The sequence below is a fragment of the Nilaparvata lugens genome, chromosome 3 (genome assembly GCF_014356525.2).
Source record: "Nilaparvata lugens isolate BPH chromosome 3, ASM1435652v1, whole genome shotgun sequence".
NCBI lineage: Eukaryota > Metazoa > Arthropoda > Insecta > Hemiptera > Delphacidae > Nilaparvata > Nilaparvata lugens.
The window spans coordinates 30329327-30435594 of record NC_052506.1 but is presented as its reverse complement, the minus strand read 5'-3'; the positions used below and the strand labels follow the sequence as shown (position 1 = coordinate 30435594).

Below are 106268 nucleotides of genomic sequence, written 5' to 3'. Positions count from 1 at the left end.
GTGCCAGGTACAGTTTTTTGTGATTTCCCAGCAAAATACTTTAGTGGAGATTGCTGACTTTGCCGAGACACCCCTCAATTATGAATTTAGATGGACTAGTCCAAATAATTTAGGTATTCCATGACATCTATTTGGCTTTTTATCTACTCCAAAACAATAACTGAATTGTGTTTGCTAAAGTTAAGTCTATAGTGAGGTCCACGTTATAATGACAGTGAAGAAAGAGGAGAAAAACGTTGCCAAGTCTCTCCATTTTGCCACTGAGTGTACACAGCTGTTACTCAATTCATCCTATTAAATTTTATAATAATTATCATTTCCTCAATTAAAAAATTAATTTAATGTCAAATTAATCAAGAACAATTTTTTCCATAATTTGATTCAAAAATTTGCTTTCACAACAACTGTGATTAAATTTTTATTTTTATCAGTGGCGTAACATTTCCAAACCGGCCCCCCCCCACAAAAAAATTCCGGTATTAAACTCTAATGTGAATGTACATCTTTCATAGCTTACATAGCTTCGTTGAAAAAAAAACTTGTTCTCGATTGAATTCTACAATTCAAGTCAAGAATTATGTTTCAAGCTACAAATATAGAATCCAACCTTTAGAGCTAGAAATAGAGTTAGTAAGTAGTATCTAGTCTTAAAACTCATGAATTATCAAATAATAAAGTTAATAATTTATAAAAACATTGGATTTGATGTCTCCTACATGCCTCCAACTTCATAATTAAATTCAAATTCAAAATAATTTGTGTCCTCCAATGCTGACTTAAAGATAGTAAATAAATATAAAGATCTACTTTAGAACCATTCTGACAATCTTTGTTTGAATCAGAGAGAAAAGAAGTAAATCTTATTTATAAGTAAGTGGTTTGAATAGTCTCAGTCTGGTCTGGATTGTCTCACAGGATGTATAAATTTTAATGATTTGTAAACAAACAACATTCATAATTTTTCAATAAGCTCGATCACTACCAGCACACAATCATTGAAGCTCTGTCAATAAAACTATGATTATTATTACGAGTAGATTTGAACAATGATTGTTTTTCTTTCTTGCCTTATTCATTATTTTCTACTTGTATTCTCTTGATATTAATTATAACCAGACTGATAACATTGTTCTATTGCATATTTCTTCTTACACAATGAATGAAACCTGTCATTTTGCACAATAAAACTTCTGCTTTTTTAACAAAAGTTACTTCCATGATTATTTAATTTTCCTTTTTAAAGTATGCAATATATAATTATCATTTCGGGCCCTTACCCGGGCCCCCTAGACTGGGTAATTTTATTTTTTCAGAAAACCTTTATTAGCCTACATATTATCCGGGCCCTAGCCCGGGCCCCCTAGGGACCCGGGCCCCCCCGCGCCGCGGGGGCAGCGGGGGTGTATGTTACACCACTGATTTTTATACAAACCTGAAATGGCGGCTAATTTGAAAAGCTGTGATACAACAATCTGAATTTCAAAACAACAGAAATTGAGTTATTTGGTAGGTATTCTTTTCCAATTTCTTTTAAAAATAATAGAAAAATAGAAATCCTATTTAAAATGAGTAATTCCAATGGAAATAGTTCTGAAATAACTTCTCAATATTATTTATACCGGTACGAGTCGGTCTACACATTGTAAGGTTTTTTTTATCTACCATCCCTTTTCGGGAATGCTAGGTGTAATGGTTTTGATTAAAAATCAAAAACAATAATTTGCAAACTTTTTAAAAGGAGGTTATGATGATCGGAGTTAAATCTATTCTAAAAATACAAGAAAATTTAATTAGGAAATTTTATATTATTTGGGATGATTATGGATGGAAAATAATATACTAAGATATGGGTAAATATGATTAGAACTCGCAGATAATGACAATGATAGAATGTGATTGTTTTACTCACCACTGTTAATAATCATTTGCTTATGCACATGCATCTCTCTCAGCCCAACTTCACATATTTCGACAAACGTGGTCCTTTTTGGTATGACACACAGCACAAGACACAACACGGGATGCTAGACATGATACGGCAACTTCCGGGACTGCATTGTACACGGCAACTTTCGGGTCTGCACTGTTACTTTTTCCTCACTGCCCGTTCATCACTTGCACTGTCCGTTATCATTTTTCACTATGCCAGTATAGGAATGTAAGGAAGGATAGAGGAGTTGTTTTCAACTATTATCTGTTGGAGCTCGACTAGAGCTGCCTTATTTTCTATGATAGTTGGCAGATAGCAGGGTTGAAACTTTGGTTTATTTTAAAACTGGACAATATTTTTATATTTATAAAAATTGATCGTTACAAAAAGCCCCCAAAATTTGAAAGTTGCATTTGCAGATTTTTTTTAATTTTCCCTGAGAGATACATTTTCTTTATTCCACATTAATGATAATTTCCAAAAAATATTATTACATTGAATTCACAATTAACAATAAAACATTATTTTACCATTCAACATTTATTACAGATAAACCTTAAAGCCTTATCTATAGTTTACAATCACTTTCTTATAACTTTGAATTATTACATTTCAATAAATCATAGATATTATTGTGTGAGCCTTTGTATTTCTTCATTGTTTTTTTTTCTTTTTTTCAATTTCTTTTTTTTTGTTCTCAGTATTTTTTCAGTTTTTTTCTTTCTTTTTTTGGGTTTTTTTGCTCAATCTCATCTTGACAATATAATTTTCATAATACATTTGCTTGAGTACAAAATATAAATTACAATTTATTTCAATCACATCATAACAATATTCCTTTTTCAATATAATCTAATATAATTTCATTATACAATTCATAACACATTTCAATGATATCACATATTCATATTTGTTGAATGGTATTACAAAAATTTCTTCATAACCTCACATTCATCTATTTGTTTCATAATTATATTATTCAATAAGACATTCAATCAATAATATACCAGGCCTTTACAAATTCTATGATAAATCACATTCATTCAATAATATATAAATCTTATTCAATTTCAACATAAACTTCAACATAATAATAATAATAACAATTTTCATAGAATATTCTCTCAATATTTCATAACATGATAATATATAACAAAAAATTCTCTTAAATATTAATTTCTTTCAATCTGACTCTCAGCATAATATTTCAATATTTCTTCATAATATTATAACATTTGGCTTATTTGGATTTCAAGATTTTTAATAATCACAAATGACATTGAACCTAAAACATATAATTGGGATTTTGGCTGTTTTCTATCAATGGCCCTACTGCGTCACAGATTGCATGGTTCACGTTTTCCATGGCAGACATGAGAGTCTGATCTGACATAATTCAATTATTCAATGAAAATAATGGCAACACTCTCTCTTTCAAAACCATACTTATTTCTGATATAATCTGATTCAATATCCTGGGAACAAGATCCAATTTACAACTGGGATAGTGAATAAGACATTTGTTTCTGTTAGGCCAAGCAGAGTGGAATTTTCTCTGCCTTGTGAGCCTCTCTGGCTTGATCACGTAGAATTTCTTCACACTCATCGTAGTTGGTCGGAGTGGGTAGGTCCATTGAGAATTCTTGGGCAAGCTGGATTTCACATGTTGAAATCTTGTTGACACAGGTGGTGACAGCCCCCATCCAAGCCTGACTCCGGGTTGAGCTTCCTTCTTTGCCACCTTGAAATTATGAACAGGTGTTGGATGATCATTATCAAAACTGTGGTGATTATCCTCTGCCAAGGTGGGTCAACTTGTCGCTGGTCCACTCTGGTTTGGTCCCAATTTGGTGGTGGCTTTCTGACATCCGGTTTCGACGTTGTCCTGGGATTGATATCACTGCCAGAATCTTTCTGATTTTTGCCTGTGCTGCAATGGTGAATTTCAATTCATTCGTTTTGTTCCTGCAGTGAGATGAATCTTTTCTCTGAAGTCGATGGTGATGATGAAGAAGATGGAGTTGTGAAGATTTCTTCTGCTGGTGTTGTGGTCGTGATGGTGGAAGTTTGCTGCTTGAAGAATCTCCATTTGATGATTGGATGGATTGTTCAGATACTGATGAGGAAGGTGGGTGGAAGTCAATGTTGGTGGGATACAGCTCTTCCATTTCACCTACTTCTGGTACAGGTAATCATCCTGAATAATATCAAATTTCCTCTCAAACCCTCTTTTTAAAAGGTTGGCAAATCATTATTTATGATAAAAAACCGTTAACTTATGGCTATCCGGAGCATAAAGTTTCAGTAAAATCCATTGCACATGTTCCCTAAAACAAGGACATAGGCCTAATATATAAAACCATTACACCTAGCATTCCCAAAACAGGGATGGTAAAAAAACCCATTACACTATATGTGTAGGCTAACTGAAGCATGGGTGAAGTCTAGGATGGTTAGTTATCAACTTTTAAAATGTCATTTCAGATATTTTGATTTGTGTTTCTCATACGGTAATATCTAAAAATTATTTCATTGTTTCAAAAATACATTTTGAATCAATTATACGACCCAAGTATTTTGATAGAATGAAGAAAAAATGGCGACTGATGATGAATTTTGTTTACTTTTGTACAGTCACTGTCAAAAGTAAAAAAAAAATATTCTGGCAAAATGACAACATTGCAAAGCTAGAGAGAGATAGCGCTATCTGTTTGATGTATGATAGAAAAGGACAGCAACATTATTATCAATCGTACACTGCCATTATAACATGAACCTCACTATAGAACTTGAATATTTAAACCCTACCCCAGTCCAGGATTTAAAATCACGCTGTTTTTAGTCCTGGACTTAACGATTTTTGATAAATCCTTGACTCGGAAAGAGGCGAGAATCAAATTCAAGTCCTGGACTTATAAGCCCTTCACTCAGAAAGCGAAATTATGAACTCCAGGGTCTAACGTGATCTCTAAACTCCAGAGTCTTTTCAAGTCCTCGACTAAGTTAACGCTCTGACTCGGAAAGCCAATTTTCTGACACCAGAGTTTGAAGCCAGTTAAAGTCTAGAACTTAGCTGAATCCCGAGCTCGGAAACCGGCCATTAATATATTAGAATAGCAGGCTAGTTGTTACAAAGTCACAGTCCCAGTCCAAAAATGAAGATAGATTTAAGAGTATTTTTATTCAGAAATTAGAATTAAGATAGAGTTGAAATGTGATTGACGGTGAAGTAGTTAGCATTTCTGGTTAAAATTGTAATAAACCAATCAATGATAATATACTAGTGTTTATTGACCGAGCGAAGTGAGGTCTAAGATTCAAGTCGACGGTTTGCCATTTCTCTTAATGTTTAATTATGTTTTAATGTTTATATGTTGCGCATTTACTGCGAAACGCGGTAATAGATTTTCATGAAATTTGACAGGTATGTTCCTTTTCAAATTGCGCGTCGACTTATATACAAGGTTTTTTGGAAATTTTGCATTTCAAGGATAATCTAAAAGGAAAAAGGAACCTCCTTCATATGCCAATATTGGAGTAAAAATCAGACTATAGAATTATTCATCATAAATCAGCTGTCTAGTGGACTACCCGTTCAAAAACATCGAACATCTTGAAAATGTATCTATCCATCAACGTTAGTAGACAGTTGACTATAATACTACCCGTTCAAAAACATCGAACATCTTGAATCTTTCCATCAACTTTGTACACAGTTGCAGCCAGACCTGATAACAGCGCTCACACTCACATTCCGGGACGACACGTCACGGTACGATAGAACAAAAAGCTCTTTTTATTTAGGATTTTTTCTAGACATTTCAAATTGATAAATTATTTAATAATTTTTGAGAAAACATAACAACAGGTCAATGTAACTTACTGAGCGCGAGGTCTACTGTTCACAGAACCACTAGTCATTATATTATGTCCTAAACTCTCTTTATCTACCGTAGCTTCTCTTCTGCATTCTACTATCCTACACAGGGGCTTATATAAGGAGGGGCCCAGGGGGACCGACCCCTCCCGAAATAATGAATATAAAGAATAATAAGTGGGCCTACGGTAATCTGAATAACGGTAAAGGTATTTTTGACGGCCTGACGGTAAAGTAAAAAGGGCGTTCAGCGCAAATTACCCTCTGAATACGAGCAGCTGATATAAAGTATAAAGCAAACTGTTATAAATATGAGGATGGGGTGTTTACTCAAAATCACTTAATACCTTTCAGTAACCTTGTCCCCCTCAAAAAAATATCTTTATTCGCCACTGATTCTACTAGGAACTTATTCAATGTTGACGGGGTTATAAAAATATCCCGATATTCAAATTTAACCATGTTGTCGAAACTAGGACGGTTAGTTTCTATGAGCGTATGGACCGTCCTAGACGGGTAGCTTAGGTGCGAGGGCTAACTTGCAAAAGTAAAGTCCTAACTTGCTGTACACCGATTGGCGATTGGTGGAGAGATCGTATGACGTATGAGTGGAATTGGATGTTTGTGTTGTTTCCGGACGCTGCTGCTACCTGACGGATAGTTAGTGTAGCAGTGAATTTACAGTGTCGGCACGGTAGATTGCCGACAGGTAAGAAGAGGGACACGTAGCCACTTCCACTTCCCCCCACCAATACTGTCTGTCGGCTGGTGGGCGTGCGTGCGTGGTCCGTTGACTCCGTGTCCAAGTCGAACTCAACTCAACCAACAGCGATCAGCCAGTTCAAGTTCAGCCTGAACGTCGCGTGCTCTTTTAATCTCTGTGTGTTCTTTTTACAAAATAGTGAATTAATCAAGTGTGTTGTTTGTTGGAGTTCAAGAATCGGCAGTCAATGGATACCTGTCGCTCTTGACGATAGCCATAGGCTTGTCAGAGGTGAGTGCAGTTCATTAATTTATTACAATTTATTGTGTGTGGTTCAGGAATTTTTGTGAGCTGACGAGAGAATGTCCGTCGTCGGTTTAGAACAGGTGAACCGAATCTAGATCTGCCCCACCCGCGTTACACCACTTTTCCTATGGTACTACAACTTTGTAACCGGAACATTATTATCGTGAACAACCGCTACACTTTAATATGTCAGCTTGGGTAGAGCTGCTTTCAACATCAGTGAATGCCTTGAATACGCTATAGGTTATTAGTGGGAAGAATACACTTACCTTCTCGAATACCGGTAGGTTTACCGGATAAAAAACTGTGAACAGTGATGAACCAGCTGAATTTTTTTCATTATTGCTTACAAGTTGAAGAATATTTTTCACGCCTCTAAAACTCTTGCTCATGGCAACTCGCGTTGTAGATTTATAATAATAATACTATTCGTATGGCTTTTATTGGTGGGGAGTTCCACCACCTTTTATTGGTTGTGAGACGGCAGTTCCACCTAAATATAATAATAATAGGTTGTCAATGGGCCTTACGACTGTCATACTTCAGCCGGGACCGACATTTAACGTGCCCATCCGATAACACTGTTAGGCCTAGATTATAATTATTATGCACCTTCATATTTTTATTATATGAAAGTCGATCCACGATTTTCCGGAAAAAATCAGTCGCCAGTAACATTCTAATAAGTCTATTCAAGATTCTTTATTGCCAGAACAACTTTATTTTGTCAAAATAATAACAAAAGAGAAATTATGATATAAAATAAGCATAATAATAATAGAAATCATAAAGTATATGAAAATATTCAATCCATGTAAAACATACTAGGTAACTTACTTCAATAACATTTTGTCTTAGTCTTAGTTAGAAACAAACTAGGTACAATTCATACAGTATTAGGCTAATAATTAATAAGTTAGTTATTTAGTGTTAACTATTTCAATTGAAATGATAAGAAACCCATCACTCATGTCATGATTTAATCATTGATGTATTCAAGTAATTGAAGGGTCAATGACCAAAATTTGAAATTTGTTTTGAATTTATTTGTTCTAAAGAGCCTACTTAACACAGTAGGTAATTTCCCGATTAATGACTTATTTTATTAACAGAGACTCTATTTCCACAAATACGGTACTAATAATAGTATCTTCTCCATACTTGTGTATCCCATTTCGCAAAATCATATCTCCTCTAGAAAAATAATTGATTTACAGAATTACTCTGCTATTTTATAAATGAAATTCCCATGGAAAACACCAGTAAAAGAATATACTTATTTGAATATAGGATTGAATTGAATTTGTGAGGGTTGAGAAGAAATGTTTATGAATCAGGGGACTATAAATTCCATCTTTTTACTTCCTTCTCTTAACCCAACTCCCTCGTCAACAGAAACTGATGGAGTTTATAAGAAGAGTAGACTACCAACTTCCTAAGACCCCAACTATGGGTGACTGACGCGCTGAATTTATTTCGCTCGCGTCTTCAGAATGCTTGGCTTGATGGGGATTCGTTCACCGCATAAGAGAAAATTCATCCAGTTAAGGAAAAAAAATTGTGCGCGTCTGAGACTCCCTGGGGCTCCTTGAGACTCCCTTTTGATAGTGATGAACTCCCTCTCCCTCCTGGTATTACAAAGTAATCTGAAATTGTCAGTACATGTTTTCAATATAAAAGGGAGGAGGGTGATACATTCTTGAGGGTGGGGGTCAAAAAAAGTGCGGAAGTGTTTGGCATGACGACTGAAGACCTGTTAGTGGTGGGTGGTGATTTGGGAAACCTCTGTAATCGCTACTGTAGCGGGTACAGTGAAGTGTACACCGGTAGCTCGAATACCATGGTTTAGCCGCACTGAAGTACTCAGATGGAGAGTATATTTGCAACTATTCAATTAATCAACATCCGCAGTAGCGGAAGTCTTCAGAGTAATTATTGGAATTTCGTACAATAAATTATTATGATACAAGTTAATTAGTTCTATACTAGCACAAAGGAGAGTGTAGGAACTCCTCCTACACCGCCTCCTCCTCCTCCTCTTCCTCCTCCTTCACCACCTCTTCTTCCTTGATCAAGAATACTGCTTACTTCACTGCAAGTGAAGAGTGGATAACTATATCTGTATCATTACTATAGAGTAAATAACATAATTATTATTCATTAAAAAATCTTCCTCGTTTTTGAGTGTTTTTGAGAATTGACCTCGCACTCGCACATCTTTAATTCGAGTTTGCTGAATAGGAATTTGGAATCGCGTATTCTCTATCTTCATTTTGAAGCGATTTGGATTTTAATGGATAGGATGAATCATACCGGTAATCGTTTCCTAGAAAAATCGCTGCAAACTGGCAGAGATTGATCAAAAAAGAACACAAACCTTATAAATTTGGACCGATCTCCCTACTACACGACCTAAACCTGGTTCCAACCAGGTTTGCGCAAGATGAAGATAAATAATTCGCGATCTCAGATTCGGATTCAGCATCCCCAAATTAACCATGTGCGAGGTCAATTCTCAAAAATTCTCATAAACATGGAAGATTTTTTAATGAATAATAATTTTGTTATTTACTCTAGGATACTATAGAGTCTATCGTAATGTTATAGATATAGTTATTCACTCTTCACTTGATAAGCAGTATTATTGATTATTATTAAGGAGGAGAAGTAGTAGGAGGAGGAAGTTACTCTCTCCTCTGTGCTTCAAGTATAAAATTAATCAACTTGTAACATAATAATAATTTATTGTACGGATTTCCAATAATGCTATAAATTACTGTGAAGACTTCCGCTATTGCGGATGTTGACAACAGATTAATTGAATTGTAGCAATATCCTACTGTATCTCCTTTCCAGTAAATTTAAATAGTGTCTACTCTTGAGTGTGAGTTTATATTTCCAGGTACAAAAAATTGAAGTCAGAGCAGGGCTCGATTTACATTATTATGGGCTGAATGGGCTATAGCCCAGGGTGGTTGAATTCAGGGGGCTGCAAATTTTGATAAAATGTAAAAAAAAATAATTATTACAAATACTAATTATTCCAAATAAATATTATTCCAAATCTTACTTCTTCTGTGGTGTGAATCTATTGAGATTTGTGTTAAAGTTGGTGTCGTGTGAACAGAGGCTTGCACAAACCTGTAGATTTGTGCAAACCCAGGTTTGCGTAAACTTTTGAGAAAATATCGTTGTCTTGTAGACCCGGCATTAGTCACACTTCAACTAAAAGTCGCACTATAAAGTTAATATAGTGAGTCACTGTCTTACATAGATAAAGAAGAACTTATATATTCATAATATCAAGATGATTCTTCTTCTGACTTTACAGCTCAATGTGAGCTTTAGCCTCTCGCACAAGAGCCCTCCACACATCACGGTCACATGTCTTTCGTTTCCATGCTATTATCCCCATCTTCCGGAGATCATCCTCTACTTCATCACTCCCTCGTTTGCGTGGTCTCCACTGTTGTCTTCTGCTCTCCATCCTGGCCTTATAAATTGCTTTTGGAATTCGATGTTCTGCCATTCTCTCAACATGACCATCCCAGCGCAATCTTTGTGATTTAATAAAACGGACCACATCCCCACCTCCAAGAATTTTATTCATTTCATTGTTCGATCTTCTTCTCCACACCCCATTGTCGTTGACGCCCCCATATATTCGCCTGATAATAAATTTATTTTTCTTTCAAAAATTCTTATAAACTGTGTAAAACAAGTTGAGACATGATTATAAATTACAGGGTTGCCAAATCGTGTAAAATTGCAACCTTCTCAGATTTCCAATTCAATGTCAGAATTGGACGTAGGATATCATCCCCGATACCCAAGTAGTGCTAAAAAAGTTTCAGGGTTGAAGGATTAAAAGGAAATTCAACTTTTATGATAAAATTGGAAACATCACGAAGATTTGTTTTTCTTTTGAATATCACTTCCCTCAGAAACATGGGGCGTCGTAATGCGTAATAATTTTATATAAAATTAACGGGGAGAATGTCTCCTTTCTATTGGTGTCTCGATAATTTTTATTCGACCTATAGTTATTTTTTAATTAATGATTATGTTCGTCAATGTCGAGACATTTTGAGCAGAAAACATAAAATTTTCGACATGCTAGAAACTTTTTTGTTTCAAAAGATAAGTAGGTGGTAAAAGCGAGAAAGTTTTTCAGAAATAATTGAAATTATTTTTCCTATATTGTCAAACGTACTAGGAGGTACGTATTTTGGCCTCTTAGGAGTTTCAGAGTCAAGGATAGCGGCTGATTGGTGTGCATATGCTATCAATAGCTGGGATCAACAAATTCAAAATACAGAACGATTGAAAAATTCGGCAACTGCAAGCCACATGATTATAAAAAAGTAAAAATGACAACCTCGTCTGGAATAATCCAAGCTGTGTTTCATTACAGTCTTTCTAAAGGCAATCAGCTGCTTGCTTTTGAAATAATTCAGTCAAATAATCTTGTAAATTGCCAGCCTTTAGCATACAATTTGGTTCACAATGCATACCATGCAGCCGCTCTTCTAACTTTAAGGGCCGGTTTCCGAGCTCGGGATTTTTAAGTTCTAGACTTTAACTGGCTTTAAACTCTGGAGTCAGAAAATTGGCTTTCCGAGTCAGAGCGTTAACGTAGTTGAGGACTTAAATAGACTCTGGAGTTTAGAGATCATGTTAGACCCTGGAGTTTATAATTTCGCTTTCTGAGTGAAGGGCTTATAAGTCCAGGACTTGAATTAGATTCTCGCCTCTTTCCGAGTCAAGGATTTATCAAAAATCGTTAAGTCCAGGACTTAAAACAGCGTGATTTTAAACCCTCGACTGGTTCTAGACTTAACTAAGCAAACACAATTCAGTTATTGTTTTGGAGTAGATAAAAAGCCAAGTAGATGTCATGAAATACCTAAATTATTTGGATTAGTCCATCTGAATTCATCATTTATAGTTTGCAAGTTCATTTTGGAATATAATTGTATCAGAATTATGTGTAAAAAACTAACCTCATTTTACGACTAACAACCTAAAAATGTTCAAGCGAAATAATACAAGGATTGCCTTGGAATTTATATTCCAATCTGAATGTTATTAATCAATGTCATATTCAACTTATTAATAATAAATTATTTCTCCAGTTTTTTTCAAAACAAATACGTTTTCAAACTCAATAGCCTAATGAAATTTTTTATTCCAAAATCACTGGTTAGGTTCAATGATCAATAATAACATAACGTGAAATGAAATGTTTATTCATTCACCTTTGCCTACAAAGAAATCGAAATGTATTTTTACAAAATAGTTTGGAGAGCATGCTCATTTGAATTGTCCCGCTGTAATCAGCTGTTTCCGTTTTGCTATATATGCCAATAATACAACAGTAAAATATTGTTAATTTCCCTCATGTTTACTGCGTTAAAGTCCTGGACTCAAATAGTCGAGAACTTGATAGACTCCGGAGTTTAGAAGATAAAATCGTGACTCAGAAAGTCAATTTAGACCCGAGAGCTTATTTCAGTCCTGGACTCTGTAAGTCCAGAACTCATAGATCCCGAGCTCGGAAACCGGCCCTAAAAGTCCTTGGCGACCAAAATACTACCTTCCTACTTTTGACTATTGAGAAAATAATTTCAATTATTTCTGAGAAACTTTTTCTCTTTCACCACCCACTTATCTTTCGAAAAATTTCATGTCGAAAATGTTTGAAAAACATGTCGAAAATTTCATGTTTTCTGCTCGAAATGTCCCGACATTGACGAACATAATCATTAATTAAAAAATAACTATAGATAGGATAAAAATGATCCAGACACCAATAGAAAGGAGACACATTCCCCGTTAATTTGATATAAAATTATTACGCATTAAGACGCCCCATGATTCTGAGAGAAGTGATATTCAAAAGAAAAACAAATCTTCGTGATGTTTCCAATTTTATAATAAAAGTTAAATTTCCTCTTAATCCTTTAACCCTGAAACTTTTTTAGCATTACTAGGATATCGGGGATGATATTCTCCGTCCAATTCTGACGTTGAATTGGAAATTTGAGAAAGTTGCAATTTTACAAGAATTGGCAACCTTGTAATTTTTTTGGATGGAGAGGGCCAAGTCTCAACTTATTTTACACAGACTATAGTATAGAGGCATCAACAGTAGTGACATTCCATGTCTCTGAGCAATAAGTGGTCGGATCAGCGTTTTGTAAATTTTCAGTTGAGTTGCTCTAGATAGAGACCGAGAGATGATCAATTTAATATTGGCATAACAGCCATGATTGCCAGCTATTACCATAGAGAAAGGATAAGCGTAAGGATAGACTATTTGTTTTTCTTTGCTATTACTCTCTGATTTTGTGATTTATTTCATTACTCATCAAGATGATTTAGTGTCACTGAAAAGTCAATTAAAACGCTATTCTGGACCAAATTACTGATTATCGAGCCAGCATGTCTCAAGCCTTTTTATAGAACTGCTTCGACTAATGCGCTAGATGAAGTACTGAGAACTCCATATACGGAGAGGTGGCTAATTATTAATTTTATTAGCTACCTAATAATTGTTATAAAGAACAACGAAACATACCTACTACTGCTAGAAAGATTCAATCAAAAATATTAATATTGAAGTAAACATTTTCCATTCAAAATAAACATGTATGAGGCTAGTCTGTATTCTACTAATCTACACTCCCAAACATTATATTTTTTGATTATTCATTTTTAATTGGCTTCCCCCACATTATCCCATTCTATTGTGGTCCGAGCAGACACTGATTGCAAGCATCATCACCAGTCATCCCCACTGATCATCAATCTGTTAATCATTTCATAACTAGCAAATTGTATATCGTTGCGATTGGAATGCCATTAACTTGCCTGGGGAAGGAAGAATAGTTCTATGGCCTCAGTAACAATCAATAACAAACTCATATTGTACTTCTGCACGAAGAAACCTAGAGAAAGAGTGAGAAAGGAGATAGAGCGAGAGAGAAAGTGAGTGAGTGAGTGTGGGAGAGAGTAATTTGAGAGAGCGTTCTAGAGATTCTTTATATTCTATAAGTTATTTTAAGATATTGATGCAAGTTGAATGATATCAACTTAAACACCTCAACAATTGAAGAAAGACGATGTAAAATAAGTAATTTATCTTTTGTCAAGTTCTCTTCCAAGCATACGTCTTGAAAAAATGTGCGGTTAGTTAAATTTACCTCCAAAATGACTTCAAATGAAATCAATATTGATTGTTATTGATAGTCTAAGGAAATCAAACATCTTGAATAAAAATCTTGTCTTTCCATCTTGAATTATAATTATATTTTTTATTGTTATAATTATTCAAATTCATTATAGGCCAAACGTAATGAATCATGCGTTTTTTTGCTCATTGCTCATGTTTGGTTAGCATTCACAAACCATGACATGGTAGACACTCAAACTAGGTAAGCTACAAGAGATGTCTTTCAGGATTTTTTGTGCTGTCATACGCCGAAAATATTGTTTTATGTAGCAGAACGACAGTTGGGGTGCGAGAAATTTATTTTGTCTAGTCACTCAACTTACTTTACATAGACTTCTCAACGTGCTAATTTGACTTGTACTGAAATTTAAATTAAAAGCATGACTGACGATTTTCAAATTGTCATGACTCATGGTGATTCATGATCTTCAAAACTGAAACAACATAGTTATTTCACTTTGTGCAAATGTATTGGCACTCTAGACAGGAATACCACAGCCACTAGGATGCTGGGAAATAATTTGCAAATATTCAATTTCATACTGAACTGTTAATCATATGATGTTTAATCATAGAAAGTTTGTGGTAGTTGATATCACCAAACCAAATTCATGTAATGGGTGGAGTAGAAGCCGGGTCGAGCAGTGCTGTTTTATCCTTCCATAATCTTATATGTTACAGTGTAACTGGGAAAAGGCTCCCACACACAAGACGTGAATGGAGTGGCCAAATAAAAAATGAAAATGCTTAGCGTGTATTACCACTTTCTTATTCAGTGAAGTAGGTCCTTCTTAAATTCCATAGAATAGATCCCTCAAGCTTTGAATCAGAGGGCCAATCAATTTATTTCTTGCATTATTGTAATATTAATTTATAAAAACTTATATAGGCTATTATATTGTTATATATTATAATATATTTAATCTTGTAATATTATTATTTGGTGAATAATCTCTGAATCTTATTCCAAATTTACGTGTTTTATAAATTTAATAAATTTTTACATTTCTTTTTTTACTTATTACTACAAATTACTTTTTTTAATTTAGGTACTCATTCTTTCCATTAAATTCACTTGATATTATTATTATTATTATTAATCTACAATTTGAGACCATCACTATATACCGAATTGGTCAATCTGTTGGGGCCCATGTCTGTTTCTTGTGGATGAGTCATCGTCATCCAGATAACATGTCTGCGTACCAATACCCTATGACATGTTTAAGATATGATTTAGATATTGCACAATCATCATCTTATTATTGAAACTGTTGCTATTTTTGATATCTAGTATAATATTATCAATACTTAATCAATACCTCACACTTTTACGGTATTATCTATTAAAAAAAGCTAATCCTTACTCACTTAATGTATACCTTACAAATCTGAATCTTTTCTCGGAATCTTCAAAAGGTATCGGCAAGCCGAAGAACTAGTCTTCACACACAGACCTTAGGTCCATGTGAAGATCATTCCTGAATAAAGCCATGTCGGTTCACGACTTTTTCTTGATGAATTCAATCCTGATGAGCTATGAATCCCAATCATGATTAGAACTAGGATTAAGATTTTTTGAGGATAATTTTCTATTTGATTTAATTTCAACTGTTTTTTATTATACAAAAATAACATTCTCTTGTAAGAGTATTTAGAACTGACATTGTAAATCATATTGTTTTGTTTTTTATGAGGAATGAAGAACTTTTTGAATTGAATTGAATACTTAGTGATCATATTTATCCACTGTATGTTATTGACAAATATTTGTTTCCGTTCTCAACATTTTAAATATCAACTCAAGGGCATTTTAATTTTGTATAGCTAGTTGTTCAATTTTCATGCGAGAAACGGTAGTTCTCCTGCAATGTGCACCAAGTCTATATCCTTGAACAGTGGCGTTGAACGCTGCTGTACATGTGCTGCTAACAATACAGTGAAAGTACGCTAGAAGTTGGTGGGGGAGATAGCTCATCCTCTGGCAGCTATAGTAAGAATCAACTCAAATTGTCAGCACCTGTTGAATGGGAGAGATTGGTGTTATCTATGAGGGATGTTTGAGCTTGATGCCGTAGCCGTCGGTCGTTGCGTTGGAAGCTGTGCGCCGTGACGACCTTGCTCGACGCCCGGAACGTGACTGCGCATGCGTCACTACAGCTTAGTGCTTAGTTCAGCCCGTTACTAAAGTACATCGTGCTTCTATATAGAATTGATGCTGTTCAACGCAAGTTATAAATTGAAGGGAAGATTCCCAAGTATCAACTAAACTAATATAAATAATTTTGAATTTTATAAATGGCTTAATACCTTGATCAAATACCTTTATTATTCCGTTAACTAAGAGATACTGATAATCGAGTAATTCAATCAGGTACTTGTTATCAGATATAGCTACTAGAAATTATTACTTATCACTCAAGTAGCCTATTAGGTAGTACAGAGAGATACTAATAATCAAGTATCCTTTATGAGCATTTATTAGCATTTATGAGTATAATATTGAATATCCATACAATACTATGACAACATTCATTAGTGATGTCCAGTAATACTAAAGGAAAACAATAAATGTTGAGATCAAATAATTATAACATTGTAAACTTTTAATGAGTAGTTGCTACAAGTTCATTCTTGAATGAGATCTGAAGCAACATGAAGAGTTTGAAAAGATGTTGAGGTCGGTCAGCATTGCAGATGGCCCATCCGTAACTTCCCAACTGTATGCGACCGGGCGAGCCTACCTCAGTAGTTGTAGGTTCAGTGAGATTTTCCGCCGATGATCAATGAAAATTGAGTCTTTTCAAGGGTGGGTGTGAGAAGTTTTCATGAATATTTCAAGATTCAAGATCCGCATGAAGATTGCTGAGTTCCAAATATGTACAATATCAATCGAAAACCAATTTTTATATAATAATAAATTGTATTATTTTCTGGAATCAAATCTGACCTATCCAAGGTGTTTAAATACTGTTAGAATCAAAGTATAGGATCCAGGGTGGAGGAGCATTGAGTGGAAGACATTTTTTCTATTTGAATGTAAATTTATATGGCCTTTCATTGAGGCCAGACTCTTCTGCCGCCGCCTACTTTCACTGCTGGCTATTCCGGTTTCCGTTCCGGAACAAAATGTTTGTCTTCAGCACTGACCACTCACGAAAAAATGAAATTCATCTTTTTCCAATTCAGCTAGTCATAAAAATAATTCAGTCCAGTCCACATTTATGATTCAAACTAAATGTGGAATTTCTGGTGACAAACAAAAGCTATAACTTTCATGTTACCTGCTCTTTTCGTTTCCTCCAAATTCAAGTTGGATCAACTCAAATGATTGAATAGTCAAGTCAACATAATTATGCTTATAGTTTTTCAAACCCGCTGTCTTTTAGAAAGTGGAGGATAAAACCTAAATTTAATATTATTTATGCTACCCGCATAGTTTTAGACAGAATGAAATGTTGAATCATAATATTATTTTTATTTTGATTTCACATTAGGCCGAGTGCTGAACTAGTACCAACTCCAAAAGATACTAATTGAATCTCCGAGTTCAAAACTATCATAAATTTAATTCATGCTTCATATAAAACTATAAAGCATGATGGTAAGATAATACATATAGCAAGGTAAGTTGATTTGGTATACAAATCAGTAAATCATAATAAATTATAGTCCTTGCCCTCAACTCAAGCTTATTTGCATTTGCCTCTTTAAGATGATTGTTTTTTGACCAAATTCATTTAGCTCATTATTTATTTGTGTACTATATTTGCAATGCAACATTCTTCTCATCTGTTCAATAGTGTTTCATTGTGTGTTAATTCAGAAATTGAAAAAAGTACCATAAGATTAATCAATTATAATTATAACAACAGATTTAATTGTCTACAATCTTGAAAACATCCAAACAAGATACTTGAAAATATCATAACGTTCTTGAAACGAAATGTAACTATGAAGGAAATACAATAATAGTCTAATTATAAGAACATGCTTGGTGCGGTCAATTATAGCTAAATGCATTGTTTTTCTCTAGAGCGAACAATAAATATGGAGATTCTTAACAAAAATATAGTAGTAATAGACAGGGACATTAGAAGTGAGCCAATCATAGGCCCTACCATTTTTATTTTAACAATATCAAACTGCGAATCCATGAATAGAAAAACAATTAACTTCATACACTTTTCTTAATAAATAGGAGCAAATTTCAAGGTTACATCTACAAGCCAACACTTTCACTAGACGGTTGAGACTAGACAGTATAAATCAGTATAATGAACTTAATTCAATTGTGTCATACTGTTTACTGTATAGACAGGTTCATTGGTCTCTAGTGAGAATCTGAGTTTCATGTATCCAAATGAGGTAACTTGAAAATTTCACTGTGTACTGGAATATTACTTCATTCATCTCTGCATTACTGCTTTCAGTTCGAACAACAATAAACTTTTCGTTGCTTCCCGTTCAAATTTCAAGTTTTTCCTTCTAATCAATGCCAGGAAAATAAATAACACATACAATCCCAGAACATTGTTTCAATTGTTGAAAATTGATGAAACGTGAGGTTCATCCATATGATCTCCCATGAACATCATCCTATTCCTCCCATCACTCAATCTTCAGAAAAAACTTGTTTATGGTTTTTGCAGTGAGTATAACATAAGAGTATTTGAATCTTATAATCTTTATTGAAATTCCGACTTTCAACATAATAGTCCATATCTCATACAATCCTTGTGATTGTGAGAAAATGATTCAAATGGCTGCATATGAGTAACACAGGATTGTAACACAGCTCTTAAAAGACTTGATGAATGGCTCAGAGCGAATATGTTGGCCCTGGATTACAGAAAAACGAAGGAGATAAGCTTCAGGTCAGCGGAAAGCGCTTTACTGGAAATACATAGCCACAAAATTGAATGTATTAAAGAAGTTAAAGTTCTTGGAAGTTATAGAATATCTTGGAAGGAAGCTGAATTCATCGATTTTTGTAATAAGAAATTTAAGGTCTCTGTTGAATTTTCATAATTTGAAAAATGTATACTACGCGTTGTTTCATCCTTGATTTCTTACGGAGTAGCATTCTGGGGAAATTCTGTTGAGTCAATCCAGATTTTTAGATTGCAAAAATGGGCTGTAAGGGTGATGATGGGTGAGGTAATGAGGACAAGCTGCCGTCCATATTTCAAAACGCTAGAATACTACCATTTCCAAGCCTTTTCAAGTTAGAATGTATTTGTCTCATTAAAAAGAACGAAAATAATATAATTAGAGGGTCTTTAATACATTCTTATGACACACGGAGACGTCATCATCTCAGAGATGAACAGCATAGAACCACAATGTATGCCTTGGGGTTAGGAGTTTGGGTATTAGTCTTTATAATGCCTTACCGGATAACATGAAGGGGCTGGTGTCGAAGAGATTCGGAATGGAGTTGAAGAGGGAGCAGGTAAAGAATTGCTTCTATTCCATATCTGAGTTCTACGATCACTTTGCCGGCACCAGAGAATCGACTTCAACTCTAACGATTCGTTAATTCGTTAAATTAGGAAACTGAATTTCAGTGAAAAATTGACAAATCCTTATACCCCTTTTACAGGAGGTCACAGGATGAAATAAACTAAACTAAACTATGTGATAAATGAGCATTTTTCGTAATCCATATTCCGATTGAGTTATCCGAAAATCGTTAATTCCACCCTATACAGAAATAATGAATTAGAAACCATGAACCAAAACTTATCTGGATTTTCCATCCATTCTAACTCTGGTCTTCAGGATGAATAAAGTTCATCTCCATGTATCTAGCTTGTAGTGGATTCACTTCACCAGAACTAAATCAGTGACATACCTCAGAATACCGATTATATATTTAGCAGATGACCTTGATGGTCACTAGTGCTCTGCACCTAATCAATGAACTCTGCTAGTACTTCTGCGAGCTGCGAGATGAGGGCTTCTGTTCCACATTCAGTGGCATCATCTTCCACGAGGCTCATTTTCCTCAGACTCACCCATTCGTCTTCGCCCGGTGCGAAAGAGACAGACGATCGGCTGATTCCGGTTTTTCTCGTTTGCAACTTTCTAAGCTTTTTCATCTCACCTCTTTTTGGAATCTTTAGGTCCATTCCTTGCATTGCGAAAGATTCAATCAATGAAGATATTACAGTCAATTCTATTCATTTGGAGTAAATCTGCCATTATTGCTAGAGAACAATTCAGTTCCAACTCATTTCAGAGAGATATTTCAAACTGAATCAGTTTCCAATCTTTCCTCCTTTCTCTTCTTTTCTCATTTTCCTCCTTACACTCAAACGTTCCCTTCATACTTCAATTCAACAAGTGAAAGGAATAATATTCCCTTATCAACCCTGATTGAGCAACGCTTCAACACAACATGATACTATCGTCTTATTTCTTATTAACAAAAAAACAGTTGATACCAATACATTACGAGTTGTGACCAATTCTTGGTTCGATCAACTCCAAACCCTCATCGACTTTTGAAATCAGTAAAATATGAAAGATTAGGCGTTTTCGTGTCAAAAAATGTTGCTCTGCTTGTGTGACTACAAAATGAATACATGGAATCCATAAATTATCTTAAAAGCCTCAAGACTTAGAAATTACACATTCCTACTTACACTACACACATTTAAACTTTGATGATGATATCAATCATTGATATTGATACTTTCAAATAACACTGAATTCAAAGAATTTGTCAGTCTTATCATGTATTCTCCCTAGCAACTCTTCTCATGAGGATGCTTGTTGATTTGACCTACAAACAGTAAAACACAGTAATGAGGTCTCATACAAGTAGGAACTACTGTCAGTTGTGTAACAGGAGCTATGAGAGGAACAATGCTTCTTGTATAATTTCATTTCAGGCTTCCCATTGTTATATTCATGTATGTCCTATTGTTCGACCTACAATATTGTAGCATTCGTGTCCGCATTACTGCTTAAATTCAGTTAGCAATGCTGGAGCTTATGCACGCACAACGCGCATGTGACCAAACTACTGAATTGCACTTTGGGTATTCGGATTTATAAATCACAGTCTCATATTTCAGGAAATATCCCATCCGTTGTCAACGGATGGGATACCGTTGTTATGCAATAAGCGGCTCTTATGAACTTTCATGATTTGTATCCGTGTTAAATGCAATCACAAACATATATTTCACCTACACTATACCCTGTCATTATCACTGATTCTAAGCAAGCTCAACATTATCCTCATTTTTGAGTCTGATAAGAGGTCAATGTAAGGAGTAAAATGTAAGCCTATGATAGAAGTCAATCGTAAACTGTTTCTTCATTTGTAAAAGTCTGCAAGGTACATCCATAGACATTATTCCTTTTCATCTATTTATTAATGCGAGAATTCCATACTGTACATTCATAATAAAGGTTAAACGCAGAGAGTTTGGAATTAAATTACAAAATGCAGTTTTCAATTACAAAGAGCGCAATGTGATTACATGGTATACTCTCTGGTTGTATGCTCATGTTTGAGCTCTTCATTGGTACCGTATTCTATTTCTAATTTATCAAATCAATTATCTTATGTGATCAGTCTGAATTTTCATTCGTTAAAGAATGTTATCTGGAGATACTCTTGTTACCTATGATTTATTGGAGAAATGAAGTAGCATACTGTATCTTATCAAGAAATTTTATTGGTGGTGAAGGAGGTTACTTACTTGACTTGATGTGGCTCTACAGTTCATGATGAACTTTGGCCTCCTCAACATGTCGCCTCCACGTCTCTCTATCTTGTGCTCTCTGCCGCCAGTTTGTCACTCCCAGCACACGTAGATCACCCATCACGTTACTAATTCATCTCCTCCTTGGCCTTCCTCTTCTCCTCGTCCCAATCACTATATCATCCATTATTCTAACCGGTCCTCTTTCTTCAGCCATTCTCACTACATGACCCAGCCATTCGATTCTTCTTGATTTTATGGTGCGTATAATATTTCCTTCCCCGATTTTTTCATCTATCTCACAATTATATCTGCCTCTCCATATACCTTCGTCACATATTGGACCCAAAATTCTTCTGTACAGTGAAGGAGGTTATGCTCTATTAATTATTATTGGTGATAGAGGAAGATAGATCTAAGATCTATCTAAAAATAGTTATTTCTCTTCTTCAATGTATCCGATCATTTTCTATAATAAAACTATTAATTTTCTATGAATTTGTTTGATGAATCACTGTAATTGGGATTATGTTAGCAAGATGCTCCGTATAATCTGAAATCACCTAAAACCGAGGGGACCTATAACTGGAGCAACGCTGAAACCGAGTTCAGCTGGAGGCTCCAGCATTCCAGTGCTGTCCGTCTCCACCCGTTATTTAGTTGCAGGACGACAGAAACGCACCATCGTTTACTTCTGTCTCGTTCTAACAAGAAACGGACATTCCATGACTCTCACGCATTCCCAAGCTGACTGTATATATATATAAATTAAAGGACGCAATTGTGGTGAGTCTGAGGAAAGAATGTTGCTGGAGCTGAGCCAGTGAAGGCAACCTGAGCTTTCCTCCCTTACAGAAATTCGCAGCTGTTTAAAATTGTTCAATGGCGCATATTTGAGACATATCTAATCGGTGATTGATTGATTAACAATCAAACAAGATGTTTTTGTCTAAAAAATGATTTTTCCTAGTGTTAATGTTGATTGTTGATTTCTAACTGGTTGTGTTGAACGAATAGTAGTATAATTATTTTGTAGTCACTCAGTATATCTCAGTATATTTTGTAGTCATATTCAGGATTCAGGATATCTCTAGTTGACTGACTGTGAAACCACAAACAGTACAGCTCTGAATGAATAGTGCATGAAAATTGAGAACACTTCATAAGAAATCCTCTTTCAATAAGAATACAAACTGGTCTGAGAATTTTTTACTGTTAGAAATGTGAGGCATCTCATCTCTCATGTTTAGCTCAATTTTCTATCATGTTTTCTGATCCATTTGTGATTTGTTAAATATTGGAAAAATCCTGTTAGCTAATTTGTGCCGACAGGCACAATATTCTCAATCAAGAATATTATAATTTCTTCTGCATTATTTAGTTCATTTAATAATTTTTTATTTTATTTTCTATCACCTTTTAAATTTGTTTTTAAATGATGGGCACGCATCATAAAAAATATTGAAACCCTACTTTATAGAAATAGACACGGCCAGACATCCATGTAATGCATGCAATGAATAATCCACTTGTCAGCTATTGATTATGAATAATCCTATAGTCTGATTGATCCCATCTTCAAAGTAGATGATATATTTATAGTGATATCAGAGTAAGGAGGAATTCCTTTTCTTTTCATATTATCCTTAACATGCAACTTTTCAAAATACCTTGTGTATACATCGACGCGTAATTGAAAAAGGAATATTCCTGACAAATCTCATCGAATTCTATCAACGCATTTGGCCGTAATCGCTTTACATACAGACAGACAAAAGAAAATCCGAGTTAAAACATAGACCTCACTACGTTCGGTCAATTATGACAATCTGATCACCTTTCCTCAAGTCATAGCCAAACTAGCATTCCAATAACTCTCATTACATTTTATAAATCACGAATGTGCTAACTAATAACTGTCAATTCGTTTTCGCAATCCTTCAAAATTCTTCTTTTAATTTTGAATTAAACATAAAATATTGTTACTGATTGGAACTCAATCGATCACTTCTGAGTGATATTTTGATGTTTACATGAGTAAAGCTGGTTTTACACCAAAGTTATTAAGAAAATGTTAAAAACTTAATCCTTATAGATTCTATTAGATTGAACGGAACTTGACAAACACATATGTTCACCATGTGTATGAGTTATGTTCAATCTATAAGGATTAAGTTGTTAACATTTCGTTAATAACTTTGGTATAAACGCAGCTTAAGTTATAATTGTAGACTTGAGTGAAATTTTTAATATTTCTTGCAATTGTGAAGGAATATCTTTGTTTGTATTTTTATTTCAAAATTAATTAATCTGATAAATTCAAATTGTAGACGATTCATTTTTTGGGCTGAAAATAGTGTGCGAATTAAGTTATCATTTTTACATAACCTCTAGACTGTGTATTCCAAATTGAGGTTTAGAGCAGTTTTGGGCGAAAGCCTGTTGTTTTTACGTGGATTGTATTTGTATAAATGAATAAACTCGCTGGAAGGACTTTGAAAGGAAAACTGATTACATTTTTGTGATCTCATTTCTCTTGTGTGTTAATTGATTTCTTCCCCATAATGATAGAATTGATGTTTCTGCAATCTTGTGAAAATCACTGGAGCATGTAAAAATAAGTAGAGCTTCTTTATAGCTTCTAGTAAAAAATTTTAAGAGTGGAGAGTTGCAAGTCAAACGCATTAAGGTTGTATTGTAACAGTACCTCTTCGACGTTTTTCTACAACGTCGCTCTCTAATGCTAATAGCAGAACAATTATTATCAGTCACTGATGTACCAAGAAATTGTTCCTGCAACTAACAAATAGTCCAGCGGAATTAGATGATTGCCTTCCTGGGAATCCAAGTGAATTCGCACGCTTTTCTACATGACCATTCTTTTTCTGCCTTTCCAAACAGTAGTAGAATGCCTCGGTGATCTGAAAGGAATGAATCCAGGAAATAGTCAACTGACATTTTCAATTCCTCAGGAAGAAAACAGTGAATTCTTTCCACGCTCACGTTCCGTGACGCTCGAATACGAAGAAATGGGTCCAGTATTATGCTGATTACAGTATTATGAAAAGTACATTTCCAAATTTTTATCCAAAACGTGTCATCCAAACGGTCAATATTTTTATTCACGGGTGCTTTTTATATTTTTAATGATCTGTTTAGATTCATAACGTACTTATTGAAGCATAATTCAATCTTGAACACGAATTATATAATGTTTTGTTTGATTTCAACTAGCTTTGAATATAGCTGTGTTTTTGTGATTGAATGAAAACCGTAAAATCTGTGGAAGTCATATTTGAAGAAAATGTGTCTCCTTCTTAACTTCAATGCTGATCCTCATGAGAAATGGACGGGTGTTGTTTATTCAAGTCAAAGATGATACGTATTGTTCGGATTTCCTATGGTGAGTAGAATATTAAACTTTAGAATTTTCAAGACCTTCTGGCCCAGCACTAAGCCTTGAACCTGACTAAATTGATTACGAAGGAATAGGTTCAGTATTATGCTGATTACAGTCTCGAAGTTGAACCCTCAGTCTATGTTTCTATTATTTAAAAATCAACAAAAAAATTATCAAATTCAAGGTAATAAAATTTTTGAACCTACTGGATATTTTCGGAATTTAAACAACTATATAAACATACAAATTTTATTTCCATCATTATAAAACTCAAAATGGTTTGAAATTCGAAAAAAAATATTTTCATGATGCTGCTGTTGGTCCGTACACCTCTCAAGCTATCTGAATTTTTGTACAATTTATCGAAAGCTAAATATTGTAGCCTACCAGTAACTTGATGGGCCGGCCACCTCACTTATGTCATCGATGAAAACCTCAATTGAAAATTTCTAGTATTTTCCTGTTTGTTGGCTGTGATGCTGATTCCGACCAAAATCCTGTTGCTAAGTGTTGGATGTCTTTTATCCAGTTTAACCTGTCGAAGGTGCGTCACAAACAAAGAAGCGTTTCTATAAAAAACGTGAACTGGCTTTGAATGAAGATAATGTGCGGTAATGTGATTTGCAGCGGCCCAACTGTAGAATCACAACTTGGCGATGAAAAGGCGGCCAGGCGGGAGTAATGAGCTGGAAACAACAAGTCTATTTCTTCTTGATCCTAGATAGATGGCCAAGATGCAACCTCTGCCCTGCCCTGCCCTGCATACCGCCCCCTCAACAACAATGAAAAACGTTCACCAATCCTTTTTCCATTTGCCTCTACTATTGTGTCTCCCTCCCACGTTTCTATCTGTGAGATCCATTTACAAGATGTCGGTCGGATGTGTAGATCTAGTGAAAGTTGACAAGCTTTTTTCTGCAAACAACAGGAAAGAATATCGCAGATGTTATCATCTCTCTCTTGTGGAAAGCACGAGTTTACATTGGACAAGTCCTAATGATTCCAATGTGGGTCATATCTATTACGATTCTCATCACCGAAGAGTTCTTCACAGGCCTATAAAATAATTGCTGATTGCTACCAACTGACGCTCAGCAGATCGTTATTATTTCTCAAGTTCCTGAAAATGCATCCTGCTGATAAAATCTTCAGGTCTATTGCAACAGTATCAAGCTAGTTCTTGATCTTTTCAACTGAAAAATGCTAAAATTCCTTAGTGTGGGTGACAGTGACATGAAGATGAAGTAGTGTTGGATTTTCAATGAATTATAGTCTACAAATATTATTCTCGTTTCAAAAATTCTAGTCTCATCAAATGAAATTAACATCTCTAACTCGGAGCCAACTGTATATTTTCTAACTAACCTATTCCTCTTCAAAGAAAATGTACTAGTTTTAGTAACTTTTTATTAAGAAAAATGTGAAAAAAGGAATGCGAATATGAGAACATTGGTGAGACGAATGAGAATATGGTGAACATTGATATTAATTTAATATTGTTAGATCTATAGCTAAACGACCGGACTCCTTACCATTTACCGTTATAGTTCATTCTCAGATAAATTTTATCAGTGGTTTATTCAATGTGTATTAGACTAAAAATATATTCACTTATGTCAAGTATGTTTTTGCTGGCTCCAATCTATTGAGAGTGTAATTAGATTTGTGTTTGTGTTTTTCTAGGTAAGATTGGGTCAAGATTCGATTGCCACAGTATCAGATCAATAAAGAAGATCACCATTATTCTATGATCATTCCTGTAACATGGACTAAGGTGAGTAGTGTTCAATCCCATATTCAATCCTATAGTCTTGAACGAGAACTCATTGCTATATGGTATATCGTTGAAAGAACTTTTTAGAATTAAATTGTGGTTTGCTAGAGTTATTGAGAATCTATCTTGAAATACTAGAAACTTGTTCATTTTTCTGATGATTTTAGCCCCCCCCCTCTCCATTCAAATTGCAAGGACGCAGTCTGCGTTCTCACCTCCCACCCCCCTGTGGATGCTAATTTATCCATAGTAAACATCATTGGCAAAGATAGAGACGAATGAATAGGAGTTTCTGAATGACAAATATAGAGGCCAAAATCATTTATCAATCATCTTCCATATTGATCTCATTTATCCAACGTACCATGAACGCAATGGTTTTTTATGCTGTGAGTGTGACCTTTCTCAATGTGTAAACATTGAAGGGGCCAATGCGAGTGGTGTTGAGAGCCAATGAATAGTGGTAGAGTAGGTACAGTGAGTTCAATGGTGATGGTGATTGCTGCTGGAGTTGTATCCGTTGCTGCTGCTAATTGCTTCTGCTCAGCGAGTACAGACGAAAAAGGTGGTGAAGAAGCAGACGAAGAAGAATGAGAAGAGAAAGAAGAAGAGAATTTAGTTGCCAAGAGCAACAACAGAATGAGGAAGCAGTCAGTGACCCCAGGCCAGGTCTGCGAATGTCCTGCGTCCTCTGCTGCCTCCCAGCCAACAGCCACTCCTGCCATTTACTATGTCAGCTATCGGTACTTAGCACTTTACTCACAATCTTCTATTTTGATATTTTTCGAGTTCTGACCTCTCATTCATTGGAACCAATGATTATCATGTGAAAAAGGAGATGAAAAGATAGATTATTGCATTCAGTTCTATAATTGTTGTCATGATATCAAAATCATTATTGATGTAGGCAGTGCTGTTTTTACATACAACAAAATAGGTTACCGGTATGATTCAAAATGTTCCAGGTGGTCTGAGGGGTATCAGAAGGGGTCTGCCTCCGGGAAAACTTATTAAATTCAGCTTCAAAAAAGGTGTTCCAGAAACTACTTCACATCACTTTAATCACATAATGTCTCACCTGAAGTAACAACTTATTTTTTTCATTTTCTGCACCAGGAGCCGGTAGCACTTGAAGTCCTAGTTATGAGAGCAACTAGACAGACCCATAACATTAGTAGTGCTTCTTTCCTCTGTGCTAGTACTATCTTTCTCCCAAATTTAAATTGCCCAAATTGAAAAAGTCCGAAACAGGTTTATAATTTAACTTTTCTAAAATTTATTCTATTTTACTCAAAACCAACAAATACTGAGAATTTTGAATGTTGATGGCTCATGAACTAAATAAAGAACGAAAAACAAAAATAGAACACTCAAATCACTATAATTTTTAACAATTTCAAGTAATTTTACAAAATTTAGGGCCAGAAAAACACAACTCACTATTCAGATTAGCTGAATAAATTATCACCCAGGAACAAGTGGAATACTGATTAGGGCATCAATAAGAACAATAGCTCTTCAGGTTTAAGCCACCTACCACCACTTTATCATACACAGTCAATATTGTATGATCATTTAGGGGTATAAATTTGTATAAAATGGGAGTAGAAATTGTTCATAATCACGGTTATGTATAGTATGATGTGCGTAACGATCGTAGATTGAGTTTGATAGACTTCTCACCAAGGTGCGACTTTCACACCACACCGTGAGTCCTCTAGAATTTCTTTATGTCTTACATTTTTTCTCCTCTTTCGAGCTTTTATCACATGATTCTTTATTGGCATACTCCCTTCCCATATATAATGATTTTAAATTCCACTTGAAATAAACTTATCAACATTTCATATTCCTACATTCCCTCTTTATTCAATTTTCAATGGATGAAAATTAATAATAAGTCATGTCCAGAAATCCTAGCTCATGAGTCATTCATACAATAAGTACATTATCAAAATTATTATAATAGTGTACTCGGAAAAATTGAGCTATTTTCTCTTAAAAGCAGTTGTAAAATCCCCTATTCTTGCAACAAAAATCTAAATGGAAACAAGATACATGGCTGATACTTGAAACGAGACTTCATTTTCCGATGCTGCAAACGAGACTTTACTTGGCTGATGCTGGACAGTGGACACTGGACCTCAGTGGACTGCGGTGTACAGTTCAGCAGACGCATCTATACAACTACACTATGCACTTGGTTCACTTCCTATAAACAGAAGAAGTTGAAACCGGTTCTTGCTGCTTCTCAAGTCCAAGAGCTATATCAAGTTGAGGAGAGTTGAGAAATTGACGTTTGGCGCAATGGAGAAGGCGATAACTTTTACCAACAAGAAAGTGTTAGTTGAACGTTGACCTCGATGCAAAAAGCTTCACGTTGTCGAGGTTGTGATAAAACATGGATAAATGTTTTATTCACAAACATTGTACATTACTGAAGTCTCATGTTATGAGAATATTGATATTACATAGGCCCACCAATTCTAAAAGATTTATAAATTATCTACAAATTTGAATGAAAACTAGAATAATAAACTTCTTATCTGGAGTAACTTCTTATCTAGAGTCACTTCTTATATGTCTTCTGTCTCTATTATAAGAGCTAGACTTATGCGCCACGAACATGCGTATTTCACTTTTCATCAGCTGATGCAATGCTTATTATATCTGTATCTTACCATTTCTTTACAAATACAGATATCATAAGAATAGCATTAGCTGATATAAAGTGGAATCGCGTGGTCGTGGTGCATATGTCTGTCTGTACGCTCCTCAAGTTACATTATAATAGAAATTATACACATTCATAGAAGAAAACAAGTTTGTACTGAAAAGAATACGGATAATATGCAAAGCTCAAAGTCAGCAAATGGAAAACAACAACAAAAATAGTGTAATTAAAGACTGTTCCTCAACATTCTAAATAGAATAGTATATGTTTATTGTAATGGAACATGATAAAAAACCTTCAGCCTTGTTCTACTCAATATGATTTATGTAAGGATGAGTAAAAATATGACAGATGCATACACTGAAAAGAACTGCTTTAGAGAAAAATAGAGACAGAAAAAAGAGAGAAGTAGAGAAGAGAAGTACTTTGGAAAAAATGTAATTTTCATACCACTTCAATCGCCACACGCCACAAGAATAGAACTATCTAGATAAAATAATCATACTATTACTATGCTCAATATTCTCTCGATATTTTCATCATAAATTGTCAAGAGAAACGCTCCAAAACTCAAATAAAGAGAAAGAATAATAATAATTATTATTATTTTACTCGTATGACTTTTATTGGTGGAGAGTCCCTGACGAAATGTCCACCTTATCTGAGTATAGTATATAAAATACGACGTCAATGAGTCTCATGACTGTTTTATATATCAATTGGGACCGACAGTTTGACGTGATCATCCGGGACGTTACATGACATGCAAGTGATCTCTCTAAGAACTGAAAGAATATTGAAACACTCTGTTCATGGTTATGACATTCACTCTCTAAAAAGGAAAGATTTTTGGAAGAATTTGAATAGGTTTAGGCAACCTTTCTCTTTATATTCCTTATAAACTTTTCTGGGAACCTTATTAAGAGGTAGAGTACCGTCATTCTTCATCCTTTACCAATCATCATTGCCTGGTATTCTAAAAACGGGTATTACGTAGTATATAACCTATGAAATCGAGATGTAGATCAATTTATATTCAACACCAGTAAGTAGAGATGAGAATAAATTGTTTCTCCTTCCAAACTTCATTAATTTTATCCTTACAAACTCTCTCTCCCAATAATTATCGTTATTTGTCCAACAACGAGTAAGCCGACTAAAAAAACTATTCAGCTTAGTATTGCTTAATGGCCAGAAGCAGAAATCGTGTTCGTAAAAAAATCATTCATAGTTCAATTCATGTTTATTTTTCTCAATATTTGAATCAGGAACACGAAATTTAGTTTCACACAGTGCGTAGATATTTTTTATCCGTTTATTCCATGAATAAGAAGTTTTCGTGTTCCCTGTTTTAGCCTAATGTTGGCGGTTGGAATCATTGGAAATGATCCTTTGAGGCATTCATTTTGTTAGCATACTACTACAATTATTGACATTGAACGAATGTGACCAGAATTGTATCATGGAGGATGAAGACATTGAACGAATGTGACCAGAATTGTATCATGGAGGATGAAAATAAAAACGAAAGTTATGTATCCATTGAAAGTAGGACACCCGTTATTTCAACTGCAAAAGTTGTCTTAGTATTAGTTCTTCAGTTATGAAGGGTGGTTGATGATAATGCAGCTCTTCGAGTAGATGTCTGTTCTGGGTAGGTTGCGTTTTAAATCAATTTCTAATATGAACTTGATGAAATGTCCATGTAAGGGTACAATGAAAAGTCAGGTCGATGTTTAGTTTTCAGTTTTGGTCGCACTCGCCATCGACCTCCATGTGACACAAGCACATTGTAAAATTTTACACTTGGGAGTGAACAGAACGGTCAAGTCTCGGTCGATATTCAGAACGATGACTTCCAAAAATGTTTTTACCATAATGGTAAAATAGCAATATATAAATAGCAATAATTGCTTTCTGATTAGTGGCATATCAATCAAAACCTAAAGTTTAACGGGATTTTATGAATGACTGGGTTCCAGTAAATGACTGGCAATCTGATGTAAGTTTATTATTTATATACAAATAAGTTGAAAATAATTTATTTTTCAGGTCTTGGAAGGAATTTTGTAGAATTCTACAATGTTTCCTTTGAAGATGTGTTGTATAAGTTCAGTTGAGCATTGTTGAAGAGCAAGGTGGCAAACTTGGCCCAAACATCTTCCGTGTTGCCTAATTAATAAACCATGATTCACTCAAGTTTATTATTGGCAATAATAAAACATCACTTACAAATACACAATTTTGAGAATAAGCTGTCCATTAGTTTATTCACTGTGTACCTGTGAAGATACCAACCAAAGAGTGACTGATTACATCTCCACATGTAAACAAGTCACTGATTATAATAATCATTCAAATAGACCTTTCGCCAACTTGGAACAACCAAGTTGAGAGGAACCGGTTGTCGGCGATAGCAGACACAACTTTGAGTTGTAAGTCTTTCTCCACGCACCTGTGACCTTAACCCTCATGAAGAAAGCACAAATTTGAGGTGAGCAGGTTTCAAAATGTATCACAGGGAGCGATCGAGGTCAATCAATCTTCGTATTACGTGTTATCCTTAGAGGAGAAAGATGAAGAAGGAGCAGAAAGAAAGTGTTTAACGAGCAGAGACAGTTGCCCAGTTCCAGGGAATCATTTCAAACTTTCTCAGACTGTATAAAAAATCATCAAGTCCATAAAAAATATCAAAATATATGTTGAAAAAAAATTGTTGGGCTGCTAATTTTCGTTCTTGAAGCTTATTTATTGGAATGAGAATCAACATGAAAGAACTACATCCAAGATATCAAATCATATTGGATGAAATAATAGAATTGTTTATATGGATTGAATTGTCATCAATTCGATTGATGAAACAATGTAAAATAAATTCAAATAGACAATAAATTTTATCGAAGTATGTGTAGAATCATATGAATCGAACACATGTGAACAATCAATTACTCTGTTATTTAGAAAAACAGGCTGCATGAATCAAGTACAGTACGGTGAACTAGTTTTTGCACAATATTTCAGCACAACCTAGAAAAAAATTGTGTGTTGTGAAAGTAACAACATCACTAGTTTTGAAATAATTGAAGCATCATGAATTAATCGATAGAATCCTTGCAAGTAGTTAAAATAATTACAATAAATAATATTAACGATAGTAATTTCGATAATGAATCGTCAAGTTAGTTGAATTGAATAGCTTTCCGAGAGATTTTTTTTAAATTATATCATGTTATTTAATAATCATAAATGATTGAGTATCAATAACGATCTATATGAGACTGTTTGGATTGACCACGCCTTGAAAAGCTAGTTTTTCAAATACTGTACTAAACGGCACGTGATCAGAAAGGCATGACCGCTACCGGAATGAAGGGACAATAGCGATAGTGAAGGCCTGGACAGTACAGTGGGCGATTGAACAAAGGATATCCGATCTGATCACATGCCATATATCCTGCAACCTGCAACCATTGGGAGTGTGGGCTTGTCTCTTAGTCAACAGTGGCACTATAGTTCAGTTTAAATGTGTATGAATCACTTATAGTTCAGATAACTTTATTAATGAAGGAGTTCTAAATCCGTAACACCTACTCAGCTACTTCGTGTAGTTTATCAAGACCTTCCGCAATAATTCCTTAATGGAGTTGTTAGTGTTTCTAATAGAATTGCTACTTTAAAAGCCGGTGAACAGTAGGATGCCGTTGAGGGCTGTTGTACTAGTAGTTCTGTGAACAGTAGACCTCACGCAGTGTTCTCATCCACAAGTACCTGATTGAAACTATAGACCTTAGGGAAATACAGCAATAGACTGGCTTCTCCACACATCTGTGTAATCACTTGTCAGCTGATTTATGATGAATAATTCTATAGTCTGATTTTTACTCCAATATTGGCGTATGAAGGAGGCCTTTTATATTATCCTTGAAATGCAACATTTCCAAAAACCTTGTATATACGTCGACGCGCAATTAAAAAAGGAACATACCTGTCAAATTTCATGAAAATCTATTACTGTGTTTCGCCGTAAATGCGCAACATATAAACATTTAAATATTAGGAGAAATGCCAAACCGTCGACTTGAATCTTAGACCTCACTTCGCTCGGTCAATCAAGCGCATGCCTTTGCTCTTATTGGCCGACGACTGTCCGAGTGCCAAATGTCGTTTACCTTTCACTCAAGAACGTTTGACCTTCTTCTTTTCAGATCGGATAGGTACGTTAACTATAAGGTAATGTATTTTTATCAGAATAAATAAAACTATATTTAACGTTCACACGTTCCTTGACTATAATTTATTATAAATTTTCAGATACTGTATATAGATAGGTCATCACCCAATAATCTATCAAACTCTACTCACATATAGTTTATAGTTATACTATTGTAGCTTGGAATAATTATTTTATGAAAATTTCAAACAATCATACATGTAACGGTATCATTATAATCTACTTTATTTCTATTTTGAAACACTTGGTAAGGACTTCTTGGAGAAAAGGGTTTAATTCAAGTGAATTCAATCAATCAATTCACTATTGTGATCAGCATTCATGCTGATATTCATACAAAAAATACTAACAAACAAAAGCTTACAAAAAGGAGGGATAAAAATCACGGAGCCTGCAAACAAGAAGCCAAGGATAATCTTGTACGATGTCCCATCAGATTTAAATAAAGAGGAGCTGTCAGAGATCATCTATGAAAAGAATTTCTATAACTCTGGAATCCAAAAAGAAGATTTTGTCAAAGGCTGCGTCCCATCATTCAAGTTAGGCCCAAGAGATAAAGATACCCTTCATTGGGTGTTTGAATGCGATCCTGAAATAAGGAAGCTGATAATTAACAAGGTAAAGCTGTTTATCGACTTTACATGCTGTAAAGCCAGCGACTATACTGTAGCTCAGAGATGCTTCCGGTGCCATGGGTTTAATCACGTGATGAAGCATTGTAAAAAAGAACAGGATGTCTGCGGGCACTGTTCAGTTATAGGACATAATTCCAAAAACTGCCCTTCCGAAAAGGAAATTCCAACTTGTGTAAATTGTAAAAAGAATAATAAGCCAGCTAATCATAAAGCCAATGACGCAAAATGCCCATGTTATAGAAGAGCACTGCAACAAGTTATTGATAGAACGAACTATGGGATTGCTTAAAAAAATGAAAAATAAGATATTGAAAAAAGAAACTCTAATTAAGCCTAGCATCAATAGAAGAGAGCCGTCGACTATTGAAAAATCTCTAAAAAAGATAAGTAAGTTACATGTAAATAAACAAACGTCAAAAAGTAGAGTATCATTAATTCAGAATTACGGTGAATATTCCGATATTAATTTAGCGTTTGCTTACGTAGGAGAAAATAAGATTCGAGTCTCAGATGGATTCTCGCACGTATCAAAGTCAAAATCGCTGACGCTAGAGGAGTGGTGTAGCCTTGAGCCAATTAGTCTACAAAGCAAATGCTCGGCGATCTTACTGAAAACAATCAACACGCCTGACAGTAAACAATTAATTCGGAATTACTTGTTGCCAGTAAATGATTATAATGCTCTAGAAGAAATTAAAAAAGTGCTATTGGAAATAAATGAATGGGCATCAATGAATTATCCACTTGTCGTAGGCATAGATGAATTCAGCCAGCTAGCAGAATTATCCTCAATTGATTTACTCAGTTTTATCTTATCAACTAATCATTTGAAATATATATTTTATCATAGGGGCTCTAACAGCATGAATTTTCTCAATATTCCAGAACCATATCGGCCAGAAGAAAAAGTATGCCCAAGAGGTTATCTACCAGAAGATAGCAAGCACCATAACTTTCTAAATTGCATGATTGAATTGAAAAATCTTTTACAGCAATATGATAAAATAAACGCAGATATTTTCAAAGAAGCTCTTTTAACACATCGAACCGAAAATCTTCATGCTTCATCGTCGGTCTTCAGAGAAATTGAATTGAGGAGTATGAATGTTTACGATAATGAATTGAAAATGTTCCTTCTACCAACTACTTCAAAATATAGAATGGGATTCAGTATGGAGGGAGGCGGAGCTTACGTATCATTTGACAACAGTTCTCGCAGATTTAGAACCAATGAAAAATATATTATGGTTAGTCGAGACACTCAAGTGATGCTTAATGAGGAACTGTTGGATGCTGTTTCGAAAATTGATATATCTCGATGCAAGATACCAAGAATCAGATGGATTGATGGAGTTCCAGGGAGCGGAAAAACACATCTAATTGTTGATAAACATCGACCAATGGAAGACCTCATACTAACTCAAACAAGAGCCGCAATCAAAGGAATAAGATCAACTATACAGGAGAAACACGGAAATGAATTCAACTCAATCATCAATTCAAATTACAGAACCGTGACGTCGTTTCTAATTAATGGCTGCCACAAAAAATATAAGCGCGTATTCATCGATGAAGCTGTCCTTATGCACGCCGGCTTCTTGGGATTCGTCTCTGAGCTGACAGGCGCAGACGAGATAGTACTGGTTGGAGACTCAAAACAAATATCTTACATCGAGAGAAGTGGTTTACCAGCAGTCTGGAAAAATATTTCTGTTTTCGCGGATCCGGATTCTTACCAATCAGTAACCAACAGGTGTCCAATGGATGTGTGCTGTCTGTTGTCTAACTACTACAATGATATCTGCACTACAATAAAATTATTCGATCAATTAAACCAACAATAACTAACGGAGAACCTCACAACCTACAACCACAAACTTTAATCCTCACATTCACGCAATCAGAAAAACAAATGGTACTGGAAGCTGTTAAAAACAAGGCTCCCGCTGGCTCATTAACAATACTAACTATACATGAAGCTCAGGGTTTAACGTTTAGAGATGTTATCCTAGTGAGGAAAAATACTAAACCACTCAAGATTTACAATAGCATTCAGCACATAATAGTAGCACTTAGTAGGCATACCAACTCATTCAGATATTTAACAGTTGGAGAGCAAGATCTCATGTTGTCATTAACTCAAAAAATACAATCAGTTGAGGACAAGGATATCTACAATTGGCACACAAAGCCGGCCAGCAACACTTGCATAGACCATTTTTTTGTTAAATTGCCACTATCATTTAATGCCTCAGCTGCTATTCTCCAAACTGCTGTGTCCGACCATTATGCCATATGTTTGAGTATTCTATCAAATAAGGATGTAAAAACCACAAATAAAGATCAGTATTTCTCAAAGGTAGATTGGACAGGAATCCAAAATGCTCTCTCATTACAGAATTGGGACTCCATCTGTGATGAATCTGATGTGAGTGTTGCAACACTCCTTTTTATAGAAACTCTTCAGAATACAATAAAATTAAATACTAGAAGAATTCATGTAAATGCAAGAAATAATAAGTTGAAGCCTTGGATTAGCATAGGCTTAATCCAATCAATCAGGCATAGGACAAATTAAAAAAGAGATTGAATAAACACCTTTCAATGCTAACCTGAAAAATGAATTCTTACAATACCGAAATAGATTACACTCCCTGATCAAACAAGCTAAATTCATTTATTATAAAACAAATTAGACGAAGTCTCAACAATCCCAAGAAGTTTTGGTCAACTGTAAATGAAGTTTCTGGTAGACCTAATAAAAAGCTAGCATTTCCGGTCGATGTTTTCGCGCAGGATGGGCGGACTCAACAGAATGCTACCGATGTTAGCATCAATTTCAATAAGTTTTTCGCCTCAGTGGGGAAGAGCTTGGCCGACTTGCTAACTCCTATGGGTGAGCCAGAAATAAATGATTCCGATCATGCTGTCTAGTCCCTATTTGAATTCCAGCCTGTTACACAAGATGAGCTTAAGAACGTAATTGATAGCATGAGAGGTAATAGCGCCCCAGGCCACGATAGTATACCTGCTAGGGTAATCAAAGAAAACGTCCACATCCTCCTACACCCTATTCAACATTTAGTAAACTTGAGTTTCCAGGCAAGTAATTTCCAGACATTCTGAAGATTTCAAAAGTAATTCCAATTTATAAATCAGGCACAAAAAATAATTACACCAATTACCGTCCCATTTCACTATTGTCTATAATTTCAAAAATCCTTGAAAGATGCGTAAAGATACAATTAATGCAGTACTTGAACAGACATAACCTTCTATCCACCTCACAATACGGTTTTCAGAAATCAAAAATTCTTCTGATGCATTATTTGATTTATCTAAATATATTGCAGATAATATAAAAACGAGTAACAAAGTAATTATTACCTATCTTGACCTAGCAAAAGCATTTGATTCAGTCGACAGGGAGAAGCTCTTGACAAAACTGGAGATGATGGGTATCAAACAACCAGCTTTACAGTGGTTCAGGAGCTACCTGAAAGACAGAGTTCAATATGTTCAGATCAATGATAGTTTGAGTGGCCTGGAGCAAGTTGATTACGGGGTTGTGCAGGGGAGTACTCTTGGGCCTATTCTCTTCCTGATATATGTTAATAATCTACCACTGCTGAGCATCAAAAGTAAACTTTTTTTATTTGCTGATGATACGGCTGTGGTCTCAACTGGTAAATTATGGGACGACGCATACAGGAACGCTACAGCTGACTTGTCTAGAATTAAGGCCTGGTTTGACCATAACTCTTTGACTGTCAATATCAGCAAGACCAAGTACATGCCTATAGTAACCCGTAATCAGCAAGATCCAGGACACAAAGACCTGAAACTCCACTCATGTGGGGACTCTACTTCAATTTCCTGCAACTGTGAAAACTTAGAAAGAGTTAATCAATATAAGTACCTTGGGATAACAATTGATAACACCTTAAGTTGGAGTCCGCACATCCAGTTGGTGAAGCAGCGACTTAGAAGGCTACTGTATGCCTTTTCCCAATTGAGTCAAGTTTTGACTAAGAAGCAGTGTAAGACAGTCTATTACGCATACGTCCAGTCTATTATACAGTATGGCATACTGGTTTGGGGAGGCCTTCCTGCTACCCTCCTTGAACCGCTTGCGGTGTCGCAGAGACAAATTATCAAAACTGTTTTAAATAAGGAATGCCGATATCCAACAGCACAACTTTTTACAGAATTTACAGTTTTAAATGTAAGGCAATTGTACATTAAATCTTTATTGATCTACCTAAAAACTAATAAACTTAAAATTTTATCAGATATTTTACATACCTATCCTACACGGTATAGAACTAACTTCGGTTTTGCGACGCCGCAGGTGGTTCATGGAGTGGAGCTGAGGACACCTTTTTATTTGGCTCAAATGGTCTATCGTAATTTGCCCGCTGAGATAAGAACTGATATGGATGAATGCAGTGTGGCTGCATTCAAGCGTAAGGTGGAGGGGTGGCTATACCGCCTGGGCTGGGAGTCGTCAGAAAGCCTGCTTCAGTCTGTTTATTGGCACTAAGATCATCTCTATTAATTTGATGCTTTTGACGCTTTTTTTATACATAAATAGATTTTTTTTCATTTTTGAGATTATAAATTTTCAAACTTACCTTTCTTCTTTTTATATTTACCACACACTTTATTTAATCGTTTATAGATTTACATAACTTCATTACTATATTCTTTTTAATGGTCACTGGGGAATCGGCTGGTTTCTGTTCCTCGGTAATTTTTTTTTTATATATATATGAAAAGCTACCATTATTTTTTACAATAAGTACCTATATACAAAATATATTTCACTTGTGCAATCTCAAGAATTTATTCATATTTCAATTCTCAAATCTGTATAAATGTTACTCTTATCAATCTTTTTCTGTTTATGAAATTTTGTCAATGAACAATGTAATAGATAATATTTAATTTCAAATTATAATACAAACTATCTTATACTCACCTTCTAGTTAACAAAGCCGGACATTCTATTACCTATATAATATTATGAATAGACTATTGGCTACCCACTGTAACAAGAACCAACCCCCTACACTCAGACGAATAGTCTTGTAGGGGTATTCCAGTAAAACATGCTCTGTAATACAATATATCTGTATTTTGTATGGAATAAAGAATATTTGAATTTATTTGAATTTGAAATAATTATAAACACAAAAACAAAAATGGCTGATTTGATGGAGGATTTGGATTTATTAGACATTGAAGACTTTTCGATTCCAAATTCACAAGATGTCAACAATACAATTCAACCTTTCAACTTGAAAATCATCAATTTCAACATCAGAAGCTACAATAAAAATTTTGAAGAATTTCTTATTCAACTGGAAGACCTGAACGTAGATTTCGACGTGATAGTCTTAACGGAATGCTGGATTGCTGGTGGTGTTTCCTTGAAATCAATTAATAATTATACCTGCCACAAAACAGAAAACAATATTCTACAGAATGATGGAGTAATAATCTATGTCAAATCCGACTACTTTGTCGAAATAAAAGAAATTGCAGTTAGGCAAGCCAACTGTTTGAATATGCATTTAAAAATTGGGAAAGATACTTTTGTTATAACAGCGTTATATAGATCTCCATCACACTTGAACTTAACAGAATTTCTCATTGATCTGAGGCAGATTTTGGATGATAATGGAAAGCATTTTCATATCGTTCTAGGAGATTTGAACATCAACACAAAAGAACCAAATCAGCACAGGCAACTGGAAGACTATGATAATCTACTCAGTGAATATGGATTCCTACATTGTATAAAGAAGGCAACTCGTATTGGAAATAATAGCGCTTCATGTATAGATCATATTCTGATAAACTTTAAAAAAGATATAATACCAATAGTTTTCCCAAATTCTATCACAGATCATTTTATAACTATTCTGGGAATTAAATATGATGCAGTGGAACACAATCAAAACAGAAGAAAACACTACTATGAAAGTATTGATTATAATAAACTTTCATTAGCACTAACGAATGAGACCTGGAATTCCGTGTACCTGCAGGAATGCGCTGATAGTGCTTTGAAGGAAATGATAGAAATACTGAAGAAATACACAGAAGAATGTAAAGTTATTAATAGAGTATCGCACACAAAAAGAAAAATTAAGCCTTGGATTACAAATGGATTAATTACATCAATAAGGAAGAGAGATAAATAACACAGGCAAAGCAAGAATAATACAGCGAATCTACAGCTTAGAGAGTATTATAGAAGGTACAGAAATCTACTAACAACTGTAATAGAAAATGCGAAGAAACAATACTTTTCAAGGCGATTTGAAACTTCCAGCAACTCTAAGCAAACATGGGAAGTAATAAGAGAAATAACCGAAGTGCAACGGCCAAGAACACAAATCCACCAAATCAATTTGGGAGGGAGAGAATTGAAATTGGGAGATGATGATAAAGATATGGCAAATTCTTTCAATGAATTTTTTATTAGTATTGGATCAAAACTGGCCCAGGACATTCTAAATAGCGATTGTAATGGCGCAGATGAGCATGCGGCAGCTGATCAGATAGTCTGCCGGTCATTATTCTTTACACCTGTCAGTGAGGACGAAATGATAAAAATCATTAATAGTCTTAAAGCTAATAGTGCACCTGGACTCGATAATTTAAAACCAGATTTTTTCAAACAGAATAATACTATACTTGCCAAGCCTTTAACACATATTGCAAACAGAATTTTTGAGGAAGGTGTTTTTCCACAGTGTCTTAAGGAAGCTGTCATTTGTCCAATCTTCAAAACAGGAGATAAGAAAGATATGAATTGCTACAGACCCATATCATTACTCAGTACATTATCAAAAATTTTTGAAAAGTGTATCAAAACAAGACTGATCAGCTTTCTTGAAAAAAATAATCTTCTATCGCCAAACCAATATGGTTTTAGATCTAATCGCAGTACAAATGATGCTATCCACTATGTGACCACTCAGATTGCCGATAAAATAAACATTGAAGAGAAACCATTAGCAGTATTTTTAGATTTAAAGAAGGCTTTTGATACGGTGTCACATGACATTCTTCTTTCAAGGCTTGATAGCTATGGAATAAGAGGAGTCGCATGGAATCTTTTCAAGAGCTACCTATCAAACCGAACACAATGTGTCAGAGTCAATGGATGTATAAGCAACAAGCTGACTGTAAAGTTTGGAGTGCCACAAGGAACAGTACTAGGACCAATTCTTTTCCTTCTCTACATAAATCCATTATGCAACATGGTAATAAATGGATCAATCACCACCTTTGCAGATGATACTGTTATACTGTTCTCTGAACCGACCTGGGAGATGACCTGGAGAGAAGCCGAGACTGGACTTCAGAGGGTGTCTCGCTGGTTGGCTGAAAATCTGCTAACATTGAACCATGAGAAAACCTTCTTTCTGACCTTTTCGGCGACTCAACATGGACAGCCAACAGGAGATGAGATAGTAATCAAGAATCAATGGAATAACACTTCATACACAGTTCACAGGAAACTGACACAGAAATACCTGGGAGTTACTATGGACTCTTTTCTGCGCTGGGATCATCATCTCAATGAATTATGCGGGAGACTGAGGAAGACCATCTACAGATTCAGGATTCTGAGGACACTGGTCGACAAGGGATGTCTAAGGGTTGTCTACTTCTCTCTAGCGCAGTCCCTCATGCTGTATGGGATTGTGGGATGGGGAGGTGCAAGCTTCTTGCACATTGAACCGCTCCTCAGGGTGCAGAAGCTGATCATGAGGGTCATCAACCAGAAGCCTCCACGCTATTCATCAGACCAGCTATTCAATGAGTTTGACGTGATGGATGCAAGACAGCTTTACTCCAAGGAGATACTATGCAGATTACACAAGAACCCAACAACATTTCAAACTAGAAACCACAACCACAACACCAGATACAGGAATCTTCTCATCACCAGTGTTGCAAGGAAGGCACTATACCAGAGACATTTCAATCATTTAGCACCAAAATTATATAATCTACTTCCTGCAAACTTTAAACAGATTAATCCTCCTAGAAAGTTCAAAGCAATAGTACACAATTGGTTAATGAGCAAAGGAAGACAGAACATAGAAAACATTATTTCAAATAACAACTAACCACCTAATGACTTACTAAACACTAACTAATTGATAATACACACAAAAAACTAACAAAACCTACTCTAGAACATGGTATGCCATAGTGGAGTAGGTCAATTTCCACACAGAAAAACTAAACAAGTAGAGAACACATTATAAGAACCTTTTGTAACTAACTATTGTATGTAATATTGTAATTTATCTAATATTTTTGTAATTGATGTTGTAGTTTTAGTTTTTTTGGGAAATAAACATATTATTTATTATTTATTTTTATTTTATTTATTCACAGCAAATAGGCCTTAATGAACTAAAAAATGCTTCACCACTTATGAAAACATTTCTCTATCAGCCAAAATGTCACTTTTTTCCTCAATTGATTTTAAATTTGAATTTATAATATCATAGAGGAAGATATAGGGGAGAAACAAAATAAAAACCTTTTTACTAATAATATAGTTAGGCGAGGCACACACCGAAGGAACGTATTTACTCCATCATTCGGACGAAGAAGATGTAATTCCGTTGTGGTGGTTGGAAAAAAGAGTGAGCAATTGAAGTACTGGGTTCATTCCTTGATCAGACATCGACAATAAAACTTGCGTAACACCTTAAACCTCATAGTTCCAAATCCTAATGACTCATCCTTTTGACTAAATAGTAGTGAGAAGCAAGTGCCTGGTTCTTATTGTGGATTCAGTTGATTGCTATTGTCAGTTGATTCTGGTTCTACTGTTTCACTCTCATTTTGTATCGGCTGGGTGCTCGTTATCACATTTCATTTCATAATTTTATCATTCCTCATTCATTCATCACGAATCATCACAAATGGAAGCGTTTGTGTGGCATTGTCATTCATCCCCTCATTGTTTTAATGAGGCTTGAAATACTCGTGAAGAATTGCCAGTGAAAATAAATAAATACATGATTTTCTTTTTGGAATCTTTGTCACTTTTCGATTGTCTGTTGGAAAGCACTAGTTGGTCTACTTGAAAAAATAAGAGAACAAAAACGGGCCAGTTTGAGTGTGTTAAACGGAGAATATATGAAAATAGCCAATTACATCAACTAGAACGTTGTCAAATGAATGAGAATGTGTTGTTGTTGAGAATGAGTCTCAACTTTTTCGTTCCAATGAAACTCTGTGTATACGGTACTCGGTGTATGTGTTGATTTATCACATCTATCATTTCCACTGAATGCGAATTTGAGGTTTCATGGAATGCATTTTCTCAGTGTGCATCGCTGTTGCACCTCAGCCATGGAATTGGTGTGAATTCTTGGCATAAAACAGTGCACTCCAGTATTATAGTTGTTCGTTGAAACGAATCCCTAAGAATCAGATCAATGTCCAGTAGAATAAGATCATCATCTAATCGAGATCTTGGCCAGCAGGATTAATAGCAGTGCGTTCCATCTGAATTGAGACGTGGCAGGAGGAGAGAGATCGAATCGATTCGTTGTCGTTGGAAACTGGGACTGCATCTGCTCCCGCTGGCTCCACTCTAACGGTCCTTTCCCCTGTCACGGCCTTTGGGATTTCGCTGACAATTTCACAAGTACCCTGTATTTCACCGTGAAGACGACAATCAGGTGACAGTGGAATCATTCAGCTATAAAAATAGGAGTATCAATTAAGGCTGCAATAAGAAATGTGGAACTTTCACTAAATGCTTCTCAAACAAATAAGAATGGTATTAGCTATCTGGAAGTTTCTTTAAATTTAATACCTTTTAATGTCTCCAGACTGCAATGAAAAACTATTTAATAATCAGGTGCCGTCCCAAACTATTGTTACAATGAATTGACTATTATGCTTTTTTTTGTATTTTTATACCCTGGTAATCATGAAGGAATATGGTGAATATTCTCATAATATAAGTGATTATAATCCGTTACATGAATAAACGCTAACTACATAGATTCATGAGAGCTATGAAAAGTAGCCCCACAGTGTGGAGTGCCGCTTGCTTTATTCAAATTGTACACCTCATTCAATACTCTTCTAGCAATTACATCCAGGCAGAAACCTTGAGCATTGTCAAAGTAGAAGATAGTGACACCATTCATTTTCACATTTACAGTTTTGACACAAAACTTCTTTATCAAAATACCTATGAAATAATTTTCACGTAAAGGCTTATTTGTTTTGGCGCAAACTGTATGTAAATTAACGTAATATTATGGCATCTTTCATGAGTTTTGCAAAAGTATTTGATACAGTACATAATACTATAAGGATACGAAAATTATGTTCATTTTGCATTTCATTGAATGTTATTCCTATTATGAACAATCAATATTTATCATCAATATAAAAATAATCATTATAAACTCTCTAAGTGAGTATCATCCTTAATTTTAGATCATTCAGAACAATGTAATTGACGAAGAAGGCGAACCTCAGTAATCATGTAGATATGTAATTCAATATTTTGGTTTGGGGGAGTTGGAATACGCCCTCACCCTAAGGTGATATTGCAAGAATACATCCATATTTGCAGTAATATTCAATCATTGGAGAAGAAATTACTGATAATTATTACTGATGAGTCTGTAAATGTAATTTCTCCTTTGCCATGTACAGTGGTATAGTATGCTTGAAAATCCTTTCCATGGAAATTAAACTCAATTATTTGAAAATGAAACGTGAGGAGGCGTAAAAGTTTTAATTACTGTTTTACAACAGCAGGAACACGCGATCCCAGCCTTCGAGTATATTGACCTTAAGCTTTTGAATAAGTTATAGTAACATCTTTCCTCATTGGGAGATGAGCCTTAATAATGAAGGAAACACTTGTGTTCGGATAATCAATCAAACGACCAACCAATACCACACATTTTGAACCTTACTTTAATTTTTTGTGAGAACGTTTCTAGGTATTCCTCTTTCATTTCTTGTATTGTGTTGATCATGGAACAAATTATTGAGCACTATTTGCTCATGGTGAATTGAACCTTTCTATCTGCTACCGATGGAAATCATTTGTAACGAATATTGAAAGTACCACAATATGAAACCTACATATTCCTATATTCGTAAAATTGATCACATCTATTATTATTACGGTAATTCTGGACATCTTCAAAAAATAATCATCTATGATAGAATTACTTTCTTCTATGCAAAAAATACAATACCGTAAATGATGGAGGGCGTTGAGAGAATACAAAACTTAAGAATAGAAATTCAATTTCCATATACGTATTAAAAAAAAATAAGATAGATTCAGAAGAGAACAATTATTATGAAATACAGTGAAATAGAAATAGAATAGAAATAACTTATAGAAGTCGGTGATTTATTAGGAATGAATGTCGTTTCATATCTTAAAGAATCTGTTTCCTCAATACAGTAGCATTATCGAATTCCAATTATTCTCCTCAGTTCAAAGTTTTGTGATGTTTGTAATTCGATATCCCATTTTTTTAAGATTGCCCCTTTAATCGAATTCAAATTACCTACAGCCTGCAGCAGTATCCTAAACAGGCATTCATTATCAAAGGCAGCATGATCTCTGTTCAATTTCAGAGCGACTGTTGAATCAGAAGAGAAAGAGAACTCTGCTAAATACGAAAACGATTATTGTATTTGCTAATGAAAACCGAAGAGTGCCTTGTAATGGCAATGACTTTCCATACCTGGCAGCTCTGTAAAAACCAGTCGACTTAACTTGGTGATTGCCTACGGTGATTTCAAACGTTGTCTTCGTCGTCATTGTGGCGTCGGTTTGTCGTTTTATTATCGCAATCAGCATCCGCCATTTCGATACACACACTTAGATATCACTCTGAGGCTGTAGGCCCACTTGTATTCTTTATCATCAATGAACTCATTCTTATAGTCCATATCAAATTAGGGTACTGCATTTCGGCTGCCAGTGATATGACTGTAATCAGTAGGTACTCATTTGGTACCTGGAATGATTTGATTCGTACTTTATATTTACTTATACTTATATATACTCACTTATATTTCGTACCTACTTGGATAGTTCTAAAAGAAGATTCCTGAATCCATTCTACTCGTGGAAATGCGGATGAGTAGTTCAATCACTACCATTTGATTTTCAGTGATTCATTCAATCCTCAATAATTCTGTCTTAGTTCTAAAGTTATTAGTTAAAGCTTGAAGCTGGAGCCACTCCTGGAAGGCTTGCGTATTTTAGAAAAAATATCTCTGCCGTGGAGCATATTAGGTCAACCTAATAATGGACGGTAGTTTAGTTTTTGTGAAAAAATTAAAACTGAAGTTGTGCTTTATTCTGAAATAAGCAATATTTGAACCATTAAAGTAATTTCCAATACATTACACAATCATTACGTACATAGATAGAATCCCATACATGGATATTCCTAACAATATTAACCTCTTCGTATTCATTCAAACAATAAAGCATGATCTTAACTACTTCATAACTATTCTGCATTCTATAATTCTTTGTAGGATATTTTTCAAAGTGAGATTTTTGTGTAGATTGAAGAGTAAAAGCATTAAATTGGAAAATAGAAAATGTAATCGGAATTGGTTATAATTTCATGATTAAATAAAAAAATTCAAATACATGTATAAGAAACTTATTCATATAGGTATGTGATTAAGCCATAGTTTGGTTCAGATGGGGCTTAAAGTACGGGAGACCCGTACGGTTGCTCTCCCCCAAGAAAATGTGAAATCAATACCTGAAAAAAAATCTTTAGTCTGTAGTTTGATTTGGAATCCTTGTTTATTTAATAATGAACAATGTGACTGTGTGTTAATAATAATAAAAATAAATAAAAATTAAACATCTTATCCTAATTTAAGAAACATTGAGAAATCGCAGCTTTAGTATAGTGTTAGTACCTTTTATTATTCACTTTATATTGATCTTTTATATCTAAAGGTATTTCTTTTTCCGCTTCTCAAGTGCTTGCAAAATGAATGATGTACAAAGATGAATAGAAGATAAAACAGCAACCTATTTATAGATGAAATTCTCAGGAGAAATCTGGTAAAATGTTAGTCGATTGTGAGTAGATTATTTATTATATCTTCATGTTGGAATATCACTTGCATCGCCAATGCATAATTGTCAAGTGATAACTATCTCAAGACTTTGGTGTGGTGGTTTTGATATGTTATATCATGTAGGCTATCGTTGGAAAAAATCACGGTCTGAAACATGAGTCGACTGACTAACTTTTTCCAAGAATCCAACATGGATTAAATTAATCAACGTGAATGAAAATATTTTTGCGCGATAATTGGCACTTTTTTATTTCATCATGCATTATACTGGAGTTTGAATAAGAGAGTATAGAATGTTACATTCTATAGTATACTCCCTGGTTTAAAAAAACTTGTAGTTGATAATAATTTCATAATGATAAATGCTATTGCAGAAAATGTGCTGCCGAATAATCAATCCAATGACCTTACTTGTTTTTCACTTAACACACTGATCGCAACTACTTTTCTGATGTGAAATCGATCAATGCAAAGAAGTCAAGTCTTACTTTCGAGGAATATTTCGAGGTACCTAGTAGGGATGAGTATCTTACCTAATGTTTCATTTGACTAAATTCTGTCTATTGCCGGATAGGTCAAATCCTATCTGATTTAATGTACCGGTATAGGATTTTGTCAAATCTTTCTTTAAGTTTAGATAGTTGTGAATCTAATTATAGATTCACAATTATTTTGTGAATCGTAATTTCATGTAAGATCTTAGTCAAAAGAATATTAAAAATTGCAAGATATAACAATAAAAATGATCAATAAAATCTTTTGATTTTGCAGAAAGAGGACGATTGGCTATGAGAGGGCTCGAATCATCAGCTGAGCTATGGTCATCGTTACCAGGGTAAGCTATTGCACATTATAGTATTTCTGAATGCATGCTTCACATTAATAGGTACAAATTGAATACCATTATAATCTGAATGTAACCTACTTAATATGTTATTGAGTATTTCCTTGTTACGTCATTTATGCTTAATGAAGTTTCATAATCCAATGGATAAGATCAAGCATCTTATCCTAATTTAAGAAACATTGAGAATCGCAGCTTTAGTATAGTGTTAGTACCTTTTATTATTCACTTTATATTGATCTTTTATATCTAAAGGTATTTCTTTTTCCGCTTCTCAAGTGCTTGCAAAATGAATGATGTACAAAGATGAATAGAAGATAAAACAGCAACCTATTTATAGATGAAATTCTCAGGAGAAATCTGGTAAAATGTTAGTCGATTGTGAGTAGATTATTTATTATATCTTCATGTTGGAATATCACTTGCATCGCCATGCATAATTGTCAAGTGATAACTATCTCAAGACTTTGGTGTGGTGGTTTTGATATGTTATATCATGTAGGCTATCGTTGGAAAAAATCACGGTCTGAAACATGAGTCGACTGACTAACTTTTTCCAAGAATCCAACATGGATTAAATTAATCAACGTGAATGAAAATATTTTTGCGCGATAATTGGCACTTTTTTATTTCATCATGCATTATACTGGAGTTTGAATAAGAGAGTATAGAATGTTACATTCTATAGTATACTCCCTGGTTTAAAAAAACTTGTAGTTGATAATAATTTCATAATGATAAATGCTATTGCAGAAAATGTGCTGCCGAATAATCAATCCAATGACCTTACTTGTTTTTCACTTAACACACTGATCGCAACTACTTTTCTGATGTGAAATCGATCAATGCAAAGAAGTCAAGTCTTACTTTCGAGGAATATTTCGAGGTACCTAGTAGGGATGAGTATCTTACCTAATGTTTCATTTGACTAAATTCTGTCTATTGCCGGATAGGTCAAATCCTATCTGATTTAATGTACCGGTATAGGATTTTGTCAAATCTTTCTTTAAGTTTAGATAGTTGTGAATCTAATTATAGATTCACAATTATTTTGTGAATCGTAATTTCATGTAAGATCTTAGTCAAAAGAATATTAAAAATTGCAAGATATAACAATAAAAATGATCAATAAAATCTTTTGATTTTGCAGAAAGAGGACGATTGGCTATGAGAGGGCTCGAATCATCAGCTGAGCTATGGTCATCGTTACCAGGGTAAGCTATTGCACATTATAGTATTTCTGAATGCATGCTTCACATTAATAGGTACAAATTGAATACCATTATAATCTGAATGTAACCTACTTAATATGTTATTGAGTATTTCCTTGTTACGTCATTTATGCTTAATGAAGTTTCATAATCCAATGGATAAGATCAAGCATTGTACATGAAAACATGAGGGAGCGGTTTGACTCAGTGGTCGCTTAGATAAGTTGAGAATCAAGCGCCTGCTATTCCCGTTGTAGGGTGGCCGCTTCAGCCAATTCCTCTGAATGATTCATGAGTTGTAAAATCGCTTCCAGGTGGTTCGGAACCCACCTAAAACTGTAGGTCCACTCGCCTCTAATTATCATCCGCCTCATTAACCACGCACAAGCCTAAAGCTCATGTGGTCATCACCTTCAGAAAAAAACTCAATTTATCAATTTGGTGCATTTATTTACTCATGAAAATCGATTTGTTGTCTAGGTTTCCAATTCAAACTGTTCGTCGCGTCTCCCATTGTTTACTGTGTGGGGCCTCGCATTGCTACTGACGAAAAATATGCAAGCTCCTTGATATTCTAAGATAGTAAATTTGTTTTGAATGTGAACGATTGCTTCCATTCATTGCATGCATTTTTGGAAGAAAATGACTTGAAATGGATGAGTGAAGGAGTGACACCGGGTTAATGGGACATTATTTGTCACAGCTCGGAGTTCACTTTGAGAAGTACTTTCCTGAATATGTTGACAAGCTCAACTGGGTTAAAGATTCCCTCATTATACAATTGAATCTCCATCAAACCTCTTCTATACTCGAGACTCTGGAGACTAGGATCATACATTTCACCAAGTCGTCTAATTTTCTTTTTCTCAAGCAATTTTTCCTTTTCAATATTTATTGTCGCGCGTTATCACTCTGTATACTTTTCTCTCATTCCGATCATTTTCTCTCTAACCTATTTATACTACTAATCATTTCCTCAGAAATTATATTACAAAATTTATTTGTTTTTAAATGCAATGCTCTTTTGCTTTCGCCATTACTTTTGAAAAGAATTGCATCTCTCCTTCCTCCATTCTCTTGTCCTTCTATAGTGCAACTTGCAACTTCAGTGCAAACTACCAGTGGCGGATCCAAAGAGGGGTTAGGGGGGGGGGCTATAGCCCCCCTTGGGTATCCAATTTACACTAGATAAAATGGGTAATGAGATTGCTCTGGCTCATATTCACAAGGAAAGGGAAATCGATGTAGATAAAATCTTACATCATTTTAGTCAGTCAAAATCAAGACGACTGTATTTGTCAAATTGGGCCATGGAATAACTTATTCATAGCATTGTACTCTTAAAAAATGTTGTAACATTGAAGTTTCTTTTGAATAAATTTTGTTACATTTTTACTGCCCTTTGAAATATTCAATTTATTTCTTTGTTTTGAACTGTTACCCTTTAAATTCAGGATAACAGTAAACTAGCTAAAATTTAAGCCGTGTCCCCACTGAACAAATGTTCTACAAACATGTTTGTTGAAAAAGTTTGGGCAAATTTTATTATGTTTGACAAACAATGTTTGTCCGTGGCCAGTGTGGACGCGTCACCAAACAAAATATTGGTAAGTGGGAAGAACAGGTTCTATATTTTACAGCTGTCAACACTGAAAATGTTTGGAAAAACAGTATTTTTTGTTTGACAAACAATGATTTTACAAACTTTTTAAAATGTTTGTCCCTGAGCTCCTCAACAAACATGTTTGCTGAACATGTATGTCGAACATTTGTTCAATGTGGACACGGCTTAACACTATACTTCTGCTTTAGACCTTTTACAATAAGGAATAATAAGTAATGCATTATAGAAACTTATTATAAGGTAGAATAACTGAAAATGTACACACAGGTTAATTTTTAAAACTTAATCATTTGCAAAAAAAAAGTAATATCAGTACTAAAAGTATTTCAGTATATGAAATAAAAAGGTAGGCTAATAGCTTTCAACGTTCAAATTATTATGGTCAAAGGGTCAGAATATGATATGTTGATGCAAAAACATTCTAATGGCTTCAAAATTCTTTCATTTTTAGTCAATATTCTTGAGTCAACCCATAGTTTCTTCCCTCTAAACTCTGGTCAATAAAGATTTAAAAACGGCCTAAAAATGTGTCATTTTGCACTTAAATTTTCACAATTTCCCAGACTCCCTACCTTGCTGGGGGGTATTCCATACCCCCCAGTGCTTTCGCACCCCCCCAAACGCCTAGCCCCCCTCCCCTTTGGCATAAAAATCCTGGATCCGCCACTGCAAACTACTGTATAAGATATTCACACTTAAAAGCCCGCTTTTCTTTCTCTCCTCTCCAGTCTCATTTCAGAGCCTTACCTTATTATTCTTGTACAATATGGATATTTTTTAATAATATATATTTGTATACCTCAATAACTCAATACCTTCTTCTTCATCCATTACCCCACTTGTGGGATCGATGGCATCATGAAATTCAATTTCAATACACATAATTAAACAACTATTTAGATGGCAGATAAAACAGTGACCACTTCTAATAAAAATTAAAATCATCACCCATAAGTTCATTCACATTATATCCTGTCACAAAGCAGCTTCTTGACGGCTCTCTTGAAGGCGCCTCATCCAACTGCTTCACACCAGGAGGCAACTTGTTGAATAATTCCAGTGCATAAATTCTTTAACTGGCTTGTGATCGGTGGAGACGTCTCCTGGGGACATGCAGCAGCTCGTGGTGCCTGGTGCTGTGGTAGTGAATGTCACTACGGGCAGCCAAAGTATGCTGTATCCTCATGACATATACCAAGCACAGGATGTAATGGCTGAAGACCGCCAGCACACCAAGGCGAGCAAAGATGTGCCTTTAGTGGGCATGATGGTCGCTAACTGCTGAGATTGTCACAGCCCTCTTTTGCAGCCCCTGCCGAATGACCCCACAGGAGCAATCCATAGGATCAATCCAATATTGAGGAGATTGAGGAGCTTCAACAGAGATCGCGCATTGATAATCTGGAAATTTCCGGTGTTCCAACCACAGCTAATGAAAATGTGTACGAGATTTTGAAGTGTATTGCGACGGTCATCAATGTTCCATTCAGAGACGATGATATATCAATTGCACATCGAGTCCCGACAGCAAAGGGTAAGACTGAACCAATAATCTGTAAATTCACCACTCGTAAATGTAAATTGAACTGGTTACTTGCTGCTAAAAAAACAAGGAATAACCTGGTGACCACGGACTTGAATGCTAGACTGCCTCGTGGTAATTTCTTTATAAATGAACACTTAACAACGGCGAATAAAATGTTGTTAGGGAAAGCGAGATTTCTAAAGAGGGAGGGCAAATTGAAATTCGTGTGGGTGAAGGATGGAAAAATCCTCATACGTCAAACCCAGGACTCACCAGCAAAGAGGGTTGCCAGTGATGAGGACTTAAAAACTTTTGAATAAGGGTAAAAAACCAACAAGCTGAATATGTAACATAAACTGAGCATAGATTTTTTTTTTAATTATTATCCTTTGTAATATTTCATTTTTAGCTAGGTGATTAGTCAGGTTAATTTTGGTTTTGGATTCATTGTATTTTAGTGGAAAAGAAAGATCATCATCATCATCTTTAGTGTGCTTATTGTTGGATATGGATTTATTTCAAAAGAATACTATTATTTTTCAACACTATTATCTATATTTTCTTTACTTATTTTCTTCTTTTAACATTCTGAATTTCTCCATAACGATTATTTTTGAGTCAAAAAATGAAAAAAATGGTTATTTGAGCAGAATAATATTGAGCTAGGAATATTTCTCTTCTCAAGTTTACTTTTGTTCATTTTGATATAATTTAGGAAATTATTTTATTTATTTGGAGTTTGGCTCAACGCTTTTATTAATTTATTTAACTATCACTGAACTAGTAATACTAGCATAATGCTATCATGTTTATTCATCATCGTTATTATATCTATCGTTTTCTTCCTATAAAAATATTAGGAGCTCTTTCAGGATTACTTAAGAGTAATTAAATAAATAACGGAGCTGAACACTTTAGAAGCTCTGTATTTTGCTCTAGTAATTATTTACAATACCATTTGATATTCTTAGATTATCCAGAAAATTTATTTTATTTGATAAAATAAATTTTATTTGATAAAATAAATTTTATTTGATCTGTAGTAAGAGATTATTGTCACATTCAATTGATCAAAGAAAATATACACCTTCTGTGACGATGTTCTGATTATACAATTGAATACCAGTATATAGTATTATTATGTTATCAATAATAACTCATCTCTTTTATTTCAATCTTTTTATTCTCTTATTTGAATTTTCTACAACTATCCTATTGGGATTACGTTTGAGTAAATTAATATCAAATCTTCGGAACTGAACATTTGAACATAGAATATTGTTTTCTTGGAAATATTTTATTTTCTCTAGAAAAGGAATGATATCATTTTTCAATCGCTATTATTATTTTTCTGAGCTGGATTTTGAAGCACTGTATATTATTTAAAAAAAAAAATCATTTTATTTTTACTCTTTGATAATTCAAACAATTATTTTTTCGTAGTTTGGGTTTATTGATTTCACTGAATAACTCTTGGACTGGTAATTATTATCATGTATGCTATTCTCCTATAATTATCACTGCATTTACATTGTGTAGTTTTGTTTACTATTATCATTATTAGTATTGATATAATTATCATACCACTAGCCGGAGTCTACTGGCTCAATCTCGACTTCCATTTGAACAAGGGCAGTAACTGAATGAATGTGTTAGATGAATTGAGTGATTACAGACACGTTGGATGTGAGGAGTTTGATGAATGTGGTGTGTATGCTGACTATTTGAGAGAGAATGGCATGAATGCTTTAAGTATTATACATTTAAATATTAGGAGTTATCGGAAAAATTTTGATGATTTTATCATTCTTTTGGAATGCCTTAAACACAAATTTGATATAGTTATACTGACAGAAACCTGGTTGAGTCTTGATGAGAACATAACACATTTAGAGGAATACTGTAGTTTCCGTACATCAGTTAAATTCAATCAGAATGATGGAGTGTTGATTTATGTAAGATCTGAACTTAATGCGTCCTGTAAAGAGATTAATATTGGAGGAGTAAATTGTTTAGATTTGGAATTCTATAGAGATGGGCAGAAGTTTGGAGTTTTATGTGTCTATCGCTGTCAGGGCCTGGACTTGTCAAATTTTATCGGTGGACTTGAAGATAGGTATGATGATAGGAGAAATAGTTTTAACGACACCATCGAGATTATAGCCGGTGATATCAATTGTAATATTCTCTCAAATCAAATAAACAATATCAGTAACAGATACCTAGATGCGCTTTATGAGGCCGGTTTTGTTTCTTGTGTTAACGTTCCTACAAGGCGGACGGCCTTCGCTTCGACCTGCATTGACCATATTTTTGTCAAGCACGTTGATGCGGAGGCCCTCCGTCCAGCTGTTTTCCGTGCTGACATTACCGACCATTATGCGACATCAATACTAATTAAAAATAAGAACTACTCACCCAACATGAGACCTGCACCTCTCTATGCTTCCATTGACTACTTGAAATTATCAGAGACTGTTTCACGACAAAACTGGGATGATATAACCACAATAGATAGCGTCAATCAATGTACTGAATCCTTTATTAGAAAAATCAAAGAAGTACAAGATAGTTGTACTACTCACAAATCAAAAACCGTTAAATCTAAAAAAATAAAACCCTGGATCACCGATTCGCTTGTTAACTCCATTAAAAAAAGAAATAAATTGAGTAAGCTTGTTATCAGACAACCATTTAATTTGCAATTAAAATTATACTACAATAACTATAGAAAAACCTTGAACAGATCATTAAAAAATACCAAAAATAGCTACTACAGGCAAAAATTACTATCCGCTACTAAACCCATATCATTTTGGAGAACTATTAATGAGATATCGGGTATTAATCCTCAAAATAACTCATTCCCAATTCAAAAATTTCTAAATGGTAATTATGCTAACCGGAACCCCCAGACAGAGAGTTGTTCTACCACCTTTGACATAACTAATAAATTCAATATTTTTTTTTCTAAAGTTGGAGAAGCTCTAGCAAATGTTATAAAAATGAAAACCAAAATAATAACCCACTTCATATGAACTACCCGCCAATCAACTCGGTTTTTGTCTTGCAACAAGTAAGTGAGTTGGATGTGGAAAATTGCATTACAGAGCTGCGTGGTGGTTCTTCACCCGGCTGCGATGGTATACCAGCAAGTCTTTTGAAAAACAATATTAACTCTATTATAGTTCCCCTCCGACACATTATTAATAGAAGCTTCACTACGGGTACTTTTCCAGACGTTCTCAAGCTAGCAAAAGTCATTCCACTCTATAAATCTGGTGCCAAAGACGATTTGAATAATTTCAGACCAATCAGCCTTCTCAGCTTCATTTCTAAGGTTATTGAAAAATGTTTCAAGAAGCAATTCATCAAATATCTGAAGAATAATAACATACTAATAGATAACCAATTTGGGTTTAGGGATGACCGCAACTCTTCCAACTGTTTCTTCCAGCTCAGTGATTATTTGAGACAGGGCATAAATAATAACAAATATATCCTATTACTATTTATTGACCTGGCAAAGGCATTTGACTCTATTGATCATGATTTGCTGATAAATAAACTAACGGCCATAGGAATTACTGGTGTAGCACATGATTGGGTCAAAAGTTTTCTGTCGAACCGCCGCCAATTGGTATCCATTGGAGAAGTAGAAAGCAACGTACAAGACATTAGATATGGTGTGGTCCAAGGTAGCACCCTTGGTCCGATTCTATTCCTGGTTTACATCAATAATATCATTCAGGAAAATATGTCTGGGAAAATGATGCTTTTTGCTGACGACACCGCAATCTATTTTGAGGGGGACAGCTGGGAGCATGTCTACAGAATCGCTTCAAGTGAGCTGAGGCAATTGAAAAGTTGGTTCAATACAAATATACTCAGTATGAACACTAAAAAGACCAAATGTTTGCCTATTTTTCTACGTGACAGCCGTGCTCCTCCTACCAACATTAAACTGAGGGTTCATACATGCGGTGCTGATTGGTGTGACGATTGCAGCTGTGATGTGATAGAAACCGTGTATGATTACAAATACCTAGGTATATGCATAGATAGTCGACTGACATGGAGCACTCATGTTAGATATCTCAATAGTAGGTTGAGGAAGATGATTTATGTGTTCAGCCAGCTGAGGGGAATCTTAAGTATAAATCACCTGAGAACCGTTTATTTTGCATATGTCCAGTCTGTCTTGTCCTATGGTATTGTTTTATGGGGAGGTGCGCCCAAAACCTTACTAGATGAATTATCAGTCACCCAGAAAACAATTATAAAAGCTGGCCTTGGCCTTTGCAGAAGATTTCCATCTGATCAGTTGTTCCTGACTTTTGATGTTTTCAGAATTAGGCAACTCTTCATCAAGGCAGTTCTTTTGTACATGTTTAAGAATAAAATACACTTCAATTCAGAGTCCAATCACCCTCATTTTACTAGGCATGCGCGATTTCATCACTCGGGTCTCCCGCGTAACTTACGCTCAGTTTGCGACAGGAATATATCATTTCTGTGTCACACCATTATGAATAATATTCCTCATGAAATTAGTCAGCCTGGCATATATAAAATATCCAAATACAAAAAAATCGTCTCAAACTGGCTGAAGACTATGGATGTAGATCAATGTGAGCGGCTGCTACAATCTGCCTACCAACACTAAATTGGCCTACCTAATTTCCTCTTTCTTTCCCCTTTTCTCTCTTTGTCAACAGACTGTCAAGTGTAGACCCTTTTCTCATGGATATATCCCATGCCATTGCGATTGCTCCGTATTCAACGTGTCTGGGTGTGTGTGTGTGTGTGTGTGTGTGTGTGTGTGTGTGTGTGTGTGTGTGTGTGTGTGTGTGTGTGTGTGTGTGTGTGTGTGTGTGTCTTTATTATTAAATAACATATAATACTATCAGTAGAATAATAAATAATATACAGTTCTGAACTCATTGACCCACGAACAGGCCCATCAGGCCTATGTGGGCAATTATTATTTCACTATTAGGGTTTAGATTTGCTTTGCAGTGCAATTTTCTCAGATCTTAGGATAAACTATAATAGTCTAAAGCTCTCTATTTATAACACTATTAATAGATATCAACCTTTATTATTTCTTATAAAATGTATCACTATTATAATTTAATATAATTAGCCTATTGTATTACTCCTTAGGTCATGAAGTTTTATTTTACACAATTGTTACGTTGTGCTGCTTGCATTTTGTGCCCTTTTTAAATATTGTAATCATGTATAATCTGGCGAAATAAACTCAATTCAATTCAATTCAATTCAATTCAATACTGATTTATTTCTTATTGTTGTGTTTTGTGACTGCTCATAGTTTGTATTGAAGTTTCAAATTACCAAGAAAATTTCCAATTTAACCTATTTAAATACGGTATCAGAAATAACATGGAATATTAAATTACCTTCAACTTTCGTAACCATACTCAATTTTCACTTTGTGATTGAAAACAATCACATATTTTTTGAAAAAAATATTTATATATTTCGAAAGATGAAAATTTCCCTTATACAATCAAAGTGAACTAGGGTCAATTAATAATCAATGTATCATTCTAATTATCATTTTGTTTTTGGTAATTGTTGTATAAAATCTATCCATTCTTTTTGAAAAAAAATCATGTAAATGACAGTAGATGTCGGCCATTTCCATCAAACTCAACATATAAAACGAAAATAAAACGTATACACCTTTTGCCAATTTTAAACAGTAATTTCTTATTAAAACCAAATAATATATTATGTAGCAGCACAATTTTTTTAATATTTCATTTAAAGTTTTTGATATCCTACCGGTAAATGATAATTTCTCACTGTATTATACGAATACTTTTCATTTGTTGATGAGGAGATTGATATTGATGATTATTAATTTGATGTGATAATTGACGATGGTTAAGCCCATCGCCAATTAGTGCTTTTTGAGCACATATTCAAGATGTTATAGATCCTAAAACACCTTTACTATTCCAAACCCTGTAATCATGTTAAAACCTTTTCATTGTACCGCTTGCTTGAAAACTTCTATAATGAGAGGTCTAATACAGAGTATTGATACAGCATTCTTATGAATTATGCAAATAATATGATGATTATTGTGGTGTTCAGGAAGTGTGGCTCACCCCGGAGCGACGCATCAAGGCGATGCACGCGACGTCGGTTCAAGGAGTGGAAGACATGATATCGCTCGGAGACCTCCATGAGGCCGGAATTCTTAGAAATTTACTCATCCGCTACAATGGAAATCTTATCTATGTGAGTATCATAAATCTTCTTAATGATTCAACCCTCAGTGCGGGTGCAAGTCCTACTTTGGCCATGCAGTGACCAACAGATACTAACATGTAACCCTCTATTTTCCATTATCACTACTATTATCTGATACTTACCAACACTATATTATATCCATCCCATTTATATATTCATTCATTATTCATTACCAACTTATCTATCCATTCATATGAATCTGAGCTTCAACATCATTGAAAGGAATCGAAAAGGGAATTAGTCATTGCAATACATTATATTATCTTGGGCCTACTCAGTCATGACAGAAAATTTATTGAACAATGCTGTTCAATTATTTATAAATCCCTCCTTGATAGAACCGTCCCTCTTCATCCTCGAACACATTGTTTCTTCTAGTTAAATATAGTGAATCTTGTGAAAAAATATGAAATTTTCATCATGAAATTTTTGAACAGTTTAACTTGTTCCAAGTTATGTTTCATTCTTTGGAATTCTCATTGTTCTCCCTGCAAAAGCAAAAAAGGTTGAAAAAATATATTTAAATATGTAATGTCAATTGGACTCCGATTTATACCACAATTTCATATTTCTTCACAAGATTCACTATATTTTTTAACAAGAAGAAACAATGTGTTCGAGGATGAAGAGGGAAGGTTCTATCAAGGAGGGAATCGCATACTAATAGGCATTAATTTGGCCAAAACATTTAAATTAAAATTCAGTATAATTTATTAACTTAATGAGTTATCGTTCAGACTAAGCTTATTGACAGGTTGAATAGCTTTCAACAATATTCTCAATTAAAGTAATTTCTTTGAGATTTTGAAATTATGAGGATCGTTCCAGAATAGTTAGGCTACAATATTTTTTATAACTCTGTAGATGGCAGGAAAAGGCTAAAATTTTCAGTGGCTAGTGGCAATGCTGTAAAGCTTTTATGCGGCTGCTTTCATGCTATTACACACCTTAAGTTGAATTTGAGTCGCTCTCCGTTTAAAAAACGGATGACACTTCGTATTTTTCATTTGGCCGAAGAAGTGAGGGGTAGCTCCATATTGGATTGCTCGTAAGTGACGAATGAATTATGGCAGCCGCTTGAAAACTTTACAGCACTGCCACAGCCTGGAAGAACGTCCCTTGAAAATTTCAGCCTCTTCCTACCATGTACAGGGCTATAAAAAATAGTGTGACTTAATTCTGGAACGTACCTGGTATACTCCATTGAATCATAAGGAAGTTTTAGGATTATCCATTATTTGGCTTCATTATTTGTCAATTTGATTGTATTTTTTCTTTGTTTTAGACCTACACAGGGTCTATTCTAGTCGCCGTCAACCCTTATCAAATTCTACCCATCTACACAGCTGAACAAATCAAATTGTACAAAGACAGAAAAATTGGAGAACTTCCACCACATATATTTGCTATTGGTGATAACAGTTACACTCACATGAAAAGGTTCTCACAGGATCAATGCATTGTCATAAGGTGTGTATCGCTATTTATAATTAATTAGTCTATCACCTCCTATCTACCTATCTACCTGTTATTTCAGAATTCAGGTAAATGTTACCGTTTATTTCTAAAAATGCAGTATAAATTAAGCTTGATGATGAAAATTTATCTGTACTGTACGAGAAATCAACCACTTTCGTTCATTCGATGTTGAAGATGCATGGATTGTCCCAAATTAAGTTAGGTCATAAATTAGAATGCGACACCAGCGATAATATGTTGAATAAGTACTGTCAGCTGATTTGGCATAATTGATTATGTTTATCCGCAACAATATCCAAGAATTATCTTATATGGGAATATTGCCATCTATTTTCCTCAGTTTAAACTCAAGTAGGAAGATTGTTTGGTCTTAGTTTTTGTCGTAATCATAACAATTATCAAATGAGAAAATACTGTATGAGTGAATTGCAATACGGTACTATATTTCCGTGAGTAGATAATTAATAAAATGTAGGTATCTGAATGATGAGAACATGACTTACTAAATGCCTTGAAGCCTACCGCCAATACAAATAAAAAATTGACCTGATCGACTGATTGATTAAAATTAAAAAACTATCTTTTCACCAAGAACAGCCACAATTAGATTTGTCAGTGATGTCATACCTCATAATGTATGCATTCTCCCTCTCAATAATTATTCTTGAAACAAAGGTTCCATTTTTTATTCAAACATTACCCATCTCTTTCATCCTTCAACCAGCGATTCAGAATGTGGCTACAACAATAATAAAATATATTCTGTACTGATAGAGGTACGGTACTCTACTCTGTAGTTTTAAACAATATGTTGAATTTTTTTTGCAGCGGTGAAAGTGGGGCTGGGAAAACAGAAAGTACAAAGCTTATCCTTCAATATCTAGCTGCAATTAGTGGAAAACATTCTTGGATAGAGCAGCAAATCCTAGAAGCCAATCCTATTCTAGAAGGTAAGTTGATAATTCATTTTTTCATTCTACCTTGTTGAAATCAATGTATCAATCGATATTAGTCAATTGCAACATGAGGGCAACGATCTGAGATTCATTCATTTTTTTATACATTCATACTATAAGTACATTATCAAAATGATAGGGAGAAGAAAAATAAGGTAACCTTTTGCAAGATATATTCAAAGTTATTCAGTTTTTTAAGCGATTTAGGAAATCGCTGATGAATTTGTAATAATTTTGAACTGCTTGTTGTAGAGTTCTTTGACAATTCTTCAGCAGTTCTACAACACTATTGTACTTTGAACAATGAATTCTCTGTAAAACTTCAAACATATAAATAATTGAAATTTTTTCTTCCGAAACATAAATTTTGTGGAATGAGTAGGCCTACAGCATTCTTTGATTTTGTGATACTTTTCCTTTTTAAGATGAGGAATTGATAGGTAAGCTTTTCTTTGAATGCTGTTCACCAAATCAGGTTTTTGAACGTTAAAAAGTTTAATTTTGAATGTTTAATAAATACAAGATAAAATACATGTAAATACAATAAATACATGAATGTTTAATAAAAAAAAGTTTAATTTTGAATGTTTAATAAATACCTCTGACATGGGTTACATGACAGAAATATATTTTAATCAATTTCATTACATAACTTCATTGTCTGGGAATATTTGTGTTGATTACTACCTGAATACTAAAACTTGTATGAAAAGTTAATACGGAACTCGACTTTTTCAGCTTTTGGAAACGCCAAAACGATAAGAAATGATAATTCCTCAAGGTTTGGAAAGTACATAGACATCCACTTCAATGCGAATGGAGTTATAGAGGGTGCAAAAATTGAGCAATACCTATTGGAGAAGTCTCGTATAGTATCACAATCGAAAGATGAAAGGAACTATCACATATTCTACTGCATGTTGGCTGGACTGAACAAGGATGAGAAACAGAAGCTTGAACTCAGTGATGCATCGCATTACAAATACCTCACTGGGGTAAGTGAATTAAACTTTATACTCAACTGCTCGTTCTATCTGAATTTAGTCAAGTGTTTATTGTAAAAAAGTTTGGAATTATACATTGATTTTTTCCAATAACTCACTTAAATATGAACTATATTGTTTCCTATATTTACTGTACCTACAATAAATATAAGTGATTAGTGTCTCAATGTTTAACGATAGAAAAATGGACAAACATGTAGTATAAAAATGGAAATATACTGTTGAATATTAAGAGGCATCTCATGAACTTTTGAAAAGAATAATTATAATCTAATATACCATATTTTACAGAACATGGCATGCTACTGTGTTTAATATTGGTGCATCGCACATATTCAGCTTAAAAAATGTACATAAGTTAGCACTTTTCTTCAATCCAACATTCTACTTCGCTATTGACAATATTTTCCATTGTATTGCTCTCGATTCGAAGGCATAGTATTTGTATACTCCACTGTCTAGTTTATGGTGCTGGAGCTATAGATGATCTTACAAACTCACTGTATATCATTATATATATATTTTTTTTATTTCAATTTTAATCAATTTCATTACATATAATTGTCTAGGAATATTCCCATTTGATTGGTGACTATAATAAAGTGAGCGCTATCAAACCCCTCAAAATTTACTTGCACATCTGGCTCATTTTTTAAATAATGAATTCATTTTAATGCTCACTCTCTCTTTGCTATCTTTTTAAACCAAAAAATTGTGATATAACCATAGTAAGATAGACATAACATCCGAGATCGATCGAAATTTACATTTTGCCTCAAGTTAAGGCATTTTGCTCAACACCCGAGCTCTACTCATGAATATCATTTTACAATATATCTATTTTCCCATTTTTTTCCAGGGAGGGAGCATTACGTGCGAAGGCAGAGACGATGCGGCCGAGTTTGCTGACATCAGGTCGGCAATGAAGGTTCTACTTTTCTCAGACGCCGAAATATGGGAAATACTCAAACTTCTAGCAGCCCTCCTACACACCGGCAATATTAAATATAAGGCTGCAATAATAGGTAAGTAGAACTGTCAAGGAAACCCACAAAAATACTTAACAACTGCACCTAATCTTGCTGGAGACAAGTTTTTAATCGAGAAGAGAAGTAGTGTTCACAGTTCATTGATAAGCTACTCTGATTTTGTATTTTATTTTGATATTAAATTTTCAAAACATTATAAAATTATAGAGAATCAACTTCGACAATGTGTTCATAACTCAAAATTTATTTTATGGATAAGAAATGCTGGTAACGACATTGAGTTGTGATGTTTATAAAGGTACCATATAATGTAATGTTTTAATGTACCATATAATGTGATGTTTTTTAAGGTTTTATATCATAAGTTATTATGCTCTCTGAAAATGGCTATTTTGAGAAAGCACCTATTGCTAGCAACGAAATTACATTTCTCATGGCACTGGTAGTATGATGTAGGAATAGAATGTAGGATATATTGGATTATATGATTGAAAGTATATAGATAAAATGACAAATATCAGAATACGGTATAAGGTAATAAATGCTCTTATTCAATAAAGCACTTGATGTAAGTGTTTAAAAACAGAGATCATGTTGAAAAAATAATTTCTCATCAATGATATTAAGTACGAGTACTATATTCTCTTATTTCAGATAATTTAGATGCAACGGAAATTCCAGATCATAGTAATGTTTCTCGTGTGGCCAGTTTATTAGGTGTACCAAAGCAACCCTTGATTGATGCTTTAACGCTCAAAACGTTATTTGCACATGGGGAAACAGTGGTAAGTTTTATTCGAAGCTTCATCCATCACTTATCACCTTATTACCCGTCATTCATATCCTAGTTTTAGTCCCCAAGGTTTTGGGATTTGGTTTTAATGGATTTACAAAATTCACAACATATGAGTTACTTGATCAAGATCAAACATTTTCAACTGGAATTACAGTAGCTCAGAGAGCTTAACTCTTTTTTCGGATTGATGTTTTACAGGCTTACTCTTATTCCACAACTATTTTGAGCTATGCGGTTCTTTTCCTTATAAGGTTTCTCGTTTTTCCTACCTGTTGATTGAATGAGGGGGAAACATGATATTTTTTCTCTTCTAAGCTCTCAAGCTATTTGCAGTTTTTTTACCTCTAAAAAATCGATTATTTCTGTATAAAATCTCGATAAATTCCATTTTAAGTCCATTAATGGAACAAATCCTAATGAATTTTATTTGAAGGCACACTAATGGAGCACTTTCATATTTCCAGGTTTCCACTCTTTCAAGAGAACAGTCTGTAGATGTTAGAGATGCCTTCGTTAAAGGAATCTACGGTAGATTATTCGTACTCATTGTAAGCAAGATAAATAATGCCATCTATAAACCAAAAGCAACTGCTAGAAGTGCCATCGGAGTTCTAGACATTTTCGGATTCGAAAATTTTCACACTAATAGGTGAGTTATTAAAATGGAAAAACGAGATCATATAATATTTAGGAGCTTAATATTTTGAAAAGTCTCCAAGTGATTGAGCCATCAACCTTGAACCAGTAACCAAACTTTTGAACGTAAAATAAATTCCCCCCTGACATTCTCTAATAATATCTCCTCTTGGAGAAAGAATGGTTGATCAATCAATGAGGGAGTTAAATATAAATATTTATTTGTAAATACTCGTATAATTCACATTACAATTCTTTCACTTGACTTATGAACATAAGTTCATCCCCTGCAAGAGACTGTAGTACTTGTTCACTTTTCACCTGAAACACTTTGGCATCAGAAATGTGCCAACCAAATAAAATTCTGTTCAAGTCAATATTTTTTTTCAATTTCTCTTTCCATCACGAACTGCTCATAAACTATAACAACAGTATGACAAACAATTCGAAACAAATCAAGATTCCTATACCGGTTTAAAAGTATTCAAAGCTATCAATAACCAATTAGTGAGTGTTTAAGAAAATAGTTCGATTCGTCAATACTTGTATAATTGGAGAATATCTCGAATTAGCCGTGTGAGCTGACTTACCAGCTCTACTTGATCTACCACACTTATATTTGAAAGTATTTCTTGAAATTGATCGGACTTCTTGTTTGTTTTCAGCTTTGAACAATTTTGTATAAATTTCGCCAATGAGAACCTGCAACAGTTCTTTGTACAGCATATTTTCAAACTAGAACAAGAAGAATACAACGTTGAGGGAATTAACTGGCAACATATCGAATTTGTTGACAATCAAGATGCCCTGGATCTGATAGCTAGCAAACAGCTCAACATTATGGCTTTGATTGATGAGGAATCGAAGTTTCCAAAGGTAAGAAATCAAAATATTCAATCAAATTTCAATGCCAATCTGAAGAGTGGTTTTCAGTGATGCTTCATGTAAAACCGCTCATCATTCTGAACATGCATTCTAAGAATTACATTACGGTAGCTGCTGTAGGCCTACATATACCGTTCGACAGTATTTCTTAAAATTCAGAATATCTGAAGTGGCTTAATATCCACAATTATTATTGAATTTTCATCATTTGTACACGTGAAATTCTAATCTCATCTTGGACTTTGTCACCTATAAATTTGGAAGAAAAATAGCACAAGGACTACCTTATTATTTCATCTACCAATATTACATTACTGTCATTTGTATTGTAAAAAAATGAATGTGTAATTCCACACTTGCTTAAATTACGTAGAATCACCTCCTGTATTTTTGCAAGTTTCTGTTCAATTAAATGAGTTGATTTCAAATTTCTTATTTGACGTAATTTTAAAAATATTTTCAAGTTAAAAGTTTCATAGTTCTTTAAAATGTTATTTTTCACGCTGATCAAATTCTATTAGAACTCGCATTTAATACGAATATTATATTTGGCTGTTTATAAAGTTTTCATGATATACTTATATTTGAGTTGTATTAACTAATTGTTCTTCTACAGGGAACTGACCAGACCATGTTAGCTAAGTTGCACAAGACGCATGGAGGCCATAGAAACTATTTGAAGCCCAAGTCGGACATCAACACCTCATTTGGTCTCAATCATTTTGCTGGAGTTGTGTTCTATGATACCAGGGGTAAGATGGATTATCCTGAATATGCAATTGATCAATTGATTGATTGTTATAGGTTGTATTGTTGAAATCATTCAACAGTTGAATGTCCATTCAAATATATTCCACAACTCAATATAATGATTATTCAGCGAAATTTCTAATCAATAATATTGCTATGAAATCCTTCAACAGCATAAGTAGCCTAATATTGTAGTATTATAGCATTATCAATCAGGAATTTCGATGTAAATGATCATTATGATTTATCAGTAATTGAATAATATTGAAATATTACATTTCCTTGCAAGTAGCACTCAATTTTATTGAAGAGAATACTAATATTGAGTTGACCGGTGAATATCGAGGCAATGGCGCAAAATACAACAGTCTTCTCTTTTTGCAAGCTCTTGACAAGTGTAAATATCCAAGGAACTTTGGAGCTTGTAGATGTTGCTACAACATGAAAGCTTTGATGTCGCTTGAACATAAAAAATTCAAATTCTATTCCAAGGAGGAAATAATAGTGTTATGCAGTATATATGCATGTAAACATCAAACAATTGAAAGGTTGAATTAAATTGCTTGGTTATAAAAATGTAATTAGCCTACATAATTATAAATTCATAAAATATTTTCATAAATGAGTTATTGTAGTTTCCAATATTAATTTAATTAAGAGAATTTTGGACTTATCCTATTCTAAAATTCTTCGTAATCGTTTTGAAGGTGATAAATCATTGTCAATATAGAGTAATTTTAATATGTAGAAAGAAAAGACAACTATGAAGCAGAGGGAATGGATGATGACATAACAGCAATACTATTCATTCACAATAGGAGAAACTCAAATTTCCGAAGTAAAAGATAAAGATAGTTCCGGTGCAAATCCGTAAACGTTAATGAAAGTTATATATCCAGGTCATTTGTATTATTATACACATATATTGATCACAATTAATCATAAATTAATAATCCTATTTGATAAAGCATATATTCTATGTTCATGAAAAGCATAATATTGAATAATGTTTCAGGTTTCCTTGAGAAAAACAGGGACACCTTCAGTGCGGATTTACTGCAACTGATACACATTTCCAGCAATAAATTTCTGAAACTGCTTTTTGCTGAAGATATTGGAATGGGTTCAGAGACGAGGAAAAGAGCTCCAACTTTATCCACGCAGTTCAAGAAATCACTTGACTCGCTCATGAAAACTCTCAGTTCATGTCAGCCATTCTTTATTAGATGCATCAAACCAAATGAATTTAAGAAGCCTATGGTGAGTTTTTTTTCTTACCTTTATGTGTACGTTAATAACATGAATCGATTCATTCAACGCTAAACAATCTTTCATTTTCCTTCACTTTTTGTAATGATTCAACTTTATCAATATTCAATTCATATTCAACATCTATCATTAATCAGTTTCACTTTTTTGAATATAAATAATAGTACTTAAATGTTACATCCTGCGAAATAGTATTTAATTAATTAATAGCCTACGGTACACATTCCGTTTAGCCTTACTTTTCGTATTAGATTACTCTCAATGAAAATACATTGAATAATGTTGTAGCATTAAACTGGATGGAATAATTAATTCTCATTATTGGTATTTTTCACAACAGATGTTCGACCGCGGCTTATGCTGCAGGCAGCTGCGATACTCAGGAATGATGGAGACCATCAGGATAAGACGAGCTGGTTACCCTATAAGACATACATTCAGGGAATTCGTTGAACGCTACAGGTTCCTGATTCCAGGAGTTCCACCTTCTCATAAGGTAATTACTCTTAATCTCTCATTTTATCATCTATTATAACCATGAGTCCCATTCCATAACCACGAGTCTCTTTAACTCTCAAAATTCCATATCATCTTGTGAGGACAGGCTGAATCTCATGTTGATGTTATAGCTTTGAGGTACGTTTAGTATTTGATTCAGAACATTTATCATTCCACAGACTGATTGTAGAGCGGCCACAGCGAAGATTTGTGCTGCTGTACTTGGTAGATCCGACTACCAGTTAGGAAATACAAAGGTTTTCTTGAAAGATGCCCACGATTTGTTCCTAGAGCAGGAAAGAGATAGGGTGCTCACCAGAAAGATTATTATCCTGCAGCGGTCTATAAGGGGCTGGGTTTATAGGCGGAGGTAAGACCGTAGAAAAATTAAATACATTACATTATTTCTTCTCAAAGAAGACTTTAAAAAAATGTTATACACTTTATTTTAATTGGAAAATACTAGTCATTGAACATAAAATTTTATTGTCATGTTTTTTATTGGATTCGTTATCGTTTAGATCCAGAACTGACATCTGAAATAACTGGAGTCACATACTGCAAAACCAGCAAGTGTCATGATATCAATTCCAAAGTTCGAAGACAAATTTATTCATTATTGAAGTAATTTATATATTCAATTTGTATTATATTTAGAATTTTTGTAACTGAGCACCCACGGAAAAACCCACGTGTTTGGCTAGACCCTCTCAATTGTTTTGAATTGTGAAAATCCAATCCAGGCAAAGCCTATCCATCAGGCTTGAACAAACCACTATGCTGCGTAAGGTAACGAGCGTAGTAAAGCTAGTGGAGTAGAAAACATAGAGTGCATTCACCGCTAGATGACTGCTTCTACCAGAACAAAAACCTTATAAAAAACTTGGAACTATAAAAAATGTAGATTAATTTGATTTGACTTCAAAAAACTATCTTGCTAAACTATTCAGAGTCTCGTTTAATTTCATATCCTTACAGCTTTAATAAATTCTTCAACTATTCACTGACTTAATAAATCAAATAAAATGATCAAGATTTGAATCAAATAAAATGAATTGCACAACCATCAAGAATATTGATAACAACACCCTTTCAATGGCGTGAATTGTTATTCCCAGGTATCTTCGCATGAAAGCGGCAGCGATGACCATCCAGAAGTACTGGATGGCGTGGGCGCAACGACGCCGCTACCAGCGCATGCGCGTAGGCTACATGCGACTGCAGGCGCTGATTCGGTCGCGCGTCCTGTCGCACCGCTTTCGTCATCTGCGCGGCCATATTGTCGGCCTGCAGGCGCATGCGCGTGGCAACATGGTGCGGCGCATGTATCGCACCAAGATGTGGGCCATCATCAAGATACAGTCACACGTGCGTCGCATCATCGCCCAACGAAAGTATCTCAAGATCAAGGTATTTATCTATATTATTTTTATTTATTGATGGATTCCAATTGATCAATTTCTATTTATATAACAAAGACATTAATTGGAAATGGATGTATTACTGAGATTAAGCTCCAGTAAGCTGGCACAGCCTGTTAAACCAACCTACCACGTAAATGAAGGCCAGCGCTGGCAAACCATTGGCATTCACACACTGGCGCTGGTCGACATTGGCCTTCATTGGGCCAACATGTGGATGCGGCATTAGAAGTGATTCAAACTCACTGTTTAAAAAAGTATTGTATTAATTAATGCATATTCCTTAAAGTAATTCTTTAACAGAGGAATCTTTAATGAAATTCAATATTTAAGTAAGATGGTCAGTTAAAAAAAAAATTATGTCTATCAAAAATTGATACGGTAAGTAAAGCTTGAGCTCGAAATCAAGTACTGTATATTGGAAAGAAAAAATGTACCTATATTCACAAAAAAATTGAATGAACTGTTCGCGTTGCCGAACTTCGATTTTTAAAACTAATAACTGACAGAAGGAAAATGTATAAGGTATTTATACTATTTAATTGGAATAAAAGGGAACGGGCTTCAGTGAAACCGTATTGTACAAATATTAAGAAACTCATATACCGTATTGTTATAAAAGCTCAACATACTATTGTTATGCTATGTATCTTGGTGACGAATGGTTTATGATGTCGAATCTCGTTTGATACTAACTCATTGTGAAGGGAATTTGCAAAGCTTTCTGAATAATTCAACTTATCCTCCTGTTTAATCTATTTTTCCAGTTTGAATACAGGAGTCAAATAGAAGCCTTGAAGCTGAGAAAGAAAGAGGAGCGTGAACTGAAGGAGCAAGGGAACAAGCGAGCCAAGGAAATAGCCGAACAAAACTACCGGGTGAGAAATTCTCTTCGATCAAACATGTAAATTCAAATTGTTTAATTGAAGAAGTGAATCTTTGTTACTGTAAACAATTATTAACATTGTTTTTTATTGTTTGATATCCTGCCATTTTATTATAACTTAGCCTACATGGAAATGAAATAAATAAATATGAAAACTTGTATGAATTGTAAAAGTAGGCTACGCATCTTTATTGGTTGAGTATCTTTATTGATTCTGGATATCATCGATGATAATTCTGTCTTTGAAAATCTCTCAACTTGATTTGGAAGTACCATTGATTAGAAAAATAGCTCTCAATTTGAAAATAAAATTATTGTTTGTTATTCTTTGATGAACATAAAATTTCTCATTAATTTATTGATTTTTTATGTCAATTACATTGTTGTGAGTCGTTAACAAACAATATGGAATGTTATCTAATTCTCAAACAAACATTTTAGAATGTATTACTGAATAAAAACAATTTCCCATCTCTTAAGTTTTGAAAGGATCTTCACGATATTTACAATACACATTTCATTCTTTTTTTCCTGCAGGAAAGAATGGAGGAGTTGGAGAGGAAAGAAGTTGAACTGGAATTGGAAGAGAGGAGAAGAATGGAAATAAAGAAGAATCTCATAAACGACGCAGCTAAAAAGCAAGATGAACCAGTTGATGACAGTAAGCTAGTTGAAGCCATGTTCGACTTCCTACCAGATTCTAGCAGCGAAGCACCCAACTCAGCCAGAGAAACCTCAGTTTTCATGGTGAGTTCACAATAATATTCACCTTACCGGTACTTGTTCACATACTTATTATTTATAAATTGTTACGAATTACTATTCTCACATGAAGCCCACTTTTCATTAATATTTTTTACTCGATCTGGTACTTAATTCTGGTTTCAATGTAAAGGAACAATTATCAAATAATTTCAGCTTTACTGTGAATTGGAAACTACTTTCTTGATTCATTAAATACTCCACCAAATACTCTTAAATATGAATCCAATGAACAATTTATAATTTATTGAAGCCTAAACTTATAATTATACTGTCTACCTATTCTGTAGGAATTCTTTGAGTTTTTTCATCATTTTTTACAGTTGTGTAGCCTATTCATTTTTCCTTGAGATCATAAATAAATTTAGAATATTTCAACAAATCATATTGGCTTTTGATCAAATTATAGTTAATTAAATAATTATCAAATATAGTTAATAATTATAATTATACTGTCTACCTATTCTGTAGAAATTCTTCGAGTTTTTTCATCATTTTTTACAGTTGTGTAGCCTATTCATTTTTCCTTGAGATCATAAATAAATTTAGAATATTCCAATAAATCATATTGGTTTTTGATCAAATTATAGTTGATTCCGGATGATGAGCAGATATTTTTTATTAATTCCATTGATTCACATGATTGTGAAAAATGTTAACTGATATTTGTTATTTCAAATGCATCTCGTGAATTTTTTAGGATTTGCCGACGGCCAAAGCCGACCAGCAAGAGGTGATCAGCACGATGCAGCTTGGCTCTGAGGATGAAGAAGACTTGTCGGAGTTCAAATTTCAAAAGTTTGCGGCAACGTACTTCCAGGGTAACGTCACCCATATGTACTCCAGAAAACCACTCAAACATCCACTTCTGCCGCTGCATACCCAAGGAGATCAATTGGTAAGTGATCAAAAATACTTCAAACTACAAGTAAACTCCCATGATCTATTCAATCTTCAATTATTAATCAAACTGATGAGGATCGTTTTGAATCCAGATATTTTTTAATGAAAGAATTTGATTGTTTTTATTGCTGCAACTGGGGTTTTAACGTATTAGAAATTATCCAAATTTCCAGAGAATTTTATATTCTATTATTTTTATCACTCAAATTTCTCATAATGTTTAAAAGTGTGAATTATCAAAGATATTCTGCAAGATACTCTCTCATTATACAGTTGTCTGTTATTAGAGAAAAATAACTGCGAAAGCAAAGATTTATTTAAAAAAGTACATTTTCAATTTCGCAGGAATTTTATATTTAAATTTCAATAAGTATTTGTATGAAAGTTGATGTAATTCAACAACAACGGTCAGCATACATAGAATTCCCTTTCTGATAATGAATAAAGCAATAGCAACAGAATATTTCAAAGCTTGTATCTACCTGTATGTCCATAAACAGAATATTATGTTGTTAGGAACTAGAAAGAGATACTGATGTCATCTTGAGACTACTTTTGTTATGATACAGAATCATACAGTATGGTATTTACAGCATGACTGGGAGTATAGTTGTCTTTGACTCTTTGAATATTAGATTATTTTATGTGGTGTTAGTATTTAGTCAAATTACTAATGAATTTTTCTACTCTCTAATTAATTGATAACTTTAAATTTTTATAGAGAATTAACTAACATTAACATGATCACTAACACTGAAAAGTATTAGGAGGCGAATAACAGCGAATATTATAATATGTTGGTTTAATTTATTTGTATGCTTATAATTCATTTGTTTGAGATAACAAAGATGACATCATAACCATTTCTTCAAGCCCATAAAATTATTAATACGATTACGGTAATAACATTTTAAGTAAACTAAATACCGTAGGCTGCCATTAATCGTAACTATTCTAACAACACATTCCTTTCAAACTAACAAGTATTTTCCAAGTGAAATTACTCTTTATTCTAACAAATAACTTATTCCTTCTCAAACTAGTGTATAATCTAGATATATTGTGCTTACTGTTGAACAAATAACAGCATTGGTGTGCTTTGCTGTGCATGTGCTCGTTGGTAATCGAGGTGTTTGTGTGGTGTGTGCACTTTATAGGAGAGTTTTCTGAAGCAGAAGCCGCGTTCGATCAGACACAAACTGGTGTCGCTGACGCTGAAGCGCAAGAACAAGCTTGGTGAGGACGTGAGGCGGCGACTGCAGGACGACGAGTACACCGCCGACAGCTACCAGTCATGGCTCGAGGCACGGCCCACCTCCAACCTCGAGAAGCTGCACTTCATCATTGGACACGGCATCCTAAGAGCCGAACTCAGGTCATTCATCCACTAACAAACGTCTGTCTGTATTGTTTATGTATAAGATAATGTTTCTAAATGAATTACCTTTTTTCAAATAGGATTAAATAGGCCAACTGACATTTTAAGGAGTGGTATTTGCTCAAGAAAGTATTGTCTACAAGCAGGAATAGAGAAAAAATCATTATGAAATTTACCTTAACATAAGCTAACTGTGTCTAACAAGTCTACAACTAATATGGGTTGTACAATTCTGGATGGCTCTACAACATGCTAACTATATTTTCAAGCAGGAATAGGAAATAGTTATTTATATATTAAGAGCGTAAAACGCGACTTTATCGCTCGAGTCAAGACAGTTTAACTGTTAATTTTGACGAGAGCGATAAAGAAGCTTTCCGCTCGAATTACATACAATATTTTTTCTACAACTGCAGTATTGGATTCCAATACAATAAACAGTTTTTTTATAATTTATCCAATTATTTTGATAAATCAATGTAATAATAATAAAATGATAGAATTTGATTATTCTATCCAATCATAATAATTTATTTTATAATGATTTATTATTAGAATATGATAAAACAATTAGTATCATCTGCAAAAAATATTTGGTAGGACCGTGATTTGAACCTGGGACCTTCACCGTGAGAGACAACGCTCTACGAGACTTTGGTACCATGACCGTAGGAAATGGGGCGAAAAAGTAGGGACATGAACTTATTGGAATTGCATTTTTCTAAAATATAGCCTACTGCACATGCGCTGCGGTTAGCGAGCGGTAAAGTAAACAGCTGGCGAGCGTAAAGTAGATTATCGCTCGCTCCTCACAAAGTAACTGTTTTATGATGAGTTTTCAGTTCGTAAAGAAGAACTTTACGAGCGGTTGTAGAAAAAAAATCATTATGAACTTTACCTCAACATGAAAGATAACCCACAAGGGAAATAATTACAGCATCGCAGAGGGGAATCTGAATGAATCGCCCAATTTCAAAAAAAGATTTTTCGTTACAATATGAAAAATGGCTTAACATCAATAAACGAAAGATTAATTTTTTGAAAAACGTTTACATTTTTGGAAATGTACCTATTTAATATTGAATTTGTATTTATATTTCAATTCGTATTGTGATGCATTCTTCTATATTTAATTTGTTGATGTTGAGCCTTCCTTCATACCGTGACGATAAACCTTTTTGAAATTGGGCAATCCATTTAGATTCCATTCTGCAATGCTCTAATTTTCTTTTTTTTGAGGTCAAGTTATTTGATAGTTTTTTTATATTCCTGCTTGCAGACAATATTTCCTTGTGCAAGTAGCACTTCAAAAAATGTACGTTTACTTATATCATACATTTTTTTCAACCTGTCATGCTAATTTTTCAATGAACACATCATATCTTTTGAATGTATCAATATTTACAACCCTAGATCATGTGAAATGAAACTATTATCTTTTTATTTAAGTTTTTCTGAAATTTCTTCAGCTAGACTATAATCATTGATATACGGAATCTATATAATTATTGGGTACAACATACTTAGAACATGGGGTGTATGTACACTTATAACAAGGTTTTGTATGTAAAACCTTCTAAATTAAAAGTTGCAAACTTGATTATTTTTAAAGGATATGTGAATATTTCCAATAATAATATTCAGTATCCTAGATAATTATATCTTTCTAATTCAATGACACAATACGGTACCGAATGCAGTCTCCTCATCAAGCCTCTATGGATCAAACTCTAGCAAAAAGGTTTCAATGTTTTCCGTTTGTGAATTAACAATTGTTGTTCAACATTTTGTTGTTGGATAACATTTGTAGTTTATAAATCAACATTGGAATGTTAAAAGGTCTTCAGCTAATATCTCATAGTTGTGCAGTGATAATAACGAGTTCATTCGCCTTTTTAGGGACGAAATCTACTGTCAAATTTGTAAACAACTGACCAACAACCCATCGAAGTCCTCCCACGCTAGAGGTTGGATTCTACTGTCACTATGCGTTGGCTGCTTTGCTCCTTCCGAGAAGTTTGTCAGCTACTTGCGAGCGTTCATCAGGGAGGGACCACCCGGCTATGCGCCCTACTGTGAGGACAGACTCAAGAGAACATTCAACAATGGAACAAGGAATCAGCCTCCCAGTTGGCTTGAGCTTCAGGTGTGTGTAACTCATTATTAAATACCCAATCATTATATAGAAATTACACTTTCATTATTCCATCCATTTTGTTTATTGCAATCTGTATTCACTCAATTTCAACCCCAATTTATTACACTAGAATATTAGAAGATTATAGTATCATCTTCAGTGATGAAACCAAGCACTTGAATGTTTTATACATAATTATCATTGTATGCATGCATTAGAAGATATCATTTAGCAATGCCTAGAGAAATTCTTAATCACTACAGAATCTAGTGATCATCTAGGAAAATGAAGTGAATTCATATTTTGTTAAATTTGGTGTAATTCAGTTTCCAGTTTTTAAAGCGACAATAACGGTACTTATAATTTATTAATCTCAGCTCTCAGATATGAACTTTGAAAATGTTCCAGTCTCTGTACCAGGGTAACATTCAAACATGGAAACAAAATTCAGCTATGAAAAAGTATGAAGCTGAAAAAATACAGTGAAGTCTTTAAATCTCAGTTGTATGATTGCTCTGTGAGAAATGTCTAATGGTGATATTTCTCCAATTATATCAAACTGTTATATGGATGAAAAGAAGTATAATACAGCATAAATAGTTTGATTTGCCATAATATAACATCGACACAATGTACGATGAAACATGAATTAGATTCATTTGCGAAGTTGTTCTCAAGTATTTAATCAATTTCTAATATTTTCAAGAAACTTTGCCAGCAATCGACTCAAAGATCAGCTTGATACAACATTCGGTGATTCGTCAATGATATTTGTTTGGTACTATGCTATTATATCATAATATGTAGTTAATACATTCTCAATATTATCATTTTGCGATTTTTTCAGGCAACAAAATCAAAGAAACCTATAATGCTGCCTATAACATTCATGGATGGCAACACAAAAACCTTACTCGCTGATTCTGCTACAACTGCAAGAGAGCTCTGCAACCAGCTCTCCGATAAAATTGGACTGAAGGATCAATTTGGATTCTCATTGTACATAGCTCTGTTCGATAAGGTGAGTGCTTATTATAACTTCCAAGCATATCGAAAATCGGGTGAAATAAAATCACATCACGAACCATTCAAAACTTTGCATTGGTGTATAGGCCTACTCACTCATGGTGAGTGAAGCTGTAATAAAATGTGTTTGAGTTATGATGAATTCAAATCCTAAAATCCATTCAACATGTTTCTCACTCTTTTCTGTAATACATTATAATGTGTACTTTGTATGCTTTTGGGCCTGTAGCATTAGAGAAGCCATGTTATGATATAACATTCATATTTTATAGAGATAATGTGCCCCAATACTTCAGAAGTAAAACTGTTGTGAATACATGGTTCATTGTACTATCTAGGTTGAATACAAAAAAGTAATTTACTTCTATAAAAATGTCCATGTTTTCATGGAAGAGGCTTCTAGTCTTATAATATGCGATATGAGAATTCGATTTACCGAACAGGTTGGTCTAGTGGTCTGGGACGTTGCAACCTTCAGTCTGCTTACACCGCCGCCTGCTTCAGTGGTTCGAATCCCGCCGGAAGGCATGGACGATTGATCATCTCATCAATCACTCACGCACTTCCCATTACAACAACTGGGCAACATCTGCAATAAATAATACTAATACTGTTCATTGCAGTCTTGTAATTCTGTAAAGTCCTTAGCCTCAGTTTCTAGGACACTTTTTGAATCTAATGAGCCAATATATTTATTAAATCTATATAGGTTCAATATATTTTATTTTTAAGTTTCCTAGAATTCGGACGGTAATCTCTCTCTTTCGAATAATTCGTTTCACAGACCAATGTAGTCAGTGATGTTGTAAAATATTGTTTCATAATGAAATAAAAACATTACTAGAATTTCAGTAAACAAGAAGAATAGTATTGTGTTTACACAAATATCAGTTGTATAATAAGAAATTTAGTAGAATAAAATTGTGATTTTACTTCATTATGGCACGCAATTTAATCAATTGATAAATTTTAGAAACATCAATATTTATCAAAGTGTTGATTTACCTCTTTTATCTATTTTTCGACAGGTTTCATCTCTGGGCAGTGGCGGTGATCATGTGATGGATGCCATATCCCAGTGCGAACAGTATGCCAAAGAGCAGGGTGCACAAGAGAGAAACGCGCCTTGGAGGTTGTTTTTCAGGAAAGAGATATTCGCACCTTGGCATGAGCCAACCGAGGACCAGGTTGCCACCAATCTCATCTATCAGCAAGTTGTCAGAGGAGTCAAATTTGGAGAATATCGATGTGATAAGGTATGAATCTAGCTGACCAGTATTTTAATGTATGATGTCTGATAAGAAATATTTTTTATAGTGATGACCTACTTCAAATGTGGGTCTATTTGAAGCTTTCTATAATACAATACTGATAATTTTTTGATACATTCTTTTTTACACTTGAGAATGTATTAAAATGTGAAACGAATATAATACTACCTGTTTTTAATTAATATATTGATTATCTTTGAGATATATTTATAGAAACTGATTTCATTATCGATATCAGTTAAAGTCGGCGTACATTACACAATTCTTATAATACAAATATTTTGGCACAGGTTCTGGTTATGATGTTTGGAAATATATAATTAATCAGTCACTCTATAAACTTTATTGTAAACAAACCAAATTCCTCTATAAGAATAACTATTTGGCAATGCAACGATTAAATGTAATTTGATTATGATTTTATTATACTTTGGAGTATCTTTTGAAATTCAAATATTTAGATAATATATTCCACATTTACATCTGCACAATGATAGTAGTGGATATTACTTCTCGAATTATAAAATCGACAGTTGCTCGTAATTACCTATGGTCAAGTGATTGCTTGAAACTCTTTCAATCATCAGAGATATGTGTTTCAGAAATCATTTCCCGGTTATTTTGAACCTTTTGTAGGTTGTTTAACTCATTTACTCTCACATCGAATCAGAATATTTCTCCTTATTCAAGCACATGAGCAACAATTGCTCGGAGGCTTCCAATAATCTTCAGCCAATAACATTAAAAAATACAGGACTTAAACATGTCTATGGTGGATTAAGTTGAATCATTCTTTGATTTAGGAAGAGGATCTGGCAATGATAGCAGCACAACAGTATTACATTGAGTACAATACAGAGCTGAACATGGAACGATTATTAAATCTGCTTCCCAACTACATACCCGACTATTGTCTCACAAACGCTGAAAAGTCCATTGATAGATGGGCAACTCTAATAGTGCAAGCATATAAAAAGGTCAGTGCCTAAATCTTTCTTTAAAGAATATTTTTCATTGGATCGATAAACTGTTTCATTACTCCGTTCAATTTCACCTACATAGTTGGAATTTTTCAAAGAAAAAACTTGAAAAATCTGAGAACAACACATCTCAATTGCTTAGTCTCGTTCACCGAATATTCCAATTTATTATTTCATTTCTTTGAGATTTGACTATTAATTACTTTGAATAATGTTTCATATTGGTGAAATATCAACATTACTCTGAATAATTCAATATCGCAGTTGAGAATCAATAGCTACCGTACCTGGGCTGAGCTGAAAGCTATTTGGGCTAAGTTGAAAGCAACTTGACTTCATGATTTGCTTTGCGTAAACTACGTTCTAGTTAAAGATTAATTTTACTATTTGACTGAAAAAAATTGATTATTTGTTTCATATATAAAAAAAACATTGACCACTTGAAGCGTCATTTCCACCGTGCAGTCAGTCTTCCAACGTTGCCAAGTAGTTAGTTTTAACTGAAATTCTGCTTGTTGGAGCCAGCTCTAGTTTTCATTTTTCGTTTTTGAATTGGACACGCGCTCCTCGTTCAGTTCGTATTTCTTTCACTTGAGTGTGTCGCGCTCACTAGCCGGTTGGCTGTCTTTTTCAGTTCAGTCTCGCTTTGAAATAGCTTGCCTCGAGTCGGGAATTGGTAATTTTCGTCGATCATTCCCAGAAGAAAATCGTTCTTCAAATTATTATTTTTTCGTTAGTGTTAAATCGTACACCATAAACCTACGTTTGGAAGAGTGTTTGCCAAACTCCCTTTAGTTGAAAGTTTTAAACTATTATTTTTCGATTGGAAAGTTCACCGATCTATCTCCTACCTCGGGGACACCTGAATACCTTACCTGGGAGTTGTAAGCTCAATAATATAAATATTACATTAGGTACTCTGCAGATTTTCGGTGAGTTGTTCTTTTATATATTCATTGCATGTACTTGTTTCTGTAGAGATATCACTTGTTTCTTTTCTATTCAATACAGTCCACTTTACATCAAAATTATTGATTACAAATTTAAAATCAATATAAATTTCTTAAAGTTGAACCTTAGAGTTTACACTGGTCCTCCGGGCCGGATTTTATTGGCTATTTTTTATTCAAATATTTGGCAAGCATTTATCCAATTTTATTGTAAATCGTTTGTGCATGCTAGGGTTCAAACCTGTTTGTACATTATGAATTGAGCCGATCAAGTTGGTTCACTCTTATCTCTATTGTCCGATCGGAACCGTTACTTTGCAATGCTGATAACGTTATCGCTTAGCTTGCTTCGTCTATTGAGCTTTATCTGTTCAATTTGTACTAGCATTATCATTTTGCTTGCTTGAATCATCAATGAAAATCGTTCATTGTTGCATTCGTAATTTTATTCGAAAATCAGTAAATGAAAATCATTAAGACCTTTCCAATATCCAATCATGAGTGAAAAGAAGTTAAAGCTCAAACGAGCTAAACTTGAGCAATATTTCTATCGTATTCAACGTACTTTCGAATTGTCGAAAAAGGCTTTAAAAGAAGAAGCTAGTGCTAAACAATTTCTAATTCTCTATAGTTCCACTCTTAAAACTGTTCAGGATTATGAAGCTGTTGAAATGGAAATACAGGAGCTTGAAATGGAAAAAGACCCGGAATTTGTACCCAAATTTAGTAGTTCACATATGGAAATGTTCGAACATATGGAAGCAATTGCTAGTGAATTGAAAAAACGCAGTCAGGTTGTACCTAGTGTTTCTACCCCGGCTCAACCTGTATCTTCCAATAAGGATTCGTCTAATATTTTACCGAAAATTGAAATTCCTGTGTTCGACGGAGATCAATCAAAATGGGCGGTATTCTACGAAATGTTTAAATGCATGATTCATGACAACAAATCGATTCCAAATCAACAAAAGGTCCAATATCTGGTGTCCAAACTATCTGGAGAAGCGGCTAATATTTCACGTCATCTACCACCTATTGCTAATAATTATGAAATTATTTGGGATGCATTAATTAAGCGGTTCAATGACCCCCGCTCACTCTCAAATGTGTACTTGAAACAAATTTTCGAATTCAATTGTCTAAAATCTGAGTCTCGTGCAGGTTTAGTTTCTATAGTCGATCAGTTCTGTGGTTCAATTACTGCTTTAAAACGCCTACGAGGTGAAGATGTATCTGATGCAATATTTCTGTTCCAAGCGTTGAAAATTTTAGATCCTGTTTCTCGAAAGGCATTTGAAGCTTCAGTTCATACTAAGGATGATCCCACATATACTGATTTTGTTTCATTCATCGAAAGGCAGATTAAATCGTTACCGCATGACGAATCGTCTAAACAATGCAAGCCAGTAGTGAAACCAATACCAAAATCCAAAGTGTTGGTTGTTCAATCGAATTCGCAAGTGACCAAATCACCGGTAAAAATATCAGAATGTCTGAAATGTTCGATGACAAATCATAAATTGATCAATTGTCGTCTTTTTCGTCAGTTATCACCTTGGGACCGTTTTCGTTTTGTTAAGGAGAAGGGTTGCTGTTTGAAATGTTTCTCGCCAGCCCATCGTAGTAAAGATTGTACTTCTTCCAACTGCGAGGAATGTAGTCAGAAGCATAATTCGCTTTTACATTTCGGAAATGCTTCAAATTCGTCATCAAATTCGGATGCGAAAAAGGTAGAAAATAATACTATTACCTGTTGTTCTATCGATTCGAAGTCGGCACCGTATAGTGTTCTACTATCAACTGCTCAAGTCGAGGTACCTGATAAGAGAGGTAGATTGCACAAAATAAGAGTTTTAGTTGATTCAGCTAGTCAAAGTCATTTCATTACTCGTAAACTTTGTCGTAAATTGCAACTATCGATTTCTCCTTTCCAATTAATTGTGAATGGTTTTGGCGGAAATTCGCAATCAGTTTTTGGTCGTACTTTTGTCACGCTTCAATCTCGACTCGATTCTAGTGTTAAATTTTCCATTGAACCATTAGTTGTCGAAAAAATCATGGAACAGCTTCCCACTAGTAAAATTGATAATTCTAAATTATCAAATTTGTTTGGTCTTCGACTTGCTGATGAAAGTTATCACATTCCCAGCGAAATTGACGCTATTATAGGAGCTGAATTAGTGCCCCATATTTTCCGAAATGGTCGTGTGGAAATTGATTCGAATTATTTGATGGCCTTGGAAAGTGTTTTCGGTTATATTTTGATGGGTAGAGCCCCTATTTTAACTCAATCTTCAGAAAATTCAACGTGTTTGATGACTTGTCTAACATCACCGTTGGATAAGTTAGTTCGAAAATTTTGGAAGTGGAAAGCGTTCCAGATGTAGGAAAACAACTCACTGCTGATGAGTTGGAATGCGAGAAGGATTTTGCATCGTCCGTTCGTCGTGAAAATTCGGGTAGATTCGTTGTCTCATTATCGTTTTCAAAATCCCCTGATTGTCTTGGTGATTCTTATGCTATGTCAGAACGTCGACTCATCAGTTTGGAGAAACGACTGGCACGTGATCCAAACATGCGTTTAGTGTATCACGATGTCCTCTTGGATTATCTCAAACAAGGACACATGGAATTGATAAAAAATCAGAGTGATAAAAGTGGTTATTTTATACCTCATCATGCTGTAATCAAAACTCAGAGTCAATCAACGCCTTTGCGTATTGTCTTTGACGCAGGCGCGAAAACTACTACTGGAGTATCATTGAATGATATACTTCATATCGGCCCCAAGTTGCAAACGGATATTTTCGTTCTGTTAGTCAATTTTCGGTTATTTTCTATCGCTGTAACTGCTGATATAAAGCAGATGTATAGACAGATTCTTGTCGATGAATCGTGTCGCAAATTTCAGCGTTTGTTATGGAGATTTTCGTCCAATGATCCCATACAAATTTTTGAATTAAAAACTGTCGTATTTGGTCTGAGTGAGTCACCGTTTCTAGCTCTCAGAACTGTCCATCAACTTGTTCAAGAAGAAGGTGAAAATTTCCCTGATGCTAAAGCTCGTATTCCGAGTGACATGTTTATGGATGATTTGGTGACAAGTGTGTCTTCTTTAGGTGAAGCAAATCGTCTTTGTAGTCAGGCTAAAGAATTGTTCGAGAGAGGCGGATTCGAACTTACTAAATGGAGTTCCAATTCACCTGAATTGATGAATGATTTCTCGGAAGATGAAAAATCGGCCTTGTCTAAAGATTTCGAGATGGGAAATTTGTTGGCTGTCCTAGGTTTGAAATGGCAACCTGGTAGTGATTCGTTTTGTTTTTCAGTGAATCCTAATCAGTCTGTTCCTACCAAACGTCACATTTTATCGGTAGTAGCACGCATTTTCGATCCTTTGGGACTCTTGTCACCCCTAACTTTGTTTCTTAAATGTTTAATTAAACAATTATGGAATGCTGGTCTTGATTGGGACGATTCAGTACCTCCCTCTATTGCGCTTCAATGGGAGACATGTCAGAAGGAGTTCCCTTTATTGTCCAATCTCTTCATACCACGTCATTTAGGAGTGATGAATGATTCGAAAATTACTGTCATTGGTTTCTGTGATGCATCGACTTTAGGTTATGGTGGTGTGATCTACATAAAATCTCAAATGGATATGCAACCTGCAACTATCACATTGTTGTGCGCTAAATCAAAAGTCGCGCCATCTAAGACTTTATCCATACCTAGGCTTGAATTATGCGCGGCGCTCTTGCTCGCTGAATTAATACAGGTTGTTGTCTCTGTTTTGAGCCTTCGTTGTCACGTGACTCGCGTTGTTGCATTATCGGATTCAACTGTTGTCTTACATTGGATCAGGGGCTGTCCATCTAGATGGCAATCTTTCGTCGCTAATCGAGTTACGAAAATTCAAGACTGTCCTATCAACGACTGGTTACACGTGGCAGGAAATTCAAACCCAGCTGATCCCATTTCGAGAGGTTTATCCCCTTCTGAAATAATTAATCATGATTTGTGGTGGTCTGGCCCCTCTTGGCTAATGTTAGAAGAGAGTGATTGGCCCGTCAAGGTCGATCTGGAACCTATAGAGTGTCTACCTGAGGTCAAGGTTCACTCAATTGTCACTGTAGTACAGTCGGAAAATTCATCTATTAATTCGATTCATCTTTTAATTGCTCGTTGTTCCAACTACCAACGTCTATTGCGTATCATGGTGTTAATATTGAAAGTACTTCGTCTATTGCCTAAACCTCATGAATTAGATTTCGATTTGGCAGAAAAACATTTGTGTAAAGTCGTACAAAAAATTCATTTTTCGAAAGAATTACTGGAATTGAAAGCTGGGAAAGAATGTACTTCTCATCTTCAACAACTGTCACCCTTTCTTGATCATGATATTATTCGTGTGGGTGGACGTTTACAAAATTCTGAGTTGAATTATGACAGCTGTCATCCGATTATATTACCGAAAAATGATCCATTGGTCACGCTTTTGATTGATTATTTTCATGAAAAGCACTGTCACGCTGGACCTCATTTATTGGCGTCTATTTTGAGACAAAAATATTGGATTTTATCAGCCCGTGTCCTTATAAGGAGTCATGTACGAAAATGTAACAAGTGTTTTCACTATCGTCCCACTCTTACACCGCCGAAAATGGGCAATCTGCCAGCCTGTAGAACTCTGTCGTCTAAACCATTCGTCCAATGTGGAGTTGATTATGGTGGACCCATTCGAATCACCATGGCCAGGCGTCGGAATCCTTTCATATTTAAATCGTACATTTGTCTTTTTGTCTGTATGGCAACTAAAGCCGTTCACATTGAATTAGTTTCGGACTTATCGACCCAAATGTTCTTATCAGCTTTTCGCCGTTTCCTTGCTCGACGAGGTCCTTGTAAGGTCATGTATTCCGATAATGGTACCAACTTCGTCGGCGCCTATGATGAGCTAATAAAATTGTCACGGATGCTGAACTCCAAGGAATATCAAAACCTGCTCCAGAATGAACTTGCTGATCATAGCATTGAGTGGAATTTCATCCCGCCAGGTTCACCTCACTTCGGCGGTCTTTGGGAGGCGAATATAAAATCAGTAAAGTCACACCTGTTTCGAGTTATTGGTAACCAGTTGTTGACTTACGAAGAATTGAACACTGTCTTAGTTCAAATTGAGGCTGTACTTAACTCACGCCCGTTATGTCAAATGAGCGCGGATCCGAGTGAACCCCTCGCCCTCACACCGGCTCATTTTCTCACTTTGACACCTCTTAAGTACCTTCCTATGTTAAATGTGGAAGATCGTCCAATGAATCGATTGGATCGGTTTGAATTAGTCAATCAAATGGTTCAGTCTTTCTGGAGTCGTTGGCGCAAAGAATACTTACATGAATTACAAACCCGTGTGAAATGGTGTAAGGATTCCACCCCTCTCACGGTTGGTACAATCGTCCTAGTGGATCAACCAAATGTCGCACCGTTGAAATGGCCTCTGGGGTGATTGAGGAAGTATTTCCCGGTGCTGACGGTGTCGTTCGAGTGGCTATGGTGCGGTGCGCCAATGGTCGCTTCAAAAGGCCGGCTACAAAGTTGTATCCGTTGCCTACTCAATAATTTTCCTTTTGCATTTTTTGTTTTATTCTCGTTTTGTTTTATTTTTATTTCTTTCGTCGTTTATTCATTGTTTTTTCGTTTCTTTGTTCTCTAGCCTTGTCTGAAAATAGCTTTTCAGCCGGGGGGGATGTTGGAGCCAGCTCTAGTTTTCATTTTTCGTTTTTGAATTGGACGCGCGCTCCTCGTTCAGTTCGTATTTCTTTCACTTGAGTGCGTCGCGCTCACTAGCCGGTAGGCTGTTTTTTTCAGTTCAGTCTCGCTTTGAAATAGCTTGCCTCGAGTCGGGAATTGGTAATTTTCGTCGATCATTCCCAGAAGAAAATCGTTCTTCAAATTATTATTTTTTCGTTAGTGTTAAATCGTACACCATAAACCTACGTTTGGAAGAGTGTTTGCCAAACTCCCTTTAGTTGAAAGTTTTAAACTATTATTTTTCGATTGGAAAGTTCACCGATCTATAGTCTTTAAAGACATTGTAAATATCTCGTCAGAAATATATGTGCAACGTTATATGATGGAAGCCGAATTTACCAACAGTAGATGACAATTAATTACTTTGAATAATGTTTCATATTGGTGAAATAACAACATTACTCTGAATAATTCAATATCGCAGTTGAGAATCAATAGCTACCGTACCTGGGCTGAGCTGAAAGCTATTTGGGCTAAGTTGAAAGCAACTTGACTTCATGATTTGCTTTGCGTAAACTACGTTCTAGTTAAAGATTAATTTTACTATTTGACTGAAAAAATTTGATTATTTGTTTCATCTATAAAAAAAATCATTGACCACTTGAAGCGTCATTTCCACCGTGCAGTCAGTCTTCCAACGTTGCCAAGTAGTTAGTTTTAACTGAAATTCTGCTCTTTGGAGTGATTTCTATAAAATAAACCAGGCAGCAATAATACTTATAGAATGATATTTGGAATTTTGGAGATGACGCTTGGAATAGGCTTTGAAACATTTGTGTATGAACATGATTCCATTATAATATTATTTATTTAGTTTGATATTTTATTTATGTACTGTTGTTTTACTGTTATTTTGTTTCATTATTATTTCCACTTCATTTAATTTTCTTTCCTTTTGAAATTTATTTTCTCAGAGTTATTATTTAAAAGAGAAGGTTGGCGTGTTGAGAGTGAAGGAGGACGTTGTTAGCTATGCTAAATTCAAGTGGCCTCTATTATTTTCTCGCTTCTATGAAGCTTATCGGAACTCAGGTAAATAAACATATCCTTCAATTCTAATTTCATTTTTATAATGACACGTGAATAATAATAATCATTAAATGACTCATTTATGAGCTGTCTTCCAGCCTCTAAATGCGGTACAATAGATTTCTTCAAGAGTTTGATGGACAATTATATTTCAACGGTGTATTAAACGCTAAGAAGATTGTCGTTAATGCATTTGAGTTGAGTATTTGCGTAAAAAAAATATTAAAGGGACTAGTTAAGCTATTTAATTTACTGTTATTTGAATTTTACTGTTAACAGTGATACATTCATTCAATGTTCTGAATTGAAAAAGTTGGGAAGTGAGCTAGTGCTCTTGTACTGTCTTGCAAGAGCTCAATCAAATTCCTGACCAGCAAGTAACCCGTGCTCCGCAAGGGTCTTTTTGGAACTTGACTTAATGAAATCTTGAAGAATTGACGATAGGGCTATAACCATCCTCGGTTAATTAAGAATCCATATGCAAAATTTCAAGTTAATCAGTCCAGTAGTTCAGACGTGATGATGCGCCAAACATAATTTTCCTATCCCGTACCTGTATAAGCCAGTTCTTTACTTTATTAGTATGGAATTTCATAATGATTGTGGATCTATTATTATTTATCGAGTTCTTAGAAATTGCTAGCCACCATCTGCATTGCTAGCCACCAAAAAGACCCTTGCGGAGCACGGGTTACTTGCTAGTCAGGAATTTGATTGAGCTCTTGCAATTCTCTTATTTATTTTAATTATTTATATTCTGCTTTTATATTGTACTTTCTATTTAAGGTTGTTAAATCGTCAGTTCAGATAGCTCACAGGAAGATGAAGTATTCTGAGTCGGGTACTTGTGCTGTGTGAATCATCATTCATACAGTTTGTATCTTATACATTACAGGATTTAACATATTTTTTTTTATTTATAGGTTAAGCTTGAATCAATATAAATTATTGACTGTTTTTTTGCACTTGTATTACCTGTATAGATTGTGTACTCTTTCCCCGCGCACGGATCAACAGTCCATGCGGGGAAATAATTATTCCATAATTATTATTCTGTTCTATATTGTACATTGTTTTTGTAATGGAATAAAGAAATTGAATTGAATCTCTCCATGCAAACACTGTTATAGTAGTTTGAATTATAATTTTACTATCAATCAATTCTACATTTACAGAAATTCAGAATTAAACGTATTTATAGTGCTTTCAATTTATCAAAAAGTTGATATCGATTTAGCCATTCAGAAAATTGAATTATAAAAGTGTTTGGAAATCATAACTACATTTCCTCAAAACGCAAGCGTTCGAATGAGCGTGAGAATCATAACTACCTATTCTCAAAACGCAAGCGTTAGAATGCGCGTTAATTCATGAGTAAGATTCAATTTTTTGTATGAAGTATTCCATTGAAAACTATTATTTTTCATATATTGCAGGGCCGAACCTGCCAAAGAATGATGTAATAATCGCAGTGAACTGGACTGGAGTGTATGTTGTTGATGATCAGGAGCAAGTTCTTCTGGAGCTTTCTTTCCCAGAGATCACAACCGTAGCCAGTCAAAAGTAAGGATACTTTTAGTTGGTTATTTCATAACAAATGCTCTCATTCAGTAGAATTTTAATTCAATATTTTTTTTTCTATTCTTCTATCTCATTCTATTTCGGTTCAAGTTATTCCAGTTTTATTTCACGTCGAAAGAAGAAAAATATTCCAATATAGAACTAGGTTTATCAATAGAGAAACTTTGAACTACAATTTATAGTAGTTGAAGATCATTCTTGGCCAGAATCGTTGTACTAATTTTGGAGACTAAATAATCATACTCCTTCATTAATCAACATAACATAGGTACCATTAGAATGATACTAAGTTGGTACTTTATTCCTTAGATATGGTATTGATTATAATTATTATGGTTTAAAAATAATACATCTCTTTTTCTTTTGCAGAACAAACAAAGTTTTCACACAAACTTTTACACTTTCAACAGTGAGAGGAGAAGAATTCACATTCCAAAGCCCAAATGCTGAGGACATTCGCGATCTTGTCGTCTACTTTTTGGAGGGGTTGAAGAAGAGATCTAGTTTTGTTATATCACTCCAAGATTACAAAGCTCCAGGTATTTTATATATAATGATTGAAACTGATATACTCACCGAAATTGTATTCAAGTTTACTATTAATTTATATCATATTCACTCAAATTATCAACATTATCGTCTTTTATTTCTATTTCTTATGGCTTAATAATTCTTTTTAATCTGCATCAGTTCCAAATATCCTGCTGATAAATTTTTCAGTGAGTTTTGTGAAATAATTGTTCACTTTCTTGATGAAAATTACATTGTTGAGTCTTATAAGTAGAAATGCAGTCGAAATAAAACTCGAATTGATTAACTGGATGAATTGAATGATAATTGATCAACGACTTCTGTTTTAGGTGAGGGCTCTTCGTTCCTCACATTCCAAAGAGGAGACCTGATCATCTTGGAGGATGAGAGTACGGGTGAAACAGTGATGAACTCGGGTTGGTGCGTGGGGCGCTGTGAACGAACTGGCGAGAAGGGAGACTTCCCTGCTGAAACCGTTTACGTTCTTCCAGCTCTTAGTAAACCTCCTTTGGATATTCTAGTGAGTATTTCATCGTTCTAGAGTTTCTAGTGAGTAAAGAAACTCTTCTTCGGTCGATTCTCAATATTATTCATCTATTAAAACAAATAATCAAATAACATTAATTTGGATCATCAAGGAAAAGTTTGCTATCAAAGAAAATGATGACTACATGCTACCATAGAGAAACAATAGCATAAGTAGATATCCCATGGTATAGGGCGTTTATGTCGCAACTTTTACTGTTATCTCAAGCTGATAGTCCACGTAGTTCTTTCCTGTGAAGCTTTATGACGCTGGTAGTCTCTCATATTGTGCCGTTCATACACTCTTACCCGGTCAAAACAGTGAAAATAGACAATAATCGACAGTAATTGGCTTGAGATAACAGTAAAAGTTGCGACATAAACGCCCTATACCATGGGATATCTACTTACGCTATTGTTTCTCTATGATGCTACTTATTAGATTTCATCTACCATTAAAAAAAGCCAGTGGATAGTTCGTCATACTTTATGCTATACATGTAGATTTAAATTGATTTGATACATCAGAAAATCTTTCAATTTTTATCTGTCCATTCATCAAATGCATATTATCAAACTCAGCAATAGCTCTCGTACTAGTAAAACTGAATTTTTATAAAAAATATGTTTCTAGTTTAATGAAGTCATCTAGAATTTCCAAGTTTAGTTTTCATATACTTTCATGCACTTTTTCAATTTTCAGGCATTGTTCAGCCTTGAAGGAGCTGAACATGGTCGAAAACTTCACACAGGTCAACATGTCAATGGAACAGACAATCGGGAAAAACCGCACACTCTAGCTGAATATTCTATTGACCATTTCAGGTATGTATATTATTCCACATGGACGTAGAAAGTTATAAAGCAATAAGAAGTATGATATTAATAAAGCGAGGAGTTAGCTCTTTCAAGTAGCAGTTCCCAATCTTATCTAATTTCTCTACTATTCAACTTCCAAGAAATACAACGATCGAAACTTGGTTTTTGTAGAGGAATTCATTGCTCTCAGATAAGCTTAGATTAGTATTGATATCAACAACTATTTTTCGAGCAGATCTTGATTGAATGAGAAAAATTTGAAACTGTCGCAGCTGCTGCTCATTTTATTGTAATGTTTTTGAACTTTTAGCTGATACTTACTATTATCTATTTATTATTTCAGTAGCTAACATTAAATTGATTATAATAACTATTAGAGCCCCTACTAGTATCTATAGTTCATTTGAGATTTCATACGATACGGATATGAGTAATAAATTTGATGATACCTATCAGGAAAACAACTCCTACTCTACTGAAGTCCTAATTTATCACGTAGTTTGAACTTCCGATCGATTCTATGTCTTGACGTTTATGCCTGTAAACTTCTCAATAAACTGTAATTTTCATCAACAAGATTTCAATCTAATCTCTAAATTGTAATATGACTATTATTTCATTTCTCATTTTTCGTGAACTGACAATTCTTACGAAGGACAGAAATGAAAATCATTAAGACAAATTAGCTTATAAAACCATAGAGAAAAAATAGCATAAGTCGATATATCATGGTATATTTCGTTCAAGTTCCAAATTTAAAGCCGATTTTTTTGTTAATTCAAGCCTATTACTGTCGACTTTTGCCTATTATTCATGTTTTGTTGGGATGAGAGTGTAAGAACGGCACAGTATGAGAGACTACCAGCGTCACATAGCTTCCCCAAAAAGAACTTTGTGGACTATTGGCTTGAGTTAACAGTGAAGAATTGAAAATAAACGTTCTATTCCATGGAATATCTTCTTATGCTATCTTTTACATATGATAAAACATATCTTTACCTTATCCTCATGACAATTACAACTATCCCTTATGAATTGGGATATATAAGAATTTCTAATCAATACCAATACTGGGATGATAATTTTCTACCACTGAGGTTTTTTGTTTAGACCGCCGCCGAAGCGGACCATGTCGAAGGCGATGTCGACGCTGACGTCAGCAAGACGGGGCGGTGGCGGGGGGGACGAGGTGTGGCGGCACACGCGCGAGCCCATGAAGGCGCCACTTCTGCGCAAACTCGCCGGCAAGGAGGAGCTGGCAGAGGAGGCCTGTTTCGCCTTCACCGCCATACTCAAGTACTGCGGCGATCTGCCTGCCAAGAGACGCCAGGGCAACGAGTACACCGACCAAATATTCGACGGACCTCTGAAGCATGTAAGACGATAATCAAAATTCACTATAGTGTCGATGTCCACGTTATAATGGCAGTCGAAAAAGATAGGAGAACAACAATGGACCTCACTATAGCCTCAATCCTAGTATTCATCTAATTTATCAACGCACTAGTCATTTGCTAAAACTGCATTTGAGATTCTTCAAATCTACAATAAAATAAATTTATTGAGCACATTGTATATAATGTGATTTGCTAAGAAGAACTCTAGAGAATTGACAACAGCGTTGCCGATTTTTGGCCTTGCCACTGCCTTCTATAGAGGATAGCTGATACCGGTATATCTGATGTGATATCAACTGTTCATTCTTCTTTAAAATAATCTGTCATATTTTATTCACCAAGGTGATATTTTTCCAATAATCTTATGATAAATGTTCATTATTGAGATTAAATATTTTGTTAATCATATTTATACATTGTTGAAAAACGCGACCTGGCAGCGTTGCGGAGCTAGAAAACGATAGCGCTATCTGCTCTGTTGAATAATAGACAAGGATAGCAACACCAATGTAAATAAAATACTGCTATTATAACGTGGACCTCACTAAAGCCACACTCCTAATTTTAGTTGAAATAATTCATCAACGCACTAGTCATTTGCAAACACTGCGTTCAAGATTATTCAAAGCCACAACAAAATAAAATGTAATATATATATTGTCAGGATACAAAGCCTATGCCAGCATATTTTCTAAAATTAATGTATAATTGAGGCATAAATCAAATGTACTCACGTCAAATTATGTAAAACTCATTTAATTATAGTTTTATTAAATTCTTACAGTATTATTTCGTATAATTTACCAATTTATTGTCAGAGTCATTCGTCAACTGCCTACCAATGTTTACTACCTTATTTTCAATAATTAGGTTAGAGTGAATTGCGCCAAAATTGATGACAAGCCTTATCTGTCAGCTGTTGATACTGCCGGCTACTGTGCTACTGTGATATCTCTATATTGTCTGTTTTCATTTTAAAACTAACTCAAGCTTGTTCATTTCTGCAACCCCTGTTTATTTTCTGTTCATCTGCTTTAATTTTATAGTCTTCCCGTTTAACGTAATTTTTTGTCATTTTCTGTGTTTTTCGAACCTCTGTGTCTAATTTAAATATTAAAACCGCGTGGAAAAATTCCCATTGGTGGACTTTTCCTTATTAGGCACAGGATTGGTTCTTGCCCAAATCACGTGGTTCTTCTTCTCAGAAGAAGACCAGGTGATTTCCGCTTTTTGGGAAGAAGAGACACTTGCCTTCTGAGAATCGAATTATCAGGACCCGTTTAATTTGTCCTATTAAAATTAATGTTTAAATGGTTTCTCTTCTTGTTAAATGTAATAATCCAGTGTGTTAAATGTGTAGCTCCTCTGTAGTCTTGTGCTCTTAAATTAAATTGGAAGGCAAGTTCAATTTGTATAAGCTTATTCCTGAGGAAGAATTGTGAAACTAAATCCTGGGTGACGCCATTCCACGCCAGATCTTCAAGTGAAATAAAATTATTAAGTGAATTGGGGCCCCACGATCGAGTTGGTGAGCGAAAAATACTTATTCTATCCAATCAGTGAATTGAGAAAGCTACAATTTTCTATCAATTAATTATTGTGAAAGAGTGCAGGACTATATCCTCCTATAATACCGTGTAACCCCTATTAAAATCCTAATTGCACTATATTACCAAGAACATTCATATTATTATCTCATAAGAGGATCCCTAGTTTTTCTGTGCAGGGATGGACGGAAGTTGAAATAAGCACATGCCTGACTGCTATAACTACCATTCATAAAATTAAGTTGGATGACGGAAGGTTTAATACGTTCAATTAGAAAACGGGACAATATAAGTAAACAGCTTAGGAACCAGCCCTTCAATCAACAACTTAAAAACTATTATATAAATTACAGAAATAAACTGAATTCATTGATACGGAGAACCAAGACCCACTACTACAAAACAAAAATTTTCAATTCTAAAAATAATCCAAAACTATTCTGGCAGACTGTGAATGAATTGTCTGGTAAAATAAAAAACAAAGACCCCTTTCCACTGGACCAGTACGCGGCAGGAAAGACATATCCGGGGGATAAAAGAATGCATGTAGCTGAAGAATTCAATGAATATTTTTCCCTTGTGGGAAGTAACTTAGCTGATAAAATAAACACTATAGGCCCACCGGTAGTAAATGACTCAGATTACGCAGTAGACTCTAGATTGATCCTACACACTATCGACAAGGCTGAGTTGCTTAGTTATGTGAATTCCCTGCGCGGCGGTTCGGCTCCTGGGTATGATTGTATTTCTGCTGATATCCTGAAATCCCACTTTCAAAGCCTATCTGATCCACTTCTGCATATCATCAACTTGAGCATCGCTTCGGGCGAGTTTCCTGACGCCCTCAAAATTGCAAAGGTGATTCCATTGTTCAAATCAGGAGACATAACTGAGAGTTCAAACTTTCGTCCAATCAGCCTACTTAGCGTATTTTCCAAAATTCTTGAAAAAGTAATAAAAGACCAATTAACAACTTACCTTGAAAGTAATAGATTACTAACTAATTCTCAATATGGTTTTAGAAAATCAAAAAATATTTCAGATGCCCTCTTCGCTATAACCAGAGATGTGAATTTTGCCTTGGGAAGTAATGAAAAATGTGCATTGATATTCTTGGATCTGGCCAAGGCATTCGATTCTGTGGATAGGGAAAAGTTGCTCAAGAAAATGGAACTGATTGGGATAGAGGGAGACTCATTTAATTGGTTTAAATCATATTTCAGTAACCGTAAACAGTTTACTGTTATAAATGGAGGAAATAGCCAGCTGAAACAAGTAGAATATGGGGTAATTCAAGGAAGCACCCTAGGTCCATTATTATTCTTGATTTACGTAAATAACCTTGCAAGATTGAACTTAAATAGCAGGATCTATCTCTTTGCAGATGACGCTGCTGTTCTGGTTAGGGGGCCTGACTGGGAATCCGTACTGAATAGGGCAAAGAGAGACTTGGCGTCATTAAAAACTTGGTTTGACCATAATTTATTGACACTCAATGTCAGTAAGACAAAGTTCATGCCGGTCTCCCTGAGAGATGCTAGCGACACCTCAGTTGAAGGGGTCAAACTGCATACATGTGGTAACATTAACAATACCTCTTGTAACTGTGAGTCAATTGCAAGGGTAGACTCTTATAAATATCTAGGTGTGATTATTGATAATAGATTCAACTGGTCTGCACATGTTGCTTATCAGAACAGCAGACTAAGAAAAATGATTTATGTTTTTAGGAAACTTAGAGAATATTTGAACAAGAACGAAATCCTAACAATTTATTACGCATTTGTTCAATCAATTATTGAAGGAGGGATCCTAGCTTATGGAGGAGGATTCAGATCTATTTTGAATCCTCTATTCATTACACAAAAACTGATTCTAAAGGCTGCACTTGGGAGGCGTTGGGACTACTCGACTGAGGCGGTTTTCGCGGAGATGGAGGTGCTTGATGTCAGGCAATTATACATTAGAACTTTGGCAACATACATATTCAAAAACTATGCTGACATATTTGATACCATCACTCATAATTATACAACAAGGAGAGTAATTCATAACATTATCCAAATGCCAAGGGTTAATAAAACCATCTTCACTACTAATTCATACTACATAGCCCATGTTCTGTTAAAAAAAACTTGCCTATAGCTGTAACAGACTTCATTAACTATAAAATATCTGCATTCAAAATAGCAATTAAAAGGTGGATTCGGGGTATCGGTAGAGGCGAGAGTTGTGAAAGATTAATTACTTCAGAGTTTAGATTCTAGGACTGGATTCAAATGAGCTAAAAAACTAATAAAATCATAAGTCTTTACACATTCTATCACCGGTCATTATTACAAATTTTAATCATTATTAATTACTGATTCTCTCTTTTTGAGGTGTGTGTGTGTGTGTGTGTGTGTGTGTGTTGGCGTTTTCACGCCTTTGTGGGTGATCTGTTTCTTCGTCTGTTTGTTGGGTTTGGTGGGGGGGGGGAAACGTCACTTATGGGGGAGTGGGAAGGGGTTTCCTGGGTTTCTAGGGGGTGGCATAGGGATAGGGGGGAGAAATTTAGTTTCATTCTCAAGGGGGGGGGGGTTTAGTGTCACTATTATTGAAATGTCAACAAGCATAGCCGATCTGTGCAAGTACTGCGAAATATTTATATATGCCTATTCCTACCTTAGACTCATTCTCGCACACAGGCAGTAATGCCTCTGCGAGAGTAAATATTTCTTAATATATATTTGTATATCGCTGTCATTTCTGTGGTGCTAACATTGTCTTATTTTTATTGTAAAGTGTATTATTATTTTATGATGTAGGCTACCACTGTGATTGCTTGTAAGACTTGTGAAATAAATAACTTTTTGAATTGAATACAAATCAAAAACTTTGAAAAAAAAATATAGTGTGCTAGTTGACTCCAAAGATCTTAAATATATCTCTTTAAGGTCTTTGGTTGACTCAGAACTCAGATAGTTGGATACAACTCAGCTGATTGATCACTTTTTTATATGCTTAGTAGCGTATTGATGCTTGTAGATGAGAACAAGAGTAAAAATCTGTGTGTGTGTGTGTGTGTGTGTGTGTCAGCAGTCAAGTCCAGAGTACCAAGAAATATCTACGTGAATAACAAAAAGTTTGCAGGTGTAGAGAACTTCAAGTATCTAGGATGCCCAATAAATGCCACAGGTAATAATGTTTATATATAAAAGAAAGGATTCAAGCAGCTAATAGGGCCGATGTTAGATTATTAAGTTGGTAGCGGCAGGAGCACCAAGATAACAATATATAAAACATTGGTGCGTCCAGTGGCAACATATGCGGCAGAAACTTGGGTGATGAATATGGCTGACGAAAATGCGTTAAAAATCTTTGAAAGATCCATACTAAGAAGAATTTACGGTCCCGTTCAGGTTAATGAGCAGCAATGGCGAATAAGAAAAAATGAGGAAATAGAAGCATTAATAAAAGGAGAAAATATAGTACGCTTCATTAAAGCCCAAAGAATAAGGTGGTTGGGGCATGTGATGAGGATGAGTGAGGCTAGAATGCCGAAAATAGTTTTTAATAGCAAGTTGCACAGCAGAAGAAAGAAAGGTAGGCCAAGGAAGAGGTGGGTGGACCAAGTGATGGATGACCTGAGAAAGATGGGGGTAAGAGGATGGAAGGAAAGAGCCATGAACAGGGAAGAATGGAGGTGTGTTGTGAAGGAGGCCAGAGCTCACCTAGGGCTGTAGCGCCGGATAAAGAAAGAAAGAAAGAAAGCGTATTGATGCTGGGGAAGGGGTAAAGCTGGGTTTCCGTTGGATAAATTTCGTGCGTAAATGCCGTCGTCGACCACGACAGGGAGAGGATCTCAGATTAGGTCGATTTCAATTTGTCTTAATAACCTAAAAGATTATGTTCAATTATGTTTTACTGGGGGCGGTTGAGTTTATACTTTTTTATACTTAAATGGCAATATGTTGATATTATTAAAAATGTTTTGATTCTTGAATAATACACACAAATAATGAAAAGTTATTTGATCAGCTGTTTTAGCACACTTGAAATTTGGACAATATGAATGTCAACAATGCTTGTCGTCGTCGACTGCGGAAGTTTACGCACAAACGAAAATGCACCTTAACTCGGTCCAGGGATCTACTTGTAGACCTTGACTGTAGCCTACATATGATTCAATGATTTTATTTTAAACGGAAAATGCACAAAGTACACGTAATTGGTGTAGTGCAGTACCTTGATAATTATCTACAATACGCATCAATAATGATTGAATTTCAAATGCGGTTGAAAGAAGATTTAATGATGTACTAAATGGGTCAGTCAATTTGCGAAGAAAGTATATTGCCCTCTTCTATTCTGTTACAAGCATTCCTAGAATGAGTAAAATTTTAAAGAAATATTGTGTAGTAGATTCAAGTAGGCTCTATCCGCTGGTTATCATTAACATTTTCTTATTAATGTTCAATACATGCTTGAGTGGCGATGTGTACTGTCGAATTTTCCTTTATTTCTTTTGATATATTTTCAGGAAATACTGAGAGACGAAATTTTCTGCCAACTGATGCGCCAACTCACCGACAACCGAAACAGACTGAGCGAGGAGCGCGGCTGGGAATTGATGTGGTTGGCCACTGGATTGTTCGCTTGCAGTCAAGCTCTGCTAAAGGTCAGTATCACTTGCAAAGTATTTTCAAAAGTATCATCAATCGCTGATCAGAATAAACATAATAATTCACTATACATTGGGTTTAAATTCAATTGTTCCAATGAAGATATTTTCTGAGAAGTCATTTTCTTGAACTACCTTTATTTGATTCAAATAATCAAGCGATTAAAATGTTTTTAGAAAGATTCATTCCATTTCAATATTTAAGTTCATAATATTTTTGTTGTGGATTTTTGTAGCGTATTGTGTCTACTAAAGATCGGTATCACTTGGTACGTATTTTCAAGAGTATCATCAGCTAAAATAAAATTAATGTAGCTTATTATTAATTCATATCCTGCACAACATCTTTCCAAATATAATAATTATAGAATTATACTAGCTGAGTGTATTGCATATTGCTTTCAAATTGAACATAGTTTAAATTACTTGAATTAGACTATATATTATCTCCATTTTGTAATATTATTTCAGAATTAGGAATTCCATGTAGGCTACTATTCCGAAAAATCTCACAATTTTAATAGGGTATAATATCATTGAAGACGCACACCAAAGTAATGTATGAATGTTAAGAATATGATAATTTTTTTTCAAGTTTGACCTACATGTATTCTATTTGTTCTCATTAAGTTGTGTCTTTGTATAGGAGTCTTTAGAATTGGAATTCATGAATCCTCTAGTAATATATTATCGCATTTTATCGTCTGTAGTTCCATTTATGGATTTCACTTGTTTTGATTGTTTCTCTAGGAATTGACATTGTTCTTGAGGACTCGACGACATCCCATTTCACAGGATTCACTGCAAAGACTTCAGAGAACATTGCGCAATGGACAGAGGAAGTATCCGCCTCATCAGGTCGAAGTCGAAGCCATCCAGCACAAGACCACTCAGATATTCCACAAAGTCTATTTTCCAGATGACACAGATGAGGTACAGATCGCTGTTTAAGATACAACACTGTCACTTATAACCTATTATTATTATATTCAATAATATTATCTTTCAATCAATTTCTTCTCCCATTCTCATTCAGTGAAGCTATTTTTTTAAAAGATGAAAATAATAAGATGATAATATAAAATAATAGATAAAATCTATCATTGATGATGATCATGTTTCATGGTACAATTTCCCAATATCCAAACTTTAACAGTAATAATTACTAATTATTAGTTCACTCTGTATGCATCATTTATATATTATTGAGATCATATAATTTTTTACTGTTAAAATTAGTAGTTGGAATCAAGTAAAAAAATGTAGTTCAGATATGCCCTCGTCCATCTATTTTCTAAATATTTTATCTAATTCACTTGAGGTGTTCTGCGACTATTTTACTACTGAATGCTGATTTTTTATCTTGAATAGAATAAACTCTTAGTTCTTCGATTGGACAGAAAAATTTGTTATAACACAGAAAATTTGTGTTATCAAACACAAAGACAATATTTGTCTTTCAGTGATGCACGTTCGTAGAGAATTCGTTCGTCGATTCATATTATCATCCAACCTGTAACTACCACTATAAGACACATGTAGGAATTATATTTTTGGGAAAATCATGGTGAAGTTGCAAATTGAGTCACGATATCAACTGATAACAATTTTCCACCTTATTTCCAGGCATTTGAAGTCGATTCATCAACAAGAGCAAAGGATTTCTGTGCAAATATAGCACAAAGGTTGAGTTTGCGTTCATGTGAGGGTTTCAGCCTATTCGTAAAGATTGCCGATAAGGTAATCTCTGTGCCTGAGGGAGATTTCTTCTTCGACTTCGTTCGTCACCTGACTGACTGGATAAAGAAAGCTAGACCATCCCGTGACGGTTAGTAATCTTCGACTAATTAACGTGTTCCTTCTTTGTTGGAAACTGTCAATTTGTCTATTTAAACAACAATTCGTCTATTTCAACTGATATGCATTAGTTTATAAAACCACTCTTTATTAATTTGATGTTCTATGTGGTTTGCTTATTCATTTATTGTACAAAATACTACAATCATAATATAATTATGACATTGAAGGAAAACTAGACTGAGCCTGTAGGCTACTATTCCTCTCAAAAAATTTTGATAAAAAGTTGATGTTGCCCAAAGGTTATGATATCACATATTGAATAAAGAGCTTATTGATTTAATTACTTATTGATATATAGAGGAAATTGACCCAAAATTATAATTCGATTGCAAAAATTATCGAAATTTTAGAGTTCATCATGGGTTTTAAGACCGGAACACATTATGAATTAAGAATTAAACATCCTGTGTTGAATATAAACATTTGATTGAATTATGTAATTGAAAATTGTATTGTTCAAGTATTGCTCCCTTATGAGTGGAAACTAGTATTAACTGATATTTCAATTGATCTCAATGATCGTATTAAAACATAATGTTTTTCTATTTTTTCAGGAATCACACCTCAGTTCACTTATCAAGTATTTTTCATGAAGAAACTATGGACAAATACCATTCCAGGAAAAGATAGGAACTCAGATCTAATTTTCCATTTCCATCAAGAACTTCCAAAACTACTTAGAGGTGAATATTTACCTAAATAACTAAATTCAATTTCGCAAGGATTCAGAAATGGAAACATCACTTCTCAGTGGTTGAAAAACTGGATATAATATATTTTTCTGGTTTTATTTTTAGTCATCATCGATCATCGCTTTCTCGGTATTCTTTGTTTCAAGTATTCTATATAATTAATTCAATTATTATTATTATTGGATTGGAAGTATTTTTACTTGAATACACCGATATAACTATAAGATTTCCAAGTGTGTTTGGGTATCGAGATAAAATCATGAGCTAAACTAACAATCATGCGCTTTTATTTGTGGGATTCGAATTTAGGACTCTTTCAGAAGCAGTTCGACAACAATGGTACATAACGGATAGCGCATTACTTGACTCAGCTATGGCCTATCAATCGACTTTCACTTCGATAATGCTACATTATTTTCATCAGCTTATTCGTACCGTGTCATATTCGATCAATTTTATTTATTTATTAATTAAAAACTGTTTGTATTTTTCAATTGAAATCCTCTATGCTTTTTCCAATAATGTATTGTGAATTACATGAAATTATGGAGGCAATAGTGAAGAGTTCATTGCTTTTGAACCAGGTTACCACAAGTGCACAAAAGAAGAGGCAGCTAGGCTCGCAGCCCTTGTCTACAGAGTGAGATTTGGTGAGAGCAAGCAGGAACTGCAAGCTATTCCGTGAGTAATGCAGTAATGCTCATTACAACTACTTTCTTTATAAATTTCATCCACTATCACAACTAACTATCACTCGAAATTGTTCAAATACGGTACTTGGCACTTGTAAATTCATTGTCTGCCAATAACTCGGAATTTAGTTCAAACTGAGTCTCAATATTTAAAATACTGCTATGACAGCAAATTGTAGTCATGTTGACTACTAAATTATAAGTAGTGTGATAATTATATGGATTATACCAATGCTTTATTATAAGTAAACATTTTCACTGACACTTCATCATATCTTCAACTACCTAATATTAGACATATAGAGAAATTATAACCATTCGTCGGGGTCACCAAAATACGAATTTTGTTGCATATTCCTATAATACAAAATACATTGAACTAGTCTTGTGGTCTGTGTAGATAGTGAAGGGATGACCTTCTAAGAGGTGGCAAAAATGCTGCACTGCTACATAAACAGCAAGTAGCTTGCGATAGTATACTGGCCAGCAACAAGTCAGTATACAATCAAATATGCAACGAAATTCCTACACGTTCATTGTTTCGAACACACTCCATGTGATTGAAATATTAGTTTGGTTTTCATAAGGAGAGAATAAAACATTAAAATTGTTTTTTTATTCCAGACAAATGTTGCGAGAATTGATTCCTGGGGATCTGCTCAAGGTACAGAATGCTACGGATTGGAAGCGTTCTATTGTGGCTGCATACAACCAAGATGCCGGTAATTTCATTCATAATAAATTTTACTGATTTCTGACCCTTGTAATTTCGATGAGAGACAACCAACAACAAAAGGATTTTTTATTTATTTATATGGCTTTTATTGGCAGAAAGATCTTTCAATAAAAGGAGAACTGAATGTTTAACAGAAACAAATATTACGACTTGTTGAAAATATGGTAATAATATATACGGTATATTTGTTAAAAATAATTTAATCATCATAATATGATGATATCATGATGGAGACTGATTGTAAAAATTACCAATTAGCATGATTCTCTTTTGTTGTAGATATTAGTATTTGAGGTAAATTAACTTTTTTGAAATTGAGTCTAAACTTATTTTCTATCCTGACATAGTGGCTTTATCCTGTTGAGTCTCAACTGTATTATTTGGTGGATTCTTCAGCTGAGGTTGATGGAGTTAGCTGTGAAACCAGGTTATCCTGAATTTTTTTTTATTTGTTGAATATTCAATATTATTGATTAAATTTCCAGTTTGAGAATAATCTTGGTGTGTTGGTTAGTGTAGCCTAACTTCAAATATTATTTTCTACTCAAATTGTTTAATGACTTATGCTGATAAAATGTACAACTTCTATCCCATCCTCTAATTCAATTTCTATCTCTGTTCCAGGAATGAGTCCGGAAGATGCTAAAATAACATTTTTGAAGATAATATATCGCTGGCCGACTTTTGGTTCTGCATTCTTTGAAGTGAAACAAACTACGGAGCCAAACTATCCAGAGATGCTTTTGATAGCAATAAACAAGCATGGAGTTAGCCTCATCCATCCACAAACCAAGGTTTGTTTCTCTCTTAGAATACAAAAGAGTATCATAAGTTTCATAATCTTCAACCTATTAGAGCATTCTCAAAACTCATGTCTATCAGGCATTCTTCTCATATTGTTTGTTCAGGACATATTTCCAACACTAAATTGCGAGTATACACAACATTTTATACAAATTGAGTTTATTGTAGCTTTTGCTTGATCAACGTATGCGTCAAACCACGCACTCATGCGTCAAAGTATGAAGTATTTATATCTAGTTTGGTATCAAATTTTCACGTTTACAAAACGACATAGGTACATGATTTGTTGATTTCGGACGTGTTTTAGGGTACCGGGCCGCACCTTGACCCCTGTACTGGGTGTAAAACTTCATACTACTACCAAATCTTCCAAAGTACTAAAAATGTGAAGTACACTTGCTCTCACGTCTATTAATTTCAACAGCGGCTAAATGACGTCATTTTATTGCTGTCAGATCCATTCATTGTATGAATATATCTCGTGGTATTGATTCCTATGGTGACATATTCAACCGCGCTCAAATCTAATAGGGAGAAAATATTGTGAAAATGAATATTTTAAACTACATAAGATAAATAAGAACATCTGGGAGATTCTACATGATATTTCATATTTATTCTTAAATTAATGGAATGTAATAGCTTTTCCTTTGCTTCATTATTCTTGTATCACAATAATTCACAAACCTCCATTTTAATTTTATGTATGAAACCTTCATTAAATTTGCAGTTTTCACAATTCATGTGTGTTTCTTTGAATTTTGCCTGTATTACAGAATTAAATTTCTTTTTTGATAAGCTAATACAGTATTTTAAATTCTGGTGTTGTTTTTGCAGGACATACTTGTAACGCATCCATTCACACGAATCTCGAACTGGTCATCTGGCAACACATACTTCCACATGACTATTGGCAATCTTGTCAGAGGATCCAAACTGCTCTGTGAGACGTCCCTCGGCTACAAGATGGATGACCTGCTCACCTCCTACATTTCACTCATGCTCACCAACATGAACAAGCAGCGCAGTGTCAGGGTCAAATAATCCAGCATCATTTCAAAGATCAAATACCTATCACAAATCATTTTAATTTTTACTTGACTTTAAGCAATGTATATAATTTATCATAATTCTTATTTACTAAAGTATCTGTTATAACAAGAAGTGATGGCAGTATTTTCTTGATTGCACTATTTTTGGAAGTTGTAACTTCTAATCGAATCTTGATGTAGTTGAGAGTAGTGCAGAAGTAGTTACAATGAGGAATGCAGCAAACAGCAAGTCCCATTATTTTCTGTATATTTGAGAGATTGTTTATCGTTACATCACATAGGATAAGTTCTAATCACACATTTTTATTAATGTGAACATTACATTCCACTGTCAAACAAAATGTTAATTTCATTTTTTATCTTCAAATGCAAGAATTACAATTGGATCTAACAATATATTAAAATTATCCATTTAATTCTATCAATCGTTTCATTACCTAGAGATTAATTTATGCTTTCATTCACTTCTATAATCATTTCTTAATTTCAGTATTTATCTTCTCTGCGAAAAAATGCAAAATATTCCTCAACTTTTAATGTATTGCAAAGTGTTTTTTTAACTTTTTTAATGTATAATTTGATTATAAGTTACATGATATATGCATCACTGAAATTATTTTGTATCATTAGAGACTATATATAATGTAAATACGTAATACTAATTTAAAGTTCATAATATTTATTAAAATAGCTCAAAGGTTTCAGATCATCCAACAAAAATATATTATTTTCCAATATAGCAATCAATATTAAGGAGTCTGTAACATATATGAAATGTATAAATAAAAGAGTTTTATTCTTGATGTCATTTGCTTAATCCATTTGTTCATGACCATTATTTCAGAGTATGAATCAATTTTGTTCAAGTTTCAGATTCTCGTATTATCCGGTTCTTGTTTATATAAGAATAACGATAAAAAAGATAATATCTATAGGTATTGAATTAATAATCTTATTCAAAATCATTTATTTCCTATGATTTTGTATCATTAATGCTCCCACAAATATATCAAGCAAGTTGAATTTTTGTTGAAAGTTATTTTCAAAAATGTAAGTGATGAAATGGATATCCATCCTCCATTCTTCTCGATATATTATGAAATGGACATTCTTTGGACAACCACATTAAATTTGTTGATTTGTTAGATTCGTTTTCATGAATCATAAATTAGTGTGAAGGAATACTATCTGCTTCTCGGATTAGCATCCTACAAGCATTGTTTCATTTACAATGAAAGTTAGCATTCTACAATGCATCTACAAGCATTGTTTCAGAAATACAGATATATATTCTACAACTTTTGAAGTTCAAGGACTTCACAACTTAGCGAGCTTGTTTTGCTTTCTCAATTTGAACGTGTAATTGAAAAAAATGCCACGGTTCCAAATAATGTATCCACTGCAAAAGTAATCTGGCAGGATATTTATAGTAATTTATAGAATATGAAAATATTAAAATGGATTTCGTGATATTTCATGATGATGAAAAATATGAGAAATCCATTCCAATATTATCGTATCTAGTGATTATGCTTATAAACTCTCAGATGTAAAAATTCTGATTTCATTATACCATAGTCCAATTGAATTCTTCAAGCTAAAGCAAATTCTTGTAGGTAGGTGTTCTTTCTTGATACCGTAATCTGTATTTTGCTTTATTGGAGCAGAATAATTATAATAATATCAAAGCATTTACAGTGCATAAAAAGCAGTGTCTCAACACCAGTGCACCTTCGAATTCATTGGAACATCTATCTTTAAAATACGACTGATTCCCACATTCATGAGCGAAATTTAATATTCTAAAAAATCAGTATTGCCTATCTTAAAGTTCATTTCTTCTCTGATCACTAGTTCTAATAATTTAGGTCTATTTACAGTTCGACAGATTTGAAGAGAAACAAAGTCGCGTTTCTAGTCAGCAGTCCAACATCCAAAAAAATATTCAACATACAATTTGAGCATGAACATATTCAAAGCTTCAGTTTCATTATGCTTAATATTCAATAACATTCCTCCTATTACGTTCAAGAATGTGGGAGTTCAATTCTTTTTGGAGAATTGTGAGTGGTTTCTCTGAAATTCTGAGATACCTAATTTGATATGATATGCAAAACGTTTGGTCTCTTTTAATCTATAAAAGTTTCGACTACAATGCTTTCTATGTTTGTGAATTTTATCATTCACAAGATATATTGAATCAATTTCTATGCTTGAATTATGAGCAAAGCTTCTTAACCTTCCGGCAGTCGCGCTGTTGTAAAAAGTACAACAGTGTCAGTTTTTTGCTCTACAAAACTTTTCTGTGTTCATTCCAAAACTTTTTCCCCATCACTCCACTGAGTTGCAGTATCAACCGAGCAATGGTTTAGTCTTCAGGTGCTATTTAGTCGCGACAGTGCATAATAAGTCACACTGTGCATAAGATAGGGAAAG

The 106268-nt window shown here is 34.4% G+C and overlaps 2 protein-coding genes across 2 annotated transcripts; both read left to right on the top strand.

Moving 5' to 3' along the window:
- Positions 1 to 3905: 3905 nt before the first annotated feature.
- On the top strand, positions 3906 to 49665 carry LOC120350211. Its single transcript, XM_039422764.1, has 4 exons — positions 3906 to 4058; positions 6537 to 6801; positions 48400 to 48463; positions 49623 to 49665. Exons 1-4 carry the CDS (start codon positions 3906 to 3908, stop codon positions 49663 to 49665), a joined length of 525 nt encoding a protein of 174 aa, XP_039278698.1.
- Positions 49666 to 58886: 9221 nt separating this feature from the next.
- On the top strand, positions 58887 to 104640 carry LOC111064333 (myosin-VIIa). The gene is made up of 35 exons (XM_039422763.1): positions 58887 to 59105; positions 60403 to 60587; positions 61425 to 61546; positions 62291 to 62547; positions 63416 to 63581; positions 64200 to 64330; positions 64806 to 64990; positions 65643 to 65853; positions 66479 to 66614; positions 67628 to 67872; positions 68222 to 68377; positions 68559 to 68749; positions 69498 to 69789; positions 70568 to 70678; positions 71224 to 71433; positions 72149 to 72430; positions 73509 to 73726; positions 75629 to 75875; positions 76714 to 76887; positions 77921 to 78148; positions 78967 to 79140; positions 86819 to 86936; positions 88370 to 88496; positions 88884 to 89053; positions 89375 to 89565; positions 90274 to 90395; positions 91500 to 91764; positions 97856 to 97993; positions 98747 to 98929; positions 99623 to 99824; positions 100411 to 100539; positions 101133 to 101229; positions 101865 to 101962; positions 102601 to 102770; positions 103618 to 104640. The coding sequence occupies exons 1-35, from the start codon at positions 58995 to 58997 to the stop codon at positions 103822 to 103824; spliced, it is 6249 nt and encodes a 2082-aa protein (XP_039278697.1). The 5' UTR covers positions 58887 to 58994; the 3' UTR covers positions 103825 to 104640.
- The last annotated feature ends 1628 nt before the right edge of the window (positions 104641 to 106268 follow it).

What these genes read in the sequence shown, in the direction of transcription:
- LOC120350211 (XM_039422764.1), top strand. Translation starts at nt 3,906, where the DNA reads ATGAATCTTTTCTCTGAAGTCGATGGTGATGATGAAGAAGATGGAGTT. An exon ending in TTCAGATACTGATGAGGAAG is followed by an intron (nt 4,059 to 6,536) that starts GTGGGTGGAAGT and finishes AGGGACACGTAG; the next exon opens with CCACTTCCACTTCCCCCCAC. An exon ending in TAGCCATAGGCTTGTCAGAG is followed by an intron (nt 6,802 to 48,399) that starts GTGAGTGCAGTT and finishes TTGATTTTGCAG; the next exon opens with AAAGAGGACGATTGGCTATG.
- LOC111064333 (XM_039422763.1), top strand. Translation starts at nt 58,995, where the DNA reads ATGCACGCGACGTCGGTTCAAGGAGTGGAAGACATGATATCGCTCGGA. An exon ending in ACATAGCTCTGTTCGATAAG is followed by an intron (nt 76,888 to 77,920) that starts GTGAGTGCTTAT and finishes ATTTTTCGACAG; the next exon opens with GTTTCATCTCTGGGCAGTGG. An exon ending in GAGAATATCGATGTGATAAG is followed by an intron (nt 78,149 to 78,966) that starts GTATGAATCTAG and finishes TCTTTGATTTAG; the next exon opens with GAAGAGGATCTGGCAATGAT.